At 39.1% G+C, this 142779-nt stretch overlaps 6 protein-coding genes across 7 annotated transcripts; 2 read left to right on the top strand and 4 right to left on the bottom strand.

Moving 5' to 3' along the window:
• The first annotated feature begins 3075 nt into the window (after nt 1-3075).
• Nucleotides 3076-23386, top strand: LOC119474518 (calpain-1 catalytic subunit-like). Of its 2 annotated transcripts, XM_037746558.1 has the most exons (21): nt 3076-3323; nt 4863-4932; nt 5017-5135; nt 5467-5600; nt 5712-5886; nt 7892-7966; nt 8182-8267; nt 9469-9543; nt 10155-10315; nt 12344-12501; nt 13546-13557; nt 13671-13879; nt 14000-14039; nt 14181-14249; nt 15210-15267; nt 15403-15464; nt 15735-15803; nt 15944-16022; nt 22174-22290; nt 22481-22533; nt 22660-23386. In XM_037746558.1, the coding sequence occupies exons 1-21, from the start codon at nt 3087-3089 to the stop codon at nt 22684-22686; spliced, it is 2085 nt and encodes a 694-aa protein (XP_037602486.1). In that variant the 5' UTR covers nt 3076-3086; the 3' UTR covers nt 22687-23386. The 2 variants fall into 2 exon arrangements, with proteins under 2 accessions (XP_037602486.1, XP_037602485.1); XM_037746557.1 differs by having other exon boundaries at nt 4863-5135.
• Nucleotides 23387-28249: 4863 nt separating this feature from the next.
• LOC119474519 (calpain-1 catalytic subunit-like) lies at nt 28250-47818 on the top strand. The gene is made up of 22 exons (XM_037746559.1): nt 28250-28353; nt 29871-30125; nt 30469-30538; nt 30764-30882; nt 30985-31118; nt 31226-31400; nt 33742-33816; nt 33913-33998; nt 35560-35634; nt 36521-36681; nt 37993-38159; nt 38453-38464; nt 38570-38778; nt 39840-39882; nt 40020-40094; nt 41332-41389; nt 41519-41580; nt 41806-41874; nt 43042-43120; nt 43501-43617; nt 46238-46293; nt 46544-47818. Exons 2-22 carry the CDS (start codon nt 29889-29891, stop codon nt 46568-46570), a joined length of 2106 nt encoding a protein of 701 aa, XP_037602487.1. The 5' UTR covers nt 28250-28353; nt 29871-29888; the 3' UTR covers nt 46571-47818.
• Nucleotides 47819-48232: 414 nt separating this feature from the next.
• Nucleotides 48233-68954, bottom strand: LOC119474516 (mucin-3A-like). Its single transcript, XM_037746556.1, has 28 exons — nt 68822-68954; nt 64990-65204; nt 64822-64907; nt 64544-64671; nt 64243-64368; nt 63848-64038; nt 63670-63761; nt 63363-63493; nt 63087-63211; nt 62817-62943; nt 61068-61283; nt 59966-60136; nt 59448-59594; nt 58702-58751; nt 58473-58605; nt 58252-58334; nt 58018-58144; nt 57405-57595; nt 56678-56768; nt 56428-56548; nt 56142-56323; nt 55015-55170; nt 54743-54876; nt 54524-54657; nt 54344-54438; nt 53312-53489; nt 49958-51307; nt 48233-49245 (listed from the first exon to the last, which is right to left on the bottom strand). Exons 1-28 carry the CDS (start codon nt 68903-68905, stop codon nt 49142-49144), a joined length of 4968 nt encoding a protein of 1655 aa, XP_037602484.1. The 5' UTR covers nt 68906-68954; the 3' UTR covers nt 48233-49141.
• Nucleotides 68955-70189: 1235 nt separating this feature from the next.
• LOC119474429 lies at nt 70190-93158 on the bottom strand. The gene is made up of 86 exons (XM_037746462.1): nt 92599-93158; nt 92093-92301; nt 91890-91984; nt 91754-91779; nt 91567-91588; nt 91446-91473; nt 91256-91340; nt 90982-91128; nt 90684-90895; nt 90473-90576; nt 90261-90379; nt 89989-90156; nt 89598-89797; nt 89388-89500; nt 89089-89195; nt 88773-88949; nt 88267-88475; nt 88064-88158; nt 87928-87953; nt 87741-87762; nt 87620-87647; nt 87430-87514; nt 87156-87302; nt 86858-87069; nt 86647-86750; nt 86435-86553; nt 86163-86330; nt 85772-85971; nt 85562-85674; nt 85263-85369; nt 84947-85123; nt 84441-84649; nt 84238-84332; nt 84102-84127; nt 83915-83936; nt 83794-83821; nt 83604-83688; nt 83330-83476; nt 83032-83243; nt 82821-82924; nt 82609-82727; nt 82337-82504; nt 81945-82144; nt 81735-81847; nt 81436-81542; nt 81120-81296; nt 80614-80822; nt 80411-80505; nt 80275-80300; nt 80088-80109; nt 79967-79994; nt 79777-79861; nt 79503-79649; nt 79205-79416; nt 78994-79097; nt 78782-78900; nt 78510-78677; nt 78119-78318; nt 77909-78021; nt 77610-77716; nt 77294-77470; nt 76788-76996; nt 76585-76679; nt 76449-76474; nt 76262-76283; nt 76141-76168; nt 75951-76035; nt 75677-75823; nt 75379-75590; nt 75168-75271; nt 74956-75074; nt 74684-74851; nt 74293-74492; nt 74083-74195; nt 73784-73890; nt 73468-73644; nt 72962-73170; nt 72759-72853; nt 72623-72648; nt 72436-72457; nt 72315-72342; nt 72125-72209; nt 71851-71997; nt 71553-71764; nt 71342-71445; nt 70190-71248 (listed from the first exon to the last, which is right to left on the bottom strand). Exons 1-86 carry the CDS (start codon nt 92809-92811, stop codon nt 71088-71090), a joined length of 10362 nt encoding a protein of 3453 aa, XP_037602390.1. The 5' UTR covers nt 92812-93158; the 3' UTR covers nt 70190-71087.
• Nucleotides 93159-97593: 4435 nt separating this feature from the next.
• On the bottom strand, nt 97594-102632 carry LOC119474428. Its single transcript, XM_037746461.1, has 7 exons — nt 102412-102632; nt 102165-102216; nt 101582-101760; nt 101229-101384; nt 100819-100911; nt 99843-100050; nt 97594-97643 (listed from the first exon to the last, which is right to left on the bottom strand). The coding sequence occupies exons 2-7, from the start codon at nt 102199-102201 to the stop codon at nt 97594-97596; spliced, it is 723 nt and encodes a 240-aa protein (XP_037602389.1). The 5' UTR covers nt 102202-102216; nt 102412-102632.
• Nucleotides 102633-106639: 4007 nt separating this feature from the next.
• Nucleotides 106640-135984, bottom strand: tpo (thyroid peroxidase). The gene is made up of 13 exons (XM_037796344.1): nt 135846-135984; nt 133582-133666; nt 133309-133469; nt 132848-132977; nt 130783-130912; nt 129696-129896; nt 128215-128706; nt 116358-116616; nt 114394-114564; nt 112325-112562; nt 111974-112182; nt 111677-111850; nt 106640-106928 (listed from the first exon to the last, which is right to left on the bottom strand). The coding sequence occupies exons 1-13, from the start codon at nt 135934-135936 to the stop codon at nt 106915-106917; spliced, it is 2355 nt and encodes a 784-aa protein (XP_037652272.1). The 5' UTR covers nt 135937-135984; the 3' UTR covers nt 106640-106914.
• Between the last annotated feature and the right edge of the window lie 6795 nt (nt 135985-142779).

Genomic DNA, 142779 nt, shown 5'->3' with positions numbered 1-142779 from the left:
CTCACATGAACGAGCATTGCTCAAAACAGTGAGGTGACACACGTCAATTAAATCCACAATATCACTCTATATTTCACCTGCTTGGCAGTAATGTTAGCTGACCAGACGAAGGTCTCTCAGTGAATCAATGCTGATCCTAGTGTTGGCTTTTCCTGCTTCAGCCTCCCGACCGCGGTCGGACGAAATAGGGGAGACACAGGAACCCGGTCGGAGACGATAACGTAACTCGTTGCGGAGCCCCGTCACTTCACAAGACACGGTAAACCTTTGTTAGTCTGGAGGAGCTGCAGCATTTATTTCTGCACAAACGTCCACTGTACATTCACTAGATATTCTCAGAGCTAAACGAACTCTTCTGCAGTGTGTAGTGAGAGCGCATGCACGTGAGGTGGAGCGAGCTGAGTGAAGGCAAGCAGGCAGGCAGAGGAGCAGAGTACAGCAGAGACTCCGGCCCTGGAGACCAAAGCTATGGTCTCCCCGCGTCCTCCAACCGCGTCCAACACTGTTTTGCAAGACGGGCCTCACTAGATAGAACTTTGTGGTTTTGGTGCTTCCGTGTAGTTTGTGTTGGAGTCTGAGTCTGAACAGCGTAGCAACACGCGAGCGCGCATGGGACACCGACCCGGGTGATGTATACGTGTAAGAAGTTACAAACAGTCCCTTTAAGCTCTTACTGCTTACAGTTTTGGTTTATGATGCCTGACAGACACATGCACTTGCGCATGCGCATGTGCGCGCGCACACACACACAAACAAACACACATGATTATGGATATTGGAACCTATCATCAGTTCTTTCCATGAAATCAATCATTGCTAGGTCAAAGAGGTTAGCTGCTGGCTGCATGTTGACTTATTGGCTAATTTCGGTTTATTAATGCCACCACAGATATTATGTGAAGATAAACGGACCTGACCTTAACCACAGTATCAAAACCTTTGGTAAACACTGGCAGTCAAAAGCCAGATGGTTAATGTGAAAGCTTTTTGTCTTGATTAATCATTGACAACCCCTGTGAAGATCAGCTCTGAAGATAAATATGCCTATAATAAACTAAAAAACACATAAACAAACCAGTTCAAAATGAAACTCTCTCTCTCTCTCTGCATGTCATACTGTAGCTAACGGCGGTACAAGATTACGCTGCAAGAGACCACAGCCAGCTTTGTTCAAAGGTAAATTAAATATTTTCCTAAGAAATTTACACCCCTCCATGCCCCGGTAGCCTCTGGCATTTACAGCATTTTAAAAGTGACTAAGCCTCTCCGGCTCTCACCTGCAGATCCACTCACAGTTTCTCTCTCAAGCCGTTGAGGTAAGAGCTTCAAAAGACAATCATATTTCAAAGATTGATTCAGATTTCACATTTTATTGTTGCATATTGACATGTAGCCTGGCCTAGTGCAATGCCTTTTGCTGTAGGCAACAAAGCATTACATGTTTACATGTTCTAGTTTACACTTTAAGAGACTGAATATATGTGGTTTCTAGTGACAAAGTTGTCTTAAGAATAAATGCTGTACTTTTTTACTTTACACTGTGTAGTGATATAGTATGAAGATATTTTTTGAGCTCCTAAATATAATATTAATATTTCTACAAATGGTAATATGTTTTATAATACATAAAGGAAGAATAGGTTTTCTATTAGACTGCTGTAATTTTTGTATAATATCTTTATATAGCACATATCAAAATAAAGTTACAAAGTGTTTCACATAAAAACAAATAAAAAAAACAAACATACAAAGCTATAACAAAATAAAAGTAATAAAATAGCAACATATAAATTAAAATAAAACAATAACAACAACAATCAGGTGAATCGGAGAAGGAAATGCACATGCTTCCATACAGGCCACAAAGGGTCTCTGAATGGTTTGATGAGTATTAAAATAATGTAAATTATGTACTATGGGCTTTATAATCGCCTGGCCTGTATTTAGCAAACTGTTAAGACTGAAATCTTGAACTTAAGTAAAAGATAACAACAAAAAAACTCTTACCATACCATCAAAATAATATTAAGACAAATAATATTATTGCTCATGTATTACTTTCAAATACTGATTTGAAATTAATAGTATTTCCAAATTATGCTAGTTTTAGCATATTATTTGCATTTGTAGATTTGATAGGATGTTACATCATTTGTCTTCTATTTTATCTTATTTTTGAAGAGTGCAAACAACATTCGTCTTCATTGTCTGTCTTGTACATCTAGTATTTAATCTACCAGCAGCAGAATTTGCTTCCTGCTACAGTATAATTTTCTTTTTGATTAATTTTAAGCCAAATTCATATTTATATATTGCAAATTTTTCATTGGACATTAAATGCTACTGGAGACGTTAGGAATTTTGTACAAATAAAACAAACTTTTAAAATGAATGCAATTATGTTATTACAAAATAATATAACTTGTGATTCCTGCTCACGTTTTCGCGCCTTCTTTCTTGGCTCTTTTGAGTTTTCTTAAGTGTAATTCTTAGAAGACCCGGTAGATTTATACCTGTAAAAAGTTACAACATTTTTTTTTTAAAGAATTTCACAATAACATATATTATATTATTGAATTATAATTATTGATGCATTAAAAGGTATACTACTTGTGGAATTTATTTTTTTATTATATACACTGCTGGGTATTTTGTGAATTTCACAAAGGGATCAACAAAGTCCTATCTTTATCCAAGTTAATACGTCATACTTTATTTGTTGATAATATTTTGTATTATTAATCTGAATCTGCCAATTAACTAAAGTTAAAAAATGCCTCTGAGATGTAGTGGAGTAGAAGAACGTATAGCAGAAAATGGACATACTCAAGTAAAGTACAAGTACCTTAAAATTGTACTCAAGTACAGTAAGTAAATGTACTTAGTTACTTTCCACCACCGCTGATCTCGACCTCACTGATAGGAGAGTTTGGACCGCTTGTGGTGGACGAAAACCTTATTTTTACTGTATGTTGGCCTTTCATTTCTCGTTTATCTGCATGTCTCAAATTTGCATGCAAAATGATTGTAAATGCCAAAATAGTTCTGGATCTCATTTTCCTCAACAGAGCCCAAACGCTTCAGCAATGCCTCCTCCCGGCGTGTGTCTGAACATTATGGAGGCTCGCCAGAAGCAAGAAGGTTATGGGAGCTTCGCCAACCCTGACAAGTTCTTCAACCAAGACTACCAGCAGCTGAAACAGTTCTGCATCGGCCGAGGAGTACGGTACATTGATGACATGTTCCCCCCCGACAGGAACTCCCTCGGCCAAGGGATACTGAGCCATTCTGACATGGCACAGGTGGTGTGGCTGAGACCAGCGGTGAGTGTTTTGGAAGGGTTAAACAGAAGCAGAAAAGAACCCGTAAAGTTTTTGTTTTCTTTTTACTTTTTTTTTTTTTATTATTTCTGTCCTACTAGCTGCTGGTTGTGGCTATATTTACAGTTTCATGAATTATTTTGGAATATAAATTAGAAGTCAAAAACAAACCTGACAATTCTCAACACAACATTTTGAGGGTATATGTTTAGGCACTGTACAAAAATGATTGGAGTCGGGAGGGGGAGCTAAGCCTTATTAGGCTTGCCGCAGTAGTCTGTGTTACCAGTGTTCGGGCATTCACCGATTACATTACTTGTCCACCGCCCCTGCCGTCGTTTCGCTTTTCTTTTTTTTTTAAAATAAAACCCATTTAGTTCATTTTCGCATATCAGCGCCATGTTATCAGTCGGACGACGGACACTACGAACAGCAAGTGAAAGTGTCTGCTCCGCATGCACAGTAGCAGGAGTCAGATTTCACACACGGGACGAGAGAGTTGACAGAAAAGACGATGGCCGATGATTTTCTGTCAAAGCGAAAAGCAAAAGTACCTATTTCGAAATATTTGGGATTTAAACCCAATGATAAAAGGGAACCATAACATTAATGAGGCAATCGCTGTGCGGAGGACGGAGCACTCACAATCGGGGTACGCGAAAGCTCGACCGGAGAGGCCAGACAACGTTAAAGATCAAAGTAAGCTCTCACATCTGTTCTTATAAAAATGTCCGGTGTTGTCACAAGTTTATTAACCGTTGGGGAAAATGTCCTCACCGTGACATCCCTAAACATTATATTTCACTTTTTAAAAAGTCATGGCCCTGCCCAGGATTATTACATTTTCTTTGGACACTCCTCTGACTTCAACATCCTCCCCTTAGATATCCAAAAACGATAACAGTATAAACAATAATATCGATTCATTAATAATTAAAATAAGTGTCTTGATTACATTTTAGCTAACCCTGGAAGAACAGACGATGAAGTATGTGGTCAGATCACCCATGAGACCATAGTAATTTGGCTTATAGCTTCACATGACACATTCAGCTTTATTGTGCTGTTTGATAAATCAATCATTAATGAATAAAGATTGTTGTGTGTTCTGTGTTTCTAAAATAGATATATTTGTCCTATTAACCACAGGTTAATTATAATGGGAAAAATAAGGCCTTGAAACAGCGATATGAGTATAGTCCTAATCTGTTCTGTTGTATTTTATGTATTTGGGGTTTTATACACAATAAATCTCACAAAGGTAGGCTGATCCCACCATTCCATGCTAATCATTTTTGTACAGTCCCTTACTGCATTGATATGTGACGTTTTCAATATTAGTTGATAGAAATTGAAGAAAATCTGAACCTATCTAAATACAATACTCACATGTACATTTGTGCAAATCAAATACCATTATGAATTGCATTGCATTAAGATAAACGTGAACATTTTTTTAATAATATTTTTATATATATTTAAATATTTTTATTATAATATATTATAATAGTTTTTGACTCGTTAACATTCCCTCTGTTTCAGAAATTTGCTCCTAATCCAGCCTTCGTACTTGACGGGATCTCCAGGTTTGACTTTGGTCAAGGAAAACTTGGTAGGGAAATTTCTTCATTCATAATTTTTTTTATTGTTGGGCCTCCTTATCTCTCTTTCAACTCAATAACTATTTTTTACTCAGGAAACTGCTGGTTTCTTGCGTCTATCGGGGCTCTGACATTCCAGAACGATGTCCTCGAAAAAGTTGTCCCTGTTGATCAAACATTTGATGAGAAATACTGCGGGCTGTTCCATTTCAGGGTAAGTACTAACAGCACAGCTGGTTATTATTTTTAGTGGTGTATTTTGATTGAACACTGATTCAAATCAGACTTAATGAGTGTGTGATGTCACTTTCAAAATTCTTGTGGACCGCACTTTACATTTTTGGAAATAAAATGCTTTTAAATATATTGTTTACTGTGAATATTAAAGGGAAAAAGGAATATTTTGGCACACCTAAAAATAATTACTGACCACACATTGACACAAAACTTAAGTCATGACACATACTCTGCCATGTTTTACTTTTAAAAGTCACTTGGTAGTAAATGCATATTATTTCAAAAGAAACCTTTTTTTAACCACTCAGTTCTGGAGATTTGGAAGATGGTTGGACGTCGTCATTGATGACAAGCTACCGACAATCAATGGGAGACTACTCTTTGTTCGTTCCAAAGACCAAAATGAGTTCTGGCCTGCTTTGCTGGAGAAAGCCTATGCCAAGTATAAAAAGAAAACTATATTGTTTCTCAGACATAAATGTGTTGTCTTAGCATGAGTTTTGTCTTATATGTGGAGTATCTGTAACAATAATATCACATTCACTTTTGCCAGAGTGTGTGGCTCCTATACCGACATGAATTGTGGAACTACTGCAGAGGCTATGATGGACTTCACTGGTGGCGTTCACATGTGTCTCAAGCTGTCAGATCACCCTAGAGACCTGTGGGAGCTGATGTGCAGAGCTGGCCAATCCAAGTCACTGATGGGCTGTGGTACACGTCAAGGGGTAAGAGTACAAAGATACCATACAAAACCACGCACTAACTGGTTCTTCTTCAACTATTTTGTAAACTGCACATAGATTATAGATGCTGTACAATAAACTAAACCTCAACTTGAACAAAAAGACAGATTTAAATAAGTTAAAGTTCTCAAGTGAAGAGCTTCACTGGAGGCAAAAAAAAGATTCATTGCATCCACGAGCAGAGCGAGCCTTGGTCGCTTGAAAAGTGGAGAAATGATGATGGGTTCATATTTTTCCTGCATGAATTGTTAACAGTATGTTAGTGAAACAGGTTTCAACATATAATTACATACATGACTAACCGGTCTGTGGCGGAAATAAATAAATGTCAAAGTGGTGGATGGGTGCATCCCACACGAAAAATATATACATTTATCGTGATGATGATATATGATGTAGGGCTGTCAAAGTTAGCACGATAACACCAATTCGTTTTAAACGCCACTAATTTCTGTAACGCATTACGTTATTTGCGATTTTTAGCTTGTAGCGGGCTCAGTTTGAAATCTGGAGTGAAGATACTGGCATCATATGAAACTAGAAAACCTAAGTAATCCATTGGTACCAACCATGTCATACTAGCTTGTCACAGTGGCTAAATAACACTCTAAACTTGTGCTAAATTTTGGCGAGGAAAAACTGTCATGGCCAGTTTCAAAGGAGTCCCTTGACCTCTGACCTCAAGATATGTGAATGAAAATGGGTTCTATGGGTACCCACAAGTCTCCCCTTTACAGACATGCCCACTTTATGATTATCACATGCAGTTTGGAGCAAGTCATAGTCAAGTCAACACACTGACACACTGACAGCTGTTGTTGCCTGTTGGGCTGCAGTTTGCCATTTTATGATTTGAGCATATATTTTTTTTATGCTAAATGCAGTACCTGTGAGGGTTTCTGGACAATATTTGTCATTGTTTTATGTTGTTAAGTAATTTCCAATAATAAATATATACATACAGTTGTATAAAGCAAGCATATTTGCCCACTCCCATGTTGATAAGAGTATTAAATGCTTGACAAATCTCCCTTTAAGGTACATTTGGAACACTTAAAACATTTTTATTAATTAATTTGCAATTAATCACGATTAAATACTTTAACCGACTGATAAGCCCTGCATAGACTGCCACTAACCAACAAATTGCACACTGACCGTCATATGACACACTGTAGTCATTCACAGTAGTTCACTATGTGCAGTAAAATAAAGCAGCGTCATCAACATAGAATAACATAAAATGTACATGTGTACAATTAAGATAAAAGGCAGCGTTGTACAGGTGTTCGGATCTGGCTAACTTGCCATTTAGGGCTTTGGTGGACAAGGGGGACAAAGGATTTGAGCGCACACTGGACGTATCTGTCTATTAAACATGAAGCTACAACCAGGAGCTGGTGTTAGCTTAGCTTAGCACAAAGACTGGAAACGGGGAAACGGCTAGCTCGGCTACCTCTGTCGGTCATGTGATCCTCTCCTTGCAGGTCAAAGTGGTCTGTCTGTAAAACTGTTTACTCTTTGTATTATGATTTTTTAAGCCATGGAGGTTTTATATTTGAAAAACTTTCCCAGAGCCTAAGCAATTTATATTTGCAAATTATCATCCTAATGTAAAGTCTATGGACTGAACAGGTGGGACCAGCTGGAAACACTACTGATAGCAGTGGGTAGCAAACCCGGAAGCTGTAGAAACCTTTTGACTTATGCGCTTAGCGAGCATTTTTCATTCAAATGGAATGACCGCCATCTTGAAGTCCAGTATCCAGTCATGGTCAAGAACATCACATTTCTAGTGTTTGTGCTAAGCTAGCATCAGCTGTTGGCTGTAGCTTCACATTTACCGTACAGACATGAGAGTGGTGGTAGATCTACTCTCTATCTCTAAAGTACAAATGCATATTTCCCAAAATGTCAAAATATTGTAGATTTTTTTTATCGAAGGTAAGTCAACTTTATCTTATTGATCAATGTTTTTGGCTTTTAGGAGACACCTGAAAACAAACTATTGCCAAATGGATTGGTCCAAGCTCATGCCTACACTATCACGGGGGTGAAACAGGTGAAAAATGACACTTCATTTATTGCACTTGGAATTTGGAAGTAACAACGCAACAATCATTTGTCTAATAGTTATCATAAAGAGTATATTACCAACAGTTAGCAATTAGGTTTTGTACCTTTTACCTTTGCAAATGATTTATGGATTAATTTGTTGCATTTTTACATTCATGTTACATAACTATGGTGCTGTCTCCCGTGATAATTGCTGGTCAGATGATGAGCCGAGGGCGACCGGTGAACCTGGTGCGTTTGTGGAACCCTTGGGGCAAAGGAGAGTGGAACGGAGACTGGAGTGATCGGTAAGAGCGACTGTTTCACAGAGACATGGCTCTGATTTGCAGTAATGTTGAGATTATTTTCCAATGATGAGATAAGTAAACCTGGTCTTTTGCTTTTTTGGAATATAATCACTTCAGTGGTCTTTACGCAAAGGCGTAGGTTTCATTTCAACATCGGTGGGGACAAATACTAAGTGGAGGGACTGGGAGGGTCGTCCCCCCATAACATTTTGAGCATCAAACACTTCATTTCCTGCATTCTGATGAATGTTTCTCTATCAATTTATGGTGGAAATGTCTTTATTTATATGAAGGACAACACAAAATTCAAGCGCAGGTGACAAAATATCAAAATATAATGGAATATAATGGAGTAGGGCTCTCAGACATTCTGCATGCAGGCACAATTTACTCTTCCATCCTCTTTTTTTCTTTTGTTTGGGGAAGTAACCTCTTTAAATGTGCATATGGCACCTATTCACATCAATGATACATTATTTCATTTTAATTAATCTCTAAAGCCTTGGACTTTATGTGTTTTACATTCATACTATTTTTGAGTGCATTGAAAAATAATTTGTGGAGAGAATCATTTATATATAAATCACAAAATAAATTTGTGAATCATTCTGTGTGCATTAGTTAATATTGAGATTGATCTGATTCCATACACTTCATCTGCCTTCTCAGTCACCTCAACCACACAGATAGCTGTCTTATTCATAGCTGTCAGTTTCCAGCGACTTCACGTCATTCAGATGCAGTAAGAAATAATTACAGGTTGTTCTGTCTGTTCTGTCTGATAAGATAATGCAAATGACTTCGCTCAAATATTGGTAGGGACAATTCTATCCTCCAACTGCAAACTTACACCCTTGTCTTTACGGTATATTCCTGTAGGTAGCACATAAAGGGCTTAAAAAGGTCATTTGGAAAAGGAGTGTGAGAAGCCTGTCAAAACAGTGCTCTGAAAAGCTCCCCAGTTTATTCTAAACTGGTTTTGCCAGTGAAGTAAGCCGCTGTATTGTCCTGCCTTAAAGGCAACTTATAACATATGCTTTTCATTCACAGAAAATACCACCTGCGCTGTATTTGCATGTGTGTTGAGGGAGAGGTCCTGTTTCTAAGCCTCGGGACAGGGGTTACAACTTGCCTCTGAATTCCTCGAAAGAACTGATAATAAGATATTGTCTCCCCTCTCACTTGACAAACTGTCTTCAAGGTCATCTCTGTGGCAAACCGTGAGTGCAAACGATCGGGAATTGTGCCTATCAGTGGTTGACGATGGAGAGTTTTGGTAAGAATGTTTTATCAAATGTAAGAAACGTTTGTGTTTGATGTGTTCTGTCTGCCTACACTGTAGCAACTACAGTAAAAACTACAATGCAGTGGATACCTAAAGTGTTATAGATTTAAAACGTAAGATATTTACAACTATGCTTTACAATGGCAACAAATAGAATACTACTACTTATGCAGCATTATAAAAAAAAATAACATATTTGAACATTCAAGAAATTGAGACAAAATCATATTTTAAATAAATTCCACTGCGGTGGTTAGGTTATATTTTAGGATGCAAGGCGAAACACAACAACAGGCTTACTGTGTTGAAATGAACGACAGTTGTCTGTTGCAGGATTGTAAATATATTTTTCCGACACAAAGCAGCTCGAGGAACTGGCTTGTTTGTAGTTACTTCACAAACTCACTAATTCACAAATACACAGAGGGAGCTGTTAGTCGTTAAGTAGTTGGAAAAATGTATTTCCCCAAGAGGAGTTAATAAAGTGCTTCTTTTCCCAACTGATACAGAAGGAATATATTTTCCTATTTGAATCTTGCATTGTATTTCTTTGGGCTTCATAGTTTCAGCATCACGTCCAAATTAATCTCTGTTGTCAACAGGATGACTTTGGAGGACTTGTGTAAGTTCTACACAGATCTTGACATCTGCTCCACGTGTCCCGACTTCCTTGGTGGAAACTCCTTTGGTCACTGGAAGACCTCCGTGCATGAGGGCAGATGGGTTGCAGGAACAACTGCTGGAGGATGCATGAATAATGGAGGTACTTCCAGGAGATCTGGACTTAAATTTAATAAGACCAGATATTATTTGCTATACTGTGTGATTGATAATATTTTAAAATACTAGCAAATGGCTCCTGTCATACCATGCACAATTTGGCAATTTGGCACTGCAACAGACGAGAATATCCTCCCCCCGCCCCCCTTAGTTTTTTTATTATCCTTTTGTCTAGAAAGTCACGGATCAAAATGTAATAGCAAAATGCAGCAGTGGAAAAAAATTACTAAACACTAGAGTAAACAATAATCAAAAACAATAGAGAGAATTGCTAATAATAATAATAACATAATAATGAAAAAGAAGCATTATGTTTGTACAGAACCAAAAGATTAATGTTGAATTTCTGAAAACACCAAGGTGTTTTGGGCCAGAGCCATTATCCACACTTAACATTTATGGAAACCCCAGTTCCCTTTTTTATCTCATAATATATTAAGGCAACATGATTTTGACTGATATTGCAATTGCGATATGATTTTATGATAATAGAGGGAATGATCATTTTTACATCATTATTCTCATTTTCGCTGAAAAACATAGTAAAATGATTATTGTGTGATCTGTACCGAACAAGATGTTTTCTTAAGTCTGTAGAATGTGATGTGTCAGCCAGGACATCTCTACAGCACATCTCTACAGAAATTATCAGTGCAACTGTGCGACTTTTACATTTTGTTTTAGCTCCAGCCATTGTTTTTTTTCGTTATCATAGCTTTGTACTCACCAGAGTAACATAATTTGCTTAATTAATAATCCCGCTCAAATTATATCTTAAATCTGAGTTCAAGTTTTAACGAACTGAAAGAAAAGCCAAATGCTTTTTTGTGAATGTGTATTGCATGGATGGTGTGGTTGATGTGGCTGTTTATAGAGCTGGCTACTGTAGAGCTGGCTACTTTATATGACCTCTTAATCATATATTTGCTAAAACTCAGGCACAAGATGGTCACAAGCACAAAACAATGCATCATAAAGTTACAAAAGCACCGCAAACAGTGTGAAGTGCAGTTATGATGAGATAAGACTTGTCTGTAACGTTGTTTAACACAGAACCTTATCTTGCTCACACCAGTAATTACATCATGCAGTAAAAGTAGGACAGTTAAAATTTGCAATAAAAAGAATTGTGTCATGCTTACGTAACTTTAATACACAACAACTCTCACAACAACTCTCACAAGTCATGCAACAACTTGACTTTGCAGGTTATTTGGTACAGAATAAGCAAATATTTCACAAATGCTCTATTGCTACAAGCCAGCCCGTTCGCACGAAAAAAGAGTATGAATGCCACGATAATTCGCAAGGCATTTAATGTGCAATAAGAGTGCCTTTCTTGCTTTTGGCGTATCATTTATACACCATGTAGTCTGTACTGACTGCAATATAAACATATTCACAATAAATATGGTCCGATCAGAGCTAGTGACGTAGAATAAAAAGCGAGAAAGACCACTCACGGTGGGTGGGCGAGAGGGGAGGTGGATGGGTCCAACAAACACAGGACTTTTAACCAGAAAACCGTTGTTCGAGACTGGTGTTTTCTTGGTTACATTAGTGACGTTTGTGATGGGTTTTCCGAACTTTTCTGTACATTGTTTTCTGTACTTATTTTAAGTCCAATCATGATGTTTTTCCTAAACTTAACTACGGCTGTTATTGTGGCAAATGACACGCTAAGAGCGGCGTAAGAATGATACGCGAAAAGCCTAAAATGCATCACGGAATGTCTGTGTAATATCATGCTATGTATACGCCTTCCTGTGAGACCTGGTTGTACAAGCTATGATACTGTAGATTCAGTAATAGATAAACTGACGTTTGAGGTCAGGTCCGACTTGATGAGGTTGATGACGGTTTCCACTTGCCTTTCTTTCAACTTCATTTTTTAGTTCATCAGTAACACCCAATAACATTTGATTTTAATCTTGATAATCAAATCACTCACCCCACTCTTTGTAAAATGATACAACGCAAAATAAATCTTACTGCTCTCTTTGTCTTTCAGACAGTTTCTGGACCAATCCACAGTATCGGGTCAAGATTGACTGTGAATGTTTGGAGAAAGAGGGCGAGAAAAATGTGCTGATATCTCTCATGCAAAAGTCTGACAAGAGGCACAGGCGCCTGGTCGAAAATCTCCACATTGGAATCTGTGTATTTGAAGTAAATATCACCCTTTATTGTCTCTGCCACAGTATGAGGACTATTATAGATTTTATATTATATTATTATAGATAATTTGTATATATATCCCGTAATCCACGTAAACGTGAACCAGGAAGTATGGAGAGCGACAAACACCGCATAGGGAGTAGGTCGGTGTGGATGGGTGGGTTAAAAAACACTGGTGTGAAACCAGATGTCAACATTGATTTATTTGTCACGTAACTTCCGTACCCAAATAACACTACTTCCGGTGTTTTTAAGCCAAACCGCAATCTTTTCCTAAAGCTAACTAAGTAGTTTCGTAGACTATTCCTCATTAAGTAGTTTAGTTGACTAAACCTAACTAAGTTGTTTCCTGCGAAGATGGAAGTTTATTTTGAAAAGACTGGAGCGGAAATTGACACGTGCGTCACGTGTTTCTGGACATTTGTAGGAAAACGCACGAAAAATGAGGAAGCGACTTACACGACCCTGCCTTGTCGGAGGTCTATTGACTATAACATTGGTATACCCCACTCCTACTTGTTGCAGCTCCATTGGTGAGGCTGACATTGCACATTCAAAAGTAATTGAGTACACAAAGCCAGATCCAATGTTTCTGGCACAAAATGCCAGCTTCATTTGTATGATTCCACATGTGTGGCTATAACTCAATAATAATAATTATGGCTTGTAAGAACTTTAGAAGTATAAATGGTAAGAGAATGGATAAGTGACTTAATCAGGTTTTTAGAGGGCTTTCAACATTCAACCATTGACAAAACATCTCAGGTTTATTCCAAGGAGTCAAAGGAGGGTCGCAGTAAATCAAAGTAAACACAGTAAATGGACGACCACAGTCAAAGTCCATGCAACCTGTTTTGTAGGTTAGACAACATAGCAGCAAGGCAGGTTAAAGTCTTGGTCAGAGTCTGCTTTTCATTTTGAGTGACTGTATATATGCATGTAATGATATATTATTTTAACTGAAAAGTTTGACACTCATTTATTGAATTGCTTCTGTCCCCAACATGAACTCATCTTCCACTGATTTCCCTCAAGGTGAAGGAACAAGTAAGAAATAATTTGATCCCAATCCCACAATAAACCTTCTCCATCCACATTTTGCAACTCACGTAAAATATATAAACTGCAGAGGATTGAAATATATATATTTATTACTACAGTACAAGACACAGAAGGGGAAGTTCCCATCCTCGTTCTTCAGCAGCAACGCACCGGTTGCCCAAACTAAAACCTACATGAATGCACGTGAGGTGATGGAGTTCCTTTTTTTGAAGCCTGCTGAATACCTGATTGTGCCGGCCACCTTCAGTCCCAATGAGACGGCCTCCTTCATCCTGACCATCATCTCCAAGACAGAGACCCACAGCTAGTATGCTCACTCTCTCCGAAATAATCTGCATGGCGTGTGTCACACATTACTGGTGTTTCATATTAAGAAACAAGAAAGTACACTAATCCCACGTGGAACATCTTTGGTCTTTCCCGACAGTGAGAATTCGGTTGACTACAAAAATGAGCCAGTTGAAACGGTATGCAAGATTTAATAATATCACAGTGTTTTTGGTGTTCATATTATTATAATATATTGTGTTCTAACTATACTATGTGAAATATGTTTTGACAAATTTCATTTGGGGTAAAATTACGCTTTCTCTTCTTTTAATTCCCAGCTCAAAAAGGTCCCAAATGTGCAGGAAAACGAGAAGGGGAGAACCATTTTCAAGCAATACTCTGACAAGGTAATATTTGTATACTCGATAACTAGCATAACTGCACTGATTTATTAATTTATTAAAAATCCACCCCTTTTCACATACTTTAAAGCTGCAGTAATCAATATTTTTATACTATGGGTCAAATAACTATGTATAGAGTAAGAGGGGTCATAATAACAAACATAATAGCATTAATAATAGCAATTATCACATGACTCTGCAGTTCCCCTTGGCTTTATGAGTTAGCATTTTAGCACTTCCGGTTAGCCTAACGTTAGCCTTTTACTTCTGCCGATTGCATTTACGCTACAAAAATCATAAACGTGGTTATCATTTGTTTGGATTATCTTGCTGGAAAGAATGTGTCAGTATCATAAACCTGTGTTTGCCACAAAGCTTATTTTCTGCAATAATCCAAAAGCCAATGGAAAAATCCCATTGGCTTTCTGTCGAGGGAACCAGGGCGATGCTAACTTACTGGTTAGCCTACAAAAATATGTCATCCCTGGAGCACTCTATGGAGCATTTTAGTGTTTTTTTTCAACTCATTCTTTTGGTTTAACAAACCACAATTTTACAGTTTGGGTCTCTCTTATCGTCCTCATCAACCTCATTTTCAGCCGCAGACGTTTTTTTTATTTTGTAACACGCACTTTCCCAGCACCAAACAGCAAACAGTCAAAGTTAGCAGCTAGATGGTGAACATAGTGGAGCATTTAGTGGCTAATGGGCCAGCTATTTACCTCAGAAGTTGGTGGAGACCAAAACAGAGCTTAAAGGAGAGTGAACATTGGATGTTCATTCGTCAGGTGGACCGGAACACAACTCAAGCAACCCATAAGTTTGCCAAATACAGTAGCAGTCTTCTAGCTGGGTGTGGGCAGTTTTTTTTTTCTGTTAACATGTGGCTGACAGAACTCATTAATGAAAGCTTTTGAGAAAGTTGACTACAGTCTATTATATCTTGTTTTCATTAATTTCCAGTATGAAGAAGTGGACGCTGAGAAGCTCCAGATGCTTCTAAATGAAGACATCCTGAAAGGTTTGGACTGCAAACTACTATTGACAAACAGCATTAGAGCTCAGTAAACATTGAAATACATTGTAATAATCTTAAATGATATGTGCACTGCTATATTGTAGGGTTCATGCCGATTTTCTTACTTCTTTTTTTTAGGAGACTTGAAATCTGGAGGCTTCAGCATTGATGCCTGCCGCAGCATGGTTGCTCTGATGGATGTATCCTGTTGTGATGCATGTGACATCGATTATGATTTTGGTATAACTTATACACTGTAAATAACAGAGGCATACATTTTTCCTCTATTCAAGCTGCTTGAATGTTATATATATATGTATATATATATATACACAGTATATGTGTGTGTGTGTATCTATCTACAGTACATACTGTAGATAGATATATACATACATATATACATTTACATACATATTTACATGGTCAAGCTAAGACAAACGCACAGCTCTGATACCTTAATGTTGGGTTAGACATCGATCACTGGCAAACTGAGCAGCGAGGAATTTCTCCGTCTGTGGAAGAAGGTCGTCGCATACAAGGTAAAACTGTATTGAAAGTATTTTGTTATATTCACACACACATTAATGTATAGCAGCCTCTTCATTCTACCATACTATGCATCTAAATCAGAGGTTTCGGCGAGCCTGATCATTGTTGGTGTTTTTTCGTCATTTACTAGGACATTTTCTTCCGCACTGATGTTTCACGGACCGGAACGTTGTCACTGGGTGAGCTGAGGAATGCTTTCGTAGCTTCAGGTAAGACCATTCTTTCATTCCCTTGATTTATAAATTCATTGAATGGCATACATTGAAAACTTGAACTGTGCCATTTACGAGTGAGACCCAAACAAAACTGGGAAATAAAATATGACAGTGTGTAAACACACACACAAAGAGAGAACATTTTCAACTAAGAAACTGATAGGTGCCAGGTGGCCAGAACTCCAAATAACTGCTAATGTTGCTCCAGATATGCTCAATGTGTAGGAAACTGTTTGCCAGTAATGTGTTCACAGCTTTCGCCAAAAATCAGTAATTGCAGCTTTAAAGAACTTACTGATCATAGTATGTAACAACTTCCAGTAAAATAAGATTATTTTAGTGCCCCTTACCATGCCATGTATTCACTACCAGTAAACTCCATTCAGCAAATGATTAGTTTTAGGTATTAGATTTGAAATGATAAGTCTAACTAGAAAATTTCGCAAGAACTTTTGACCAGTGTGCCTGGTGCTGGGGGGGGGGGGGGGGGTCTGAGGACCATAGTGAGGTTATAAGAAGGGGGATGATAGGCCCAATAAAGTCCCAAGTCTCGTGACCGGTTTAAACTTTGAATTATTTTTGTACGTTAAAGTATGGCGACTCTGTATGGCCCTAAAGAGGAGTGTTTTTGAGCTCTCTTCACATCAATTTGCCATTCATTCCGGGAGCTGCTGAGATTTCTTTCGATAACAGTGACACCAGCCTTCTCGTACACTGGGACAGCCTTCATGTTGAGAAGCAGGGTGAACACCTTAATGGGATTGTGGACTTGGTCTTTCTTGTACCACAGGTACACCGCGTCCCCTTTGGTCCCCTCGCTCAGGTTAACACTCACTGGCGTGTATTTTTGCTGCTGAAGGGCATGATACTCAGCATCATCAGTGGAGACATTCAGATCACTGAGTGCACGCCCGGGGTCGGTGGTCTGACGGTACCAGATGAAGACATCGGATCCTCCTGCACCCTTGTTAGTATCTTCATCCACACGGATGTAACCATTCTTTAAGTAGTCGGAATCTGCTCTGTAGGAATCAGTGACAGTGACATCACAGATGTAGGTTCTCTTCTCTCTCTTCAACCAGGCGTGGATCCAGTTCCCTCCAGCCTTGCGGTTCAGATCACAGGCCAGTCTCTCCAAGTCATTCCGAAACTTCACGGCTTCACTATCTGCATTTGTAGAGACCTCAATGTCCACTATGGGAGTATAATACTCTCCGGACCCTCTGAAGTACCAAAGGTAGACACAGTCACCTTTTGCTCCAGCATTGAGATTTTTATCGATCTTTTTGTACCCTGCATCGATCAATCCAGCAGCCATGTCATTGTTGAATGTAACTTGGAGCTTGGTGATTGGTACTGACCCACGTTTGTACTAAATGTAGATGTCCTTTCCCCCTACACCCTTGTTCAGATCAATATCGATTCTCGTGAAGCCTTGGTGTTGGAGCTTTTGCTCATCAGCTTCATCAAGGGACACATCAACTTGTGAGATGTATTTGGCCATAGTGGGTAACTGCATTAACAGACCCACGCAATCCTAACCAACTTTACTGTCTTTCAGACACTGTAGCAGGTTCCGTTATCTTGCCGAGGAAAAAACTGGCATGGCCATTTTCAAAGCGGCCCCTTAACCTCTGACCTCAAGATATGCGACTGAACATGTGTTTTATGGGTACCCACGGGTCTCCCCTTTACAGACTTGCCCACTTTATGACAGCTATTTGCAGTTTTGCGCCAAAGACCATGCAGTTGTTTTAATGCAGTATAAATGTGTTATTTTTGCCTGTTCTAAAAATGGTGTATTGGAATAATTCCGCATACTGGGGTCCCTAAACAGTTTTAGAATTATATAAATTGGGTATCACTGTAAAGCTGAGACTCTTGTGGATCCAATGAGCCTAACTGTATTCATGTGTGATGATGTTAGTCCCCATTTTGAAACTTGGCCTCACTGTGTAAAATGACCTGTGGTGACCTCTAGGATAATCACAGCCTCATGAAACTTTACAGCCACAAACTAGAGACCTAGAGCATTCAGAGGATGGATGGCTTTCCTAGCTAGGTTTACAATAAGGAGGTTTCTGCAGGATTGGTAGGTCATCCAAGATGGGATAAGTATTCTAATAGGCAGCCTTGGCACTCAGGAAAGGAGGCAGTTCAGGGTAATCTGTCTGTAGAATATAGAATAGTTCTTGTTTCTTCACCTGAGGGGCTGTAATCTAGAAATAGGTCAAGGATTTACAGGATAGTTGGAGTAGGTAAAAACCAGTGTGTGTGTTGGTGAGTGTGATTGAAGACAGAGCTCCAGCTTTGGTGAGGAGGAGTTGCACACCTGTCCTTGACCGTCACCTAAACGTGACCTGGTAGAGGAGACGCATTTCCTCTTGCACTGAGGGTGTGTGTGTGTGAGTGTATTCTGATCACTGGCAAGAAGGTCGTACTCTATATCCTATACCGGATTGGCACTCAGTGTGATCTGGTGGACGGGGTACGATTGTCTGTGGACCACTGAAAGGAATAAATGAGTTCTGAAACAATAGTTGCTTGAATAAGTATACTATTGTGTACGAAACAATGTGATGGAGTGAGGTGCTAAATAAGCATTGGAATAAGTCACTCTTGAGATAAAGGAGTGTCAGGAAGAAATTACTAAATTAGCAATTGGGCAGGTGAGAAGAGGGAGAAAAGAAACTACAACTAGAATTAGATTTCTACGATACAGGCACACTTATAATATACTTACACAATCAGTGCACACACACGCACACACACACACTTACACAATTAGTGCACACACACACACACACTTACACAATCAGTTCACACAAAGACACACACACACGCCCACACATTTGTTCCCATGAGAAAGAAGTATTAAGAAAAACATTATTTTCTTGAGACACACCTTCTCCTAAAAGTCCTGCCAAGCACACAATTATCTATTTTAATCAAAGCAGGCGTGACTTACACAGAACTGTCAAAACACTAAATGGGAACCCCTGTGGGCATGTGCATGCGTAATAAAGTTTATGAATTCACCTTCATGACAACACATATTTTTTGCAGTAGTTGAAGTTCTTTGCAGACATTTAGCTACAAACTGATTATTTTGGTGCTACATATTTATTATAATTCTATCTTGTCTAAAAGTGTTTAGAATTAAAACAATATAACCATCCAGATAAAGAGACAATAACTGTTGTCATGAACATCATAGCAAAGTAAAGACAACTTTATTTATATTAAGGATGTACCCATTTCCGAATTGGTTATTCAGGAAAGCACAAATGATGCGATGAAAACAGATTAAACAAGCGTACAACAACACAACGCAAGTGTGGGAAAAAAACGCGTGAACGAGCCCCCAAATATGTTACGGCCTCTCAGACAAACAAAGGCTATATAACAATCAATTTATTTTAAATCAGGACAAAAGTAACTATAAAAAATGTAACTGAGTAAACAAAAGGTTGGAGATCCCGGTTAATTGAACAAAAGAAGGGGAAGTTGCTGGGCCAGCCATGCAGTGGGCCGTCGCACCCAGCTCAACCGTCTAAACTCAAAAGTGTCTAACTTAAACCAAAAACAACCAAAATGTATATACCGGAGATCTCAAGCCCAAAAACAAAGTCACAAACTAAATGCTGGGAAAATGTATATATATATATATATATATATATATATATATATATATATATATATAGAGGACAGAGATGTTAAATGTCATTGGGTAATCACTACTTGTGGTGGGTGATATTCCAAAGAATAAACTACCTTACAAAACCGAATTAAAATCATGATTACTTCTAAGTAAATGTTGTCACTCTCAACCTCTGTCTTCCTAGGAAAAGAAACTCCAAAGCTACCTTGGAAATCTTTTCTTGAGACACACCTTCTCCTAAAAGTCCTCCCAACCACACAAAGCAGGCGTGACTTACACAGAACTGTCAAAACACTAAATGGGAACCCGTGTGGGCATGTGCATGTGTGTTAAAGTTTATGATTTCACCTTCATGATGGCACAGATTTTTGCAGTAGCTGAAGTATATGTGGCTTTGCCTTGTGCTTCTAGGCACACTGGAATAATGGTCAATCGGAGCGACACATAGCCGAGCAATCACTGTCTGACATGACAAGTGCTAGGGAAACAAAGTCCTTCCCACTATTGTTACAATGAAGTTTCTGTTTGAAGACTGAAGCCTGATTTGAATTTGACTGAGAGTGTTTTTAAGCTGATAATTTGCATGCAAGAAACTGCAGCTGTTTGTGAAACCGGAAGGCATTTATGAGCTGTGACTGCAAGACCATGGAATTATTGCTGGGACTGGCAAAATGCCAGACCAAAGACAGAATAAGTCTGATTTATGTAGGGGCGGAGCTGGGCTCTCAGCACAGAGGGGGTGGAGCATTCTCGAGGGGCCCCTTCTGATAGAGTAATTTTAAAATTCACCACTGTAACATAGCTGATATATCCTATCTATAAACACAGAGCCAAGCAAGCCTTTGTCTTAGAAAATGTACAGTGAAGCCACTTTGTCAGACAAGCTTGTTCTGAACAACAAATACACACACACACACACACGCACACATATACATATATATAATCAATGTTATTCACTTCACCTCTTAGTGGTCTTAATGTTAAGGCTGATCGGTGTATATTATATATATATTCTCGTCTGTGACATATACAAATATAGACATTAAAACTGTAGTGAAAGGTGTAATATTGCTGGTATGATGTCAATATGACTCAACAGATCATTTTCACTGTCCATTTTTTGCTGTTAATCGCGTGTGTGCACAAATAGGTGACATGCTGACTCTAGATGAGCTGCATTCAAGGGCCGTATGGCTACCTTAACCTGTTAACATGGGCGCCGAAATGAAAAGCAAGAGGTTCCACGGCGCACACACGCCGCTAAGGTAGTTGGTGTGGCACGGGCATAGACAGCGACAGCTATCTGCTGCCTGTCGATGTCTATTGGAGGTGGTGCTGAAACACGGGAGATGATTAAAACGAGGATTTGTACTACAATATTGTAGTGACGGCCCCCTTTTCCCATCATGCCTAGTGCTGGACTGAGTTTAAATTTGCTATTTTATGTTCCAAAATGCAAATATTATTTTTTTGTTAGTGTTTGTAATGTCTGTTCAGAACATGGTGATTTGGTAGGCCTAATTGTCATTTTTGTGCTGATTCATAGTTTTAACCAGTTGGTGGCTGTTACATTTATTGACATTAGCTGTAATGTAAACATACAGCTCTAGTCACTGTTTGAGACAATACGATAACTGAGTGGGGGGGTAACGTAGTTATTTTTTTTTTCTTTTAAAGTTATTTTTTTGGGGGCATTTTTCCATTTTTATGACAGGACAGTGGATAGAGTCTTGAAAGGGGGGAGAGAGAGAGTGGATGCGGAAAGGGCCACAGGCCAGATTCGAACCCGGGCCACCGCGGTCAGGACCAAGCCTTAATACATGGACGCCCGCTCTACCAACTGAGCTAACCCAGGCGCCCGTAACATAGTTATTTTAATCCAAATCACCGTGTTTTCTTAAACCTAACCCAAGTAGTTTTGTTGCCTAAACCTAGTCTGACTCAAAGGATGTAGACTGTGGGTATAAGCTGCCACGTATCTCACGTGGCATTCTCCTCCCCTTCCGCTATCTATTTTGCAAAGGCACCGTCGCTGCCTCCTGGGCTTAGCGCTGCCCAAAGCAATTGTGATTGGTTTAAAGAAATACAAACAAGCCAGAGCGTTTTTTCCCCCCTATACTAAAATGATAATGTGTGGAGCTGGACTTTTCTTTAGCGCTGACACAGTGCTCTGGAGATAGGTCTGGCTATGCAAGTCTAAACCTAATCCGAGCTGTTTCCTGTGAAAACGGAAGTTTATTTTGAAAAGACAGTGTACAGTATGTAATGAGCAGAAATTGACACATGCAAAACTGGCGCTGGAAGGGTACCTAGAGCATCATAGTCTGAAGCATAGGGCCACTGACCAAGCTGCCGCATTTGATGAGGGCGCTGCCACGATTATATATACAGTATATATATATATATATATACTGTATATATATATAATTATATATAACCTAAACGAAACTCCTCCTAAGCTCTTGCTGTGTGTCTGTTGAACAGGAATAAAGGTCAAGGATGACATGCTCAATTTGATGGCGCTGCGCTACGGTGCCTCAGCTGGACACATGACGCTGGAGAGCTTCATCACTCTCATCCTCCGCTTGGACCGCATGTCAAGTAAGTGAAGTCCAGTGGGGGACAAATGATGACAATAGATGACACTATATAAGAAGTAACTGTCTAGTAAACATCAAATATTTGACTACTTTAAAAAACAAGTTAGTCAGTCTAGTCTAGATATACAATTTATAACGTTTATGGCTTATGGTGATACAATTTATTTACAATTTGTTGTGTTGCTCATCAGAAATATTCAAACAATTGTCTGATGGAAAAGCCATGAAACTTCAAGAGTCAGAGGTAAGGGGTATTTACTAACCCTATTCTTCTTGTCTGAACTTTTCACACACCACAGCTGTTGATCTAGACTAGAAGACAGAAAAGAAATACTCGTCTTAGAATAACCTGTCTCTTCTTTATTTTCAGTGGATGTACATTTCAATGTACACTTAAACCAACGAGGACGACGGATGGCACAATTCATCAGGAAATACAGGAGTAGATATTTCAAAACTGTGTTTTCTTTTAATTTGCCAATTTGCATAATACATAAAAGATGTATTCTGCGCATGAGCCATTACACAGTATGTATTGTAACTATTTTTCTCATTTTCTTTTTTTACTACTTTGCTTTTCTTTACATTAATGTGAAAACGTAACACAACCAATCCTACAACATAAAGCACCTTAGTAGAATTCAAGTTAGACTGGAGATGGAATCTTCTTACATGTTTAAATGATTTGAGTTGCTGACCATTTTTGTATTATTATTATTAGTTATAATGTAGGCGTATCACAGACAAGACATTACACAGACACATTTCAGATTTCAGTATATGACATGGGCTCATTTTAACTGCAAAAAACACCATTTTCTACAACTTTAACAAAAATAAAAAAGTTCTGTAAGAATGTGTGTACCTGTAAATGGTTATTTTGTGCTGGGCACTTTTATCACATGTCAACTGTCTGTTTTCTGCCAATTTCAATCATTAATTATTATTAGTACAAATAGCTCTTTAGTAACAATTGGTTTTATCACAGAGGAACATATCGACCTTTAAAGGTCCCATATTATAAAAAAGTGAGATTTTAACGTTTTTTATTATAAAACAGGCTTAAGTCTTATATAAATACTGTGAAAGTATCGAAACACTCAATCCACAGGGAAATACACACAGCCCGTATTCAGAAACTCTGCATTTGAAACAAGTTTTTTCTGCCCATTTGTGATGTCACAAATATACAATATTTAGACCCTTGACATAATTTGAAACGTAAACATTCTAAATGTGTCCCAGTTTATTTCCTGTTGCAGTGTATGTGAATGTCATCCGCTTACAGGAAGTACACATGGACCCAAACTGTTACTTAGCAATGTAATTCTGTTGCAATTCTGTCAAAATGCGCTAAAACGGAGCGTTTCAGACAGAGGGTAAATACAGGCATATTCAGGCTGACAGTATGAGGAAAATAAAGGTTTTCTTTAACATTATGACATGTAAACATGTTCTCGTAGAAACACAAAATTCAAGTATGAACCTGAAAATGAGCATGATATGGGACCTTTAATCACATATTTATGACTTCAGTCAAAACTCTTAAAGAAAACAAAAGTATATATTATATTCTCATTGGAAACGCACCCTGAGGTCCAGTTTACTAATCAAATAAATATCAAAGGGTGTAATGTTTGACTTGACAGTAATAGGTAAACTATGATTTAAGTATTATTAATAATTAATTTCTTCCTCCGTGAGATTGTTCGATCACAAAGTGTTACTATGTAAATTAAAACCACATAGAAAAATGTGCCTTTAACTGTGCCTGCCCCTTCAGCAAAAAGCAAATATGAGGTACTCCTCTCAAACTATTAGATGTTGCAAACAAAGGTTGAATGTTAATTAAAATGTAGCATTAATGATGCACCATTTTGAGGAGGATGTCAGCCTGGTTGGCATAAAAAAAGGTGTATAATTCAAGTTTTCATAAAGACTTTAGTATTGCACTGCTGCCCTGTGGCTGAAAACAGTACAGCAATCTGTTGCGTTCAAGCTCTATTGAACGCTCTGAGTAGTGGGCGAAGGTAAATGAAATTCTAACATTATCATGATGTGTTCAAATGTTATCTTGTAAAATGTGGTTTTGGGTGTGTGAAACTTGAATAAATCCAGCTGTTTGACGGAGATGTTTTCACGGCAATATAAAATAGATATTGGAGAGGGAGTTTTGACCTGTTCAACTTCCTAACACTAGCTCTAAGCAGCTTTTAATACACAATTAAAACCACAAATTTACAAGATTTTTTTTAAATCAAAACAAATATTGGAATAAATATACAATAATTTATTTCCAAATCATTTGACTTGTGTGTTTTTATGCAAATAACCACTATAGATGACAATAACAAAGTTCAGTACAGTACTGTGTACAGAGTGCGGAGTGCAAATGGTGCTGGAATAATGTAACAGGTTGCTTTATATACATGCCATAGGTGGATATGACAGTATATAGTCTGCAGTATATACCACATACTTAGATTTATATTGACAGTGATGATATTTACATGTTAAAAAACAATAGGCCAACCTAAATTATAAAACATATATCCTAATGTGCAGGTCCAGTTGATGCTTAGTGTTACAGGGTTATTACACAGGGATTGTTCCATCTTGACACTAAGTGAGTGGTGTTAAGAAGATACTGTTTTTGTGTGTGGTTGTTTTAGCGTATAGTGTTCTGTAGGGTATACAGAATAATATAATCCAGGATATACAACCTGTTCCAATTTCTCCCACTCAAATGTTCACAGATTAGCGTTGCACTTCTGCCCTCTTGTGGCTGAAAACAATAACTGCACATACTGGACACTTACATCCAGTAAGTGAGCCCTACTTAGTTTATTAATCTGCTGTTTGTTTCTGGTCAGCTGACTTGCTCACACAGATCTATGTAGACTAAAATAGCAACAAGATACTGTATTAACATGACACAAATATAGAATGATATTTTTTTTGGGCTCAACTCCTCATCAATATGGACATATTTCTGGCAATTAGATGAGAAATGCAGACATGTTTCAGTTACACAAAAGCTATAAAAAGTATAGAAAACATTTAAAAGTTAACAAATTAACCAATAGCCTAAATCAGAAGATATTTTTTTTTTTGAAGTAAATCAACTTCCCAGTAGGAACACTTAAATAGCTCTGAATTAACTATTAGTCGAATTCAGAGTTATTATGAATGTGCATCAGACACACGGGACTGCACCGCACTGCACGCTCATATGACATGTCCGGTTCTGCCGGCTTCCTGCTAGCTGTATGCGGCTGTAAAAATAAATATATTGGCTGTAATTCATCACTTTTATAATCTTATAATACACCCTTGGGCTGTATGCTGTAAACCTGCTGCAAGTTGGATGTATTAATGTCTCTGGTCCCAAAAACAACCAGTTATCGGCCAGCTAGTAGTAGCATGATATAATGTAGTTGTTGACAGAATTAAATGTAGTTGTAGGCTACTTATTAACATGCAGGGCAAAAGCACAGGGCACAACCTCATATACATCCATGGTCTGTGGTCTATTGGACATCGATTTTGGAAGTCTTTGACATGAAAAAGATTGAGATTGCTCTCAAACTCCGTGTGCTGGATTTATCTAACTTCCATTTATATCCATCAATCACTTTATGCTCCTTAAATAAATAAGTATGTTAGAGACTGTATCATGTCGGCCTTTATCCTAATTAGTTCTGAGCGGAGCCACAGGCTCACCCGTGCTGTTCAGAGTCAACTAGGCACAGGTGAGCCCAATCAGAAGACATTCAGAACTCCTATAAGTAGAAGGGGACGAGAACATTTCTCTGTTTGCCCTGCTACGTGTACCAGCCATACCTGTTCCCTGCCTTCAAGCGCGTCTTCTAAAGTGAGTTGTGCTTCATGCCTTTGTTCACTTTATGAGGGCCCATGTTTAACTGATATATTCTTTGATTAGACATTATTTGGGTTTCAGTTAATTATGATTTTATTGAGTGAATGCATGTGCAATGCAGTTTATGTCATGCATCTTCCTTTGTTTTTGTATTAAAACAGATAAACCACTTGATGAGGTTAAAGGGGAAACCCACCTGAAATAAAGTCTTCTTTGGTGGACTTTCCTGGCTCTCTCTCCCTAATTGTGGTTGCCTCACGCCCTTGGTCTAAATGTCCAGATTCTCCAGCCCTCGCCACTTTGGTCACCTTAACAATGGTCCTTTGAGCCGGAGATCTGGACATCCAAACAGAACGATGAGGGAGTATAACCTTGGCCAAGCCTACTCCTGTGGGCCTTATGATGTGCCTGAGTCTTTAAAAGACTACACAACAGATGCAACAGGCTGGCAGCACGATGGCAGAGAGCAGCCTACCAGCTCTCCGACTTGATTGATTTCCAATAATGTGTGTGTGTGTATGCATATATATATATATATATATATATATATATATATATACTGGAAAAACAAAGTTCGGAAACTTGTGTTTGGTCGATTATTTCTATGTTGTTACAATGCTAATGGTCATTGTATTTTACATGGTTGGAAAGCCTGTTTATTTACTTTCGCAATGATGTCCAACTTGTAAGGATCATGCATTTGTGGGATGAGCAGCACAGCTGATTATGTGGGTAGCGCCCAAGAAAAATTTGCCAAAATGCTCTGCCAATGGTAAACAGTGTATTCTCATAAGGCTACCAGGAAGCCTGCAATGACTGCCCTTCACCGTCAGGCCCGTTGATGCTGGTGTCGACAACACAGACAATAGAACCTGAACATGTGGGGGAATGTCATGTTCAGTGATGAGTCCAGGTCCTGTCTGCCAAAGCTGGATGGCAGGGTCAAAGTATGGAGACGACGTGGAGAATGCTATGCTGATTGTTGCACCGATGGAGTAACAGCTTTTAGTGGGGGCAGTGTCATGGTGTGGGGCGGCATCTCCCTCACTGGCAAAACAAGGCTTGTCATCATTGAAGGCCATCTCAATGCAGGGAGATATCGGGATGAGATTCTGCAGCCAGTGGCGATCCCATATCTCCACAATCTGGCACCTAACTTCATCCTCCAAGATGACAACGCCCCCCCCCCACAGAGCCAGGGTTATCACAGACTACCTCCACAATGTGGGAGTAGAGAGAATGTAACGGCCTGCCAAGAGTCCAGACCTCACCCAACTCAACACTTAGGATCAGCTTGGACGTGCTGTACGTGTTAGAGTGACCAACGCAACCTCGCTGGCTGACCTGCAACGAATCCTGGTTGAGGAATGGTTGCAGATGGATGGATGGATGCTTATTTTGCATATTTTCATATACTAATTGTGATTCATGTTTAATATGAGTGGACAGTGACAATCATTTTGTTTGACTTTATTTTTAATTATTTATTTCAAACATGTAACAAATACCTAAATAAAAAACAAAACAAGAACAATAAATAAAATGAACAGTAAACGTATAGCATACTGTAATTTAGTGTAAGCTTTGAGCTTATTTAGTCTTCTTCGCGACAAGCTAGTATGACATGATTGGTACCAATGGGTTTTATAGTTTCGTATGATACCAGTATCTTCACTTTAGCTTTAAAACTGAGCCCACTACAACTGAAAAATCACAAGTTGCGTTAATGCATTAAAGAAATTAGTCGTGTTAAAATGTATTTGTGTTAATGCGTTAACTTTGACAGCCTCGCTTTTTATATTTACTATTAATTTACTTTCTGTTATGTATAGCCTCCCGGGGAAAGCATTTAACACGATTGTTCGTGTATAACCTGCGTGACAATAAGCATCTTGAATCGTGAAAAGCCCTGAGAGATTAGGCTCCTGTCTTTACACACAAAGACAATGGTGACAGATTTACTTTGCAAGCAGCCACTGTTGTTCTTGTGACAGTTGTCTTACTAACAAGCCCGGGCAACATGAAGTGTTGAATGAAAAAAACAGAATGGAATGCCCCCCCCCCCCCCCCCCCCCCCCCCGGCTCAGGCGTTTGCAGATATTATATAAGAACGGGGAGGTTCTTCTCTCATAGGCTACTTGCTGTTCCACCGAGACTCAACACTTCCCATATCTGACTGGAGAGGTAAGATTAACATCTTCATATGCCAGTAACATTTCAAACAGGTCGATTTACACTTTCACAGTTTCGCAACTTGCGGCATAGTTGTAGGCACAGTTGTAGTGTGCAGTGTGTAATTGATGTTGTTACATTTGAGACACTGACAATGGTACAAAAGGTCTGCACTCTTTTACTTCATTTGGGTTATTTTGACATTTGTGGTCCAGAAAAAAACTGGATAAATCTCACCTCCTCTTGGACTTGACTGCATGTTATGGCTATGAAATACAGTCTTTCATAGCTAATGTCTCCATGATAACCAAAGTTAGACAGTCTAGCACTGTATCAAAGACAACAACAATGAGCTAGTGCACTGTCACTTTAAATAACCTAATGAGGGCAAGAGCAACAATAACATACCGTGGTTCCTAAATAGATGGGATTTCTTTATTTCATTTGGGAAACACATTTCTACAAACTCTAATCAGTGATGGGCAAAGCAGTTCTTTTCAGTGCACTGAATCAGTTCAGTAAAAAGATTTATTCACCAAATCGTTCAGTGCTTGACTGGAGCTCCAACTGCACTGCACGTAGTCCCATTCACTGAACTAAAACACAGCTGAATGTTCAGTTCACCTTGCTAACTAGTGAATGGAGAATTTAGTTGGATAAAGTTACCGTTTGCAAATACAAAATAAATCAATATATAGACTACAACTGTAAAAACAAATATTAAATCAAGGGCATAATTGACAATATTTATAATTTATAATAGAAATGCTGAACAATACTGTACATTTAAGACAAAACTGAACTGAGTTTCTCGGTTTCAAGAGACTGTTTGTCTTTTAGCGCTGCACTTTTGGCCTTTCGATGTGCTGCAGTGTGATTCAGTGATGTAGTTCCGGTGGCTCTTGATCGCCAGCAACCTTCTGGGCCATGCATAAAAACTGCAGTGCACGCTGACAGATTAAACTGGCAATTTTGTCTGCAATCGATGTTTCGAAGGTTGTAGCGGGCTCAATTTTAAAGCTACAGTGAAAATACTGGCATCATATGAATCTAGAAAAAACCTAAGGAATCCATTGGTACCATACTGTCATACTAGGTTGTGGCGAACTAGGCTAAATAACGCTCCAAACTAAATTTTGGTGAGGAAAAACTGGCAGTCATTTTCAAAGGGGTCCCTTGACCTCTGACCTCAAGATATGTGAATGAAAATGGGTTCTATGGGTACCCACGAGTCTCCCCTTTACAGACATGCCCACTTTATGATAATCACATGCAGTTTGGGGCAAGTCATAGTCAAGTCAGCACGCAAATAATTTGCTCAGCGTGTGTTCACACATCTTTCCATACCTTCTTTCAATTTTAACTATGTGGTTAAATCTGCTGTTTATGTCACCCAAAAGCCCATAGGAATAATGGAAAAGGGGAAATTAAACAGGTACAGATGAAGATTGAGGTTATCTCAGTCTGTAGTATTTTAGAATCAAACTTTTTAATGTCAAAATTGCTTTCGATCTCCTTTTTCTGAACAGAGTTCAAACACTGCAGCAATGCATGCACCGGGCGTGTGCATGAACATCGTCAATGCCCGTCACACGAAAGATGGCTACGGGACCGTCAGCAACCCTGAGCGGTTTCTCAACCAAGACTTTGAGCAGCTGAAAAAGTATTGTGTCTTCAAACGGGTAAGGTACATCGACGACATGTTCCCCCCTGACAGACGGTCCATTGGCGAAGGCTTACTGAGCCCTTCTGACCTGAAGAGAGTGGTGTGGCTAAGACCAGCGGTGAGTGTTTTAGTTGTTGATCCCATATCACATTAAATGTTGATAGGTTAAACAAGCATGTAAGTGAGCATAGTCTTCAATCAGCAGAAAGCTAAGATTACTTTATTTAGAGATACAGGATCTCTGTTGTGTGGTAAACCTGCATGTTTTCCCAATCAAACTAATATTAAAGTGAAACAGCGGTCAGGCTTACAAAGTCTCGCTTTTGCCAAATGTTCAACTTTGTTCATCTGTCACTTGTTTAATTTTGATCCTTGTTAATGTTGGACACACTTAGCTTGTGTGCTAGCAGCCGCTTCATAAGATTTTATACGAAGTGTTGTCAACAATTCCTCTCTTTCAGAAACTTGTTCCCAATCCATTTTTTGAAGTTGATGGGCTCTCCAGGTTTGACTTCGGTCAAGGCATGGTCGGTAGGGAAATTGCTTCATTCATAAATATCCATAAATTGTTTGTCCAGCAATTCAACGTGCAGAAAACAGACTAAAGTAGGGCAAAGACGATATTTTACCAATATGTTTTCTGCCCTCTCGTATTAATAGTTTGTGATCCGGAAACCCTTCTGTACACATTTTACTGTCACGTCTTTGCCTGCATAGTACACCTTTCTGACAGCTGAATGACCATTTTTCATCCAGGAAACTGCTGGTTTCTTGCGTCTCTCGGAGCTCTGACTTTCCAGAAATTCATCCTTCAGCAAGTTGTTCCTCTTGACCAAAAATTTGATGATGACTACTGCGGGTTGTTCCACTTCAGGGTAAACCAACAATCATTGCCAGAAGTGTTGGTCTATATATTTGTCTTAATATCTCATTTTCCAACAAAACTCTTCATATTCTCTCCTTCCTCAATTACTCAGTTCTGGAGATTTGGAAGATGGGTAGATGTCATCGTTGATGACAAGCTACCAACAATTGATGGCAGACCGATCTTCGCTCACTCCAAAGACCCAACTGAGTTCTGGCCTGCTTTGCTGGAGAAAGCCTATGCCAAGTATGAAAAGACAATGTTTCTCAGTCATGAAATGCATTTTCTCAGTGGGATATTTTGCCTTATTTTGGGAGTATCTGTGTAAGTAATTTCACACCCACTTATTTCAGAGTGTGTGGTTCCTACTCGGACATGAGTTCTGGAACTCCTTCCGAGGCTTTGGTGGACTTCACCGGTGGTGTTCACATGTGTGTCGATCTGACAGACCCTCCCAAAAACCTGTGGGAGCTGATGTCCAGAGCTGGCCAATCCAAGTCACTGATGGGCTGTGGTACACCACAGGGGGTAAGCACAGACATACCACACAAAACCACCAGCATTAGCTGGTTCTTTTTACTTTTATATGTTGAAATGTATCTCAACCTTTTCCACTCCACCCCTCTTTTTTGTAGACCCATTTTTGTCTTTTCGACGATTGGATGGACAGCTTTACAGTGATATCCAATTTATGTAATTCCAAGACTGTTTAGGGACCCTGGTATGCAGAAATATTCAAACACAAAATTTTAGAATAGGTGAAAACAACACATTTGTACCCATGGAATCCATTTTCATTCACATAACTTGAGGTCAGAGGTTAAGGGACCCCTGTGAGAAATTGCCATTCCAGTTTTTCAACGATGTAGCATTATTTAGCTTCCTTTCCGACATGCTTGACATGGTTAGCACCAATGGATTCCTAAGGTTTTCTAGTAACTTCACTAAAGTTAGATAAAACTGAGCCGGCTACAGCCTCTGAAAAAAGTAAGTAAAGTCAGCCAAGGATAACGGCGCCCTCAAGGAGTGGAAGAAGTTGAGGCTAAGATCTTTTTATCAAAGTACATGGTTACATAACCCTCAATGTTTTGGTATTTGATAGAAGGATGTTCGATGTGTTGACCTTTCTGGTTGCCAGCATTTTTAACTGTCACAGCAGGAAGCTAAAAACATTATGATGGCATGGTTCCATTTACAGGTGTGTCAATAACTCTCTATTCATCTCTATTCATACATGGACTAAAAGACTGGAAAAGTGCCAGGATGTGAGGCTGCCAACTCTCAATAAACCAGGCGCATGACATGAGAATATGTTAGCAATATGCAAACTTGCTTTAATGCCGGGGGCTTGGAAAGGGGCGTGTCTAGAAGGTAATTCACGAGTTGGAAAACTCTTGCGAAATGGTTTAAGGTTAGGCATTGACATCCAATGGTTAAGGTTAGGCATTGACCTCAAGGTCATGATAGTTCATGCTCCTATCATGAATGGTGAGAGAAACAGCTTCTCCCCAAATGAAAAGTGCTGGAGGCTGTGACATTTTATTGAAATGATGTGATGGAAGATAGGGTGTGGTCAAGGTTTTGAATAAGTGCACTGTAATGATAGGTGAAAGTGGTTAATCTAGTTGATGCAGCTATCACAAACAATAATCAAGTTAAATTTAAATGAGTCTTCAAATCATTTTCACATTATATTCGGCTCATTTTACGTGATGAGCGCCATAAGACGTGTTGATATAATAGAGTTGGCTAATTGGAATTGATTGATGTAGGCAGGTCTAAATGCTAGCCTTAGTAACATCTTTTTGCTACTATGTTTTGTTTGCTAGCCATCTAGCTAAATTATGCAAATTCATATGTTTTTCACTAGCATTCGATGTGTTGACCTTTCTGGCTGCCAGCATTTTTACTTGTCATAGGAGGAAACTAAAAACATTATGATGGCATGGTTCCATTTACACTAGGTGTGTCATTAACTCTCTATTCATCTCTATTCATACATGGACTAAAAGACTGGAAAAGTGCCAGAATGTGAGGCTGCCAGCTCTCAATAAATCAGGCTCATTACATAAGAATATGTCAGCAATATGCAAATTTGCTTTGATGCCGGGGGCTTGGAAAGGGGCGTGTCTAGTGACTCAGGAGTTGGAAAACTCTTGCGAGATGGTTAAGGTTAGGCATTGACCTCCAATGGTTAAGGTTAGTCATTGACCTCCAATGGTTAAGGTTAGGCATTGACCCCCAATGGTTAAAGTGGCAGTAGGCAGTATACGTGAAAGGGGTTAATGTAGTGGATGCAGCTGTCACAAACAATAATCAAGTTCAATTTGAATGAGTCTTCACATCATTTTCACATTATATTCGGCTCATTTTACATGCGCGAGCGTCATAAGATGTGTTGATATATAATAGAGTTGGCTGATTGGAATTGATTGATGTAGGCAGGTCAACGTGCTAGCCTTAGTAACAGCTTTTTGCTACTATGTTTTGTTTGCTAGCTATCTAGCTAAATTATACAAATTAATATGTTTTAATGTTTTTCACTAGCATCAATGTTTTCGTAGCATTGATGAGCCTCTACCTATCCCCTTTTTATACTTGCCTTCTTTGTTTAGCTGGTCTAATATTACTTGGCAAAAGAAGTATTCTTTTACTACACATATTGATGCTTAACTCTTTTATACATTTTAGAATTTTAACTACATTTATAATATTATATATGGAGTTGCTGTTTCCAATTCTGTGATCAAAGAGGTAAACAAAATCAAATGTTGGTCCTCTGTTAACTTCATTTAGTATGTGGTTAAAGAGGAGTATGTTGCACAAGACAACCTGCGATGATAACATATACGGTATCTATATCTTGTAGGACACATCTGCCAACACTGTACTACCAAATGGAGTGGTCCAAGGTCATGCCTACACTGTCACGGGTGTGAGACAGGTGAAGAATTGCATTTGTATATATAAAGTACATAGTGAAGTGTAGTTATTTTAATGGCAAATAACAATTGTGTTTTCTCTGGTAATTGATGGTCAGATGATGAGCCGAGGGCAACCGGTGAACCTGGTGCGTTTGTGGAACCCCTGGGGCAAAGGAGAGTACAATGGAGACTGGAGTGATCGGTAAGAACCACACTGAGTGCAGGGACTGTTTCAAAGAGAAATTGCTCTGATTTGCTACCTCAGGAGATAAAACATCAAGATTATTTTCCAATCACAACATAGTACATTGCAGATGTATTCATTGTCGCACACAGGCACATTTCATAGGAATGCTTTGTCAACAGTTTGTGTCTGCTTCTTGTGGATAATCTCTAATGTTTTTGTAGGGCATGTACAGCAGGGCTGTCACAATAACCACAATATTGCACTACCGCACTATTGGCAAGCCAACCGCAGCGGATGGCACGTAACCGCCACAACCGCTATGTTCATGTTTTTTCTTTTTTAAATTCTTTGCAATGGGAGCGCCGTGTATTTACACTGTGCTACAAGTGCCAGCAGCATGTTGAGGCGCAGAGCGTCTATTCTGCACTGAGCGCTGCACATTTGGAGTTTTTTTTTTCTGCTCGCAGAGAGTTGAATAAAGTTCAACTCTGGGTAAAATGCTACGCTAGTCACTGTCACTTTTTGCCCAGACGTACAATTGCTCAACAACAACAATAGAAGAGAAATAGACTGGCGGGTCTGTCCCCTCTCCCTACGTGCTTCAGCCTTCCCTTCATCCAGAGCCGATTACTCTACCTTGTGCTGACATTTTTACTTCCGTGGATATTCTGTATCATAGCATATTTAAAAAGCAAAAATATACCTAATAATAGCCTTAAAATAAAGTGTATTAATATAGCAATAAAATCAGGATAAATTAATTAATTTGCAAAAAAAATAGAAAAAAAGGCAATAATATTGCACATCACACTGTTGGGCCAATCATTGCTACCGCAGGGACAGCCCTAATGTACAGTATAAAGGGGTTGAGGACATCTTGAACAGTCATGGCAAGCCTTTCGGTAGTTGTCTTATTATAATAACCTTCTCATTATTATAAACTGGTTGTGCCAGTTAAAAGCGAAGCATGACATGGGAAGCCAGGACTTGACAGGTCTTCTACATTGCTATCTTGGAGGCTTTATCAGTTGTTATGAATGAAAAAGAATGCCATTTATTTTATATCAGTGAATGTAAATCTAGGCTAGAACAATTATTACTTGCGTAAACCCCCAAGTTAAAATTATATAATGATCATACATGACTTCCAAGTTATGTTAAATGTTTGCTGTGTGCTTTTCCCCAAATGTTCAGTTTTATTTTTGTATGACAGCGCAAAGCATGCTAACGATGTTTCTCGTTGTCTTGCCAATTTGCACACAATTGGTGTTGACAGTTTTCAGTCTGGGCAAGCCAAGTTTCGTTGGACAGCAAATGCAGCTTGTTGATATTGTGACAGCAGAATACCTCTTCTTCAGTTTCATGCCATGTCATGGAAACTATAGTGAGCGGATTTAAAGGGGACCTATCATGCTCATTTTCAGGTTCATACTTGTATTTTGGTTTTCTACTACAACATGTTTACATACAGTATTTTAATGTTAACAAAAAACATTATTTTTCTCATACTGTCTGTCTGAATATACCTGTATTCACCCTCCGTCTGAAACACTCCGTTCAAACGTTGCATCTAAAGGTCGCCTTGTTGGCAAACTGTGAGTCCTCAAGATCGTGAGATGTGCCTTGCAGTGGGTGATGATGGGGAGTTTTGGTAAGCATGCTGAAATCCAAATTTGACAAAAGGTTAACGGTCATTTCTGTTTTGTGACGTACTCATACAAATACAGAGCAGCAACTACCAAATTGTATATTTGTTTTCTCAACAACTTTTGTGTAAAAGTGCACTCTGATTAAAACTTAAAACTGAGTGTATAATATGTATACTTGGAAGGGATTAAAAAGTAGTTTGTATTTGGAAACCACAGTTTTACATATAAGTAAGTAGGTACATATACTCACTAAATATGGAAGACGGAACCTGCCAAAATAAAACATAAATAAATAAATGACTCAATAAATAAATATGTTATTAAATGTACCAAAAATCTTAAAAATAAATGTAGTAATTATATTATTTATTTATTTTTTACATTTATTTATGTACGATTTTCACTTTGCATTTCACCCCTTATTTATTTCCCCAAATGTATTTATTTCTGTATTCTTTTCTTTTGACATTTCTTTTGACATTTCTGCCTCATTATGCAAAATGATGGGGCTGTCACATTTGATCAATTAATTAATGGCTACATTTATTTTTAATATTATTTTGTTGCATTTAACGTCATTTATTTATTTATCGAGGCAGGATCCATCCTCCATAATTAAACTGTATCTATACATATTTTTTCATTAAGGACACATTTCTGTGGTGGCCGAGAGATGCGTCATAACTTCATACACTGTAATCAATTATGACTTGAAATTATTATTTGATTATAATTTCAGTAACCGCTAAAAAACAATTATGCAGATTGCATTTACACGTCTTGCCTCAACTGATTGATACAGAATAACTTTTTTTTTCTTTGCTGGATCAAGTGAATCTCAGACTAAAACAACAATGTGTTATCTAAATGAATGTCTGATGTCAACAGGATGAACCTGGAAGACTTCTGTAAGTTCTACTCAGATCTTGACATCTGCTGCCTGTGTCCCGACTTCCTTGATGGAAGCACTTCTTGCCATTGGAAGACCTCCTTCTACGAGGGCCGCTGGGTTGCAGGAACAACTGCTGGAGGATGCATGAATAACTTCGGTACTTCCAGGATATATATGCAAAACTGTCCCCTCAAAAGCAGTACATGCATTTTTGCGTGCGAATTTTAAAATGTAGAGATTTTTACATAACTATAAAACAAGGAATCTCTCTGTCTGTCGCTCTGTGTTATTTGCATATCTCGAAAACCGTTCATCCAATCTACTTCACACTTGGCAGGTGTCAGTGCAGTGTCAAATGTGGTGCAATTTGGCCAGATGGTGGCGCTATCACAATGAACTTTACGTTTTGGTCTGTAACTTTTTACCAGCAAGTCTTAGAAACAATTTTTTTCCCCGCGAATCTATCCAAGATTTGTGTCTAGACTGATTTTCCACCATTTTGAATTTTGTCAAAATAATTTTTTTTTCCACTTCTAAAAATGTTTAGCAATCGTCATCAAATCAGGTACAGACCATCTCTGGACCAAGTTGGAAAAAATAACTTTTTTTAATTTTTGATGTTCCATACAGTTTTGCTATAGCTGACCCTCAAATTTAGCTCAAATGATGTAGACAGGGCTTATATTACAAATTATGTCATATCTCCTGCTATTACGACCCCAATTTTTTTCCAAATGGGCACTGCACCAGTTATTCAAATGTAAATTTAATTAATACATTTATAATATAATATAAAATTATAAATGTATGTATCAATAAAAAAAAGCCTCTTACAACTAAAACCGAAAGTAAATGCAGTTTTCAATAAACATTACAGAAACGGTACATATTGAGTATTTATTTTTGAATTGGAAACATTGGAGAAACCAGCAAGAGTATGCTAGATTTTGAAAATATCCAATCGAAAAACCCAGCCCAGTGTTGACAACTCTTTTCCAATGAACGTAGCTAGCAGCACTAGCTCCAAAAGTCGCCAAAACTAGCGAGAAAGTCACCAAGTCGGCAACACTGACATCTCGTCCCTTCAGACCTCCCTCCAAAGCCACTCCCCCCAATATATCATTATGAACGTGAACAACGAATATGGCTATTGTTAGTAGTCACAGCTGTCAAGCTAACAGCTTTTGGAAGACTCGAGTGACATACTGGATTTAAAAAAAAAAAATTGTCAGAATATTTTAATTATTGATTGCTGTTGGGATGTAATGAGAATTTCAACAAATACAACAAAAAAAGCTTTAAGGTTCCATCCAATCACACATTGCGGTTAAGAGCATTGATGTGACGTCTGTTTGCTTTCTGCTCAATTTTTCAGCATCAAAATAATTTAGTTGCACTTTTTGAAATTATCAACAGATTCACCCTTCCCTTTACAAAATGTTAAATTGTTTCCGTCTTTGCCTTGCAGACAGTTTTTGGACTAATCCACAGTATCGGGTAAAGATTGAAGAATTACTCAGTGAATGTTCTGAGCAACAGGGTGAGAAAAACATGCTGGTGTCTCTCATGCAAAAGCCTGACAAGAGGAACAGACGCCTGGTCCAAAATATCCACATTGGATTCTCTGTGTTTGAGGTAAATATCACCCTTTATTTTTATTTTTTCACAGTATGAGGACTATTATGGATATATCTTGTGTAGACATGGGAAGTAGCTGTTGAAAATAGTCTCAGCCACTGTTATTGTGGTGAACGAGTATCAGTGCTAAACCAGTAAGTTAGCATTTATATTTTTGTGGCTCATGTCACTTAACAAATTGCAAAAAAACAAGTTGAAGTCATTTTGAATGCAGCATATTCCAAGTTTCAAGTATTCACTATTTTTTTGTCCTATATCACTAACTTTATTTTCCTCTTATTTCTTCCAAGGTAACCGAAGAAGTAAGTAACATTTTTATCCCAATCCTCATACACCGTATATGCCCACCTGCAATGTGCAGCTAAACTGCATAGAAATTAACTATCTATTTATTACCGGTATTACAGTTCAAGGCACAGAAGGGGAAGTTCCCAGCCTCTTTCTTCAGAAGCCACGCACCTGTTGCCCAAACTAAAAAATACCTGAATGGGCGTGAGGTGATGGAGTTCGTGATGCTAAAGCCTGCTGAATACCTGATTGTGCCGTCCACCTTCAGTCCCAATGAGACGGCCTCCTTCATCCTGACCATCATCTCCAAGGCAGAGACGCATGTCCAGTAAGTCAATTGCAACTCATTAATTAATCTTTAAAAGCTTGTATAATTAATCTATATGCCAAACACCACATAATACAAACCTTTTTAAGGAAAAAAAAAAGTACACTGCAGTGTCACAAGCAGTGTTGGTGAAGTTACTTGAAAACTGTAATCAATTACTCAGATTCCTCATTAAAAACATAATTGCATTATTTTACTAATTACTCAGCAGCAAAATGAATGCATCAAAAGGCCTTTAAACAACTCCAAAGCACAGACAACAAAGTGATTCTAACCCTCCATCCATAGACAGTAGCCTACATAAAAAGTGCATGTAGTCATCGTGACGTCACCCATTGGTTTATGGACTGCCGTTTTGAAGCCTCGAGTTCGCCATCTTGGTTTTTGGCTGTTGCTATCTTGTTTTTTTGCAACCAGAAGCGACACGACATGGTGGAACTAAGTACAAACAAACGCTGATCAAGACATTTTTAGGCAACCAAAACGTTAATATTAACTTTAACCTTTTCACACACTGTGAAAGTTGTAAGACGAAAACACGGACAACTCCCAGTCCGGACAACGCCGTGGTAGTGACCTGTCAATCACAAGGTAGCCATGCCCTAAAGCATACCCTGCTTTATGGTCTATTTGACTCTAAATGGACCATAATTTACTAAATGAACATCATGCTGTATTGAAGAAGACTTAAAACTAACGATTGAGACCATAAACTCATGTTTACAATGTTTACTGAGGTAATAAATCAAGTGAGAAGTAGGATCTTTTTCTCATAGACTTCTTTACAATCAGACTTCTTTTTGCAACCAGAGGAGTCGCCCCCTGCTGGCTATTAGAAATAATGCAAGTTTAAGGCACTTCTGCATTGCCTTCATGAACTCCTGTTATGACGGCAAACAAGCTGATCCCCAAAATGTCGAAGTAATGGAGCGTTACAGGGATTAGTAACTGTAATGTAATTATTGAATTTCAAATATTAATCCCTTACACTACTGTAATGCATTACTGCTTAGAACTGTGGCCACAAGTTATGTTCTGACGTCTCTTGTCTTTCCTCTCAGCGAGAATTCTGATGGCCATAACCACTCAGATAACGAAGAAGAGGTGTGGATGTTCATATTATTTTGGTATTGCTGTTGTGTTTCATGTTTACTATGTTGATTACATTGATAGCATATGACACATACATATTGAACAGCGCATTAATTCACCTGGAGCTGAAAGCTTTCAATCTTTTGCAGCCCATGCGAATCGAAAATGGAGAGGATGGAGACGACGAAAACAAGAGAATCTCGTTCCGTCGAATCGCTGACAAGGTAAACTGTCTGTCTCAAAATTAAAGGTTTTGGAAAATATGCTTCTTTGCTTTGCTGCATTCTCCACCAGTGTAGACTCACATAAGTTACTGGTCCCAGCCAAGTAACAGTCAGGTACAGAAAATTGTTATCTTCATAGAGATTAAGCAAACTAGATACCACATGTTTGTTGGCGAGCTTTAGAGGTTTTGGCAGGCAGCTGTATCCCCATAATCCCAGTCTTTGTGCTATTCCTTTAATTAAAATAGAACTACGCTTTCATGTCTGTGCTGTATTTTCTATTTGAGCTATGTCATTATTCTTTTTAGTGGTCCTTTTTTTCTTTGGGGGTACTGTTCTTTTGGATCAAAAATTTTAAGTGTTCATGGAAACATGTTTTAAAGTGTGTTTTTTAGTCTGGGGCTGTCAGTCGATTAAAATATTTAATCACAATTAATTGCACATTTTTTATCTGTTAAAAATGTACCTTAAAGGGAGATTTGTCAAGTATTTATTACTCTTATCAACATGGGAGTGAGCAAATATGCTAGCTTTATGCAAAATGATGTATATATTTATTATTGGAAATCAATTAACAACTCAAAACAATGACAGATATTGTGCAGAAACCCTCACAGGTACTGCATTTAGTATACAAAAAATGTTCAAATCATAACATGGCAAACTGCAGCCCATCAGGCAACAATAGCTATCAGTGTGTCAGTGTGCTGACTTGACTATGACTTGCCCCAAACTGCATGTGATTATCATAAAGTGGGCATGTCTGTAAAGGGGAGACTCGTAGGTACCCATAGAACCCATTTACATTCACATATCTTGAGGTCAGAGGTCAAGGGGTCACTTTGAAACTGGCCATGCCAGTTTTTCCTCGCCAAAATTTAGCCTAAGTTTGAATCGTTATTCAGCCTCCTTCACTACAAGCTATTATGACATTAGATTCCTTAGGTTTTCTGGTTTCATATGATGCCAGCATCTTCACGTAGCTTTAAAACTGAGCCCGCTACAACCGAAAAATCACAAGTTGCGTTCTTGTCTTAAAGAAATTAGTGGCGTTAAAATGAATTTGCGTAAACGTGTTATTATCGCATTAACTTTGACAACCCTAGTTTTAACTACGCTTTTGTGATTTGAATCAAATCCATGAGCTGTAGCATGCTATTATTTTCCCTCAATATAAAGATAACAGAGATTACAACGGCAAACGTGTGAGTCTTTACTTGTTTTCATTAATTTCCAGTATGAAGAAGTGGATGCTGAGCAGCTCCAGAGGCTCCTTAATGAAGACATCCTGAAAGGTTTGGACTGTAAAACTCCAAGACAGCATATGAGCTCAACAATTATTCAAATGTAATAATCTTGTGTAGCACTGCTATGTTGCTGGGGTTTAGCCAAATTAAGTGCTATTTTTTTCTATTTCTATTTAGGAGACTTGAAATCTGGAGGCTTCAGCATCGATGCCTGTCGCAGCATGGTTGCTCTGATGGATGTATCCTCTGATGTGATAATCATTGTGACTCGGTGTACTCTGTGTTTTTCTCCATCTCAGCTGCCAGTCTGCTTAAGGACAAATCTCTCACAGTTAATAAAGTTACATACGTGTACATGCCAAAACCTGCCTGCCTTTTCGGTGGTTTCACTCACATGGGTAGATTTTTAAAGGTCAGGCTAGGACATGAAATAACATGTACAAGATACCTTAATGTTGGCTTAGACATCAATCTCTGGGAAACTGAACGGTGAGGAATTTGTCCGTCTGTGCAAGAAGATCGTCACATACAAGGTACCAATTGAAGGTTAAAAATGTCATAATAAAACAAAGATCACTGGTGTCTTCCTAATAATTACGGACATGACTGTATGAGTCTCCTCATTCTACCATAAATGCAGGGTTATTGTTGGGGCAAAGAGTATAGAAGCAAACAGACAAAACTCCGGTGCTGTTTTGACAACAGCCACTAGATGGCGCTGCAGTCATTTCGGACTAAAAATGCCAATGAGTCTGTGGCCATGGATGTATAAAGACACGTCTGTAAACCAGAAGATCAACTGGTCAACTTCCCAGTACAAACACTTAAATAGCCCTCATTTAAATCATTATGTCCTAAAAGTTGACAAATTAACTAATAGCTGAATTCAGCTATAGTTGAATTGAATTAATTAATTTTCCTCATCATATTGAACGTACATCAGACCCACAGGACTGCACCGTCCTGCACATTTATATGACATATCCGGTTCTGCCAGCTTCCTGCTAGCTATATGCGGCTGCAATAATGGATATATTGGCTGTAATTCATCACTTTTATTATCTTATAATACACGCATGGGCTGTATGCTGTAAACCTGTACCGTGGTGGATGTATTAACATCTCTGTTCCCAAACAACCGGCAATTGGCCAGAAGCTAGTAGTGCTAGTAGCATGACATCAACAGAATTAAATGTAGTTGTAGGCTATTTACCAACACGCAGGGCAAAAGCACAAGGCGCAACCTCTTATACATCCATGGTCTGTGGTCTATTAGACATTGATTTTGAGTTTGAGATTGCTCTCAAAATCTTTATGGTCCTGGCAAGCGGCCGGGCAAAATGTTTTAATAAATAAGTAAGTAAATAGTTATAATAGTTTACTGTACATATTTATATTTTCATTGTTTAACACAGGCCATTTCGGTAGAGACACTGAAATTCTGACAATAGAATAGAAATAATTTTTATTTTACTTTTGTGCGGCACATTTTTGGGCGGATGTTTTACTGGCGTCCAATAGTCGCTTTCAGTCCAAAATGGCGGAAGCGTAGCTCTGCTGCTGGGCGCTGCCGTTGCAATGGAACGAACAATTGACTTAGCAATATACGTTCTTTGGTTAGGGTGCGTCCTGATTTAGAGTTTGTGTTTTCTTGCTGTTCTGAGCTCAGAGTTGTACATAACTGTTTTCTCTTTTACCAGGACATTTTCTTCAGTTCTGACGTTTCACAAACTGGATCACTGTCACTGAGTGAGCTGAGGAACGCAATCATGGCTTCAGGTAGACGATCAGCCACTTCTCTTTTTCTATGATAGACAGAACTGAAACATCTTGGGATTTATCCCCGTTATTACCAGCCGTAACAGTGTGTGACTAGTATTGCGTTTCCCATTGCCCCTGCCACATTTCAACTTGAATTATCCAATGCAAAATCAAAGAGTCCAAGTACAAGAACCCTTGTCTATTGTTGACTATTGTTACTAATCACACTAATTAAGGGTCTGTTCTATTCATGTGTCCCAGAAAGCCATTAACGTATGACAGTGTCATTGCTCAATGAAATGAAAACTAATCTGCATTTAATCATTAATGGAAACAATAGTTTGTTGCAGCCCTAGTATAAATCCTACCTAAACTTTTGTCCTATCTATGTTGGTCAGGAAAGAGGATCAACGATGACATGCTGAATTTGATGGCTCTGCGCTACGGTGCCTCTTCTGGACACATAACACTGGAGAGCTTCATCAATCTCATCCTTCGCTTCGACTGCATGAACCGTAAGTACATTTGGGCAGCAGATGGCAGTAGACAACACTAAACATACATAAATCCCAGGGCTGTAAATCGATTAAAATATTTAATCGCATGATTGTCCATAGTTGATCGTGATTAATCACACATTTTTTTATCTGTTCAAAATGCACATCAAAGGGAGATTTGTCTAGTATTTCATACTCTTATCAATATGGGAGTGGGCAATTATGCTGCTTTATGCAAATGTATGTATATATTCATTATTAGAAACCAATTAACAACACAAAACAATGACATATATTGTCTAGAAACCCTCACAGGTACTGCATTTAGTATAAAACATATGCTCAAATCATAACATGGCAAACTGCAGCCCAACAGCTGTCAGTGTGTCAGTGTGGTGACTTGACTATGACTTGCCCCAAACTGCATGTTATTATCAGCAGCTGTCGCCATGATAGTTGTGCAACATTAATTAGTGATAGGACGTAGCAAAAGAAAGGTCATGTGAAATGTCACTGAATATTGTTATATTAAAGCCTATTTGACACCCAAACATCAATGGATCCCTGTGGATCCAGACATTCATTAATGTTGGCTACGTTCACATCGCCGGGCTTAATGCTGCCGATGCCGACTGTTCATATTCATGTTTTAAGTGACCCATATCTGCATCAGTGTGAACAGATATCTGCCCCCACAGCCCGTTATCCCAAAAACAATATCCCACTGCTCCGAAAATACACGCTAGGGTTGCTGGAGTCCAGTGACTGCCAGACTCTGTTAACATATTGCTCAATTTAACAGATTGGAGTTCACCGTTACACAAATGATCCTCATACATCATAACGTATGAGCTTGTATGACTCCTAAAGAAAGACTTTTCATTTTGGCTGATAGTTAACTTTAACAGCTCTTCTGTGAACTAAGTTAATAACCTACGGTAAGATGTGTGACGTTACTGTTCCACATCCCGAAACACCGCCAGTTAGCACGTCCACGCAATTTGTAAAATGGGATTTCATTAAAACAGAATTCTGCTTTGGGAAACATAACACATTTATTAGAAGAACTGAGTGAAAAGTCTGTTTGATAAGTTAATTTACATTTAAAATGACTGACGATGAGGCATATAGTCTTTAACTGTTTCCTATTGTCGGAGGTAAACCTCCATTGACATATTTTTAAATTTAACGGAGCACAGCTTACTGGTCAACATCTACTCCTTCTAAAAGAGAGTTTATGATTTCTTACGACTCATAAAATGACACTAACTCATTTAGCGAACATGATTTGACAATTTTAGCTCCATGTAAAGTGATTAAATGTGATGTTTCCCAGATAAAGCCTGTCTGCCTTAACGAAGAAGTTTACACAGTTTCATAACTGTTGATTTATTGTATCGTATTTAGGACCAAATATGAAAGTGGCCCAGAACTGATTGGGAAAAAAACTGATTTGTGTCCACACTACTCTGAAAAAAATCAGATTTGTGTCACATGATTTGGGCCACATTTGCTTGTAATGTGAACGCAGCCTTTGTCATTCCATGGACAAATCATGGAGATAGTGGGTAGTGGCTAGAAGGGAGCCCGCAAACTAGGGAAACTCTCACAAGGTTAGGCTTTGGCCTCGAAATTTTAAGGTTAGGATAGATCATCGGGTAGCGAGTCTTGTAAGAATTTTTGCAAGTTTTTGCAGATCTCAGATTAGATTTCGCAGTTTGCGGGCTCCCTTCTAGACACGACCGAGATAGTGTCTGTCCCGACTTCTCCTGCGCCAACATGGTTTAAAGTGACATTTTTCAACTTGTGGATGGTTTACCATGAAATGTGGTATGTATGTACATTCACATTCCTTTCAGGATAAATTGTAATCTGGCAGCCTTGTCTCCTAAAAATGACGTTCCCATACAAAAAAACTGCATTGTGAATTACGTTTTGAGAGAATATTAATATAAATACTATATATCATGTATAAAATATGAACATATTTTGTCACAGATTACATTTGTTTTTGACGTATCACAAATACGTTTCTAATGACAGTCCCTGGAAGTCTAAGTAGGGAGGAGGTCGGGGTCAAACAAACACAGGGCTTTCACAAAGGAGGCGGCTGTTCGTGTCCTGTGTGAAAATAAAAATCAACGTTTACTTATTTTAATTTATGTCGTCATTTAAAGCCAAACTATGATGTTTTTCACTAAACCTCACTAAATAGTTTTGTTGCATAAACCTAACGAAGAAGTTTTGTTGCGTTTTTTTGTTTTGTTTCAATTTACATTAACCTCGTGTTTAAAACTGCAAGTGTAATCCAGGAGAAAATACGTTTAACTCGAAACGTAATTGAAAATGCAGTTTAGTTGTATGGGAATGTAATTTTGTAGGAGAAAGGGTTGAATGTGGTGATCCTCTAATTGTAATTCCAATACATGTACTGGGTTAGCAAGGGAAGGTCACACTGTGCCAGTGCACCATTGGGTGGGCTACAGTGATTTAAGAGTAGTTTACAGGAGGGCAGGGCACTTGTTGTGTGGACGAGGGACACATCAGAACTTGTGTCATGGTATGTGACAGACATGTCTGACTCTCGCTCCTTGCTTTCAGTTTCTAGAGTAATACGAATTTGTGTCTTTCTCAACAGAAATCTTCAGGCAGTTATCTAACGCATCGATGAACATCACTCTTCGTGAATCAGAGGTAATAAAAGTCCTTCAAATGTGTTCGAAATTTCTTGAAATTTGTTGAGAATTTAACTTTTTAACCAGTCACAACAAAAAAGGTCTTTGTTTCAAATACCATTACCCTAGTGTGTTGTTTCTGTTGAAAATATGGCATTCTTGTACATGTTTTGTTTTCTGTGATGAAATGATCATGCTTTTAACCAGTGCTACAGATATGCTGACACCAATAGTAATCTAATAATAATCTATCCCTCCTCAATTTGCAGTGGCTGTACCTTTCGATGTACACTTAAGCTGACAGAGAAGATGAACTGCAGGATTCATCTGGAATTACAGCAGCAGATGATGTGAGAGAAAATAAATACAAAAGGTGTTATTTTGCAAATGAGCTAATGTTAGGGGTGTAAGAAAAACTGTGTCCTTCCTTCTCCACTTGTCTTTCCTGTCTCTAACTTTCCCACTGCAAAGTTGTTGACAATGGCAACTTTGCTTACCTGTTATAGTGGCCAAAATATGCATAGCCTTGAATACAATGAAATATAACAGTTTAAGACTGTATCTCATTACATATATTTTTTTGAGTTAGAATTTAAAATAGATTTAGAGCACTAGAGCACAGCTGTATCAAAAACACAATTGGATCATGAACACAAAAAAATATAGAATCAATAATTATGTGTATTTTTACACCCCTTGTAAATGTAATGAGAAATGCGAAAATGTAATCTATTCCACTTTTTTTAAATGTACTTGTTAGACTCTCTGATGTACTTCATTAATTCTTTTGTGGATTACTTTTTTTTAATAATAATAATCAATTAATTGGTTTGAGGGTTGATTGTTTAACAAAAAAAGAGTAAAAAAAACTTGAATATTTTCTGACATTTTATAGAGCATACAAATAATTGATTAATCGAAAAAAAATTGAGATGAATCGACAATGAAAATAATCATTAGTTGCAGCTCTAGATACTGCGTTTTTTCTGTTTTACTGTAAGGTGGGAATATTTTGTTTTGTTTTTTTAGCCATGCTAGCGTCAGTCAGCCCACCATTTAATATCTATTGGTTGGATTGTCATGACATTTGTTTCACACATGTATGTTCCCCTCAGAATGAATTGTAATCACTTTGATGTGCCTTTGACTTGTCATTTAGTGCCATCATCAGGTCAAAAATTTAATTTGTCCAATACAATAAATCATTTTTCATTAATTAATTTAGGGCTAATTGGCAAACGTTAGCATCCTGACATACTAAACTAAAATGACCATGGTAAACGTTATACCTGCTAAATATCAGCATGTTAGCGTTGACATTGTGAGCATATTGGCATGTTGACATTAGCATTTAGCTCAAAGTGCCAATTTGCCGAAGTAGAGCCTCACACAGCTGCTAGTATGGCTGTAGACTAGTCTTGATAAGTGATAAGCTAGTCTCTCTGATGGGATATGGTTACAGTTTAAGTAGGTTAATAAAGCATTTTCTGTTTTAGGTAGGAATGGAATTTGTACTTTTATACAATAAAGACATTATTCAAACAGTTGTAGTATATCAGTATTTTTTTCCATACCTTATAAATGCTTTGCAGATAAATTGAAATGTATTTTACTTCTGAAATGGACGACATAAATATTGCATCATGGCTTTGGAGATGTGTAGCCCGTTTTCAACATAAAGGTCAAGACTAAAAAACTAACTCGTTCGATCAGTACTTTGTGCTCTTTATAAAATATTAAGACTTAACATTACCCAGATCCTCAATCTTTTTGTTTGTCACATGAGTCCAAACTTAACAAGGAAGACGATGTTTTTATTTTTCAATGCACACTCCTGCTAATTTGGAGACTATTCCAGAGTAGTGTTGGATTTGGATAGTGTGAGGTAAAATCCATAGAAATCAGTACATATCATATGTTGAATTTGATTCAATCTGCTTTAAGAAACACAAACATCAGATGGTATTGATATGCATTTATTAATTTGAGGAATAGCAGTGCAGTTTAATTACATTAATAGATAGCACAGTAATTTTGAGAGATTTATTTTTCCTTCACTTTATCTTTTAATAATGATTGAACATAAATGTTAAAATTAACAGTGCTTAAAGTCCGGGTAAAGCAAAAATAAATATGTGTTCTGAGTTTGTCACACTACAGCAAAATGTGTTATTAACCACCCAGCCAAATTTGGATGATTAAAAAAATTGCCAAATATTTAAAATTAGGTTTTAAAGTTGTGAAAAAATAAGCAGTATTCTGCTCTGAAATGCTGGGGTGTGTCCCAAGCCTTTGGGAAGAGAGACAAGTAATGCCATTGGGCCCAAAAATACTTTTCCCATAGACTTACATAGGGAAAGAGACGTCTGTAACTCAGCACATCATTATTATTTTTTTAGGTTAATCGACTTCCCAGTACGAACACTTGAATAGCCCTTATTTAAATCATTAGGTCCTAAATGTTGTAAAATGCACTAACAGCCAAATCCAGAGTTATTTCCGTTCCTCCATTCATGTGAATGAGCCCCAACCTGAGGGCACTAACATGTAATGTGATCAGAAACAAATCTCTGATTTTACTTTCCCCGGACTTTAATTTCAAAATCCCAGCATGTAGAGTATAACCCAGATCACCACTTAAAACATATATTATTTATATTTATTATGTAATATTTTAATTCCTGTGATTGTTCACTAACATATAGTTTTTACAATCAGTTGCAATGAGGCAATTTTCTTTAGGCATGGATAAATAACTAGCAATAATATTAACAAATCTCAGTCTTTTAAAATGTGAGTGTTAATGAAAAAAATGATTTAATAGTTACTGATTATTGATTAGTATGATTAGTAAGTCACAAATCTATTTAGGCTAGTTGTTGTAGTATTTGCAGAACAATTGTCAGCAGAGCAGCCACGAGTATGGATGTTGGGTGTTTTGAAAGCAGTGCTCCCCCACTTGTGGCATTCGCTAGAAATCAAAGCAAGAAACATATAGTACATTTATATTATAATTACATTCATCACAGAGGCAGAATTGTATTCTCAACAGTTCTTGTTGTTATTCACATGTTTGAAAAACAGATAAAGCAAGGATTAAGCAACTAAAATACCAGTTATATATGCAATATATATACACATCATGTATTTAAAAGTGGTAAACTGGTACGGTAAATTAGAAGCCAGCTGTAGTTGCTCATGAGGGGTATAAATCACGATGGTTTCATCATGATACACTATTATATTGATTCTCTGGACAACGGTATGATATTTGCAGATATCACAGTCTGCCACAATACGATTTCGATTCGATTAAATTCACGGGTCTGCGATCAATGTGAGACAATATCGTATGCCCATTTAACACGATCAGTTACGTTCAATTAGCTCACAAAAAGCTACTAAAATATCTGTAAACTATTTTATTACCGGGCTCTTCCAGCTCATGTTTGTGTGGCCGTTCTCGCGGAAAGCATGACCGAAGCTCAATGCTGCTAGCAGGATGTTTAGGAATGAGGTGCGCTTGAACGGAAACGGTGAAACCGACGTGCCATGGGAATTTCAAATTAAAGGCATATCTTAAAGAAGATATATCAATGTTTTTACTTTGCATTGATGATATTGAATCGTTGATCACTGAATCGATCCGGATCGATCCGGATCGTTACATCTTTATTGCTCACCTGTTGTTGTCACTGTAGTGGTAAGGGTTGCAGCTGGTGTTGTTGTCAATGTAGTGCCCGGGGTTGCAGCTGGTGTTGTTGTCACTGTAGTGGACGGTGTTGCAGCTGGTGTTGTCACTGTAGTGGCTGGGGTTGCAGCTGGTGTTGTCACTGTAGTGGCCGGGGTTGTAGCTGGTGTTGTTGTCACTGCAGTGGACGGGGTTGTAGCTGGTGTTGTCACTGTAGTGGCCGGGGTTGTAGCTGGTGTTGTCACTGTAGTGGCCGGGGTTGTAGCTGGTGTTGTCACTGCAGTGGCCGGGGTTGTAGCTGGTGTTGTCACTGCAGTGGCTGGGGTTGTAGCTGGTGTTGTCACTGTAGTGGCCGGGGTTGTAGCTGGTGATGTCACTGCAGTGGCCGGGGTTGTAGCTGGTGTTGTTGCCACTGTAGTGGCCGGGGTTGTAGCTGGTGATGTCACTGTAGTGGCCGGGGTTGTAGCTGGTGATGTCACTGTAGTGGCCGGGGTTGTAGCTGGTGATGTCACTGTAGTGGCCGGGGTTGTAGCTGGTGATGTCACTGTAGTGGCCGGGGTTGTTGCTGGTGTTGTTGCCACTGTAGTGGCCAGGGTTGTAGCTGGTGTTGTTGTCACTGTGGTGGCCGGGGTTGTAGCTGGTGATGTCACTGCAGTGGCCGGGGTTGTAGCTGGTGTTGTTGCCACTGTAGTGGCTGGGGTTGTAGCTGGTGTTGTCACTGTAGTGGCCGGGGTTGTAGCTGGTGATGTCACTGCGGTGGCCGGGGTTGTAGCTGTTGTTGTTGCCACTGTAGTGGCCGGGGTTGTAGCTGGTGATGTCACTGCAGTGGCCGGGGTTGTAGCTGGTGTTGTTGCCACTGTAGTGGCCGGGGTTGTAGCTGGTGATGTCACTGTAGTGGCCGGGGTTGTAGCTGGTGATGTCACTGTAGTGGCCGGGGTTGTAGCTGGTGATGTCACTGTAGTGGCCGGGGTTGTTGCTGGTGTTGTTGCCACTGTAGTGGCCAGGGTTGTAGCTGGTGTTGTTGTCACTATAGTGGCCGGGGTTGTAGCTGGTGATGTCACTGCAGTGGCCGGGGTTGTAGCTGGTGTTGTTGCCACTGTAGTGGCTGGGGTTGTAGCTGGTGTTGTCACTGTGGCCAGGGTTGTAGCTGGTGTTGTTGCCACTGTAGTGGCTGGGGTTGTAGCTGGTGTTGTTGCCACTGTAGTGGCTGGGGTTGTAGCTGGTGTTGTTGCCACTGTAGTGGCTGGGGTTGTAGCTGGTGTTGTTGTCACTGTAGTGGCTGGGGTTACAGCTGGTGTTGTTGCCACTGTAGTGTCCGGGGTTGCAGCTGGTGTTGTTGTCACTGTAATGGCCAGGGTTGTAAATTTGTTCTTGTTAACTTTTACACAGTACTGATATACAATTGGAACATATACTTTGGCTAAAATTATAAAAAAATATATTTTCTACCAGTTCTCAAATTGTCTTTTGGAAGCAAATATTTCACACAATTTGACCACAGACCATTTACAATGATCCCTTATCAGTTAGCTGTAGAGCTGCTACAATCTCTAATTTTTACATTCCATAATATAATAATGCAAGTAGCTCACTATCACTAGAAATACTGTATGCTTAAAGTTACTGTATGGAACTTTTCACTGGCTATGAATCAGTCTCAATTTCATGCTGATGCCTCTACATCACCTACATAAGTAAACAAGACCATCAGCGAGAAGATTGGCTATTTCTATGTAGTTATTCTTAATGCTTGTCATCGGTGCAACTGGGTTGGATTCCATGCAAAATCAGATGAAATCATGCAGGTTCACCAGAAACTCCTTCAGCTCAGACTCCAGACAGACCCTATTGCCTTGAGTGGCACTTTGGCAAGGGCAGCAAAATATGGGCCAACTATTAATGAGCAAAATTACGGAGTAACCAATATCAGTTCATGTTCAGGTTACATGTTCTTTGAGCAAAATTAATTGCTGGGGAATGTGTCAATCACGCTGCAGCTGCCTCCTGCTCCCAGCTTTCACAAGTTAATGGTACCCTGGCCTACTGATGCCAAGTTGGATTGTCTTCAAGCAAAACAAATGCATTGTGAGAGGATAGGGAAATACTGCAGCATGTCTAAACAACCGACATTCGCGGAATTATTTAGATAGAAAAAGTGGAGACTGAAGGAGCAAGTACTCCAAAAACAGAGGGATTCGTTGTTGATCCCGGGAGTGTTTGCAAGGATGACAGTGCACTTTCAAGTCTGGCCAACCAACTAAAAGACAGCTAGCATCGTTAGCCCTATAGGGTTACCGCCTATTGAAGGAGGCTGACACGAGTCTTTGGGTATGGGGTATGACACATGCGTAGTGTAACTGAAGCTGCGGTCGTGCGTTGCGATTGGCTCAATTTCGGCGAATGCAGACCAGATTTAACTGCGCATGTGTTGTACCCCAAAGATATGACGAGTTGATGATGCCTCTTTCAATAGGCCTTGACCGCCATTGCTCCAAAAGAGAAGAGGCAGCACGTGCTAGCACTCAGATGTCAGATATGAAAAGGTAAGCTTTTTTGCTCGCGCACATTTTATGTGTGTGTTTGACACACATAAGAAAGAGGTGCAGTAGAGGTTTGCACTGGTATTATTAACTGGATTATTTGGTAAATAGCTATACATGATGCTGTCATGACTGCTGTAAAGAATTTGGAACCAGATTGTTGGAGTTATTATGCAGACCTGTTTGGTGCGTTATTTGTATATGGATCAGCAAAATGCCTGCATATTTTAATATTGTTGACACTGTGAGCACACTAGCATTGCTATTTGCGTATTGTGCATAGAATATTACAGTTTGTGTGTTGTTGTTGGTTTTTGCTTTATTTGTATTGTATACTGGTACTACTTTCTATGTTGTTGCTGGTATGGTATGTTGCAAATAGAGGGGCAGCATGATTGTTTTTTGCCTAGTGCATGCACCTGCCAGAAGTGCATGCACCTGTCCTGGGAGAGCTCTGCACCCGGCAGAAGCGGCTCCTCCTCCGGCCAGGAGTAGCGCTTCGCCTCGCAGCTCCGCTGGGAGCCAACACCGACACCACGATGCTGGAGGCCCAGGCTGTATCGCTGGGCCCGCTGGACGGAAGGGAGGCACGGGAGAACCAGAACCAGGACTGCGCGGGGCAGACTGTTAGACCTTGCTGCAGTAAAATGAGAAGTTTTCTAAAGGGAATCTGGTGCTTGGAAACACTACTGCTTTTGTCCACAGGGACTGCCAAAATCAACACAAAATTAAAGTTCCTTGTAGTAGCTTTAGGTGTGAGCATAAAACCTACTGTCATTCAGTACACAAAAGGTAAGCATTTTTACCCGGTGGTGTTGCAGTGGTCGGGTCGATTCTGATGGTGGTTAGGCCCACATCCAGTGTGTCCAGGTCTCGCTGCGTTTGCAAGTTTCTCCAGGTCTCAACCCTGCTAGCATTCTCAAACAACTTCAGATCTTGTTTTTGGCTACCCATGAGGCCTTTCACATCGGTCACAGTCAAATTCTGCACATTTCAAATGAAACAGTATAGAGAATTAGTCTGAACACATAAGCGACAATGGCAATATCATAGATTTGAAAGGAAGTTGCATCATTTCTTTTCCTAGAAACACTTTTGGCATAAACCATTGTCATAAAATTTTTCAAATTCCAGTACAGATTTAGAAATTGTTACTTTTAGAAAGAATATCACACATTTCACAACTTCTTTTGCGCTATGCTAGTACACACGGTATGCTTTGTTAAATAGAAAGAATGACAAATTGCTTAGGATCACATACTGTACTTTGAGATACTGATACAACCCATCACCTTGCAGCCTATGGTCATTTTGATTTTGAAGACGTACAGTAACTATTGAGTCATTAACCGTCTCACATTAGACAACTGCCAGTGATGGGTGTCTGCTCTTCACATCCATTAATGGAATAGATAGATGAGAAGATCAATACCACTCTGGAAACAGGGAGAAACATCTAGAAACCCCTTTAAAACCACAAATTGTAATTTTTTTGTACAGATTAAACAAAGGATATAAAATGTGTTAATCTAAGCTAACCAACTGCTGGCTGTAGCCTTATGTCAAAAGGTAAATTGAAGGTGGTGTTGATCTTCTCATCTAACCCCTGGCAAGAAATCCAATATGCGTATTTCCTTAAATGTTAAACTATTCCTTTAAGTTTTTGATTCAAAATGGGTTAATGGGTTCTTCTAACCCTTAGGCTCTCCCAAATCCATTACAATGTTAACAGTTAAGTTGTGCTAAAGCATTGCCTCAGTTCAGTTGCCGTATATTCATAATAAAACAACCAAATACATGTCCCAAACCCTTTCTGTTGTCAACTCTAGTATCCTTACATTGATCACGTTGGGATCTAGACTCTGGAAAGTGTTAACGTCCATGTTGATGTTCCGGGTTGACAGTGGTACTAAATCCTGCAGAGGTGCCCCACCTATCAGAGTAGAAAGGAAAACAGGAAATTAGAGAGGAGAGAAACAGCCGGAAAGACAGGTAACATGTATGTATGTATGTCTTACCTAGGTAGGACTTCATTAAATTGTAAAAGGTAATGGAATTGGAACGCTGCGAGCTGAAGGAGGAGTTACTGATCTCATACAGGACTCTCTTCTGCGCCAATGAACACGACGCCACATCCAGAGGTTTGACATTTCTGCAAGAAGAACGTAACATACAGTGTTAAGTCTGTATCGTCACTCACAGGGGTCAGCATCTTAAAGCTACATGCTACCACCCACCTGATACTGTCTGGGGTGATGGTGCTCACTGTACTGGTGTCTAATGAGCACAGGTTGGAGTCAATACTGTTCAGCTCAGTGCTGCCCAGGGAGTTCCCAGAAGTACTCAGATACTCGGTGATGATTGCTTTGCTCTAAACAATATTAAAGAAAACGCCGCAAGTGAACAATTGTATACAAGTGTGAGAATATTTCATACTATTGCATATAAGACTCTTTTAAGATTCAAAATTCTGTCATTTGGTAGTTTTGATAATCCCTCTACATTATACCTTAGCTGCCTCCCATGATCCATCACTAGCTTTCATGAGTGCTGCCAGGGTGTCAGGTTTGGTGATGCTCCACTTGGAGATGTCATCCAGCGACGCCACACGAGACACTGAACCAAGCACCTGAACTTCCCCATCAGAAACACCCGATGGGTATGCCTGGAAGAATGTGGAATAACACATGGTAGTGTAAAATTAAAAAAATCCCACCATATTTTCCTATCAATAAATACTGTACATTAGAACCACTTTTGCCTGTGCCACATGACATGACGACTGCTGTACCATAATAACCTCATGATTGATTAACACATTCACACATAACTTAAAACAACCATGTTACACAATAAATATGTCTCAAAAGATGTGAAACAAATCCTGGTATATTCCCGTAATGTTCCTTGTCTAGTCAATTCCAGTGGGCAACCTCCGGGTCTGAAAAGTGAAACCAATGTAGAAGTGCCTTAAACTTGCATTCTTTCTAATATCCAGCAGGGGCGACTCCTCTGGTTGCAAAAAGAAGTCTGATTGTATAGAAGTGTACGAGAAAATGACCCTACTTCTCATTTGATTTATTACCTCAGTAAACATTGTAAACATGAGTTTATGGTCTCAATCACTAGTTTCAAGTTTTCTTCAATACAGCATGATGTTCATTTAGTAAATTATGGTCAAAATTTGAGTCAAACAGACCATAAAGCAGGGGATGCTTTAGGGCGTGGCGACCTTCTGATTGACAGGTCACTACCACGGCGTTGTCTGGTCTAGAAGTTGTTCGTGTTTTCATCTTACAATTTTAACCCTTTCACAGTTTGTTTTCAGTTCATGAAAGTTAATTGTAACATTTCGGTCGCCTAAAAATGTCTTGTACTTGCGTCAAACTTGAGGCTTCAAAATGATAGTCCACAAAACAATGGGTAATATCACGGTGACTACGTCTACTTCTTACATACAGTCTATGGTTATTTCTTAGGATTTCTGGATATGTTTTGGAACTCCATTACCAGCAAGGCTGAATGGTGAATGAATGTTTCAATCACACATATTCAAAAAGATAGAAACACTGTATGCCTCATACTGAGCAATCGATAATATTTCAGGCAATTTCACATTCCATACACAAAAATAACCTGATTGAGTTTCTTCAGAATGATTTTCTGAAAGTCTTCAGCGTCCACTTTCTCGCAGATAGAGTTGAGGTTCTCCTTCAGAACAGGGATGTCCAGGCAAAGGTCAAATTGCGTCTGGTCATAGCCAAAGGGGAAGGAATTGTCGCTGACTGTCACCTGGGTGATGTTGCCCACGGTGCAGCCTTGAGAATAATTGACCAATGAGAAAAAAAGTAAGTCATGCTCACCAGTTTTGTAAAATATTGTACTGTATCAACAGCTGCTATGTAATAAAACAGATCTTTACCTGCTCCTCGTTTCGTCCTGAGAGCGCTGATCTCTCGAAACAGCACCTTGAGCTTGCTCTTCTTTGTCTTTGTTTTCCTCAGTTTGTACATAAAAGTCTTGAGGAAACGTCTCTTTGTTGACTGCAAATTAACATTCCAGAAATTGTTTTTTAATACCATGTCTCTTACAAGTTACTTCAAAATCTTGAGATTAAATGTATATTATTGGAGTATTTAATATGAAGAAACCGGTAAAAGTGAAAGACATACTGTTTTTAACTGGCCCCAGATTTGTCTTGTTAAATATAGAGGCAGGATCCCAAGGTTATCCAGTGTTCGCTTGTTCCAGGTGCTGACATTTCTGAAAACAGAATGTGATATATTAATATTGTCCGGCTTGCTACCTTGACACCAACTTGGTTGCGTAGGATAGGATGCAAAATTTGGTGCATGGGCAATTGGGCATCAAAGATCTTATATATATAAAATGCCTTTAAATAAAGGTGTTAATGATTTGTCGTTAATGCAATGTTGTATTTCAGACAGTTAAAGGATAAGGTTGGTGTTATTCTTCATTTCTTCTTATTGCCAACATTTTTTTCTTATTGACAACAAATCCAATGAGAAAAGCAAAACCAAAACTGTGCGGCACTCTGCCCCAAGTTGTTTGTAAGAAAAGTTATTCAATCTGTAGAATTTTTTTTTAGAAAAATTTGTTGGCCATTATTTTCAGAATATGGTAGCGAGTACCACTATGCTGTGTGTTCATGATAATGAGGGATCATGTCACCCAAAGCAACGATATGGCTCACTGATGTGCTTTTAATAGTTTTTGGACTAACAATGGAGTTCGGTGGCATACACACATTTGCTCGTATAATCAATTCTTTGTTGGTTTTTCATGAGATTTGTTGACAATAAGAGGAATATACAATATCACCAGTCTTATCCTTTAAACTGCAGTCTGAATGGCTATTCATTTATCTAATTCTTGTACCCGTATTGTGTTTTCCCAGACAGCAGCAGCGTCTCAATGGCAGCCACCTGGCTGTCAGAGAAGTCCTTGCAGGCTTGGAGTTTTTCCAGAATGAGAGGATCAGCGTTCTGAATGTAAGAACTGTTCAGGGTGCAGGCCATGTTCCCCAGAACTTCCACGTTGTCTTTGCTCAGATTCACATCACTTAAACCCTAGACAGTTAAAAACACAGTATTTCATTTTAAAGGTACAGTTTGTGGGATTTGGCAACATCTAGTGTTGTGGTTGCACATTGCAACCAACTGAGTATACCTCTGTCCACTCCTCCCTTTCCAAGACTGCGGTAACATGAGCCGCCGTGGTACCGTTACTATGGTTTTGCACTCTGCGGCTCACGTTACCACAGTTTCACAAGCATGTCGGAGAACTACGGTGGCCTTCAGGTAACGTAAAAATGTGAAAGGTTCTCTCTAGAGCCAATGTTTGGTTTGTCCGTTCTGGGCTACTACATGGTGGAGCAAGATGGCGGAATACAAACTATTGTTGCAATGAAAACAAACAGTTATAACAAGCTGCAGCCTATCCTATTACCCTTAGCAGACCCATAGCAAACCTTAATTTGAATGGCACTTACCAAGCAGGTAATGGCTTCACTGAGTAGCAGCGAGTCCTTGTTCAAAATACTGGAGGCTACAGAGAAGTCTGCAGCGCCAACTGCAGAAAAGTATGACCTGCAGTTGGCACTCTTGACATCTTTGTTGCTATAATAAACAGACATAGAGGGAAAATAAGTAAGCAAATGTATACTATTTTAAAGCACGGGCACATTATGAGGTCAATGCAATAAAATGCTAGAAGACAGACTCACTTTAAGTAGAGAAGCATGTCTGAGGGATAATCTGTGAAATCCTGGGAGATGTTTCCATTGAACTGGCCTAACATGCATGTCAGCTATAGAAAATGATGCAAAAAGACACAGAATAATACTACAAGTCAGTAGTTCATAACAGAACATACATTTTTTTTGTATTCATGACTCCTAATTATTAACATCAGATAAAGTTTCACGTAGATTTCATTCGAATGTACCTGTGATTCCTTCAGCTGCACCTTGGCCCTGCCTTTCCTCGGCCTACAGGCACGGATCAGCCTCCGGATCCTGTTTTTTGTCATTCTTTGAACTGACGTGCACGTGAAGCCTTGCAGAACAGACGGATTAAGCCTGTGGGGGATAATGGAAAAACCACAAAAAAAGGTTAATAGGCAATGAAAAATCTCCCATGGGGATTAACAATAGTTGTGGAATTTGTACACTTACTGCTCAATGTCAAAGTTGGTTTCAGCCAGTGTCCCAAAAAACATGGCGGCCTAGAAGACAGACAGATAAAACTTGAATAATTATATCTTTACAGCAACAATATAATTGTGGTATATAACACTGGATCATACATTATGGTGTGATTGACTTTGTTGGTGTTGATTTTTTGTGATAGGTAATTTTATGTCTTTTAGTCCACATATAGCCAAAGGGTCTATATTTCTGGGGTTCTGGTGTAGCTAGTGGATATCCAGGCAAAGACCTTTTTTTTCCGTGCGCTGCTCATTGTTTACAGTCTGATTAGCAACTTGAGATGCAAGACTGGAGTTGGAGTTGAGAGACAACGTGTACAACCGGATTGTTTCACAAGTAGCCAGTTTACAATCAAATTCTAAACAAGTTTTTCGTCTTTATTGGACAGATGAAAGCGTAGAGGCAGACTGGAAACACGGAGACAGAAGGGGGTATGACACGAAAGAAAGGTCCCACTGCTGGAATCGTCCGGGGACATTGTGAATATACATTATACATACATGCACTGAAAACGTTCGGCTACCAAGGCGCTCCAAGCCTGGATTAGATTTAGACATATATATTTTAGCCCCCACTGGCAGATTATAATGTAACAGGGAGTCTATCGGTTGTTGAAGAGTTCCTTTGGGATGGTAATGGGTATGTCTGAACATATCGGCTTCAAAAACGTGTCTCCAATTAACTCTGTTCTGTGTGCATAGCCACATACTGACCTGATCTCCAGTCCATGTCTTTGCGTTAAGCACACTGATGTCAACAGTCCCCGCTGAGAGGTCCAGCAGGGACAGTGGAATCCCAGTTGCCATGGCATCGGGGACATTCTGCACCACACTGGCTGCATTTGAGTTCACAGAAATGATCTACCAGGGGATTAAATACATTTAAAACCAAAATCAGAAATCATCTCAAAATTCCTGTTAGTGAATACATACAAAACATGCACTGGGGTTCTTGAATGGCTTTTTCTGCATTTACATACATTTATATAAAGCTGGCATATAACACATTATAATACAATTTCACGCACAAAAAAAAAATATGCTGAGAAGAGCACAGTGAGTGCTTAGCAGTATCTGCAGTGTTTGGGATTTTGAGAAGTGAAAATTACACTCGTTTACTTGTATGTGCTGTGTCTAATAATCCAGTAAAATAGGTATCAAATGTGTTTTCAACCTAATCTTAGATCAGCAATGGCTGCAATGTTGAGATATAATGAAAAGTCAACTTGTACCTTTTGGACGAAGGTCTGTTGGACGACTGTTGGGGCGGCCAGCATGTTGGAAACAAAAGCACTGCTCTGGGAGAGGCTGAATAGCTCAGACGCTGGGATGTTGTCAATTGACTGTGAAGGAACTCCAGCAATAAGTGTGCCGAGGGATTCCAGGGAGGATCCACTGTTGATCTGTTTTGCATTTATCAAAACCATGGTCAGGAAAGTGGCATATGCAAAGTACAACAGGGGGATTTCATATTTCATAAAACCATACTGTACCAAATACAGAACACTGTGAGGCACATGCTTCGATATCTCATGTTAAGGGGAGACACGCCAAGTGACTAGTGTACATTTTTTAACTAATATACTGTATATCCCCATGCAACTTCCCCAGTTGATTATTTACATCAAAGCAAAATATGTTTTGCATTACAAGTTTTCTGAAATTTTATGTTTAAATATGCAAATGAGGCATTACCTTATAAAATGTGTGCTAATTTGCATGCATTTCCAGAACAAAAATCTGAACATTGGATAAAGCAAGGTTCATAATTCTTGTTTCATTTTGTTGACATATTCGAGTAAAGGTTTTTTACTGAGGGAAATGGAATTATATATAAACCAACCCCTCTGTAAAAAAAAACTGAATATAGATTGGAATGAAACTGGAAAGTTTGATGTATACAAGTGCTACTTAAGTGGAGATTTATAGCTCAGAGTTTGAGAGAAACCTCATTTTGAGAAAATGACCTTTAGAGATATGTATTGTAAAATTCTATGCATTTAGCAAGACACTATATGTGAACAGGGTAAACAATTTTAACTAATAGATTTCACCATGAAACTTACCCAATTGATTACTTACATTAAGACAATTATTTTTATGAATCACAGTTTTCTGAAATGTTATGTTTAAATATGCAAATGAAGCATTATCTAATGCTAACTTTTGGTGAATTTAGGATAAATCTACACATGCAAATAAACAAAGTGTATAGTAAGATAAACACTTAAATGTGTATTTCAGATATTTTCTTTTCACTAGTCTGAAAGAAGACATGTTATGGAAGCAAAATAGCCCAAAATCTCAAAATGAACCGGTGCTTAAGGCCTTTACCAGGAAGCTGCCTGAGGCAGTCATGACTTGGATGATTGTGGTGGCCTGCTGCTGGTTCCAGGTGCTGATGGAGCTCAGGGTGGACAAAGAGGAAACCAGCACTGACGGGTCAACTGAAGTGATCTGGCTGCTGGTCAGGCCTGCGCTGGCACTGCCCAGGGTCGCAAACGTCTCTGCTGAGAGTGTCTGGATGTTGGCTGCCAGAGCAGCAGATACCTATAGAATAAAATACACCTGGTTACTACAAAAAAAATCAACGGAGGACAATATAGCTTTAATGATACGTCAGAGAAAGATGAGAAAGTCATGCACAATTATCAGAAAGGCATAGAGCTAAAGTTAAATGGTAAGCAAGGTTGTAAAGGCAAGCTTACATACATTTAGACGTATTGGAGACTGTTTACTCTTCTATGCTGCAAGCAGTTTTATGCATTTCATGATCTTTTTTTCCACCTATTTTCCCATGTTTTTGTGTCTAACTGAGTAATGGGGACAACAGTTACTGAAATTGGTCCAGCATTGAGCGAGAGCGCTGTAGAAGGCAGCTGCTCACAGGCTGCAATGAAATCATATTGGGCAATTTGGAACCATCAATTTATGTTCACTAAATGTTCTTTTTTTTGCCACTGACAGGTTGACAGGTTTGCCACTAACATTGTTATTAAAAGTGTCTGACATTATAGAAAGAGTCTCGCTCAAGGAGAAATCTCATTCTGAAATATGGCGAGGGGACGTATTGCCGGAAGACAACGGTGGAATAGTGGAATACATCCATGGTGGAAACGCGATTGCCAGCCAGGCAGAGTTTGTTGTGTTGGGAGTACAGAAAGTGTAAAACATTTTCAATGTCATGGCTTAACATTTATCTAATTCCGACTTTGACACTGTAACAAACAGACCGGATCAAGCAAAAAGGTTATTTCTCTTCGCTTTCCATAATGTTGTCAGACTCTTATAATAACAATTTAAGCCTGTCAGTGGCAAAAACAAGTACTTTTAATGAACATAACATTACATTGACGCTGCTCACCTGCCCTAGCAGCTCAATTAGCGGCCGCTGTTTATAGCTTTATCCCTCAACCTGGACCAATTTCAAAAATTGTTGTCCCCATTAGTCACAAAAACATGCGAAAATAGGGTCCAGGTTGAAAAATATTTAAGTTCCCCTTTAAGAAATTAAATATCCTTTTTTCGTTTTTATAATTCAATTAATAAGCTTATATTAAACTCATCCATGTATGCCTAAATAACCAGGAATCTACGGTGCTGTGTGACATGGTGGTTCCTCTCAGGGTTTCCGGCTCAGTAACTCACTGTGCATCTTTTGGGGAACTGTAACGTGTCTTTAAATACTCCCTTGGACAGAGGTGTTCCTATGTCTAGAGGATCAATAAGTTGAACTCCTTACCCACAGCACTATAAAATGTATCATGACTGGGATCATTTTAAATTCAAGTTCAAACTGTCATGTAGTCATTAATGTAATAATCTGGTGTTTGCAATTGAGATTTGTGGTCAATTGGTTGTCTCATTGTTTGTGTTTGTTCTGTTATCTTGTTCCCTTTGGTGTATATTAAAAGGCCCATCAACTGGGCGGCCATTTCAAGCTGGTTTAAGCTGTAAATGCTTAGGTGTGCAAAATGCCAAATGATGTGATAAGTGAAATTGTTTGTTTTACCCATAGAAAGACAGTTTTGAAAAAGTTAAACTCAAATTCTGTTTTTGTGTATAAATAATCGGAGCTGGTACCTCAGGATCCGCTGTTCCGTTGCAGAATTCAGTCAGCTCATGCAAGATGAGCATGACATCAGCTTCATTCACAGAAGAATATGCAAAAATTGGGACCTCAGGAGAGCAGAGGAAAAAGCCTGGAACCCTACATGAAAAATCAATATCAACCATTTTAATTCATGGAATGACAAACAATCACCCACTTAATAATATGTATGATATGTATGATATGTATGATATGTATGTCACAATTACATATTTTGTCAAATTAGAGGATAGGATACTCACTTCAGAAGGTTGAAGGATGGGTTGAATTCAAAAAGCTGTGAGATGTAGTAGTCGGTTACATCTTCTGCGAGTGCTGTGTTGTTAAAGAGCTCCAGGTTGGCTTGGTCCACCAAGAACACTTCAGCCTTAAAAAAATACATGTCAATAAGTTACTTATGAGTTGATTGCAATTGTGAAATCTATAGCTAGTCTAATTAAATGAACAACCTCTATATTTTGTTCCAAGTTTAAGTAGCACCTTTAAATACATTATATAGAACGGATATCAGGACATACTTGACTGGTGGAGGTGAAGGTGGTGAGATCATCCACAGTGATAAATGTCACAAAGCTGCCAATGTAATTAGCAAACCAGGCAGTAGAATTGAGTTCTGCATCACTGGCATTGTAACATCTGGCGTCAGGGCCTATGAAACAGGAGAAACCCACAACATTTTCAACAAACAATGTAATGTATGTAACAATAACATAACATAACAATCGTTTAATATCTTTATATGATCTATAATGTCTCAAATATTTAAAGACCAGCGAAACAATTAGATCCACACCCATTGTACATTTGACCAAAAATGCATCTTACCAGTTCTCAAGTAGGTGCTGATGGTGGTGTATACATCACCCTTTCCAAACTCTGAGTTATTGTATGTGAAGTTATTTCCCATTACAGAGACCCTTTTGAAAGGAATAAAAAACACAAAATTCATGACAGCCCTATACTGTCACTGAGCTTTCCCACACTGTGAAAACAAGAGACTTACAGTTTCTGGAAGGCAAGACATGAAGCATTTTGCACTTCGTCGGAGCTGATGAGGCTCTTGCTGAGGAATCTGAGATAATTTGTCAAACGCAGGTCGAACCAGGAATCAACCTCAGACATGCTGTTGCTGCTCAGCGCCAAAGGCCAAACACAGGGAAGGGTCACCATCTTCACATCATCTGGAACATCCTCCTAATGGCATACACATGTATTTACATGATTAATGAGAGGCTTGTGTAAAATCTATCATTTTAAACAGATGATCAAATTCTGTATTATATACAGTATAAATACTGTTTATATGGTGACAAAATCAGCACTTTTACTAATGTAAAAGTGGTGTATCTCTCATTAGTAATAATGTGTGTTATGGCACCATTCAGAAGAGGGACATACAGTTTCTAGGAAGGCAGGAGTGTTGTTGTAGTTGTCGAAGATGACACAGATGTCAGAGTTGTTATCGATCACATTGGGTTGACTGAGGAACTGTTGCAGCTCTGAGGTGCTAATGGTACTTAGGAGCTGGAAGAAAAAAAAAATATTGAAAAAGTTATATATACATTGATATTACTGCAGGCACAGCACAACATCTGTGGGCATTTGCATCACAGCCATCACCAGGCGGTAACTCTTATTTCACCCTGTGTGGGATTTTAAAAAGAAGGCTTTAAGTAAGTATTGTTTTAAGTATTTTTACCTCTGACTCGCGTGTCTGTGGCAGAAGAGACGTGAACGTGGACAAATCTGGAAAACCAAAGCTGAGGAAAGTGTTTCTCAGATAGATGTAGAAGCTTCCACCACTGTAACACTTGAGGGGCGTTGGACCTGTTTTAAACACAAATTAAATCACTGTGTTCACTGATACAGAATAATCATTATTCATTTTGGGAACATTTTGCCAGAGAAAAAAATAAACTGAAATACATACAACCACTTCACAACAAAGTGTCATAGATGTGTATCTCTCGCACAAACCTTGGAGGAAGAGGAGGGTGCTTTCGTAGATCTCCCGTTGGGTGTTGTTGCTGAGTGTCAAGTGTTGTGTGTCCAACAATGTAATCCTAAATTCAGATTAAAATTGATGTCAATTTAAAAAAAACATATCGTCACAATGTTCATGACCCTGACCAAAGAAATTCTTACATCTCTTGTGTGCTGTTACAACTCCTGTTCTCAGCGATGTCAAATAAAGGTGTCACCAGGCTGGGAGAGAGGTTAACCAGGAGAGGGCTCAGCCGAACCCTGAGCCACAGCAGGAACTCTGTGTCATTGATAGCTGGAGAGGATAGATTGCCTCTGTCAAATACTGCCTGGAGGAAGGCAGATTTCACCTCCACTGTGTAGTTGTCTGGGTGGATCTGGGGGAATTTTACATAGCATTAATAAGAGTTTGAACCATAGACTGTAGGCTATATAAAGATGGACGACATAACAGCAAAACATGGTTGTGTCTAGAGGGTAACTCACAAATTGCAGAAACTTGCAAAAACTCTTGTGAGACTCGTTGTCCGACGATCAATCATAACCTTAACCATTCGAGGTCAATGCCTAACCCCAAAACATCTCAATTGCCCCCTGGTGACTGGCTGCAGTATAGTTCATAAATCCTGCCCCTCCATGTTAGCGAATGGGACATGGGCCAAACTAAAAAAATCGAAATACACATCAAATACAATTTTCCCAGACATGGTTTCTGTCATTTTAGGTAGTTCTTATCACACTGATGTATGTTCAAGTGAGAATTCTTCTGATAAGTTTAGATTGAATAAGTTATTTGATGCTATAAAAAAGGGGTTTGACATCATGATTGACAACTTTGATTGACAGCTTGATGTAGTCGCGGAGCACGTCGAGTGCATTTCATATCAGTGTCAGCAGACATGCAGATGAGGTTTCTGAAACACGAATCACAAGGCTGTGTAATAGGACATTCATCAATCTGATAATAAATGCATAGAGATATTATGGTAAGATGTGTCTTTCTAGCCAAACAACGACTGTGGTGCTAACGTAGAAGGTGGCTGGTGGGACCTCAATACCGCAGCTCCACCCACCGATCACTACTGCGCAGATCCTGGCTCTAAATGACGTCAGAAGCGCAAGATGGCAGCTCCCATATCTGGGATATTTTGCCTAAACTTTTGTACAGTGGGAGGAAGTGGAGATGTGTCATTCATACAGTCTATGATTTGAGTTAAATGGTTGATGACATGATACTAAAAATGTTATCTTATAAATCATGTTACCATTCATGTGTCATTTATCAAATTATAGCCTATAAAGCCAAATATGTGTTTCCTTGTTGCTTTTAAAAATCCAACTGAAGATACTGTACAAAACTCCTTTTTTGCGGATATATCCAGTAATACCCCTTTATCTTTAAGCCTCTGGGGAGGTTGTTAGGCCTTGCTCAAAGCAGACATTTTGACTTGTCATAGTAGGAAAAGCACAGGTGTTTCTATTGGCTCTGTTCTATTCAAGTGTTCCGGTGAGAATAATCGTGAACAAGCAGTATTACCAGAAAATCGGAAATCAAAGCAGCTAAATGGAATTCAGCCATGATTACTTTCATTATTTACACCTGTGCTTTTCCTACAGTGACAAGTCAAATATGGTGCCTTCAAATGGGGTCGTGTTTCCCGTGTTCACGAGAAGAGTCCATATGAACGCCCTCTTATGTGGCATTCATGACCTGTGTGAAAGAAGTATAAAGTTTCTAAAAGCTCAGAGTTCACGAGTTGTGACGCGTTTGTTGGCATTGTCAGAAACGGTGGAGGCCATGGAAGTTAATTTTTTTGGTACATAATAAATGAATATATTGTAATTTTAGTCGTATATCGTTTATCTTGGGTCATTTTTTAAATATATCTGAGGAAAATGTTGATATTCCCAACTGACTAATCTTTTTCCTCTGTCATCATGCCTTTGCATTTACTGCATTATGTTACCCACTTGCAAGCTTGCTAAATTGTTATCCTCTGTGGCTTCTAGATGCCGACAGTTCCATTAATATTGCCGTTGCTTAGCAGCAATGTTCTCACGACTTAACCACTTAAACGCCAAGCAAATCGTGTACACGACATCCCATGATGTAAACACAAGCTCACGAGTTTCATTTGAAGGCACCATGAGAGTTGAGCAGGCTTGCTAGCCGACTTGCAGTGTAATATTAGCTGCATGCGGTGCTGAAGAAACAGGACCAGTCCATTCTGCACCTAAAATAACCAACCTTGACATTTGCAGGTAAGTTTAAAGCTGTTTAAATTGCTACAGCAGCTGGTTAGTTAACTTTGCTATCTTAAATTAGCCTTCAAAATTATGTTAGCGCGTGTTTGCCAGTGTGTTCAACAGGCCATGATGCAAGACAAGATATGTGTCTATATCTAGAACGCTAATATTCGCTGTTGTTCACAGGTAATGTCCTACTCATGTTACTGCTACAACATAACAGTTTAATGAGCTGGACAAAAATTATGTTCAAGCATACTTTCTGTTTACTAGCTTGTTCAACGAGCCCCTAGCAGACTAAAGCTAGCTAACAGTTACTGCTACAAAAATAGTTTTATAAGTGATATAAATGGCTGGACAAAATATTAGTAAGAGCTGCAGAGCTGTACACTACATTATTTTAGCTAGGTAAATATAACAAACTGATATTTCAGTGTGTAATGTTGGAAAAAAGTGTGTTTAAGTTCAACTTTAATGTGTGTAAAATTACCAAACTTTTCTTTTTAAAACCTGTATAAATTGCTACATTAGTGGGCTAATGTTAGTTGAATTACTATCCAACATTAGCCTGCAAAATGATGTTAGCTAGTACAATTTTTCTTTGTCAATGTTTGCTAATGTTAGCTTTAAAGGGACTGTTTGTAACTTCTTACATGAATAAATCACCAGGTCGGTGTCCTATGTGCGCTCGCGTGTGGCTACGCTGTTCAGACTCACACTCCAACACAAACTACAGGGAAGAACCAAAACCGCAAAGTTATATCTAGTAAAGCCTGTCTGTTAAACAGTGTTGGCCGCAGTCGTAGTACGCGGGGGAGACCGTAGCTTTGGTCTCCAGGGCCGGAGTCTCTGCTGTACTCTGCTCCTCTGCCTGCTTGCCTTCTCTCAGCTCGCTCCACCTCACGTGCATGCGCGCACACTACACACTGCGGAAGACTTCATAGCTCTGAGAATATCTAGTGAATGTAAAGTGGACATTTGTGCAGAAATAACTGCTGCAGCTCCTCCAGACCAACAGAGGTTTTCCGTGTCTTGTGAAGTTACGGGGCTCCGCAGCGAGAAACGTTATTGTCTCCGACCAGGTGCCGGTGCCTCGGGACACCGGGAGGGAGGCTGAGGCAGGAAAAGCCAACACTAGGATCAGCAGTGATTCATGGAGAGACCTTCGTCTGGTCAGCTAACATTACTGCCAAGCAGGTGAAATATAGAGTGATATTGTGGTTTTAGCTAACGTGTGTCGCCTCACTGTTTTGAGCGATGTTCGTTCATGTCTATGTAGAGCGAGCAAGCGTGAGCCCAACGCTGACTTTCGTTGACTTAACGGCCACAGGTGTCGCTGTTAACAAGCATTTCTGATTCTTACAGACAGTCCCTTTAAGCAAACCATGATGCAAGACAAAATATGTCCATGCTTGTAGATAGAAGGAGACCTAGACAGATACAATTTTCTTATATTTCGCTTACACAAAATCTTAACACCACAGTAACGATCTATAATAATGATAGTAGGATTTATTTCACAGCTGGTGAAATATGCTGGACTGCATTGGTTTTAGCTAGGTGTACCCAATAAACTGGCATTTCAGTTTACATAATGTTGCAAAGAATGTGCATTTCAGTTGGATTTTAAAGTTACTATTTTATAATATCTTTGAAATTATTCTGATGCCATGTGTAGAAAAATGAACCAATTTGAGTATTATTAAGCAAAAAAAGAAAGTGTCAGCTACAGGCTACAGATGTTTACCTCAATGGCCGGTGAGACTATGTCAAAGAAAGCACCAAAGTCAACAGGGTCGATGACTGTCATGATTTCTGTCACATCTTCCATCGTCTTTAGCTGTGAGGGAGTTGCTGCGAGCTGGGCCAGCTGATGGAGAGTGAGAAGATCTGCAATCTCCACCTGAAAGTGACAAGCAGCATTTCAGTAAGTGAACACCAACAGTGGACCTCTTACCTATTATAGCATGCAGTTATGTGTTTAGGTTAAGCTTTGGACCTCCCATGGTAGTCACACAGGCTAATCAGCTGACTTGGACCTTTTTAATAGTGTAACATATAATTTGCCTTGAAGGAATAAAGGCAAGTGATGGTATGTTTACCTCAGTCAGTCAGTTTCACCCTATAATCGAAAGGTTACTATGCAGACCTGAGTAATGAGTTAGTTACTGTTGCAGCTGAAATGTAAAATTATTAAGCGTAATATTTCTATTGCATGTAGCTTTGGATATTTTATCATTATTTTGTAATTTCTTGTCTCCTCTTACACACATGCAACACTCTGACTGCAGCAGAATTTCTGTCCACCCTCCTGATCTACACACATACACACTTACCAAAAAGCTAACCATTTTAGCTGTGTGTTTTGGTTGCTCTTGGAAAATACAAAGAGTATAATATGGAAGATATTTTAACACTCTCCAATTTGTTGGCTTCTGCTCTTTAGGGATTTAGCTGACTGGCAAAGATTTGGAGTTTCTGTTCTTTGAGGATTTCTTCCTCTCACATCAAGGAAAAGTGGTGAGTAAATTACTATTATAAAATAAATTAAATCAATTTTCAATCAACTATTTAAGCATACGCTGTTCATCAATTGCTTGCTGATTTGTTGTTATGATTGTTCTGTGTGTGGGGGGTTTGAAGATTTTTGCATGCAATGGTTTGCTAACTAAACTAATGCTTAGTGAGAGGTATAACATTACCACTGTTTGTCTTACTATTTGCAGTCGGCCGCTGTGTTTACTTAATCAGGATGTATTGGGTGATACAGGGGCAGACTATTCTGTATGTTTCTTTATTGCACCTTGGAGCTTAGGGTGGCAGAAGCGGTTTTCGGCAGTGAAAATGTTGTTTTTAAAAGGCTAAATGCCAAGAAACATGGATTGAAGTTGAACATTTCCTGAGATAAAAAACACTGAATTTTGGAAATGATTACATCTAATCTAATCAAATAGTATGATACTACTAATATTAGTGTACACTAATCTTTATCAGCAACTGTGCAGAAATGAATAGTATAACTATTCGGTACAGTCATAGAATTGTCATAGTTTTATATTTTTTGGACTGATTAGGAGGGCACTCTATTTACTATTTGTTGCTCTCCATTGACAGGGTATGCTTAATTCATGTTGCCGGGGTATATTGTGAAGGGAAGGAAGGGACAGGTATGTGGTCCTTGGCCAGTGGACCCTCTGCCTCCGCTATCTCCCAATACACATGAGAAAATGCACCGATAACTTATTAAACTGAGGAGGAAAACGCGGCTGCGTGTCTCTGTGTGAGTAACAAGCAGTGTGTACACGTGTTGAGAACACAAGTAGGCGCATCTTACAATCTGAATAATGCACCCTTTAAATAGCAGGAAAATACTGCAGCATTGTCTTTAGACAAGGTTTTTGTTGCTCAATGATGCAATGGCTTACTACTGCCTCAAGATAGCAATGCACCAACAATACACCTGACAACACCTAATTTTAAGACCAACATGCCCATGGGCTCACAGATGGGCGCAAGTACATTTACTACTTACACAACTTGGGTGCTGGGCGTGAAAATGACAAATGCTTTGGTCTGAAACTAGCAATGACAGTCGCATTGTGCTGTGCTGTGCGCTGCTGTGAGTCGGGTGTCAAAAAGGGCCCAATGAGTTCAAGTAACTCTGTCACTTTTATCCTTTTGCCTGTTGGAATCAGATTGTATGGGCTGATGTGAACTCAGACAGTTAAACTCTTGTGCGGATTATAAAACTGTACCTAGTTGGTTCACTTTTAAACCAAACTCTGGTGTGTGGGGTTTTACCCTGAATTCTAAAGTTAAGATACTGTTCAATTGGCTGATTAGGAACTGTAATAGAAGTGAAATTGTAACCAATCTGTATTAGCATCATATATATGGTAATAATGGTAACACATACTCTCGTTACTATGTGAGTATAGGGAATTTCCTGGATCATTCAGAAAGTGATCAAGGGTTGAACAGCAGTAATTGCAAAAAAAAAAAAATAAGACATTTCAGTTTGGGAGAGGAATACTACAACCGCAGTCGCCACTTACGCTGGAGAAGTTGGCATTGAGGGCTTGCAGATCCTGCAGGGTTGCAAAACCAGAGAAGTTGCCAAGGTTTGCCTGTAGCCACTCTTTACTACCTCTGATAAATGAAACACAGCCAGGATCTGCAAAGAAGACAGAAATTAAGACATTGGCAAGCTATAAACACCACATGCTATCAAGACTTTACCAATTTGAGCCCGAGTGCCTGCCTTTACCTGATGAGTCATTCCTTGAAAGGAATGGCTTGATGAAATGAGTGAAGACTGCTTGCTGTCTTTCTCTGTCCATGGATGCCCTTTGGCTGCTGAATGCCTGGATGCTAAAATATGAGAGAAGGATTTTAACATCTAAACAACTAGAAAACGGCAGGTTCCTCTGCAATCTTTTTCACATTGGAGCAATACAGTATATCACATATTTACTTACACAGTCTGGTACGTATGGCAGCTGAAGTTTTTGGAGCTAAGACAGAATAGGAAGTTGGGGGATGGAGAGGCCAGAAATGGACGAATCTTTGTCTGGAACCAGCTGCTGACAAAGGCATTACTCTGCAGTTGTGCCTGGCTGAAGTTGGCAATTCTCACATTTCCAAGAGCCTCAAGCGCATGTGACAAGGATGGGTTGCTGTTGTTGGGGGCCTGGAATTGGAAAAATCGTTTTGGTTTGACACAGAATTCCAATGGGGAAATGCTAACTTTGTGTGAAATTGTGGGATTGGATTTACCATGGTGGCGAATGTCTCAAGAGCCTGGTCTAGTGCAGCAGAAGCTTTTTGGAAGAAAAGCTTCCAGACCTCTACTGGGTATGTCCTTTGGCCTTCCAGTGAGCAGTTCAGTAGTGTGACCAAGTTTCTGGCTGTGAGATGTGTAGCCTTGGCGAAAAAATTTGAAAAGAAATAAAGCAAACACTCAGAGCTTATGGAGATTTATATCAGGATGGTAATGTTGCAAAAGCAAAATCTTTCTCTGGGATTCACAGTTTACAAAAAACAATCTTACCGAGGAACAGGCATGCTCAGTGATGTTAAAATTGCACAGGGCTTCAGAGGAATTGCCAACAGACAGGCTTTGTTCAAGTTGTGATCTGAGGAGAACAATAAAAAAGTAAAGCATTGTCACCTTAGTTAGATTGGGTAAAAGAACTTTACCTACGCAAACCCAGCACTGGACAAAACAGTAATACACCTACCTATTGACTGCAGCACAGATGAGGGCCTCTGTGAAAAGACAATATTTGTGTATCAGATATTGTACCTTCAGAATGCAATCTTGTCATCAAAGTTGAAATTGCTCGTAATTTATAGACTTACCACGAACCGGGGTCTCCTTGCACTGGAGACAAGCAAAGCATAATTGTTAGTCTAGTGGCAAAATTTACTTAAAGTTAAAATATTTAATGTGCTCTCCTTAACAAAGTTAATGTGCCAAACGTGTGTCTTGTAAATCTTGATCAAATATTGTATAATCCAGGTAATACACCCATAGAAATGAACTCACCATGAAGGAATCTGGGACTGAGCAACCTGTTTGAGAGCAAATTGAAATGAAGGCATGGCATCAGTACAGCTATCATCACAGTAGTGGTAATCGTCTTTTCTGAAAAAAGTTGTCATCGGAGCGTTTTGCCACGTACGTGTGAATGTCTCCTTGAATGACTTTATGCTTGATCTCACACCCTGGGAAAGGTGGAGTTGCAGGGATTCCAATCTGCGCTGAAGACCAGTGAGTCTAAAGGAAGAAAACAGAAATCCTTGTGAGTTGTCTGGAGCCAAAGTTTAACATCATCATGCAAACCCAAAATGTCTAGCTGTGGACTTCAGAAAAATCATCTCTTACATAGCTGCGTAGGATGCACAGCTGATGTTACTGGGGATCACCACCAAGCTGCCAGGGTGGAGGCTTGCCATCACAGTAAACAAATTGACCTGGAACCACAGCTCAAAGTCTTCAGGCTCATATGTTTCAAATCTAGGAGCAAGGGCTGTCAAGGTCAGGTTCAAGATGGTATCTCGAACATCTGGATTTTTGATGAGGGTGATGTTTTTCTGGAAATAAAAAGATTCACATATCAGTTCAGGGAGACATTTGACATTTCTGAAATCATTGTAATGAGAGCCCGCTCAGTGACACATCTTTGGAAATTAGTGCATCAGGGGCATCACTCAAGCCATCATCGCTTGCCAATCATTCAAGTAGCATATCAGAAACGTATCATTTAGAGTGAATTCTCTGCCCCTTATTCGATTCTGCAAAAATTAATCCAGCCCAGGACAAGTTTCACATGGCCGGTTTGCCAGCCATCTTTGTGGGAAAATATGGCCATATTAAAGTTATGCATTCACCTGCTTGTTGATGTTTTCAAAAGTCTGGAAAAACTGATTGAGCTGCTCATCATCAGGGGACTCTGTCAAGTTTTCCAACACCTCCCTTACGATGGCTACATCCTCCAAAGCGCCACTGTCTGGATCCAGGATCAGCTCAGCTTTCTGCTTTGGTGAGAGGGGGTCCAAAATGTCCACCTGATGACACAAATAAAGAGCATATAGGAATTGCATTTCTCTTTGACATAGCAAAACCACCCCTATGTGAAGATTTTCCAAGTTCTGAAAATTGTGCTGCTCTTTTCAAGAAAGATTGGTAGGAAAATGTATGACTTACCACAGAGAGGTTGAAGACTTTGAGGACAGAGTATGTTGTGTATTTGGAAAATGGACCCAAGTTTGCTTCAAGCCATTGGGCATCATTCTGAATTCCCTGCCTGCAAACTAAGGCACGTAGATGGACGTTAGCATACATTCCATTTAGCAAGCATTATTTTCATTGATATACTGTACATGAATCAAGTCAAGGGCCATTTTGCTTCTCAGTGCCATTTCAACATATTTTTTCACAATTTCAAGTCCATGGGCAAACCCACACAAGCAACCACATAGTGGAGTTTACTGCGTCAGCCCTACCTGGTTCGTTGATGACGCTGGCAGATTGTCTCAGGTAGCCCAGCAGAACTTCTGTGATTGCTTGTCGTCTATGCAATGTCAATGCAGGGTAAGCTTTGGCTAGCCCACTCACACTGCAAAGGGCGAAAAGAAACATTCTTATGCATTTTTTCATCAGCATTTTGTGCTTTGCTGCAATGCAATCTTGCTTGTTTGTAAAACTCTACTTACACAATGTGGTAGTTTGTGCAGTTTATGTTTGCAGTCGCATTCTTGAGCATCGTTGGACGGAAACTCGGGAGGACAGGAACCAGTATCAGATGGAACCAATCAAACCAGTCGTCTTCCTTGAAGCGTGGGAAATGAGGACTGATGACAGTGAAGGTCCTATTCATCACACGATCTCTCACAGCAGGGTAGAAATCAGGGACCTGTCAAATGAGGACATGAAAGGATTTAAACACCATGGTACACCATACTGGATGCATGAAAGGATTTCAAAAAAATATTTGATATGAATGAGTCCCCTACAACTGATGTACAGGGTTAGGTACATATCTAGACTATGCTCGGTTAAAAGCCCAGGATTGTCCATCTACACCTGGTCTCAAGAGTAGCCTACCTTTCCATTTGCTGTCAGCTCGTTCAGGAATTCACCCACATTTTCCAGAGCATCGCCCTCCTCGAGTTGCTCAAACACTACGTCGATTAGGTCTGTGTCATTCAAGGCCCCTGAGCTCAGTGTCAGCTGTGCTATCTGAGTAGGAGTGAGCACTGACAATATTTCGTCCTACAAAAGGGAATCATTATGAAATCAAACAGCAATAATTTCAAAAACATAGGTTAGACATTTCAGTTTGGGAGAGGAATACTACAACCGCAGTCGCCACTTACGCTGGAGAAGTTGGCATTGAGGGCTTGCAGATCCTGCAGGGTTGCAAAACCAGAGAAGTTGCCAAGGTTTGCCTGTAGCCACTCTTTACTACCTCTGATAAATGAAACACAGCCAGGATCTGCAAAGAAGACAGAAATTAAGACATTGGCAAGCTATAAACACCACATGCTATCAAGACTTTACCAATTTGAGCCCGAGTGCCTGCCTTTACCTGATGAGTCATTCCTTGAAAGGAATGGCTTGATGAAATGAGTGAAGACTGCTTGCTGTCTTTCTCTGTCCATGGATGCCCTTTGGCTGCTGAATGCCTGGATGCTAAAATATGAGAGAAGGATTTTAACATCTAAACAACTAGAAAACGGCAGGTTCCTCTGCAATCTTTTTCACATTGGAGCAATACAGTATATCACATATTTACTTACACAGTCTGGTACGTATGGCAGCTGAAGTTTTTGGAGCTAAGACAGAATAGGAAGTTGGGGGATGGAGAGGCCAGAAATGGACGAATCTTTGTCTGGAACCAGCTGCTGACAAAGGCATTACTCTGCAGTTGTGCCTGGCTGAAGTTGGCAATTCTCACATTTCCAAGAGCCTCAAGCGCATGTGACAAGGATGGGTTGCTGTTGTTGGGGGCCTGGAATTGGAAAAATCGTTTTGGTTTGACACAGAATTCCAATGGGGAAATGCTAACTTTGTGTGAAATTGTGGGATTGGATTTACCATGGTGGCGAATGTCTCAAGAGCCTGGTCTAGTGCAGCAGAAGCTTTTTGGAAGAAAAGCTTCCAGACCTCTACTGGGTATGTCCTTTGGCCTTCCAGTGAGCAGTTCAGTAGTGTGACCAAGTTTCTGGCTGTGAGATGTGTAGCCTTGGCGAAAAAATTTGAAAAGAAATAAAGCAAACACTCAGAGCTTATGGAGATTTATATCAGGATGGTAATGTTGCAAAAGCAAAATCTTTCTCTGGGATTCACAGTTTACAAAAAACAATCTTACCGAGGAACAGGCATGCTCAGTGATGTTAAAATTGCACAGGGCTTCAGAGGAATTGCCAACAGACAGGCTTTGTTCAAGTTGTGATCTGAGGAGAACAATAAAAAAGTAAAGCATTGTCACCTTAGTTAGATTGGGTAAAAGAACTTTACCTACGCAAACCCAGCACTGGACAAAACAGTAATACACCTACCTATTGACTGCAGCACAGATGAGGGCCTCTGTGAAAAGACAATATTTGTGTATCAGATATTGTACCTTCAGAATGCAATCTTGTCATCAAAGTTGAAATTGCTCGTAATTTATAGACTTACCACGAACCGGGGTCTCCTTGCACTGGAGACAAGCAAAGCATAATTGTTAGTCTAGTGGCAAAATTTACTTAAAGTTAAAATATTTAATGTGCTCTCCTTAACAAAGTTAATGTGCCAAACGTGTGTCTTGTAAATCTTGATCAAATATTGTATAATCCAGGTAATACACCCATAGAAATGAACTCACCATGAAGGAATCTGGGACTGAGCAACCTGTTTGAGAGCAAATTGAAATGAAGGCATGGCATCAGTACAGCTATCATCACAGTAGTGGTAATCGTCTTTTCTGAAAAAAGTTGTCATCGGAGCGTTTTGCCACGTACGTGTGAATGTCTCCTTGAATGACTTTATGCTTGATCTCACACCCTGGGAAAGGTGGAGTTGCAGGGATTCCAATCTGCGCTGAAGACCAGTGAGTCTAAAGGAAGAAAACAGAAATCCTTGTGAGTTGTCTGGAGCCAAAGTTTAACATCATCATGCAAACCCAAAATGTCTAGCTGTGGACTTCAGAAAAATCATCTCTTACATAGCTGCGTAGGATGCACAGCTGATGTTACTGGGGATCACCACCAAGCTGCCAGGGTGGAGGCTTGCCATCACAGTAAACAAATTGACCTGGAACCACAGCTCAAAGTCTTCAGGCTCATATGTTTCAAATCTAGGAGCAAGGGCTGTCAAGGTCAGGTTCAAGATGGTATCTCGAACATCTGGATTTTTGATGAGGGTGATGTTTTTCTGGAAATAAAAAGATTCACATATCAGTTCAGGGAGACATTTGACATTTCTGAAATCATTGTAATGAGAGCCCGCTCAGTGACACATCTTTGGAAATTAGTGCATCAGGGGCATCACTCAAGCCATCATCGCTTGCCAATCATTCAAGTAGCATATCAGAAACGTATCATTTAGAGTGAATTCTCTGCCCCTTATTCGATTCTGCAAAAATTAATCCAGCCCAGGACAAGTTTCACATGGCCGGTTTGCCAGCCATCTTTGTGGGAAAATATGGCCATATTAAAGTTATGCATTCACCTGCTTGTTGATGTTTTCAAAAGTCTGGAAAAACTGATTGAGCTGCTCATCATCAGGGGACTCTGTCAAGTTTTCCAACACCTCCCTTACGATGGCTACATCCTCCAAAGCGCCACTGTCTGGATCCAGGATCAGCTCAGCTTTCTGCTTTGGTGAGAGGGGGTCCAAAATGTCCACCTGATGACACAAATAAAGAGCATATAGGAATTGCATTTCTCTTTGACATAGCAAAACCACCCCTATGTGAAGATTTTCCAAGTTCTGAAAATTGTGCTGCTCTTTTCAAGAAAGATTGGTAGGAAAATGTATGACTTACCACAGAGAGGTTGAAGACTTTGAGGACAGAGTATGTTGTGTATTTGGAAAATGGACCCAAGTTTGCTTCAAGCCATTGGGCATCATTCTGAATTCCCTGCCTGCAAACTAAGGCACGTAGATGGACGTTAGCATACATTCCATTTAGCAAGCATTATTTTCATTGATATACTGTACATGAATCAAGTCAAGGGCCATTTTGCTTCTCAGTGCCATTTCAACATATTTTTTCACAATTTCAAGTCCATGGGCAAACCCACACAAGCAACCACATAGTGGAGTTTACTGCGTCAGCCCTACCTGGTTCGTTGATGACGCTGGCAGATTGTCTCAGGTAGCCCAGCAGAACTTCTGTGATTGCTTGTCGTCTATGCAATGTCAATGCAGGGTAAGCTTTGGCTAGCCCACTCACACTGCAAAGGGCGAAAAGAAACATTCTTATGCATTTTCTCATCAGCATTTTGTGCTTTGCTGCAATGCAATCTTGCTTGTTTGTAAAACGCTACTCACACAATGTGGTAGTTTGTGCAGTTTATGTTTGCAGTCGCATTCTTGAGCATCGTTGGACGGAAACTCGGGAGGACAGGAACCAGTATCAGATGGAACCAATCAAACCAGTCGTCTTCCTTGAAGCGTGGGAAATGAGGACTGATGACAGTGAAGGTCCTATTCATCACACGATCTCTCACAGCAGGGTAGAAATCAGGGACCTGTCAAATGAGGACATGAAAGGATTTAAACACCATGGTACACCATACTGGATGCATGAAAGGATTTCAAAAAAATATTTGATATGAATGAGTCCCCTACAACTGGTGTACAGGGTTAGGTACATATCTAGACTATGCTCGGTTAAAAGCCCAGGATTGTCCATCTACACCTGGTCTCAAGAGTAGCCTACCTTTCCATTTGCTGTCAGCTCGTTCAGGAATTCACCCACATTTTCCAGAGCATCGCCCTCCTCGAGTTGCTCAAACACTACGTCGATTAGGTCTGTGTCATTCAAGGCCCCTGAGCTCAGTGTCAGCTGTGCTATCTGAGTAGGAGTGAGCACTGACAATATTTCGTCCTACAAAAGGGAATCATTATGAAATCAAACAGCAATAATTTCAAAAACATAGGTTAGACATTTCAGTTTGGGAGAGGAATACTACAACCGCAGTCGCCACTTACGCTGGAGAAGTTGGCATTGAGGGCTTGCAGATCCTGCAGGGTTGCAAAACCAGAGAAGTTGCCAAGGTTTGCCTGTAGCCACTCTTTACTACCTCTGATAAATGAAACACAGCCAGGATCTGCAAAGAAGACAGAAATTAAGACATTGGCAAGCTATAAACACCACATGCTATCAAGACTTTACCAATTTGAGCCCGAGTGCCTGCCTTTACCTGATGAGTCATTCCTTGAAAGGAATGGCTTGATGAAATGAGTGAAGACTGCTTGCTGTCTTTCTCTGTCCATGGATGCCCTTTGGCTGCTGAATGCCTGGATGCTAAAATATGAGAGAAGGATTTTAACATCTAAACAACTAGAAAACGGCAGGTTCCTCTGCAATCTTTTTCACATTGGAGCAATACAGTATATCACATATTTACTTACACAGTCTGGTACGTATGGCAGCTGAAGTTTTTGGAGCTAAGACAGAATAGGAAGTTGGGGGATGGAGAGGCCAGAAATGGACGAATCTTTGTCTGGAACCAGCTGCTGACAAAGGCATTACTCTGCAGTTGTGCCTGGCTGAAGTTGGCAATTCTCACATTTCCAAGAGCCTCAAGCGCATGTGACAAGGATGGGTTGCTGTTGTTGGGGGCCTGGAATTGGAAAAATCGTTTTGGTTTGACACAGAATTCCAATGGGGAAATGCTAACTTTGTGTGAAATTGTGGGATTGGATTTACCATGGTGGCGAATGTCTCAAGAGCCTGGTCTAGTGCAGCAGAAGCTTTTTGGAAGAAAAGCTTCCAGACCTCTACTGGGTATGTCCTTTGGCCTTCCAGTGAGCAGTTCAGTAGTGTGACCAAGTTTCTGGCTGTGAGATGTGTAGCCTTGGCGAAAAAATTTGAAAAGAAATAAAGCAAACACTCAGAGCTTATGGAGATTTATATCAGGATGGTAATGTTGCAAAAGCAAAATCTTTCTCTGGGATTCACAGTTTACAAAAAACAATCTTACCGAGGAACAGGCATGCTCAGTGATGTTAAAATTGCACAGGGCTTCAGAGGAATTGCCAACAGACAGGCTTTGTTCAAGTTGTGATCTGAGGAGAACAATAAAAAAGTAAAGCATTGTCACCTTAGTTAGATTGGGTAAAAGAACTTTACCTACGCAAACCCAGCACTGGACAAAACAGTAATACACCTACCTATTGACTGCAGCACAGATGAGGGCCTCTGTGAAAAGACAATATTTGTGTATCAGATATTGTACCTTCAGAATGCAATCTTGTCATCAAAGTTGAAATTGCTCGTAATTTATAGACTTACCACGAACCGGGGTCTCCTTGCACTGGAGACAAGCAAAGCATAATTGTTAGTCTAGTGGCAAAATTTACTTAAAGTTAAAATATTTAATGTGCTCTCCTTAACAAAGTTAATGTGCCAAACGTGTGTCTTGTAAATCTTGATCAAATATTGTATAATCCAGGTAATACACCCATAGAAATGAACTCACCATGAAGGAATCTGGGACTGAGCAACCTGTTTGAGAGCAAATTGAAATGAAGGCATGGCATCAGTACAGCTATCATCACAGTAGTGGTAATCGTCTTTTCTGAAAAAAGTTGTCATCGGAGCGTTTTGCCACGTACGTGTGAATGTCTCCTTGAATGACTTTATGCTTGATCTCACACCCTGGGAAAGGTGGAGTTGCAGGGATTCCAATCTGCGCTGAAGACCAGTGAGTCTAAAGGAAGAAAACAGAAATCCTTGTGAGTTGTCTGGAGCCAAAGTTTAACATCATCATGCAAACCCAAAATGTCTAGCTGTGGACTTCAGAAAAATCATCTCTTACATAGCTGCGTAGGATGCACAGCTGATGTTACTGGGGATCACCACCAAGCTGCCAGGGTGGAGGCTTGCCATCACAGTAAACAAATTGACCTGGAACCACAGCTCAAAGTCTTCAGGCTCATATGTTTCAAATCTAGGAGCAAGGGCTGTCAAGGTCAGGTTCAAGATGGTATCTCGAACATCTGGATTTTTGATGAGGGTGATGTTTTTCTGGAAATAAAAAGATTCACATATCAGTTCAGGGAGACATTTGACATTTCTGAAATCATTGTAATGAGAGCCCGCTCAGTGACACATCTTTGGAAATTAGTGCATCAGGGGCATCACTCAAGCCATCATCGCTTGCCAATCATTCAAGTAGCATATCAGAAACGTATCATTTAGAGTGAATTCTCTGCCCCTTATTCGATTCTGCAAAAATTAATCCAGCCCAGGACAAGTTTCACATGGCCGGTTTGCCAGCCATCTTTGTGGGAAAATATGGCCATATTAAAGTTATGCATTCACCTGCTTGTTGATGTTTTCAAAAGTCTGGAAAAACTGATTGAGCTGCTCATCATCAGGGGACTCTGTCAAGTTTTCCAACACCTCCCTTACGATGGCTACATCCTCCAAAGCGCCACTGTCTGGATCCAGGATCAGCTCAGCTTTCTGCTTTGGTGAGAGGGGGTCCAAAATGTCCACCTGATGACACAAATAAAGAGCATATAGGAATTGCATTTCTCTTTGACATAGCAAAACCACCCCTATGTGAAGATTTTCCAAGTTCTGAAAATTGTGCTGCTCTTTTCAAGAAAGATTGGTAGGAAAATGTATGACTTACCACAGAGAGGTTGAAGACTTTGAGGACAGAGTATGTTGTGTATTTGGAAAATGGACCCAAGTTTGCTTCAAGCCATTGGGCATCATTCTGAATTCCCTGCCTGCAAACTAAGGCACGTAGATGGACGTTAGCATACATTCCATTTAGCAAGCATTATTTTCATTGATATACTGTACATGAATCAAGTCAAGGGCCATTTTGCTTCTCAGTGCCATTTCAACATATTTTTTCACAATTTCAAGTCCATGGGCAAACCCACACAAGCAACCACATAGTGGAGTTTACTGCGTCAGCCCTACCTGGTTCGTTGATGACGCTGGCAGATTGTCTCAGGTAGCCCAGCAGAACTTCTGTGATTGCTTGTCGTCTATGCAATGTCAATGCAGGGTAAGCTTTGGCTAGCCCACTCACACTGCAAAGGGCGAAAAGAAACATTCTTATGCATTTTCTCATCAGCATTTTGTGCTTTGCTGCAATGCAATCTTGCTTGTTTGTAAAACGCTACTCACACAATGTGGTAGTTTGTGCAGTTTATGTTTGCAGTCGCATTCTTGAGCATCGTTGGACGGAAACTCGGGAGGACAGGAACCAGTATCAGATGGAACCAATCAAACCAGTCGTCTTCCTTGAAGCGTGGGAAATGAGGACTGATGACAGTGAAGGTCCTATTCATCACACGATCTCTCACAGCAGGGTAGAAATCAGGGACCTGTCAAATGAGGACATGAAAGGATTTAAACACCATGGTACACCATACTGGATGCATGAAAGGATTTCAAAAAAATATTTGATATGAATGAGTCCCCTACAACTGGATGTACAGGGTTAGGTACATATCTAGACTATGCTCGGTTAAAAGCCCAGGATTGTCCATCTACACCTGGTCTCAAGAGTAGCCTACCTTTCCATTTGCTGTCAGCTCGTTCAGGAATTCACCCACATTTTCCAGAGCATCGCCCTCCTCGAGTTGCTCAAACACTACGTCGATTAGGTCTGTGTCATTCAAGGCCCCTGAGCTCAGTGTCAGCTGTGCTATCTGAGTAGGAGTGAGCACTGACAATATTTCGTCCTACAAAAGGGAATCATTATGAAATCAAACAGCAATAATTTCAAAAACATAGGTTAGACATTTCAGTTTGGGAGAGGAATACTACAACCGCAGTCGCCACTTACGCTGGAGAAGTTGGCATTGAGGGCTTGCAGATCCTGCAGGGTTGCAAAACCAGAGAAGTTGCCAAGGTTTGCCTGTAGCCACTCTTTACTACCTCTGATAAATGAAACACAGCCAGGATCTGCAAAGAAGACAGAAATTAAGACATTGGCAAGCTATAAACACCACATGCTATCAAGACTTTACCAATTTGAGCCCGAGTGCCTGCCTTTACCTGATGAGTCATTCCTTGAAAGGAATGGCTTGATGAAATGAGTGAAGACTGCTTGCTGTCTTTCTCTGTCCATGGATGCCCTTTGGCTGCTGAATGCCTGGATGCTAAAATATGAGAGAAGGATTTTAACATCTAAACAACTAGAAAACGGCAGGTTCCTCTGCAATCTTTTTCACATTGGAGCAATACAGTATATCACATATTTACTTACACAGTCTGGTACGTATGGCAGCTGAAGTTTTTGGAGCTAAGACAGAATAGGAAGTTGGGGGATGGAGAGGCCAGAAATGGACGAATCTTTGTCTGGAACCAGCTGCTGACAAAGGCATTACTCTGCAGTTGTGCCTGGCTGAAGTTGGCAATTCTCACATTTCCAAGAGCCTCAAGCGCATGTGACAAGGATGGGTTGCTGTTGTTGGGGGCCTGGAATTGGAAAAATCGTTTTGGTTTGACACAGAATTCCAATGGGGAAATGCTAACTTTGTGTGAAATTGTGGGATTGGATTTACCATGGTGGCGAATGTCTCAAGAGCCTGGTCTAGTGCAGCAGAAGCTTTTTGGAAGAAAAGCTTCCAGACCTCTACTGGGTATGTCCTTTGGCCTTCCAGTGAGCAGTTCAGTAGTGTGACCAAGTTTCTGGCTGTGAGATGTGTAGCCTTGGCGAAAAAATTTGAAAAGAAATAAAGCAAACACTCAGAGCTTATGGAGATTTATATCAGGATGGTAATGTTGCAAAAGCAAAATCTTTCTCTGGGATTCACAGTTTACAAAAAACAATCTTACCGAGGAACAGGCATGCTCAGTGATGTTAAAATTGCACAGGGCTTCAGAGGAATTGCCAACAGACAGGCTTTGTTCAAGTTGTGATCTGAGGAGAACAATAAAAAAGTAAAGCATTGTCACCTTAGTTAGATTGGGTAAAAGAACTTTACCTACGCAAACCCAGCACTGGACAAAACAGTAATACACCTACCTATTGACTGCAGCACAGATGAGGGCCTCTGTGAAAAGACAATATTTGTGTATCAGATATTGTACCTTCAGAATGCAATCTTGTCATCAAAGTTGAAATTGCTCGTAATTTATAGACTTACCACGAACCGGGGTCTCCTTGCACTGGAGACAAGCAAAGCATAATTGTTAGTCTAGTGGCAAAATTTACTTAAAGTTAAAATATTTAATGTGCTCTCCTTAACAAAGTTAATGTGCCAAACGTGTGTCTTGTAAATCTTGATCAAATATTGTATAATCCAGGTAATACACCCATAGAAATGAACTCACCATGAAGGAATCTGGGACTGAGCAACCTGTTTGAGAGCAAATTGAAATGAAGGCATGGCATCAGTACAGCTATCATCACAGTAGTGGTAATCGTCTTTTCTGAAAAAAGTTGTCATCGGAGCGTTTTGCCACGTACGTGTGAATGTCTCCTTGAATGACTTTATGCTTGATCTCACACCCTGGGAAAGGTGGAGTTGCAGGGATTCCAATCTGCGCTGAAGACCAGTGAGTCTAAAGGAAGAAAACAGAAATCCTTGTGAGTTGTCTGGAGCCAAAGTTTAACATCATCATGCAAACCCAAAATGTCTAGCTGTGGACTTCAGAAAAATCATCTCTTACATAGCTGCGTAGGATGCACAGCTGATGTTACTGGGGATCACCACCAAGCTGCCAGGGTGGAGGCTTGCCATCACAGTAAACAAATTGACCTGGAACCACAGCTCAAAGTCTTCAGGCTCATATGTTTCAAATCTAGGAGCAAGGGCTGTCAAGGTCAGGTTCAAGATGGTATCTCGAACATCTGGATTTTTGATGAGGGTGATGTTTTTCTGGAAATAAAAAGATTCACATATCAGTTCAGGGAGACATTTGACATTTCTGAAATCATTGTAATGAGAGCCCGCTCAGTGACACATCTTTGGAAATTAGTGCATCAGGGGCATCACTCAAGCCATCATCGCTTGCCAATCATTCAAGTAGCATATCAGAAACGTATCATTTAGAGTGAATTCTCTGCCCCTTATTCGATTCTGCAAAAATTAATCCAGCCCAGGACAAGTTTCACATGGCCGGTTTGCCAGCCATCTTTGTGGGAAAATATGGCCATATTAAAGTTATGCATTCACCTGCTTGTTGATGTTTTCAAAAGTCTGGAAAAACTGATTGAGCTGCTCATCATCAGGGGACTCTGTCAAGTTTTCCAACACCTCCCTTACGATGGCTACATCCTCCAAAGCGCCACTGTCTGGATCCAGGATCAGCTCAGCTTTCTGCTTTGGTGAGAGGGGGTCCAAAATGTCCACCTGATGACACAAATAAAGAGCATATAGGAATTGCATTTCTCTTTGACATAGCAAAACCACCCCTATGTGAAGATTTTCCAAGTTCTGAAAATTGTGCTGCTCTTTTCAAGAAAGATTGGTAGGAAAATGTATGACTTACCACAGAGAGGTTGAAGACTTTGAGGACAGAGTATGTTGTGTATTTGGAAAATGGACCCAAGTTTGCTTCAAGCCATTGGGCATCATTCTGAATTCCCTGCCTGCAAACTAAGGCACGTAGATGGACGTTAGCATACATTCCATTTAGCAAGCATTATTTTCATTGATATACTGTACATGAATCAAGTCAAGGGCCATTTTGCTTCTCAGTGCCATTTCAACATATTTTTTCACAATTTCAAGTCCATGGGCAAACCCACACAAGCAACCACATAGTGGAGTTTACTGCGTCAGCCCTACCTGGTTCGTTGATGACGCTGGCAGATTGTCTCAGGTAGCCCAGCAGAACTTCTGTGATTGCTTGTCGTCTATGCAATGTCAATGCAGGGTAAGCTTTGGCTAGCCCACTCACACTGCAAAGGGCGAAAAGAAACATTCTTATGCATTTTCTCATCAGCATTTTGTGCTTTGCTGCAATGCAATCTTGCTTGTTTGTAAAACGCTACTCACACAATGTGGTAGTTTGTGCAGTTTATGTTTGCAGTCGCATTCTTGAGCATCGTTGGACGGAAACTCGGGAGGACAGGAACCAGTATCAGATGGAACCAATCAAACCAGTCGTCTTCCTTGAAGCGTGGGAAATGAGGACTGATGACAGTGAAGGTCCTATTCATCACACGATCTCTCACAGCAGGGTAGAAATCAGGGACCTGTCAAATGAGGACATGAAAGGATTTAAACACCATGGTACACCATACTGGATGCATGAAAGGATTTCAAAAAAATATTTGATATGAATGAGTCCCCTACAACTGGTGTACAGGGTTAGGTACATATCTAGACTATGCTCGGTTAAAAGCCCAGGATTGTCCATCTACACCTGGTCTCAAGAGTAGCCTACCTTTCCATTTGCTGTCAGCTCGTTCAGGAATTCACCCACATTTTCCAGAGCATCGCCCTCCTCGAGTTGCTCAAACACTACGTCGATTAGGTCTGTGTCATTCAAGGCCCCTGAGCTCAGTGTCAGCTGTGCTATCTGAGTAGGAGTGAGCACTGACAATATTTCGTCCTACAAAAGGGAATCATTATGAAATCAAACAGCAATAATTTCAAAAACATAGGTTAGACATTTCAGTTTGGGAGAGGAATACTACAACCGCAGTCGCCACTTACGCTGGAGAAGTTGGCATTGAGGGCTTGCAGATCCTGCAGGGTTGCAAAACCAGAGAAGTTGCCAAGGTTTGCCTGTAGCCACTCTTTACTACCTCTGATAAATGAAACACAGCCAGGATCTGCAAAGAAGACAGAAATTAAGACATTGGCAAGCTATAAACACCACATGCTATCAAGACTTTACCAATTTGAGCCCGAGTGCCTGCCTTTACCTGATGAGTCATTCCTTGAAAGGAATGGCTTGATGAAATGAGTGAAGACTGCTTGCTGTCTTTCTCTGTCCATGGATGCCCTTTGGCTGCTGAATGCCTGGATGCTAAAATATGAGAGAAGGATTTTAACATCTAAACAACTAGAAAACGGCAGGTTCCTCTGCAATCTTTTTCACATTGGAGCAATACAGTATATCACATATTTACTTACACAGTCTGGTACGTATGGCAGCTGAAGTTTTTGGAGCTAAGACAGAATAGGAAGTTGGGGGATGGAGAGGCCAGAAATGGACGAATCTTTGTCTGGAACCAGCTGCTGACAAAGGCATTACTCTGCAGTTGTGCCTGGCTGAAGTTGGCAATTCTCACATTTCCAAGAGCCTCAAGCGCATGTGACAAGGATGGGTTGCTGTTGTTGGGGGCCTGGAATTGGAAAAATCGTTTTGGTTTGACACAGAATTCCAATGGGGAAATGCTAACTTTGTGTGAAATTGTGGGATTGGATTTACCATGGTGGCGAATGTCTCAAGAGCCTGGTCTAGTGCAGCAGAAGCTTTTTGGAAGAAAAGCTTCCAGACCTCTACTGGGTATGTCCTTTGGCCTTCCAGTGAGCAGTTCAGTAGTGTGACCAAGTTTCTGGCTGTGAGATGTGTAGCCTTGGCGAAAAAATTTGAAAAGAAATAAAGCAAACACTCAGAGCTTATGGAGATTTATATCAGGATGGTAATGTTGCAAAAGCAAAATCTTTCTCTGGGATTCACAGTTTACAAAAAACAATCTTACCGAGGAACAGGCATGCTCAGTGATGTTAAAATTGCACAGGGCTTCAGAGGAATTGCCAACAGACAGGCTTTGTTCAAGTTGTGATCTGAGGAGAACAATAAAAAAGTAAAGCATTGTCACCTTAGTTAGATTGGGTAAAAGAACTTTACCTACGCAAACCCAGCACTGGACAAAACAGTAATACACCTACCTATTGACTGCAGCACAGATGAGGGCCTCTGTGAAAAGACAATATTTGTGTATCAGATATTGTACCTTCAGAATGCAATCTTGTCATCAAAGTTGAAATTGCTCGTAATTTATAGACTTACCACGAACCGGGGTCTCCTTGCACTGGAGACAAGCAAAGCATAATTGTTAGTCTAGTGGCAAAATTTACTTAAAGTTAAAATATTTAATGTGCTCTCCTTAACAAAGTTAATGTGCCAAACGTGTGTCTTGTAAATCTTGATCAAATATTGTATAATCCAGGTAATACACCCATAGAAATGAACTCACCATGAAGGAATCTGGGACTGAGCAACCTGTTTGAGAGCAAATTGAAATGAAGGCATGGCATCAGTACAGCTATCATCACAGTAGTGGTAATCGTCTTTTCTGAAAAAAGTTGTCATCGGAGCGTTTTGCCACGTACGTGTGAATGTCTCCTTGAATGACTTTATGCTTGATCTCACACCCTGGGAAAGGTGGAGTTGCAGGGATTCCAATCTGCGCTGAAGACCAGTGAGTCTAAAGGAAGAAAACAGAAATCCTTGTGAGTTGTCTGGAGCCAAAGTTTAACATCATCATGCAAACCCAAAATGTCTAGCTGTGGACTTCAGAAAAATCATCTCTTACATAGCTGCGTAGGATGCACAGCTGATGTTACTGGGGATCACCACCAAGCTGCCAGGGTGGAGGCTTGCCATCACAGTAAACAAATTGACCTGGAACCACAGCTCAAAGTCTTCAGGCTCATATGTTTCAAATCTAGGAGCAAGGGCTGTCAAGGTCAGGTTCAAGATGGTATCTCGAACATCTGGATTTTTGATGAGGGTGATGTTTTTCTGGAAATAAAAAGATTCACATATCAGTTCAGGGAGACATTTGACATTTCTGAAATCATTGTAATGAGAGCCCGCTCAGTGACACATCTTTGGAAATTAGTGCATCAGGGGCATCACTCAAGCCATCATCGCTTGCCAATCATTCAAGTAGCATATCAGAAACGTATCATTTAGAGTGAATTCTCTGCCCCTTATTCGATTCTGCAAAAATTAATCCAGCCCAGGACAAGTTTCACATGGCCGGTTTGCCAGCCATCTTTGTGGGAAAATATGGCCATATTAAAGTTATGCATTCACCTGCTTGTTGATGTTTTCAAAAGTCTGGAAAAACTGATTGAGTTGCTCATCATCAGGGGACTCCGTCAAGTTTGCCAACACCTCCCTTACGAAGGCCTCATCCTCCAAAGCGCCACTGTCTGGATCCAGGATCAGCTCAGCTTTCTGCTTTGGTGAGAGGGGGTCCAAAATGTCCACCTGATGACACAAATAAAGAGCATATAGGAATTGCATTTCTCTTTGACATAGCAAAACCACCCCTATGTGAAGATTTTCCAAGTTCTGAAAATTGTGCTGCTCTTTTCAAGAAAGATTGGTAGGAAAATGTATGACTTACCACAGAGAGGTTGAAGACTTTGAGGACAGAGTATGTTGTGTATTTGGAAAATGGACCCAAGTTTGCTTCAAGCCATTGGGCATCATTCTGAATTCCCTGCCTGCAAACTAAGGCACGTAGATGGACGTTAGCATACATTCCATTTAGCAAGCATTATTTTCATTGATATACTGTACATGAATCAAGTCAAGGGCCATTTTGCTTCTCAGTGCCATTTCAACATATTTTTTCACAATTTCAAGTCCATGGGCAAACCCACACAAGCAACCACATAGTGGAGTTTACTGCGTCAGCCCTACCTGGTTCGTTGATGACGCTGGCAGATTGTCTCAGGTAGCCCAGCAGAACTTCTGTGATTGCTTGTCGTCTATGCAATGTCAATGCAGGGTAAGCTTTGGCTAGCCCACTCACACTGCAAAGGGCGAAAAGAAACATTCTTATGCATTTTCTCATCAGCATTTTGTGCTTTGCTGCAATGCAATCTTGCTTGTTTGTAAAACGCTACTCACACAATGTGGTAGTTTGTGCAGTTTATGTTTGCAGTCGCATTCTTGAGCATCGTTGGACGGAAACTCGGGAGGACAGGAACCAGTATCAGATGGAACCAATCAAACCAGTCGTCTTCCTTGAAGCGTGGGAAATGAGGACTGATGACAGTGAAGGTCCTATTCATCACACGATCTCTCACAGCAGGGTAGAAATCAGGGACCTGTCAAATGAGGACATGAAAGGATTTAAACACCATGGTACACCATACTGGATGCATGAAAGGATTTCAAAAAAATATTTGATATGAATGAGTCCCCTACAACTGGTGTACAGGGTTAGGTACATATCTAGACTATGCTCGGTTAAAAGCCCAGGATTGTCCATCTACACCTGGTCTCAAGAGTAGCCTACCTTTCCATTTGCTGTCAGCTCGTTCAGGAATTCACCCACATTTTCCAGAGCATCGCCCTCCTCGAGTTGCTCAAACACTACGTCGATTAGGTCTGTGTCATTCAAGGCCCCTGAGCTCAGTGTCAGCTGTGCTATCTGAGTAGGAGTGAGCACTGACAATATTTCGTCCTACAAAAGGGAATCATTATGAAATCAAACAGCAATAATTTCAAAAACATAGGTTAGACATTTCAGTTTGGGAGAGGAATACTACAACCGCAGTCGCCACTTACGCTGGAGAAGTTGGCATTGAGGGCTTGCAGATCCTGCAGGGTTGCAAAACCAGAGAAGTTGCCAAGGTTTGCCTGTAGCCACTCTTTACTACCTCTGATAAATGAAACACAGCCAGGATCTGCAAAGAAGACAGAAATTAAGACATTGGCAAGCTATAAACACCACATGCTATCAAGACTTTACCAATTTGAGCCCGAGTGCCTGCCTTTACCTGATGAGTCATTCCTTGAAAGGAATGGCTTGATGAAATGAGTGAAGACTGCTTGCTGTCTTTCTCTGTCCATGGATGCCCTTTGGCTGCTGAATGCCTGGATGCTAAAATATGAGAGAAGGATTTTAACATCTAAACAACTAGAAAACGGCAGGTTCCTCTGCAATCTTTTTCACATTGGAGCAATACAGTATATCACATATTTACTTACACAGTCTGGTACGTATGGCAGCTGAAGTTTTTGGAGCTAAGACAGAATAGGAAGTTGGGGGATGGAGAGGCCAGAAATGGACGAATCTTTGTCTGGAACCAGCTGCTGACAAAGGCATTACTCTGCAGTTGTGCCTGGCTGAAGTTGGCAATTCTCACATTTCCAAGAGCCTCAAGCGCATGTGACAAGGATGGGTTGCTGTTGTTGGGGGCCTGGAATTGGAAAAATCGTTTTGGTTTGACACAGAATTCCAATGGGGAAATGCTAACTTTGTGTGAAATTGTGGGATTGGATTTACCATGGTGGCGAATGTCTCAAGAGCCTGGTCTAGTGCAGCAGAAGCTTTTTGGAAGAAAAGCTTCCAGACCTCTACTGGGTATGTCCTTTGGCCTTCCAGTGAGCAGTTCAGTAGTGTGACCAAGTTTCTGGCTGTGAGATGTGTAGCCTTGGCGAAAAAATTTGAAAAGAAATAAAGCAAACACTCAGAGCTTATGGAGATTTATATCAGGATGGTAATGTTGCAAAAGCAAAATCTTTCTCTGGGATTCACAGTTTACAAAAAACAATCTTACCGAGGAACAGGCATGCTCAGTGATGTTAAAATTGCACAGGGCTTCAGAGGAATTGCCAACAGACAGGCTTTGTTCAAGTTGTGATCTGAGGAGAACAATAAAAAAGTAAAGCATTGTCACCTTAGTTAGATTGGGTAAAAGAACTTTACCTACGCAAACCCAGCACTGGACAAAACAGTAATACACCTACCTATTGACTGCAGCACAGATGAGGGCCTCTGTGAAAAGACAATATTTGTGTATCAGATATTGTACCTTCAGAATGCAATCTTGTCATCAAAGTTGAAATTGCTCGTAATTTATAGACTTACCACGAACCGGGGTCTCCTTGCACTGGAGACAAGCAAAGCATAATTGTTAGTCTAGTGGCAAAATTTACTTAAAGTTAAAATATTTAATGTGCTCTCCTTAACAAAGTTAATGTGCCAAACGTGTGTCTTGTAAATCTTGATCAAATATTGTATAATCCAGGTAATACACCCATAGAAATGAACTCACCATGAAGGAATCTGGGACTGAGCAACCTGTTTGAGAGCAAATTGAAATGAAGGCATGGCATCAGTACAGCTATCATCACAGTAGTGGTAATCGTCTTTTCTGAAAAAAGTTGTCATCGGAGCGTTTTGCCACGTACGTGTGAATGTCTCCTTGAATGACTTTATGCTTGATCTCACACCCTGGGAAAGGTGGAGTTGCAGGGATTCCAATCTGCGCTGAAGACCAGTGAGTCTAAAGGAAGAAAACAGAAATCCTTGTGAGTTGTCTGGAGCCAAAGTTTAACATCATCATGCAAACCCAAAATGTCTAGCTGTGGACTTCAGAAAAATCATCTCTTACATAGCTGCGTAGGATGCACAGCTGATGTTACTGGGGATCACCACCAAGCTGCCAGGGTGGAGGCTTGCCATCACAGTAAACAAATTGACCTGGAACCACAGCTCAAAGTCTTCAGGCTCATATGTTTCAAATCTAGGAGCAAGGGCTGTCAAGGTCAGGTTCAAGATGGTATCTCGAACATCTGGATTTTTGATGAGGGTGATGTTTTTCTGGAAATAAAAAGATTCACATATCAGTTCAGGGAGACATTTGACATTTCTGAAATCATTGTAATGAGAGCCCGCTCAGTGACACATCTTTGGAAATTAGTGCATCAGGGGCATCACTCAAGCCATCATCGCTTGCCAATCATTCAAGTAGCATATCAGAAACGTATCATTTAGAGTGAATTCTCTGCCCCTTATTCGATTCTGCAAAAATTAATCCAGCCCAGGACAAGTTTCACATGGCCGGTTTGCCAGCCATCTTTGTGGGAAAATATGGCCATATTAAAGTTATGCATTCACCTGCTTGTTGATGTTTGCAAAAGTCTGGAAAAACTGATTGAGTTGCTCATCATCAGGGGACTCTGTCAAGTTTGCCAACACCTCCCTTACGAAGGCCTCATCCTCCAAAGCGCCACTGTCTGGATCCAGGATCAGCTCAGCTTTCTGCTTTGGTGAGAGGGCGTCCAGAACCTTTTTCTGGTGACAACATGAAATTATTTTTTTTTCACTCATACATCATTATTTTCAGAGAAGGAAATACAAACGTCAATATCTGGTATTACATATATATATATTGATATTGTGAATTCATAGATTAATATATTACTCACTGCAGAGAAATCGTAGTTAATTTTTTGAAGATCCTCAAGACTTGCAAAGATTGAAAAATCTCCAAGATTTCTTTTCAGCCATTTTGCACTTCCATTCACATTTTGTGTGCATCCAGGCTCTGTGAATTATTTAATAGGATAAAGATGTAGCCATAAGATTATTCAATAAAAGTTCAAAAAAATGTTTGTATGCTAACGAGGTGAATTATGAGTGGTATATGGTCATAGTAGTAGTTAATTTGCATTCAATTCTGATTGTTCTTAGTTTGTGTCATTCATTAAATACCACTTGATTAATTATCTCTGTCCCATTTAGCACATATTCTTGTCCTTTTTCCTGGACTTACCTGGTAAGTCCTTTCTTGATAGGTAGGCATGAATGAAGTGCGTGTAGATTAGTTTTCCATCAATTCTTTGAGATGTCTTCAGTTCATCGCTCATAGCCTCAATCCTTGAAAATACATTTTCATCAATGTTTTTCTTACAACAACAACATTTTTAATCATGAGTCATCAGTCAGGAAAAATAAGACGCATCTTTCCAAGAAAATAATTTCGTTCATCAGACTTTTTCGTTAACCACACAAATTCAGCACTGTGACCTTTGATGCATTTTTGTTGTTTTGATCCATGATGATTTTTTTAATTTATGTACTTGTTGTGCTAGTTTATTTGTCATAATTTGTGGTAACATGGGCAAGCTAATATGCTAATGTGCACTCTTTTTTTCAATTAAATATCTACAGGACTTTCTTCATTTCTGCACACTGCTGAACTCATCATCAACCTTCATTTAAAAAAATGCCATTTTACCAGATGTGCTACACTGCACCTCCTTCTTTGATGGGTTTCACAAGTGTCATTATTTTGTACAAGTACAAAATAACATGTTGAAAAAACAAGAGTACAGTGAGTATGAGATGAACTAAGGCTTTTGACGCATTCCGTCCCAAACACATTTTTCAAACAGAGAGGAGTTGCAATTTACATGTCATTTTTGTGATTGCTTGCAAGGTGGCCTTCTCTCATTTTTGCATGTGCATTAAAAAGTTGGAGGGGACATTGATATAAAATCTGCCAGGCAGCCTTAAAACAAGTGTATATTTTGCATAAATGCACCCTCATACTATTTCTTTATTCTTCCACAATAGAATAATGCATCCACAAGCATTTTTACCAGACACTGTTAAAATTCCATTTATCAGAGATGATCTAAAAAGGTAAAATTATATTTCCAGCATGTTTAACTCTTGTCAGCATGTTTATCATTTAACAACATACATAAAATATTTACATATTTCTGCAACGATTCATTATTTTACCTACATTGACAACAATTAAGTTAATTTAATAACAGTTAGACTTCAGCATTCATCTGCATGCATCAGTAAAATGGATTAAAATTCACTTACAATTCTTGGAAAGAACTGCAGCTGAAGTTCTGACTGCTGAGCTTGATCAGGAAGTTTTCGTCGACATAGGGCAAAAGAGGAGCCATCTTTATAGTGAACCACAGTCTGACGAATCTTGGGTCACTCTGATTACCCAGGCTTAGACTTTCCAGGTCTCCAAATGTATCCAGGATATTGAATACAGACTCATTGTTGCCCTGTTATAAAACAAAGTTGCAACCATTGATAGGAGCTGTACAGTATTTGGGATGGGCATGGGTTAATGTTGGCATGTGAACACAAGAGGGTGTAATTTACCACCATTGCTTGGTGGTGACTTAAGTTACACACATCATTGGCTGCATTGGGCTTTTTGAAATTACTACTAATGTGAATTCTGAAAGACTCACTATGTTCCTGGCATTTCGAAGATTTACTGCATGGTACGTTTCCTGGAAACCATCGCTTGCATTGCTTTAAGAACAAAATAAAATGGTGAAACAAAAATGAACATTACATTGAACATTATGGAAATTATTATTGAAATGATATTCCTGATGAAAATTGGTGAGTGAATGTGTTAGGTTAAATGTTAAATAATAGTTTTATTATTAATTTGCATACTGACCTGTTTTCAGATGTCACCGAACCTGGCACTACAAATATTAAAATATAAATGATTACATAGAATTTGAACAGTATCATTACACTATAAGGACATAATTAATTTCAAAATTAAAGATTAAGTTGAAGAAAGACAGGTTTCTCCTTACCTGAAGTAGTATTTGACTGAAATACAAAAGTAAAGCATATTCATTCAGTATTTTGTACAGATGTGAAACTGAGTATAACATTTATAGTGCTACAATCAAAGCAAATTGACTTACGATTGCAGAGACCAGCGTTGATATACAGACTGAGGGAATGAAAAAAAAAAAACATTTGTAATTTAAATATTTATCATGTGTACTGGCAAAAAAGTGATCAAAATGTTGATATAGTGCAAAATAAAAGAGGGGGACACTTACCAACCCCGACAGCTGACAGTAGCAGAACTTGCGCTGACGTTCTGGGGCCACCCATCGTGAGAACGCTGTTTTGCTCACCTTTTAATTTTGTACACCTTAAGTGATCTTCAATTTATTTAACTGGCATTTTAGAAGAAGAAGAATACAAGGAAAAAGGAAAATAATAATAGTCAGAAGCAGGTGCATCCCTTGGCATTTTATATAAATATATATATATATATACATATATATATATATATTTATATATTTATTATCTTTCATTCAAGTTTCTTTGAACAAACAATTTTACCAATGCTTAAACAATAAAAAGACAGTAAGATTCAACATAGAATGATGTACAACAAATTAAGCTCACCTCTCTCCTATCGCCTTTGTCTCTCTGTCAGAGAAAAGTGAGGATCGCAGGTGTATAGTACATAGGGTGGAGCAAAGAAATCATAGCTGAACTTCATGTATGTATGAAGCATGCACATGACGTGCAGAATGTGATGTTCAGAATGTTAATGAGGAAAATTCCAGTGTGAACACCTGCCACTCCATTTTATACTTGGATAAACACAAAGCCTACCACATTAGCAATGTGGGCCACTGTTTTGGGCCTTGCACCACACACTTGTCTTATTGTGTTACTGTGTTAGCTTCACAGTCAACTGTCCAACCTTTTGCATTGCTATATAAACCAGCTCTGAAAATAATGGATCAAAAACGAATGAAATGGCACCACTGTATAATTCTGAAAAAGGATAAGCTGCTCAGTTTTGATAGTTTTATCAAGTTTTCTTTTATCAAATTGATTTTTAAATGTGTGAACAATCTCGCCCCAGCTGGACTTTATCCATATGTCACAAAAATTAATACTAATAGAATTGCCACCAGGGGATCAACACATGGTAACTGCAGAGTTGCACAGTGCAAAACAACCTTCAGTCAGTCATCTTTTTAAGTAAAAGGAGCACATTTCTGGAACACCCTACCAACGGAAATAAAAATACAACCTTACCTGAAAACGTTTAATGAAAAGGTGAAACACTGGCTGAAACTAAACCAAACCTGTGATCACTGATTATTGATTGGGAACTTACATATGTAAATTGATTGTAATGTTTGATGTTGTATTATGTAATTTTATGTAATTTTATGTATGATGTGCTATTCTGTATTTTTTAAATATATTTTCTTTTTCCTAAAAGCCTAACCAGGGACATGGTCTGCAAATTAGCTATGGCTAGAAGTCCTATATACGTTGCATCGGTTGCACTTTAATTAAGTGTAACAATGCCTATGTATTGTCCCTTTCAAATAAACTGATAAATAAATAAAATAAAAATCTTTTAGACCTTTTCCCTCTGACAGACCAAGTACCTCAGCTCATTCGTTCAAATACTACATTTTTTTATTGGTGCAGCTGTCTACGTTGGCTTGCACTTCACAAATGGTTTACATGAACAACTGCCACTATTTCTTAGGTTTCCAGTCTAGTGTCTTTCAACCTACACATATTTGTGCACACATTGTGTCTTGGGCTATATTACTGTTAAAATGCTTCTGAGTGCACAGTGGCTGGCTAATAAATGTAGACACTAAACGAACACTGCAGTTCTGTTACTGTTTTGCTGCGGACTTGCTGCTTAAGGTTCAGTCACACCTTAATCATGCCACTGTGTTAAAAGGATCCCACACACATGACATAATTCTCTAGTTAAAAAAACAACCTCTTAACTGAAAGGTAATGAATTGAATTGACAGGCCCTTACCCTGCCCTGTTCTCACTGGGCTTCAACTTTTTCTTTAGTGATTCATTCATTCAGCTAATTGTGTATTCTTGCCTACAGAGCAGCTCTGAAGAAAGAAATCTGCCACAAGGCCATGTTGCTCATGTGACACTGCTGGCACAACCAGAATGATGAGTTTTGGTGTCTTGCTGCATGTTTATAACTCTTAACTAACTTAGTTTAAATACTAGCAATATCAATCATCACATTTCTGATTTGTGATTGAGAGATGGGTCAGAACAGAAGAAATATATTTCCACTTTATTTAAGCTATATTATTGTTTTTTAAGAAAAAAGACATTCCCTGTCTATATGTTGGAAGACACTAACACAAGTTTTAGTCACATTATTTGGCCCTGTGCCACTGCATGTGGAGGTTATGCCATGACACTAGTTCATGAAAAACAAAACATGTAAGATTCAGAGTTTCAGCTGAGTACATGAAGAGAATGTCAACCAGCCAGTCAACACTGAATACACCGTTTGATAATCCCCTATGGCACCACCTGCTTGATGGTGTATCTGACACACCCCGAGACAAAAACTGCAGTCAGACCAGAATGTTCCTGACATTAATGAGGAACAAAAGAAACAGGGTGTCCCACTCATAGAAACTAGAAGTGCACTCGGAGAGCACAGACCTCTGCCAAGGCAGGTTTCATGTAGGTCGCACCTCATCGAACCCCTAACTGCTTGAAGCGCCGGCCTATGAGGCACCTCCCTCGCTCTGACATCTCTCCGTAATGCATGTGTATATGGCCTGTTGGAAAGCATGCCTTCTTCTTCTTCTTCTTAACATTTGTCTGTAACTCTGGAGGTACATCAAGTAAAACAATGCTTGTTTAGAGGTCTACAAATGGGCAAAGTGAATTAGCAACGTTGATTATGTGTGATTTAAGTTTCGCTGGATGCTTTTGTATTTTATTCCACCAAGTAAAACTCATCGCCATTAGAAACAATTGTAATTGATGTTAGTGTAAGCCGAACACAGCTGCTATTCTTTGGGAAGCCTAAACAGAGCAACTGTTTGATACTGAAAGATACACTGAAAAAAATGGTACTTTGGATTGACTTAAAAAAATTAAGTTAATTTGTTACATCTAATTTTATTAGTTTTTCTCAAATTGTATTTATGATTTGGTTGAAACCGTAATTATGATTTAATATAAATCAAAATATTTGTTTGGCCAAAGTCAAAAACTTACATTCACACAAAGTAAAAAGATTATTTATTATGAAGACCATAAACTATTTTTTTTACTTTGTTACAACTTAATTTTTCATTTTGGATAAAACTAATATTTACTATTACATCCAAGTAGAGTTTTACTTTGGAATAAACTAATTAAAATGCTCTAATTTGTTACATCTAGTTTTATTAAGTTTTCTCAAGTCAAATTTCTGATTCAGTACAAACAAACTAAAATTTTAATTTACCTTAATCAATATATTTTCTTTAGTTGCGAGCCAAAATGATACTTTATCTGTGTCAATATAATAGCATTTTTTGCTTTTTTACAACTTACATTTTCACATAAACAAAAGCTAGTAGAAGTTTCACATAAGATCAAATTAAAAAAACATTTTGTTACAGACAATGTTTAGTTTAGTTTACTATTAATAAAGACAGGAATATTCTCTTCAAATACCTAAATGTTTATTGTGATGTCTTTTTAAAATATGCATCACCTTTTCTGTTATGTACTAAAAAAAAGAAAAAAAAAAAACCCAAAAAAAGGAAACCCACAATGAATTGTGCAGCCAATAAAGCTAGCAAGTATACTCAACACTTGAGGAAAAATACATAGTAACTATAAAATCAAATAAATCATGATCTTTTCAATGTTTTTTAAACCTTATGCAACCTTTCTGTAACCTTAACCACAGATATCTTAACATGTGAAACGGGTTTGTACATCTCTCCTTAGAACCTGAGATATGTAATGTAATAGCCATTAAGAAATGTAAAAATAGATTCTAACAGTGTTAAAACTTGACTATCCTTTGATAAAATGACCAGAATGTATGAATGTCACATTATTTTGAACCATTACAAATGTGAGATCAAGAGACCCAAAAAAACAACCAAGGAAAAGTGCAGTTCAATTGCTGGGGGTGCAATCTATGAACAAAGCTTGCTCTTTTGTGCATAAGTCAGTTTAAGAACATTACCATTACTAGTACTGAATTGCTGGTCATTGTGAATTTAGCATTATTCACATTTCAGTGTTAATAACAGTGCCACAATATTTATACCACAGAAATAATTCTGTTAACAGGGAAAATCTGAAATTAAGGCCATCTATCTTTCAACTCTTCCACTCCTGATTCCTTTCCCATAATGTCCTGTCTTTGCAGTGAAAAAGTCTTGTCCATTTTGTCCTTTATCACTGCACAGTTGTTTCGCTTCTTCACATCACTTAAAAGTGACAGTCTCTGTTAGGTATGTCGTTGGCCTTTCCACTTTTTTTTTGCTGGCAATGCATCCTCTGGAGCCAGTTTTGAATTAAAGTCTGTTTCTCTCTCTTATTTACAATTAACAATGAAACTCTTCCATCATCTTGGAATGTATTTGAATACAAGCTATAAAACAGAACAAAAAACATGCTGTATCCAAATGTCTTTCTTGATTGATCCAGTATTTAGAGCTTGACACTCAGACTGCACACTTTGCGTGTCATTTTCTTTGGCTCTATCTCCATGAATATTTTCTGTAGTGCATCAAAAGTGTATTTGAGCTCACCTGGATAGCTCAAGTTTAGAGCATAGATGAAGCCAAATAACATGGCACATGCATATGCGACCGATGGCAACTCATTAAGGACTTCCACACCTTCAAGAACAATCCCAATGTCATGTGGTGGCTGGAGAGGATCCTCCTCCTCCCTGATGACAAACACTGCCATTGTACACCTCTCAAGCTCGGTTTCAGCTTCATCCTTCTGCACAACCTGATAAAAAACAAGACATTTATGAGAAAACGATTCTGATGAAACCACTGACTGATGTACCAATACAAGAAAATATCTATACAAACAATTCTCTCAATCAAATCTCAATAAAAAACTTAAATTGGGGTTCTAGTGATGCGAAAATGTTAATGACTTGCAAAGTCCAGCAGATTAATGGCAGCTCCTCCAAATATTTTCCTCATAGGAAACATTTGACTTTATCGCAAGTAAAGCATTGGTACACGTATTAATAAAAGCTATATCCAAAAAGTTATAACATCTTAAATAGTACAATACAGTAGCATACATACTACTATAAGATTCACTATAATGTTAAAAGATACAACTGTCTTGTGTCTTCATATTTTCATTAATTTCAGAATCTTCAGACACTTTCCACAATCCAATATTTGGATATAATATCCATTTTATGTCCAGGCTTTTCGCTACTCCATCTGCACTTCTGCTGCTGCTCTGAAGTGACAAATATTTCACACTGCAATTAAAATATCTTAATAGGTTCCAGCCAAATATAGCCACACTATATAGTGTTTTACAAAATATAAAATATAAACCAGCACAGAGACTTAAGTCATTGTGTTAGACATATTCAATTTTTAAAAAATTGTGATAATTAATGACCACTGGGGGGGCAGAGAACTCCACAATAATTATACGCAGTCAAATGTACAGTACATGCATGTAAAGTTTGAATATTCAATGTTTTATCTTGTGTATAGCTTAAGTGATTCATGCAAAACTACTTACCAGATACTCCTTGATAAGTTTGTCCACGTCTTCCCCAAGGTACAGAATAAGGCACTTCAGCAGACACTCTCTTTTTTGATTCACCTCGAGGCTCTAGGTGAGAGCACAAACACACGCACATAATGCAAAACTATACTGTCCAATTTTTCAACTTGAAGATGCAACCTGAAGATTCAAACACTGCACAATGCAAAAATGGGAGTTACAGTAATTGTGATTTACAAATGCTTTGAGCAAACCAGTTAAAAGGCCTGTCAAACTGAGAAGACAAACGTAGTACATCTTCCAACGTGTAATCTAACTCCACAATCAAATGTGTTGACAAGATGAGCACTATTGCGTCTATTTACAATGTTACTATTTATGTGATATAAGGCAAATGTTTATGTATTGTATGTACCAGTACATACTTGATCAAGAACTTTCAGTATGTTCCGGGTCTTCTCCCTGACAACTCCTCCCTTGTTTCTGATGATGTCAATCAGCTTGCTGTGGTGCTTGTCCAAGGAAGCCAGGAATCGCGGTTGAAGTGGAACAGTTGTGATCCTCATGAATTCAGCATTGACCTTTAAAAAACAAAATAGCACATGCAAATGTTCTTGCATTACATGTTACATTACAGCTGTGTGGTGCATGAGATTTTATTTTTGATATCAAGGGCCAAAACATGCATTTTAAATTGGTTCGGCTCCATTTCTTAGCAGGTTTCTTATGATAGGGGATAATATTATTTATTTTACAGGCCACCACTGAAGTTACTTACCTCATCCATTGTGAACAATGCAGGCCATCTCTCTTTCATCTCTTCCACTCCTGATTCCTTTCCCACAACGTCCTGTCTTCGTAGTGAAAAAGTCTTGTCCATTTTGTCCTTTATCACTGCACGAATAATTCGCAACTTGGCTGGCCTTTTCACGGCCATGGCAGCCCATCCAAAAGGATCTAGTAAAAGCAAGAATAAAAACAGTAGTGTTAGTTGGAGTGAAAAATCGGCCATTAACTTACATCTGATTCATATTCACAAATTCATTGATTCACAATTCTGGTGAAAAGAAGTTGTTTTTGATTTGTGTTTATAATTCTTAAAATATAATAATAAATTAAACATGTAAAAATACTGATATGAAGTGAACCTGCCAATAAATGTTCATACTGTCATGTAATTTCCACTGCATTACTAATTCAACTGAAATTATTGAAATTGCATTTATATACTACATTAGTAAGTTGGCCTATACATCTGTGGTAACTTATTCTCTAAAGTGCTGTATTTCTATTTTGGGTTTGTCATTCCTATTTAAACATACATGAAATTGATGTTCACTGTTGTTCATTTTGGGACTTACCAAATTCAGCAATGTGGCTAAACTGTGACCTTTTCATGAAACAACAGCAAACCTGTAAACACAAAGCAAAAGGTGAGATTTCACATTTAGTTTTTTGTTGGGATAGTCAACATTGTCCATAATTGTCACAACAGACTCTAATTTAATAATTAGGCCTTAGACATACTGGTGGTATTACAGTATACTGCATTAACATTGACAAATGAGAGAATGTGATATGAATTCTTCCTCTTTAATCGATACTCACCGTCTAGTACTCAATCCATTCTCATCATTTTTGATTATGCTTAAAAAGAGTAAAAGTAATATTCATATGAGTTCACAATATTTATATTACAACATGTTGTTTCAAGAGCAAAAAGAGCAAAGTCACCATATAAACTAACATATTCCTCTTAGCAAAACGGTAACTCTGGATTAAAAAATGTGTAGGGCACAGAAAATTGTCAATCACCTGTCGTACTATCAATCCCTCCCTGTGTTGCTTATCTAAGCAGATTCACTGCTTCTCCCAGCAGCAACAGACAGTGAAGGTGATCTATTGACAGTATATGAACATCATACCAGCAAGATTACTACAATTTCCATGTCTAGACATCTGTAGAATATGTCACTGACCATCAATATTTTACACTTCCTATCTAGATTTCAAAATAAAAGCCCTCTAGCGTTTTTAGTGCACAGAATCATTCATTCATTAACACAATGCTTTTATTCTGAAATACTCTAAATAAAGCAGTTGTCTGCTTGCAGGTTTCCATCAAGTTAATATAGTACAGGCTTTTAATTTTGTAAACACTGTAGTAGTCATAGCAGAAACCCTACATATGCTATAAATATAATAGACTGGGTTAATAGGTTATAAGAACATCAGGTGATGGGCAGTATTTTTCAGATGCGCTCTCTCTCTCTCTCTCTCTCTCTCTCTCTCTCTCTCTCTCTCAACAAACACCACCTAACTTTATTGTTCTTTCTTTTAGAGGTGTTATTTAATTTTTTTAAAGATATTTAATAATAATTTTCGTTTTCTAAAGGTTAACAAATAACGAAACTGTTTATTTTGCTTTGTTTTATAATAATAATAAAAAAAACACTTTACTTATATTTATCATTCTGAAATACTTCAGGTGTTTTTCTCCATCAAGGCGCAGTTCAGCAACAAGGTGGTGAAAAGCTCCAAGTTGCCTGAGATGTCGGAACATCAGCATTTATAATGTAAATTGCTGTCCCGCCCCAGATGTAAATTAAGTCGTTTTCGATAAAAGCCTCAACCTGGAATGCTGTAGAACAGGAACCCGAAACCCCCTGGAAATGTTGTTTAAAACTGTGCCAGTCACAGTGAAGAGGGATTGCTGTAGGCTCTCTCTTACTACTAATGTATTTATTTATTTTTTTGTATTAATATATAGCCCACAGAAATCCCTCTTCACTGTCAATGAAGAGGGATTTATATATATATATATATATATATATATATATATATATATATATAGCCCATAGAAATCCCTCCTCACTGTCAGTGAAGAGGGATTTATATATATATAAATCCCTCTTCACTGACAGAAAAGAGGGATTTATATGGGCTATATATTAATATTTATGTATGAATTTATTTGCTTGTTTTTAATAATATTTACAAATTACCACACAGTTCTTACCCTTTTTTGTCTTAAATAAATATAAATCACATTTATTATGAAGTTAAATGGCCATTAAAAGGCAAACTCTATGTAGAAAGAAAGGGCTGTCAGCAACAGCAAAAACACAGCTGACAGGTAGCTCCTAGAGGCTCCCGAGACGTGGGTAACTCGCGTCTAGTGTGAACACCCTAGGTGGGCATGACGGGGCCACGACGTGACGCTGCCGTCAGGCGAGCCTGAAGCGCGCTGTGTGGCCGGGGCGTAAGCGGCTAGCGTGTAAAATAGGCAAGCCTTCTATTCTATAAAATAGACGCGCGTCTGACGTGCGTCTGACGCACGTCTGACGTGCGTCTCATGGGGGCAGTGTGTCCACTCTAACCCGTTAACATGGACGCCGAAATAAAAAACAACACGCAACGTTGCCGTCACGCGAGCATGAAGCGCGCTGTGTGCTCCAGGCTTAACACAGCCATGCCTCTCCCGAGCACTTTTCTCATGTGAACTCCGGACAATGTCCGAAGAAAATGACTTTAGCTAACAACATTAGCATTAGCATTAGCGCCAGTATTGACTTAGCACGTGTGAAACGTTGGTAAAGAAAGGTTTCTCTCTACATGAGACATTAAAGCAGATAACCTGGTTCAGCTAGTGTTAGCTAACACCCGCGCAAAATACAAGAGACAGTGTAAAATAGTTGTCCATCCTGCCACTAACCATAAATGTACACGGAAAACACATGTGCCCCTAAAAACAACACGATAGAATTCTTACCTTGTTTAAAAGAGTTTTCTTGAACAGCAGTCGGTCCTCTCTGTTGAAGCGAGGTAATGGCGGACAGCAAACTTCACGAAGGAGCGAGCTGATGTGACGTCATGTGGTCACGTGACATGAAAATCTCTGGTTTGAAGTGAAAATACTATTTGAGTTAAATTATTGCTTTACTTTACTCCAGGGGGAGTATTATTTGCTTTAAAGCAAAGTGAAAAAAACTGGTTTAAACCAGAAAGCATGATTTTCAATCAGACCAATATAGAAATGCACTTTAAATGAATGACACAGTCGTTGCACTTTTTTCAGTGTACATAGGCAGAGTATTACTTTAAAGGACTCCTGTTTTATTGAATTATTGAAACCTAAAATGTCATGATTTTTTTTTTTTTTTTCAACATTCATGTATCCTAATTACATAATGAGTGCACCATCATTACCAGTGGTGGAATTATTTACTCAAGTTCTTGTAATAACCTGAGTAATTCTGTTTTATGCTACTTTATACTTTTACTCCAATACATTTCTGAAGACAATATTGTACTTTTAATTCATTACATTAAATCTCACAGCTACTGTATAGTTACCAGTTACTTCAACACTTTCTTTCCAAAATTTTAATACAAAACATATCTTACAAAATATGAAGCATTGTTATAGATGAAAATTTGCTCGAGGTCAACCATTTCTAACATTAAAACCTACATGGTAATGCGTCAACAGTAATAATCCAATACCGTAGTATGTATAATAATATAAACTGGGGTATTTTTTGTATTATTCTTCTTTATACTTAAAGTTCATTTTGCTGATAATACTTCTGTTCTTTTACTCAAGTAAAAATTTGAATGCAGGACTTTTACCCTACTTTTAATTAAGTACTTCTTCCACCAATTTATATAATAAATGAATGATTAATTGAATGCCTCAAAAAGCATTTTAGCTATAAATAGGTGTACAGGTATTCTAAATTGGAGAAAAATGGCTTTATCTATTTAGAAAAAGATGCTATAGGCGTATAACCTGACCTGCCAAATGGTTTGGCTCTGCAAAATTTTTACGTCACCACTCACAATTAAATCATGACATTTCCATTATAATTTTTCATCATTATTCCACAATGTTCATCTGCATGAAGTCAAGCAGTAACAAATGTATTCACTGAGTACATTTCTGACCTTAACAATTTGACGTATTCGTGCATTGTGCATAGATGCAAACTGATCAAAACCACTGACCCAAATTGTTTGGAAAAGTAATAAATGGTTGTGCCTTTTACATACAGTATTCTGCCCCGATGTATTGATTTGTTTTAAAATTAACACTGGAGTCACATCAATTTATAGTGATGTTCTGATGATGCAGGATGACAATTTCCCAAACTGTCCAATCAATGAATTGCCTTTCAGTCCATATGACATCATGTTTACTCCACTTGGTAAAAGTTAGAGTGAACAGGAACCAGACTAGAACTAAAAAGCAACAATGCAAACAAACCAAACTAAAGACGTGAAAGCACGCTAAGATGGCCCTTATACTACTTTATAGGGACTAAAAGTAAAGTATTTGTCTGGTGCATGCAGAAACACAAATGGTATTTTGACTCGAATGGTTTGCAGATACTGGTAATCTTAGTTTGCACAGCTCTTGATGTTGCTGGTACCGGTTTAAGGAGGGGATTTCTTATAATGTCATCTAATTAGACAGTCTCCTGACTAGTCTAGAGAAAAAGCAAGATAAAGATACAGAAAGTATGCCAATTAGAGAGTGAGCAAACGAGAAACAAAACTTTAAATCTTTTACTGATCTAATTTGCAGGAATGTGTTTTTGTTAGTGACTTATTTCTCAGTTTAATTCCCAGGGCTCCTCGATGTTCTAGTGTAATTTGAATAAGCATCCATCACATGTACTGCCCAACAACATACACACTGTTTTTGTTAACTGGCTCTCAGGTTACACTGCAAGGCAGAGAGGAAGTCAATCATGTTCTCAACAACTTTCTACTTTGTGCATATTCAGTAACAGGTGGCACATATGACTCATTCGTTTAGTGTATATATCTTTATTGAACAAAATTCAACTTGCTGCAATTATTGATAATATAAAGGTCTACCAAATGTCAAAGAGGTTACAGATCATCACCAGTTAAATAAAATCATCATCTTCATTAAAATAAATTTGATTTAAAATTTAAAAAATTAAAGTCTCATTACATTTTTCAAAAAACATTACCATTAATCAAGAAAATCATAAATTGTAGAGAAAAAAAGAGCAAGAATAGCAATGTTTCCCTGAGCTTGGTTTTAAAACTATGAAGCATTTCTGGATCCGCTGGAACAACCTAGTGATGATTCCCTGTGAAAACAAAAACAGCATAGCAGTCAACCATGCCATACCACAGACATGTCTCATACCTCTCCCTCACAAAGACTGGCAGGTCCTTTTGTAATGGCAACACCCAACTTACTTCAGTAAAGTGGAAAATACATGATGTTGTCCTGTCTCTTAACACATCTTGACATACTGGATTCTGAAGTTCTAGTGATATACACACACAATATAGAGGGATATAATACTGTATAAAAAGAGATTATTTTTCTACTGTCCCACTGCCATGTCAAAGAAACATATTAGGCCACAGTCCCCCTATCGGACAACATTTTGTCCCTGGGTCTCACCAGCCCGTTCTCATTCCCAGGGCGACAAATAGCGAGGCGTTAAATACCGTCACACAAAGCACCCATTGGCAAGGTGGGTGGGTCCAACAAACACAAGGCTTTCATCCAAAAGGCCGCTGTTTGTGTCCTGTGCGTCACGTTAAAATCAGCTGTTCGTGCATGTCCTGTGTTCCCAACGTTCATTTTCACTGTGCAATTGTAGTACTTTTAAGCCCAACCATGTAGTTTTTTCCTAAAGTTATATCTATAGTGTTTTTGTTGCCTATTATTGTTATTCAATTGATTGAGAGATCGATTGTCTATTATACAGGGATGAGAGAGTACCAAACAGGAACAAAGAATCTCACTGCCATGTCAATGTGTATGTGATCAATAACCTAAACTTGAACTAAACCTAAGCAAGTGTTTTTGTTTAATTCAACATTAAGGACGTTTACTGCGACCGAAAAGTGACGCCAAGGCAGTAAAGCCTGGAGCACACAGCGCGCTTCATGCTCGAGTGACGGCAACGTCGCGTGTTGTTTTTTATTTCGGCATCCATGTTAACAGGTTAGAGTGGACACACTGCCCGCATGAGACGCACGTCAGACATGCGTCAGACGCACGTCAGACGCGCGTCTATTTTATAGAATAGAAGGCTCGCCTATTTTACACGCTAGCCGCTTACCTCTCGGCTGCGTCTCCCAGCAGCAACAGACAGTGAAGGTGATCTATTGACAGTATATGAACATCATACCAGCAAGATTACTACAGTTTCCATGTCTAGACATCTGTAGAATATGTCACTGACCATCAATATTTTACACTTCCTATCTAGATTTCAAAATAAAAGGCCTCTAGCGTTTTTAGTGCACAGAATCATTCATTCATTAACACAATGCTTTTATTCTGAAATACTCTAAATAAAGCAGTTGTCTGCTTGCAGGTTTCCATCAAGTTAATATAGTACAGGCTTTTAATTTTGTAAACACTGTAGTAGTCATAGCAGAAACCCTACATATGCTATAAATATAATAGACTGGGTTAATAGGTTATAAGAACATCAGGTGATGGGCAGTATTTTTCCGATGCGCTCTCTCTCTCTCTCTCTCTCTCTCTCTCTCAACAAACACCACCTAACTTTATTGTTCTTTCTTTTAGAGGTGTTATTTAATTTTTTTAAAGATATTTAATAATAATTTTCGTTTTCTAAAGGTTAACAAATAACGAAACTGTTTATTTTGCTTTGTTTTATAATAATAAAAAAAAAACACTTTACTTATATTTATCATTCTGAAATACTTCAGGTGTTTTTCTCCATCAAGGCGCAGTTCAGCAACAAGGTGGTGAAAAGCTCCAAGTTGCCTGAGATGTCGGAACATCAGCATTTATAATGTAAATTGCTGTCCCGCCCCAGATGTAAATTAAGTCGTTTTCGATAAAAGCCTCAACCTGGAATGCTGTAGAACAGGAACCCGAAACCCCCTGGAAATGTTGTTTAAAACTGTGCCAGTCAAAGTGAAGAGGGATTGCTGTAGGCTCTCTCTTACTACTAATGTATTTATTTATTTTTTTGTATTAATATATAGCCCACAGAAATCCCTCTTCACTGTCAATGAAGAGGGATTTATATATATATATATATATATATATATAGCCCATAGAAATCCCTCCTCACTGTCAGTGAAGAGGGATTTATATATATATCCCTCTTCACTGACAGAAAAGAGGGATTTATATGGGCTATATATTAATATTTATGTATGAATTTATTTGCTTGTTTTTAATAATATTTACAAATTACCACACAGTTCTTACCCTTTTTTGTCTTAAATAAATATAAATCACATTTATTATGAAGTTAAATGGCCATTAAAAGGCAAACTCTATGTAGAAAGAAAGGGCTGTCAGCAACAGCAAAAACACAGCTGACAGGTAGCTCCGAGACGCTCCCGAGACGTGGGTAACTCGCGTCTAGTGTGAACACCAGTGGCGGCTGGTGGATTTTTTTTTGGGTAGGGCCAATCAATTTCAACAAACATCCTAGTACGATTCAATGCAAAAAAAGGTATCAAAAAGCGCTACTAGTGCTTGGCTGTTCCATTGTCATGCCGTTAAAATGGGCTGTGAGAGAAGAGAAGTGGAGAGAAGCGAGAGACGAGAAGACAAGACCACGCGAGAACTGACATGAGCCCTGACGAGAACAGAGAGAGACACACGTGAACGTGCGCGCGCACACCATGGGCCAAATCAGTTTGGCCCTCCCGGAAGTCTTTTTTAAGGCGCTGATTGGATGAATTGTATGTCATTCATGCTTGTAATCATATATCTTTAATCAGTGATTGGCTGTACTGCTTATTAGACCCGCCTTCCTTGGGCCAAATCCATTTGGCCCCAGAAAGTGCACGTGCAGCAGAGCAGCTGAGAGGTGCACTAGCAGAGAGTTCAAGGAGGAAAGCAGATATTTGGCGCAGTTATCCTATTTTACAAATATTACGGGTATATTCCATAGGTCAAAAACACACATATTGACAATTTTTAGAATTTTTAGAATTTTTATAATTAATAATTTTATAATTTTTTTTTTTTTTTTTTAGTGGCTCAAGGTGGGTGGGGCCAGGCCCCGTGGCCCTCTATTGGCCGGCCGCCACTGGAACACCCTAGGTGGGCATGACGTGGCCATGACGTGACGCTGCCGTCAGGCGAGCCTGAAGCGCGCTGTGTGGCCCCAGCGTAAGATAGAGCTCACCTCTCTCCTATCTCCTTTGTCTCTCTGTCAAAGAAAAGTGAGGATTGCAGGTGTACATTACAAAGGGTGGAGCAAACAAATCACAGCTGAACAACTGAATGCTTTGTATGAAGCATGCACATGATGTTCCGAATGTGACGTTCAGAATGTTTAGGGGGAAAATTCCAGTGTGAATGCAAAGTAGCTATATGATGAGTTGGGATGAGAATGTGCTGGTGCTACGCATTAAGATGTTCGCTGTCGTTTGATTTATTGCATCGTATAACCCTGTATGTGGGGAGATTCAGTAACAGCAGAACAGTGAAACCTGCTCTACACAGTACATTGTTGATGACTTTCATGACTGACTTAGCATCTCATAATTGAGAGAAACCTTACACTGAATTATGAGAGATATGAGAATTTTCTCACTCAACGTTGTGAGATAAAATATCTTGTAATTTTGAGAAAAGAATAATTTAATTATCAGTGATAAGTGATCTGTCAAAATGGTGTTCATTATTGACCCATTCGATGGTTGGCGTTGCTGAGGAAGCCCTTGGATCCAAGTTAACCTCATGCCAGCTGTTGATAATAGCAACAGTTCAACAGGAAATCAACTTGGAGCCATTGATGGTGTTTGTTGTATAATTATCTACCGGAATAATCTGAGCAATCTCAAGTAGATCAAAAGCAGCAACAATTTGAGTGACTTCAGATACCCAATCATCACTGAGATATTAAAGATCTGCCTATATTTCTCAGTGACATCAATGACAATCAGTCATCAATAACAATGCCTTAGACCAGGGGGTAAGTACAAGCTCATCAAAGCAAGCAATCGAAATTGCTTGCTTTTCCTTTTCTTATCATTAGGCTATCATTGAAATATAACATGAAGTTAAATTTCATAGCAACATATTTTTTCTGCAGAATTATAGGAAGGTGTTCTCAGAAATATGTGAAATAATTTTGGAAACATTTTCTTAAAATTACAAGTTGTTTGGTCAAAAATATGAAATATGTCTCTTTAGTGAATGCAGTGCTTAGGTTTTGAAATTGATTGATGAATGTAATTTTTCCACATTCCCGCAAACACCCGAACACACCACTGAGAAAAAGTTTTCAAATCAGTCCCTGTTCCTAACTGCAATGTCACTCAATGATCAAACTTTCACAAATTCTGTTCACTGTGATATATTACCAAACTCAACAAAGACCCACATCTCTGCAGGGATTTATAGAATACTCTGACATAAATGGCTGCTTGACAGGTGGTTAAACTCATTCACAACCTGTTGTCTACATAGAAAATGAGTGGCATTCAAATGCTGCAGGTGGGACTTAAAAAATGCAGACTCTGACTCACTGGCAGATGGTTCAAAGCATAAATCAACCCTATCCCCAATATATTTCCTTTTGGACCATTTCTCCATTAGTACCAGCAGATAGCAGTAAAGCTCCAGTCAGACAAGAGCACTACAGTACTGCATGTCCAAGGATAGATACAGTATATGCTGGGTGATGTCTGTGGTTTATAATGTGTACCATGTGTATGGTTCAATATGCAGCAGTTCATACAATCAGGATAATACATATATTAACAGCTGACAGTGGAATCTCCCTTTTAATGTTAAACTAGTCCACATAGACAACATGAAATAGTCATCACAAACAAATGTCATGAAACAAATCCATGGCAAAAATAGTTCACGTACCTGTACATTGTGGGGGTTGATCACTCCATCGATTTCCCTCACAAACTATTGCAGCGGCACCCTTTAACTTGAAACCATGGTAACAGGAGTACAGAGCGACCAGTTTGCCATTTGTAGAGGACAAAATAAAATCCCCGTTCTTTATCTTTCTTGGAGTGCCACACTGTTCCACGTCTGGAATTGAGAGATAAATGTTTTTCATGTTAATGTGTAGAGGAACAATAAAACTCAAAGGAATTTGGATGATTTTTCAAATATCAGGATCAGGACTATAGCCCGACAGTTTCTCAAGCCCACCTCGGCTCTTCTCCTCTCTCCAAGCTTCCAAATTAATTGATGGCATATGATCACAAGGGACGTAATCGTAAGGGTAGTTCCCGAACTTGAAAGAATCAGGAGGGACTTCTCTTATGTCGCTGTTGTCACAGATGATCCGAGACAGAGAACCTTTTAAAAGCTCAGCCCTCTGTTGCTGGCTGAACATACCTTCAGCCTCCCACCAAAACCTGAAAAAATTTCAAATCAAACATTTCAATAACTAAATAAAGTCTTCAAAGTTGGACCAAGACATTTACTTTAAATCGTGCCATTGTGGTCCAAGGTGAGGTACATAATATTGATACATAAATCAAGCAAATATGAAAGTACCTATCGCCATCACGAAGTGCTTTCATCTGCTTTCCGATCAGGCAAGCAAAGAGGGGACCAGTTCTTGAGCCCGGCAACAAGTATTCAACCAGCCCTCCCAGCCATACGTCAATATTGTCAGGATGTTTGTAGATTTGGGCTATCTTCTCTGCGACCCTTGAGTTCCTCATAACCTCTTGGAAACCATCCAGTGTGTTAATACGCTCCAGTCCACAGAAGGCTCTCCAATCATTGTATCCTGAAAAGTAATTTCAGAACAATATAATTTAAAGGGACTGTTTGTACTTTTTAAGCGTATAAATGTACCGGGTCGGGACACATGCGCGCTCGCATATGTGCGTTCGCGTGTGGCCGCTGCCTCTCCTCCTCTGCCTGCTTGCCTTCACTCAGACAGCGCGTCTTTCTCGCTCAGCTCGCTGCACCTATAGACGTGAACGCGCTCACTACACACTGCAGAAGAGTTAGTAGCTCTGAGAATATCTAGTGAATGTACAGTGGACGTTTGTGCAGAAATAAATGCTGCAGCTCCTCCAGACCAACAGAGGTTTCCCGTGTCTTGTGAAGTGACGGAGCTCTGCAGAGAGACACGTTATCATCTCGTTACCGACCGGGTGCCAATGTCTCCTCTGCTCTCTCCGGCTGCGGGCGGAGAGAGCAGGGAGACACGCTGCAGAGCCCAGGCTGAGGCAGGAAAAGCCAACACTAGGATCATATCTAAATCATGTTCATGGAGAGACCTTGGTCTGGTCAGCTATCATTACTGCTAAGCAGGTGAAATATAGAGTTATATTGTGCTTTTAGCTGACGTGTGTCGTCTCACTGTTTTGAACGATGCTCGTTCAGGTATATTTAGAGCAAGCAAGCGCGAGCTCGACGCTGACTTTCGTTGATTTCACAGCCACAGGTGTCGCTTGTTAACAAGCATTTCTGAAGGTTACAAATAGTCCCTTTAATAGTATGCTCATTTGCATTTTTCTTTCTTGTTGAGAGTTAGACTAGAAGATTGATACAACTCTCATATCTCTAGAGTTAATAAAGGGTTAGCTTAACTTAGCTGGAAACAGGGGAAAACAGCTAGCTAACTATCCAAAGGTGAAAAAACTTCCTACCAGAACCTCTAAAGTTCACTAATTAACACGCTATATCTCGTTTCTTTAACCTGTACAAATGACTAGAATAAAATATATAATAAAATAAGCATTCAAACGACAAGTTGTTTTCAGAAAGGATTATGCGCTCGACTAATTCTTGGCTAGCACAGCAGCCTGGTCTCACCAAATGGCGTATAAATAACACGGCAATTTCTTAAGCAATTTCGCGTGTTATTACTATTCATTTTTTGTTTTTTGCGTGTCATTTCACGCTCAGAGCAAGTGTTCCGGAAGTCAGGTGACGTAGTATAAAGAGCGAGAAAGTCTGCATAGGGAGGACGATGGGGTGGATGGACGGGCCAAACAAACACATAACTTTCACTCAGGAGACCGCTATTCATGTCCTGTGTGAAATCAAAAGTCTAGCGTTGACTTCTTAAGTTATATACAGAACTTAATTTACGTACAAACGTCCTTATTTTAACTCAAACCATGATCTTTTCCTAAACCTAATCAAGTATTTTTGTTGCCTAAACATAACCAAGTAGTTTTGTTTGAATTCACAACATTAACCACGCATTTAATGCGACCCTGCGTCCGTATGTGACGAGTTGGGAATGAGAACAACGTTAAATGGCACGCGAAAAGCTTAAAATGTGTGACATGACAAGCGAAATGTCCTTAAAAGTGGCTCATCAATATCGATGCAGCAGAATCATGGATAACTTATTTTTTTATTCAATGCATTCTTCTTCCTTGTCAAAACCTGGTGCCTACATTGAATTACAATATAATGAAAGGTTATTATGGAATTTAACCATTCTGCACCAAACATTCTGTCTACATGAGTGAGTTGACAAAGGAAAGACCAAGGGAACTGTTTTTTAAACTTTTAGGATTAAACAGGGAATTGATTGTTGATTGTCACTCTGATTTGTCAGGCTTATCTGCATAACACTGACTCAGCCCAGCACTTACCTGGGAGAGCATGATCTCGTCCTCTCTGCAGGTTCAGTGAAGCCAGGTCCATGAACTGTGGCTCTTTTAAAACGATCAGCCTCTCCGTTAACTCCTCTGTCAACAGCATGTTTGTGCTAATAGCTGATGCTGCAGTTCCCAATGCACCTCTCAGGGTTGGTTCAATTCCACCTAGACACAAAAACAGCATTGCTTATTTTTTTCGTAGTCAATATAAGATACAGGTTTATTTCTGTCTGATGCAGGAATACTCTAGTGCACAAAACAAGATAGCATAACAAGATTCCTGTTAACATTTAATAATTTAACAGAATGCTCACCTTTACTTTGCCTGTAATCCCTTATCCCAAGCAGACAGGGAAAACTGAATACTATATATATATATATGGTTGAGGTGAGTACATTTTTTTCTGAATGGTTTGCTTTCTTTATACTGTTCAAAAAACAGGTTTGTATATCACTCCTAAGCTTGGATTTTCTGCTTCCCCTGGGCTCACCGGTGTCCAAACAATTTTATTTGAGCAAACGGGATGAATGGACTGTTGGGGATGAATACTCTGTTTATCATAACAACACACAGTTTCATAAAAGGAATAGACTTGTGCTCGGTGGTACGGCTACTGAACACATCCCTCTGTATCTTTACAGCAAGGTAAAAACTTCAGACACTGGAGGTTGGCAAAAAAAAACGGTTAAATGGTGTTAAAAAATACTATTAGGGCAGTCAATCAATTAAAATATTTCATTGCAATTAATCACATGATTGTTCATAGTTAATCATGATTAATCGCAAATTAATCGCACATTTCTAATCTGTTCAAAATGTACCTTAAAGGGAGATTTATTAAGTTTTTAAAAGGCTTACCAATATGCTTGCTTTATGCAAATGTACGTATATATTTATTATTGGAAATCAATTAATAACACAAAAAAATTACAATATTGTCCAGAAACCCTCACAGGTACTGCATTTAGCATAAAATATGCTGACTTGACTGACTATGACTATGCTGACTTGCCCCAAACTGCATGTGATTATCATAAAACGGCCATGTCTGTAAAGGGGAGACTCGTGGGTACCCATAGAACCCATTTTCATTCACATACCTTGAGGTCAGAGCTCAAGGGACCCCTTTGAAAATGGCCATGCCATGTTTTTCCAAGTTTGGAGCGTTATCTAACCTCCTTTACAACAAACTATAGTATGACATCCACTCTAGCTTTAAAACTGAGCCTGCTACAACCCTCGCAAGTTCCGTTAATGCATTAAATAGATATACTATACTACTAAATTCTGCACATACAGTAGGCTACATCATTTTGCACAGTGAACCTCAAACATCCTTCAGTGAAATAACAATAAGCAAGAAACTTGCTGGAGGTGGAAGGTTATTTGGGAAGCTTTTAGATGTTTGCATTGATAGCCACAATATAAGTTGTTTTGCTGCATCTCTGCAGCAGAGGTGGCGAGTGGTTTGGTTACAAAAACGAGAAATAAAATTGAAAAATACCAAAGTTTGCTTTTGATTTGTTAGCTATAAGTACGCCTTTAACTGTACATCTCCTGTATATGACAGAAGAACAAGTAGTACTATCTAACACATAAGTATGAAATAAGTAATGAATAAGTAATGAACTGATATTTAATGGAAAAGTTCCCTGCAGTGTGTCAAATGGATTATTGCACCTTGTGCAACGAGTCTCCTGGGACTATAGGGGCACACTGGATATGTCATGTACTAGATATATGACACACAGTTTTCATTCTCTAGATAACTATAGATGTCTATTCAGTGGTCTAACATACAGGAGTCTCTTGAATTGCATGCAAGTAATTATTACACCAAGACAGACATTCATACCGAACAAAGTCATGCTGAAGCTGACCTAAATAGAGTATTGTTTAGTGTGCTTGCAGGAGACATTATTAGTTCCAATAGGCAGCTCCATAAGAGTGTACTGACCTTCTTTGACTATTCTCCATGGACTGAAGAATGTGTTGAACAGTCTCAAGTGGGGGAAGTGCTCATGCTTCTGGAAGCTCTCGTTCAGTCTCGAGAGGATCGGAGGGATGGTGGCGTGGCCGAACCTGAATGCAGCGGTGGCAAACACATTGGAGGCTGAGGGGTCTGTGGTGGGATCATATCCCTCATAGGGTCCGATGTAATGATCAAAAGCCTCCTGGCCGATGATTTTTGGAACGTAATCTCTCATGGTTATGATCTGGGAGTCAGAAAAGAGAAGGAGCAAAAAGAATCTCTTAGATAGTCATGAAAGAAAATCTCAAATGTAAGGATTACGTGCGTCACAAGCATGCCACGAAGCCACAAGAGATTGAATAAGAACGTAAGAGATTACGACGACATATTTGGACACTTGGAAATTATTAACGATATATGTGTATGCATCGAGCTAAAAGGAATTCCCATAGGTCTTCCAGTGAGATGAGTGTTTCAGTAATATCCCGAGCTCGGACAAATGATTGCACATTTGTTCCCTCACAGTTAACCGCAGAGAATTTCATCTGTCCTCATCACTATTTATAAAGGCCTCAGTTCACCACCTGAATCTTAACACATATCACACAAATGCATACCCATGCATGCACTCACACAGGCACACATTAGAGGGATCACATGTGGCTTCCTCGTTTTCGATGCAAAACGGAGCATTGGAACCATCGACGTTTAACTTTTTTGTTGCATCGATGATACTAATGTAACAACATCTGCCTTTAAGTGTAAAGACAGTCTGTTTAAGATGAACTTGTTAAGGCAAGAATGATGGCGTAGACTGGATAATTTAACTTCATTAGCTGAATCGACTCACTGAAGAGCAAGAGTCTCTAAAAAAGGGTTTGAGGGCTGACTTCAACCTTTACACTTAACAATTGAAAAACACTCACATTAAAATATAATACTCTAATGTGAGTTTATTATGTATTAGTGGAATGCAAGCAGCATTCTGCATAAATCGAAGCTGAGCCACAACATATCAACTGTGACAAGAAAACACAGCTTAGACTGACTCAGTCCTAAACCGCAGTCCTGGAGATAATCCTGGTCCCATTTGAGGAGCAGTCACCAGGCTGCAACGTCAGTCTTTCTGAGATGAGCAGTCTTTCTCTTCACGACTTAAAGTTAGGGGAACAGTCATCCATGCAGTGGTGGAGAGTAGCAAAGTGCATTTACTCAAATACTGTACTTAAAGGAACAGTGTGTAACATTTTGGGGGGATCTATGAGCAGAAATGGAATATAATATTCGTAACTATCGATTACAATATTTAATCGTGATTAATCCCATGACTGTCCATAGTTCATCGGGGTTGATCTCAAATTAATTGCACCGTTTTTATCTGTTCAAAATGTACCTTAAAGGGAGATTTGTCAAGTATTTAATACTTTTATCAACCTGGGAGTGGGGCAGATATGCTTCCTTTATGCAAATGTGTGTATATATTTATTACTGGAAATCGATTAATAACACAAAACAATGACAACTATTATCCAGAAACCCTCACAGGTACTGCATTTAGCATAAAGGAGGTCAGAGGTCAAGGGATTCCTTTGAAAATGGCCATGACGGTTTTTCTTTACCAAAATTAAGAGCAAATTTGGAGCATTATTTAGCCTCCTTCGCGACAAGCTAGTATGACATGGTAGCAATGGATTCCTTAGGTTTTTCTATTTTCATTTGATACCAATATCTTCACTTTAGCTTTAAAAGTGAGCCAGCTACAACCTAAAAATCGCAAATTGCGTTAATGCGTTACTTTGACAGCCCTAATAACTATGTTTTCATTAGTGAATAATCACCTGAAACTAAGCATCATTGTGTTTTTGTTAGCTTACAATGAGTCCTTCATATCTACATAGGGAGCAGGTCCTCTTCACAGAGTCCACCATGTTTCTACAGTAGCCCAGAACGGACAAACCAAACACTGGCTCTATAGAAAGCCTTTCGTGTTTTTACGTTACCTGAAGGCCACCGTAGTTCTCCGACACGCTTGTGAAACTGCGATAACGTTATTTGCAGAATGCAAAACCGTGGTACCGCCAGCCGATGTCTGACTTCCGTTGCTCCTGAAGTAGTGTTATTATGGTAAGGATGGCCTCTGAGTGATGCAAAAGGGGTTACCACGGTTTTGCACTCAGCGGCTCACGGTACCGCAGTCTTGGAAAGGGATGAATGAGTGGAGGGGTACTGAACACCACTAGATGCCGCCAAATCCTACACGCTGTACTTTAAAGTAAAATGTTGATGTGCTTGTACTTTACTTGAGTATATTACTGTAATAGTATGCTGCTTCAGTTGGAAGCTTCAGTTTACAAAAATGTCAAGTCTAGTTAGGGCTGTTTGTTACATCGCAGATGAGTTGATAGCTGTTCCAACAAAGAGTGATTTCCCCTCTGGCCAAAGAGGGAAAATGTTCTATATTTCACAAAAACAACAAAAAAGGGAAAAGTCCAAAATGTCATTACAAATGTATACTGTATCAGAACTTAGTTTTTTCAATGATCATTTATCTTGTTACCCTTTGGCGGGGCCCGACCTCTGGGTTGGGAAGCACTGGAATAAACTGCCTCGAGCAGCTACAAAAGTTAAATGCTGCATCAGTAACAATCTAATAATGTGAATGTGATATATAGTAATATATCAGTTTCTGGGGCAATCTTTCTGCATATTTAGTACTTTTACTTTTCAAAGCTTGGGTTGATAATTTTGAGAAACAGGCTTACAGTCCTGGGAGAGCCACATATACCGGATTTTTGTTCTCTTTTTGTCAGAGTATTTAATTTATTGATTGATGTTGGGATGCATTTCAATTCATTAGCAACCCTAGCTTTAATAACACTTCTTTACTTTTAGTTAGGTAGGATTTTGTAGATGCTTTTAATGTGGCATTTTTAGATTGTTGTATTGTTACTTTTATTTATGTAAAGGATCTCAATACTTACTACAATAATTACTTGCATGACACGCATGTACACACATTTTAACCCGTTGACTACAAATCCAATATAGTCTACATTTATGGTAACCATTTTATAAAGTGGAACACAGTGGAAATCTTTTAGAGTGATGTAAACCTTCCTTCTAGTTTCTCTTCATTTTAGCTACAATATAAAACAGACTCGTAGTTACAAGCCAGGACTATGTGACAACAAGATTTGATGATCAGCTGTCAAACACCAAACTTTCTAATGGGGGCACTCCACCAATTTTACACATTAATTCAGTTTACTCATCATAAGGGAGTGCTACTCAACCTGCGAAAACATTTGTATGTCTTGTATGTCTCTTAGTTAATGGACTGAAACACTCCAAACAGAGCAGATTTAAACTGTTAAAGCTCTTTACAATTCTCCTGATGCTGTGTCCAGACCACTTAAAAACTAAATAAAACATAATGATATCATCCCCCTACACAACACACTGGATAAGCAACAGCCTTGACTGCTGTGCACTAAGGTTGAAATGCAAGTCAGAATGAAACCAGATGCTGTTAGTTGATCTATTTCCTGTTTCCTGCAAATAATAGGCTTTCACTGTGTATTGAAATGGCTTCTGACCTTTCCATTTTTTTCGCCAAGCCATGTAGAGCACACATTCGCCCACTGTTTTCAAGTGACTGCCCACGGACAGTCAGTTGGAAAGAAAGTATGAATAGTTTCACCTGCCTGCCTTCCTCTCTGACTGGGCAGGAGGACTTTTTATACACAGGAAATAGATAATGATTCAAATAATAACAGAAAGCTTCTTGCTGACACGAAAGTGGACCCATAGTGCTATTCAGGTGGAAATTTTTACATAAAGTACAAAACAAGCACTAATAGACTAAAATGTTTCCTTACAGTAACCTATTTAAAGCAGCAGTAGGAAAGATTGGAGCAAATATGATTAAAAAAAAAGTTATTTTTATAAAAGGGTCGCTATATCCTGACAGTAGTGCAGGTAATCTGAAAGAAATCATGTGTCTCTGTGTCCTCAGGTGCTCCTTATAGCATCTGCAAGATTTCACAGACTGGAGGAAAACAACCAATCAGAGCCAAGCTGGAGCCTTTTTCGTCTATGAGCAGCTGTCAATCACTCGCAAACTCCGATCAGACGGTCAAACTATTAAGCGCTGATCAAATGTGAATTCAGATTTTTTTACCGTAATGCCTATTTCTCACTTCAAATGTTTTCAGAAACATCTTGTAGTGTACTGTTTAGCTGTAAAATGAGAAAGTCTGTGACCCAGCCGCCATGTTGAGATTAGTTGAGGAAATACAAAGCACCGCCCACCAGTCGGAGCAAACTTTCTCATTTTACAGTTAAACAGTACACTACAAGATGTTTCTGGAAACATTTTACATAAGAAATAGGCATTACAGTAACAGAATATGAATTCATATATGACTAGCGCTGCCTAGATTGACGGAGTTTGCGAGTGATTGACAGCTGCCGCCATTGCATTCACAGCCAATAGGAGCGCTCTCTCTGAAATGACCTGTGATTGGCCAAAGTCTCCCATCAAGGGCTACATTTTTTAAGCCTGAAAACAGAGCCATGAGGAGGTGAAGACCAGTTTTCGCTCAGAATACTTGAATTACAATATGCTGAAAGGTTGTAATGGAATTTTTGCCCAACTATGCCAAAAACATTCTGCCTACTTCCATTTTAAGTGCATTTAAACAAAGCAGCTGTCTCTTTGTAAATTATGCCATATCCAATCATAAAAGCAACACAACGTGATATTTAGATGTTACTGTTTGACAATGTGACAAGAAAGCAAAATATCTGTATTACCATGTGGATAAATGAGATTGTAATTTTTTTCTATAGTACAATATATCTCGCATTCCAAGCAGAAGGGAAGGGAATATCAACCACTACATTCTTGCAAAAGCAGAAGGTGTCTGACATAGACACACAGTAAACAGTTAAAGTTGTGTCTGACATACACAGTAGCAAATTTAAAAAACAGGTACACATTCACTGGCATCCACCTCATAGCACCAGCTTGAAAACACTTTAACAGTTATGTTTCATTTCCTGCCTAATTGCACACTACCCTTGGCCTGGAAGTGGGGTTTTTTGTAAGTAATTACTGCCATAGCACATCTTTTAATGCATTAAAGCAGTACTTTTGCGGTGACTTGTCAAGAATAATGCTGTATGAAAACAGCATCCTACATTACACTCGCCCTGCGTGAGCTTGTTTGCTGGGAACAGCTGCCGGAGGATTTAAATGGGGGGCTTGGTGAGAGCTGTTGGGATTCAACCATATGGACCGACAAGCCACAACAATGAGCTGGAAGCTGCTGAGAGCTGTACAGGGCTGCAGAGTTGGATGTTTTCTTTCTAAGTGGGATTGGATAACTAGCAAACTTTTCTCATTACAGGCAGACATTTCAACATTAATATTAAAATATAACACAACTACGCTGCATTAGGCATTCATTTAAGCTATAACCATCTAATATACATCTAATATTTTGTTATGTTATGAAGAGCAATAAACTCCTCCACTACTGTTAATTCATAAACATGAGAAGGCTTTCTGATTGGCGCCCACTATCAATGGTATAGTTAGATTATACTAGGCATGCTGTTATCATAAATGGTGGTTTGGCTTTGTGGGTGACCACCATGTATGCCAAGTTAAACTATGCAGGTTGTTATTCCAGCCATATACAGGCAGGTTATTACAGTGATTAATTAGTAGAGCTGCAGAAGAGATGCTGTTCCACTAATGAGTTACCTGGTTTAATGTTGAGTTAGAATGAAATTTTACATATTTTGGCACTGTTTTTGCCACATGGTTTTATGTACATACCACTGGGCAAAAACCGGGTCTGAAAAGTCAAGCCAATGCGGAAGTTCCTTAAACTTGCATTCTTTCTAATAGCCAGCAGGGGGGAGACTCCTCTTATAGCAAAAAGTCAGATTCTACAGAAGTAAACATGAGTTTATGGTCTCAATCGCTAGTTTCAAGTCTTCTTCAATACAGCGTGATGTTCATTTAGTAAATTATGGTCCCATTTAGAGTCAAATAGACCATAAAGCAGGGTATGCCAAAATGGCGAACTCAAGGCTTCAAAACGGCAGTCCACAATCTAATGGGTGACATCATGGTGACTTGTATATTAAAGCTAAAATTATATGATTTCATATTATCCTTCATATTATCATTTTAGTTTAAAAAAAAAAAAAAGCATATACTTGTCCCAAAAGATAAAGAAGGGCAAGAAGTGCAGACGCAAAAATAATGCCTGCTTGTAGTTTAATCATAAAATACCATGTATCACATTACCACAGCTTAGTGGGGCAAAAAACATGATAACATTCTTTTGCTTCTCTAAATGATTTTGTTGTTCTAAGCAGCTAAACAAAGAGTCCTCAAACTTATTGAGCTAACTCGTCCGAAGCTGTAAATCAAATAGTAAGGCTAAAGGCAAGGCCGTTTACTGTGTTATGCTCATTTTATCATCACATAATGGAATTTACTTAATCATTTTACATATAACATTAATGGATCTAATTCCACACAAGCTGTATTCTCTACACATCCCAATTTACAGTAGTCTGACATGCGGTTTCATTATTATTTCTCTAACTCTATATCTCCAGTACGCCTTTTTTATGACCTTTCCTGTGTTACAGTATCATTGCGTGCCAGAACAATGAAATTTGCATGCCATGCACAGCCATAAAGGGCAGGGCACTGTTCTGTATCTGACCCTGACCTATATATATATACAGAGTGGAGGGGGAAGACTAAGAGGCAATAGTGTAACAAAATGGAAGATGTGATTATGAAAAGAACACAGAGCTTTAGTGCTTCTTTAATTCTTCATCTCAGCTTTAAGATTTTTTTTTTTTTTCTCTATGAAAAAAATCGATAATGTTACAGTCTGCTGGTTTGCAGGCTGGTAAGACCAGATAGTGCCTCACATTTCACTTCACTTCCAGTACAGGGGATTTTTCCAAGCTGGTCATGGTTACAGCTACAGTATGTAAATCCTCTACCTGCCTTTTATACTTCATCCTCAAAAATTATTTAAAGAACCCATCCACCTCGGACCCATCTCTTTTTAATACTGTAAATCTCTTTTCTCTGTCATCGTCCCTGAGTCACCTGAAAATAGCAGCTGTTAATCCGCCGCTGTGGTCAAATGTCAGCCCCCGAATACTGACAGATTACAGACTATTTTTCCCTCTGCTCAGAAATGCGTCAGAAACTTTACAGCCTAGCACCAGGTTCCACTCCTCTCCTTCGCTAGAAGCAATGAATCATTTCAATTCAAAAATATTTTGGTTAATTATTTTTTCATGTAGAATAAATAGTATGTACCCAGCATTTCCTTCACCTTTAATAATGATCCCAGCTAATAGAAATAGCTGCTATCATCCTGCCTACCATGCATCGCTGTTGACAACTACAAAAAGGTAACCGCAGCAACAAAACCGCACTTTCTACATTACAAACTAAACACACACAGACAATAGAGAAATGAGACTGAGACTCAGTCATGAGACTGTTATCATAACTTGTCAATCATTTGACACATTTTTTCCGCTTGGCTCTGATGGATGAATGCCTGCTATGAAGAGCCTCGTGTCATCCATCAACAGAAACGGTGTCTAGGGTTTGCACTGAGCCAATCAGAACCACATTAGCTGCACTTTGGTTCAAATGGATATCAGCTAAGAAGAAGACACCATTCGAATCATAGACTGTACATAAGAAGTGTATGTAGTCACTGCAATGTCACCCATTGGTTTGTGGACTGCCATTTTGAAGCCCTTGAGATTGGCATTTTGTTTTTTCGCAACCAGAAGTGACACGAGAGGGTGGGGCTAAGTACAACCAAACGCTAAGTAAGACATTTTCAAGCAACCAAAAAGGTTATAATTAACTTTGATTAACTGAAAACAAACTGTGGAAGGGTTGAAGTTCTAACACAAAAACACGGACAACTCCCAAACCGGATAACTCCGTGGTAGTAACCTGTCAATCACAAGGTAGCCACGCCCTAAAGCATACCCTGCTTTATGGTCTATTTGACTCTCAATGGGACCATAATTTACTAAATGAACATCATGCTGTATTGAAGAAGACTTGAAACTAGCGATTGAGACCATAAACACATGTTTACAATGTTTACTGAGTTAATAAATCAAGTCAGAAGTAGGGTCACTTTCTCATCTATCCAATCATGTACGCTCCCCCTAACTATCCAGAGGCGGAGATTATAAATCCAAGCTGAAATAGCCTATAGTTCTTCCATGCATCCACTTCACTCTCACGTCATATGATTGGCCTAAGATGCAAGAAGAACAACCGATTTCCGAATTTCCGAACTCAGCTTTCTCTGTCAATATAGCACACACAGGAATTTATTGCTTCAATCGACTACATTTACCATCAGCACTGATTTGACATCCACATAAAAGATGGTTCATTTTCCCTTTAATGTAAAAATATCGATTACAGCTGCTTTAAACAATAATGGGCTCACTGAGGAAAAGTTGGAAGCCAACTTTGCCTCCAAGTTTGGAAACTACAGCATCACCACTCAGGTGATTTGTAAAAGATCCTTCTGAGAGTTTGCAATGACAGCAAAGCAGTGGATTCATCGGCCTGCTGATTCTTACAGTCGTCAGCTCTAAGGGTTTTTCCCATATACAGTACAAGCAGTTTTTCACTACTATCTTTATCATGCCTTGCTCAACTGACATGGGAATTCTTATACATACATGTTACTAAAACTAGCAGCCATTCCTCATTCACTATAGCCAGCATATTTATCAGTGTGTCAGTTTGTTACACTGAAAGCTTACAAGTGCAGCTTTGCAACATCTAGACAACATATTTTACATCCGATAGCAAAGATCTGAGGTTCAAAGTTCTTGACCTTGGAAACAGTTGAGAAACAATGCAATCCATCAACCCAGTCTCATAGGAAGGCATAAATATAGGTATAAATACCACGACATTACATAGACATTACGCGTGTCATGAATACACATTTTAGCTTTCTCGTGTGTCATTTGTACGCCACGCAAACGTCTGCGGTTTTGGCAAGAAAACTACTTAGTTAGGGTAAGGGACAACATGATGTTTGGGCTTAAAATAAGTAAATGAACTAAGTTAAACACGTATGGAAACAACTACGGAAAACATGACACAAACGTCAACAAAAAACAAGTGACAGTCGTCACGGGACAAATGTCGCTAACGTAACTTACAAAACAAAACACCTGTCAACAAAGGTCTCGAACACGGGTCTCCTGGTTAAAAGTCTTGCTTTTTAGACTACATTTTAACTCTCACTGTAGCATTTATACGCGGATGTGTTTACATTGCGGTCAGTACAGGATACATGGTGTACAAATGGCACGTGTAAATCAAGAAAGGCGTACTCATTGCACGCTAAACGTCTTGTGCATTATTGTGGCATTTATACGCCTTTTCGTGCAAATGAACCATTCAGTAGCTGCTCTAGAGCTTTTGATCATATCATATGATCTTCCTCAGTAGATGATCAGTTGTCACGGAATAGTAGATAGCTAAATTTCCATTTTTCCATGAGCACTTTAAGTACTTCTTCTCGTCCATGTTGGCTCAAAAGCTGAGGTTCAAATCTACTCTTCTACAACAACTTGACAAACTCCATCTGCTGATGAAGAGTATGCGATATGATCAAAAGCTCCAGAACAGCTACTAAATGGATGTTGTGGTTAGACTGTTTTCAGATATGCAATTTGTGGAATGGCTCATCTCGTGCTCCTTTAATTGAATGTAGTTGCTGTCATTTGAATTTGTGACTGATTTTGTTATTCATTATTACAGCATTATTCATCCCAAATGGCTTAAATCAGACGTTAACACATCTTCAAACAGAAGCTCTCGCAAAAACTGCAGAAAGTAACTGAGACAAAGATGCTCTTCTGACTTAATGTACTGAGGCTAAACCAAATATAGAGAATTTTCATATGCGTTTTCCTTTTGAATTTTCCTTTAAATGTTTATATAATGTTCTGGGGATGTAATGTGTTAAGTACCTGACCCCTATTCAAAACTGGGTGGATAGCAGGCTTTATAAATTCAACGCATATCAGCACATTGATTTAAAGCTTTATTTCATCACTGTGCAGTTTCGAATCACAGCAATAAATGTAAGAGTTCTTTCCACAGAAGTTCCAAGGCTCATTTTTCTCTGCACTGTGAACACTGTAATGACCCTAAGTCACGACTCACTTCATAAGAGAAATAAGCTCTTGTTTTCTTCGTCAACAACAGTCCTCACTACATCTTTCATATCAGTTTGCCCTTCTTTAATAACACATAACTGCAACATGCTCATTTTTCAAGATGGAAAAACAGACAAAAAATGTTTTTTCTCTGACAATCTCAGGTAATTAGTTCACTGTATAAAAGCACTAACAGCACTCACCTTAAACCTGACAAATTGAAATACGGCAGAGAGGCTGTTTCACAACAACTGAAGGCTAAGCAAAAGGCACTTTTGAAAAGTAATTTTCGCACTTAATGAAATAGAGAGAGGAAGTCCCACCCCTTCCGGTGGACCACCGTGGGACCTTTTTTTCAGAAAAAACACGAATGGTAGTTAAAGGCAAATATTTTTTTGATCCCGTTTGAATTGCGCCATGAATCACACATATGATGTTTGTCAATTTAAAACATAATTTTGCAAGTCAAAAAAAGTTGCAGTTTGTTGTAAAACTGTTGAAGTATAAGAAGAAAATACGTATTTAGAAAGACTACACACCCAAAAGTCTCGTAAGTAACGTCTGTCTCGCTGAAGAGAGTGTTTCGTACTTGGATTTATTCACACGATCAATGGTTCTCGCTCATTCTTTCGCTTCCTGGCTGATAAAAAGACCAGGAGTCGCTGGACAAAACACATCAGGGAAGATAACATTTCATTTGTGCCTGGAACATAGTTAAGCCCTCTAGCTAGCTAATGTTGGTGACGTATATTGCGCGAGACGAGAGATGTAGTTCACTGAGTGGTTTGACACAAAACTAAATAATGCTACGACAAACCTATGACAAACTGCTACTTTCTTGACTTGCAAAATTATGTTTTAAATTGACAAACATCATATGTGTATGTCATGGCTCTATTCAAATGGGATCAAAACATTATTTGTCTCTCACCGTTGACTACCGTCCATATTTGTTTTCTAAATAAAGTCCCATGGTGGTCCACTGGAAGGGGAGGGACTTCGCCTCTCTATGTCTAATTTTCTTTTAAAGGTGCAGCATGTCTGATTTGGCGGCATCTAATTGTGTGGTTGCAGATTGCAACCAACTGAAACTTCTCCCGTGTGGTAAGCGTGTAAGAGAACTACAGTGGCCGACGCAAAAACTTGAATGGCCCTATCTAAAAAAGTGTTTGATTTGTCCGTTCTGGGCTACTGTAGAAACACGGTGGCCAGCTCTGTGAAGAGGACCCACTCCATATGTAGATAGAAATGGCTCATTCTAAGTTAACAAAAACTTGATATGTATTTTCAGGTGATTATGTACTAATGAAATCATACTTATTAATATAATATGATGCTATAAATAATATATTAATAAAATGCTACACACTGTTCCTTTAAATGTGTTAACGTGTTAACATTTTTGACAACTTTTCAAACATTTATAAACAAAATGATTAATTAAGTAAATCATTTACAGATTAATAGATAATGAAAATAATGTATAGTCGCTGCCCAAATGATGTCAGCATGTTTCTGTTAAATCAGCTTACAGAGGTTTTTATTTTGGCATGCTGAAACAATTTTAGTCACATACCTGATGCAGAGCTCCGATAATCTTGCGAGTTTCTTGGTAAATAGTCTCCGGGCTCCAGTGACCGTTGATGCGTTTCAGTGCCTCTGCAATCCGATTGTGTTCCCTCAGCCACACTGTATGCAAACCGATCAGGTTCAGACCCTCATTAATCCGACTGTCTCCAGCTTTGAAACACTCCACTCTCTCCATGTGCGGGTTCTGTAAGCAGGCTGATGGCAGAGTGGATACGAATGGAGGGTAGGGTCTTCCTTTGGGATCCCTGAATAGGTCGTTGACAGCAAGTTTCCCGTTGAGGCCAGCGAGGTCACGGAGGGAGCTCTCCAGCCTCGGAGTGTGGCCGTACACAACCGAAGCATCCATGAACGATGTGATGCCGTTCATCTGTTGTCGCTGCAGGGCTTGTCGAATATCAGACCCAAAATTGACATAGCAGGCCGGTTTGGAGCGATGAAAAGGCATGCAGCCTTGTGCACCAGTTTTAATATCATCTGTCTGTGGAGAACACAAACGTAATTATTACAAGCTGCTTCAATAGCATCTTTAACTTCTTCTGATCCATCTATCAAATGTATTGGTTTTGTGATTGTAGAATTTTAAAAGAATAGTTTGACGTTTTGGTTATTTGATTTGTTGCCAAGCTGAGGAGACTGACTCCATTTTAATACATGAGTGGTATCGAATTTCTCAACAAGAAAGCAAATAAGCCTACTTCCTGCAAGGTGGAACTATTCCTTTAGTGGTTCCCAACCTATTTTACTTGAAGCCCCCTCTACTTATGTCTAAGAAAGGCTGACGACCTCACCCTAAAAAAAAATCACAAAACCTCAAACAAAATCCTCAATTTGAATAAGTTGATTCAGAGTATTAAATGAGTTCATCTTTTTTTATTAAATCAATTGTCTTTCTTGAATTTAACTCATCGATTTCGTCAACATAAATAAAGTGATGACGTCTTGACGGATTCACCAAGCGAATGCAGATACATAATAGGTACTTTTAATTTTGAAAAGCCTTAATTCATTTACGATAATGGTGTTAAAGCCGAAATTGATTTTTAGTTATTGTGGTTAAATAATTGCAATTTATGGTGCTGTTAGGTTGTTGCTAGACCGCCCAGTTAATACAGGCGGGTTCCCCCTTTGTGTGTGTGAAGCGGGAGGGCAAATGAGTGAAAATGTTGTTATTGAAAGGCTAAACGCCAACAAATAAGGATTGAAGCTGAATATTTTGTTTGATTTCAAATAGTTTTATATCCAGACTTTTGTATAAATTATACAGTGAGTGTGTTATTATGATTTTAGTTATACATGAGCAAATACAATTTTGACTGCATGGTGAACCCCCTGTGATCTTTGGCGTTGCCCTGATGGGGGCCCTGACCCGAGGTTGGGAACCACTGCTTTAAAATACAGGATTGTAACAAGAGAGCAAGCAAGATATAGTACGGGACAGCAAAATGTCCAAAGACTGTTTTAGTTTACCTCAATGGGAAAGCATGGATGCACATTTTGACATGTGTTCGAACAATCCGCCCCAGTCCAAGAACCATCATTGCTATTGCTTTGAGGGGTAGAGGTTATGTCATGGTCGGTGTACTGGCCCCACTCCATCAGCATGTGAGAATAGACGTCATCTGACTGTTTAGTAGAGCTCCTCACTATTTTCTTGCTGACTTCCCATGGCTGTTAACACAGTATGATTTGTTATTTTGGATGACAGTGAGCACAACTTTTTACAGTGTGTAATTGCATTTTTCCCCCAGCCATCTCTGCAGTGACTTTCCATTTATCAGTCAGTGTTTTTATTATCTCATCATTAACGGAAATGAACATATTTTCTGGGGAAGGCCTATCGTGTCCCAGTCAGGGTTTATGATTGATAGCATTCTTGTTTGTGTGAACTAGTTCATTCTTTAATTTATTAAGTCGTGTTATAAATGGCTTAAGCTCAACGAAGGGGCTGTGATATGTTCTGGCAAGCCTTTTCTTTCATATCCTAATTCCTCCGACAAAAAGGACTTTGGCAACTGATTAAAGATGAGTTGTGAAATACATGAAGTATCCGAGATATTATTTACTTTACCCGTTTTTCTAAGAAAAGGAATAGTAAGAATCAAAGTTTCTTAATTACCTAAAGTACTTTAGTAAATTATAGCTCTTATACATGGAAGTAAACTGCATGCTGGATACAACTGATGCATATTTGATTTCTTCCACTAAAAGGACCTCACCCTGTGTAACGAGTGCATAAATTAACACTGAAATCCAATGCAAATATCGGCATAACAGTTTCATCTTCTGTTTAAATGAAATAATGTGTATCCTCAACTCCTTTCAAGCTAGGGAAATAGTGTCTCGGGCCACAATATTCAAATGCGACTGTTATCTGTGTCATCTCACACACACTTCTGCTGTTCCTAAATTACCGTGGACTTTATCTGCTGTAAAACAGGTTAGAAAAATAAATGGAAAGCTACATTAACTTGGGTTTGCAGGGTGAGTTCGTCCTCATTTCTAATTTCGTCCACCAAGACTTTTGTGTCTGTCGGACCAGCATTTTGTAGATTACCGGGGGAAGTTGGAATCCATTATGGAGCCGTCCCCGGTTCCAACCCTTGGGTTCTCTCCCTCCGTCCTCGTATTCAGCTGGAAGCCACCTGACCAAGGGAGTGTTGGCTGCTCCCCAGAGAGGATTTTGCCTGACAAAAAGAATCATGAAGCGTGTCCAAAAATACTGCAATACGAAACAGTGTATGCCGCCACTGAATGCAACATCATTCGTTTTCCTCCAAGAAGGTCATCAAGAGTTTAGAATACTACATTCTGACCAATATGCTACCTTAGATGAGCTAATTCAGGGATATACTCTCTATCACTGGCTGATAGAATAGTGATTCAGGGTGTAGTCAGTTAATTTACAGGTTTCTGTGTCCTATGTGTTGTGGTTATGGCAACAAAAGCATTTTGATGGATTTTGAAAATTAGGGAAAAACAATGGGGTTTTGGTTAAATTTTAATAAACATGTCATCAGATCACTGTGGAGTTTTTCTGTATTAAACTACAACAATGATCTTTCCCTAAACCTTAACCTTTAGTTGCTAAGAGCTGAAGCTGAACAAATGAGATACATTGTCAATGAACATTTTACTAAATTTAGGGCTGCAACTAATAATAATTTTCATTGACGGTTAATCTGTTGATTGTTTTCTCGATTAATAAATTAGCTGTTTGGTCTATCAAATGTCAGAAAATGGTGAAAAATGTTGATCAGAGTTTCCCAAAGCCCAAGATGACGTTCTCAAATGTGTTGTTTGTGATTTATTTTGAATCTAGCTCCGTAAAGCAGTGATACTCAAAGTGGGGTCCCGGGTGGCACTCTGCCAGCGGATCCGCAAAATAATTTGCTATAAATTATAAAATTGTGCTGTATCATTAAAAATTGCGTATCTATAGATGGGGACCATTTGCATCAATAAAACAAGCATATTGTGTCCATTACTTCCACCCACGTTAGCTTTGGGCCAATAGAAACTCTGTTATGATTGTGACACATCATATAAATCTGTCATGAATCAGTCACTTCACTCACTCTAACGCAAATATTCCAACAACATTTTCTGAAGTAATATGCTTAGGTACTATGATGTGTTTTGCAACACTGTTATGATAACTTCTGTTATGATTTGTTCAGAGCTTTCTGCCAATGATTTAATTAAGGAACAATACGTTTATTGTATTAAAGTTGGAGCGCTTACAGAAAGTCAGCATTAAACTGGTCATTTTAAATGTCTGGATTCATTAGGTGTTAAAATGATTCAAATTGACATGTGTTTCTATTTATCACTATGAAATAGGTCTGAAGTATTTATGTTAAAACATTTTACAATACAAATAGATCTAATGGCTGAGAGTACAAATGGAAGTAAGCATATAATTATTACGGTTTTCGATTACGATTAATTGTTATGATTATGAGGGGGGTCCTTGGAAAAAATGTCTGCTTGCATCACTGGTTCCTGTACTGTACATTGTTAACTTTGTAATGGATAATGTACAGCTAGCGGGTCATTGTTATAAAAGAAACCCCGATAGGGTGACCCTGACGCGAAGCAGAGGGGTCTTTTATCGCCCTGAAAGGGTTTCTTTCACAACAATGACCCGCTAGCTGTACGTTATCCCGCTTATTACACGGCTACTTACTTAAGAAATCAATAATTTGACAAAAACATCCGAACAGCGCCCATAGTAACGGTCTGTTATACATAGCAACGGTCTGCTGTATAGAAATAACACAACGCAGAACGCCATGATTAACCAATCAGAATCGAGTATTCAGCAACGCCATGTAATAAATGATTATAATAATAATAAATTGAACTTGTATAGCGCTTCTCTAGAACTCAAAGTTGTTTAACACTAAGGAGCAGTGGTGAGACAAAGAACAGACAAGACAAGGATGAATGAGGGGGAGAAGAGATGAGTCTTGAGATGGGATAGGATAATTGAGAGAGACACAGAGTCTCTAATGTCTTGGGGGAGGGAGTTCCAGAGCCAGGGAGCTGACCTACATAACAATATAGCTCTGCTTCTTTGACTTTTTCGAAAGGTACAGTAAGAAGTCATTAAGCTATACCTGTTATTGCAGACGCCAGATATGGAGCGGTACTTGTTGAGATGACTTTGCAGACAGATGGCCGGATGTGTTACAGGAGGACATTGAGACAGCTCTGCAATCAGCTCCACGTCCTCCCAGGAAAGCAGCTCTAGCATTGAGACAAATTAAAGTTAAAGCAAGAAAATAATTAATGGAATTCAATCTTGCTAACCTTTGGAGCATATCAAACCAGAAAGGACACACACTGTAATTGAAAATGCCTCTCTTTCTGTCTGTTTAAATTTCCTTTTATTAGGACTTTGGTGATCCATAAGTTTAAATGATCCAGTGTTTGGGTAGACTATTAAAACGGCAAGAGCAGTGACAGAGGACCAATTAGAAGTGTTGGTTGTGTAAAGGTTGTTTTGATGTCCAACTGCCTCTAAAGATTTCTTTCAAGGTGAGGTCCTCTGGATTTAATAAAAAGAAAGCAATTCTACCTGGTGCCGTGACATCCCTTTTATATCTCTGTCTGGCTCTGTTCTTTAGGACTTGCAGAGTTGTTTGAAAGACCTCTGCAGCTCGGGAAATCTCTAGGGTCTCAGGCTCGGTTTGCCGAAGGAATGTAAACAAGTGCGTGGAAGACGAGGGTGAGCTTCGTCTGGGCACAGAAAATTGACAGATTAAAGGAAAAGCTGTGTTTCCCATCTGTTCCTTCTTGAACAGGTATTGTTTTTGTTAAAACAGAGACTGACAATTTGATAGTTCATTACCGTTGTCTAGAGTGGAGTGAGGCTTCGTGTAACATTTGAAGGCTTTCTTGATGTGAGGAGTAAAGCAGTTCTCTGACAGATGTGGCTGGAAGATATGCAATATCACAACAGAACAGCATGAAAATCTGTGACTAGAATATCATCTGTATAAAGCTGTATATTGATGGACGACGCGTCTCCACTTGCTCTCACTGTACAAAAGTGAAGCCAAAATATAAGGGTTACAGGAGCTGCCGTCTTGAGATTTTGACGTAATTTGGAGGCCGAAACTGCGCAGTAATGATCGGGCGAGGTCTCGCCCACACACCTGCCTGAGCCAATCACGAGCCGAGCACGGCCGCAGATTGCTAGCGTGAGCCACCTAGCTGCTACGTTAGCACCACATAATATCTCTAACTACATTTGTCAAAGTGAGACATGTTCTATTACACAGACTCGTGACGGTTATGGAAAGTTAAAGTTACATCTCCTCTCTCGTACAATTCCCAAGCCTCCAGCTCCAAGACTATACTTCATTCAGAGCAGCTGTCAATCACAGCTGTCAATCATGACATCTCACCCCCTTTTTAGAGCATCAAATAACTAATTAAACCAAACTTATCAAAAAAACACTTGAACATACATCAGCGTGATAGAAACTACCTAAAATGACAAAAAACATCTTTGGGAAAAACTTATTTGACATGTACTTTGACGATTTAGTTTGGTTCATGTCCCATCCACTAACATGGAGGGGGTGGGATTTATGAGCTATACTGCAGCCAGCCACCAGGGGGCAATCAAGATGTTTTGGCTTCACTTTTGGGAAGCTGGCATGTCGTCCATCTTTATATACAGTCTGTGGTATAAAATGGTGGAAAGTAAATATTTACGCAATTACAGTAGTTAAACTACAATTTTGAAGAGAGAATTTGAGATATTTTATGCTACTGTCTGCTATTACTCTGCATTTATATAGTCATTTTTTACTATCAGATTATGATTTTAGCCTTTATTAAAAAACATTGAATAAGTTTATAAAATACAATGCATTGTTATATATTAAACCAGTTGTTCCCAACCTTTTTGGCTTGTGAATCCTTATTTGGTGTCCCTTGTCACATGTTTTCAGAAGTCTGAGTTGTTTCTATGGTTTAATTAAAAACAATCAGTTTGAGGCTCAAATAGCCAATATTTCACCAAAAACAAAATATAGGTGAACACAAATTTAGAGTACTTGGTTTGAGTACTTTAGATACATTTTGCTAATACTTACTTACTTTTATATAAGCAGGATTTTGAATGAAAAGCTTATGATGGAGAATTTTTCATAGTTGTATTACTACTTTTAAGTACAGGATCTGAGTATTTCTTCCACCACTGACTGTATATTAGAGTCTATTGCAAAAAAAGCCACTGTTGCCTTTATAGATTGTAATTTTACAGTTTTTACTTCACAATTTAAACAAATATATGCATATCTATCACTGTAAATATAAATACACACTGTATATACAGTATGTAGACATCATTACACATATATACATGCACATAATTAAGTCCATGTATATCCATTCAGTATTTATTTCTTAGCGTTTTGTGTAATGTTTACAACTTACAGAACACTTGACTTGTATATAGATGTTTTATTTCGTATTTATTGTTGGTCATTGGTGCTTTTTATTTACATATATACCTATTTATTCACTAATTTTGTACAACACAGGGAGTCAAATTCCTTGTATGTGCACACACACTTGGCCAATAAAGGTGATTCTGAATTTATTGGGATTTTAAATGTCAGCAAATAATTAATATTTGAATGTATTTGAGGCATCATCACTTTCAATACACAAAAGAGTGGGAGCTTCCCCGGCCTTTCATGCAGCATTTTCTTTTGTAAGTCACGTTGTCAGATTTGGTAGTAAATCTGCTGAATTGCTTTAAAGCAAAACAGATGTATGAATACAAAAGAAGGACATGCTGTATTCGCAACTAATGCTGTTTTATTTTCCAAGATGTATAAAGGAAAAAAAGTTCAATGAGACATAAGAATGTTGACTATCCTGCTTCCATGGGTATACCTTATTCCCTGAACAGATGCAGGTGAGTAATAACCAAATATGATTAAAAAAACAAAACTATTAGTTTTTAAATTTTGCATCACTATTTTCTTTATGACAATCAATTATTTCAATCCTTATATTTCAACTATTATCATAGATGATCAAACATCAGAGATGAAAAGAGATTTAAGCAAAAACATAAAAAAAGGATTTACTTACAGTTGAAATGTCTGTCGTCATCAGTTGAAAACCTTGGGAGAATAATGCATAGCAACATAACAAGAGCAATTAACTTGAAATAGCAAGCCATTTTTGTGGGCAGTTTATACCATAAGAATCAAAGATTTTCACACTAACAATAAAGACTTATCTTAGTGCTGTATGCACTGTCAAACCTGTCCTTATATATTCAGATAAAGCAGGGAGCCCATTGCGAAGGTTAAGTAAACCAGCCCACACTAGAGGAACTCAGATATCCAGTGTTTCTCTTGTCCTTGGTTGACTGGTTTGAAAAAGAATTTTTTTTTCTTGCCCATTATCTCGGCCACTTGGGTATCTGTAGGTCCTGGAACTCCGTGTAACAATCCCAGAGAAAATACGGACACGTTGTATAGGGCATTCATAAACAAGGGTCTAATCATATGCAATGTAGGAAATTAAGCTGTAATGAATTTTCACCTAAAATATTACAATTAATTTTAGGTTGGCCTATGTGTAGCCTAATGACAGTGTTGTCCCGGACTAGCGACTGATAATAAGTGCAATAAAATCAGTATTACTGGATCATCAAGAGTCGAATCAAATAATAATAAGGAGCCCAGAGGTCAATGTAACTGGGAATTGTAGAAAGGCTAGCCTACACCATGACCATAACTCCCAATATTTTGACTAGGATAGGACTTGACATTGTCAAGTGTACAACTGGGATTAAATATAGTTTTTTTCTTTTTTCTGTTACCACGTAAAGTTTATTGCTTTAAGTTTGTGCTATAATGGCCTTTATTTACGGCCATGTTGAAAGAATATGACAGAATTAACCTTCCCTTTCACATTCTTTATGTTAAGCTTTTGCCAGTTTTGTCAGAAATATTTATTATATTAAATATTTAATATTTTGTAGTAGAAACTTGGGCAATCAGTTTGTAAACTGTAGTTAGCTGGTGAGGTAACCGCTAACCCATCCAGTCAGTTACAAGAGCTTCTTTCTTTCAATTTTCTCAGTATTGGGACATTTACTCCCCCTGGTATTTTGTTCTCAGGATTGTACATTTCAATCTATGAAGAGTTACTGAAGTGGAAAAAACCCTCTCTGAGCTAGCAAGCCTGGTACCTTTCCTCATTTGTGGAGCACTTTATACTTCGACAGAGGAGATTAAATTAAAGCAGATGGTGCAACACAGCTTCTAAACTACAAAAAAAATCCTCTATTTCAGACTTTCCAGCTCTCCTTGACCTCAAAGCTCAGCTCTGTCAAGACGGCTTGCTATTTGTCAGCAGCCCAAATTAGCAGGTGAAAGATCACTGAAGTTGAACACAATGCAAATATTTGGACTTGGTGTGAATTTAATTCAAAGAGCAAATCCAACAAATGCAGCAATTCCAAGAGAATGAATTGATTTTGCATCAAAATTCCACTGTTTTAAATTAAAATACAATCCTGCCATTAATTAAATTCATTAAAAACAAGCAGTCAAAAATATTGTAGACTTTGAATAGTGTAGTCTTTGCTTAAAGGTGCAGTGTGTAGGATCTGGCGGCATCTAGCTGCGAGGTTGCAGATTACAACCAACTGAAACTTCTGCCGTATGCCGAGCGTGTAGGAGAACTAAAGTGGCTGACGCGAAAGCGCAAATGACCTTATCTAGAGCTGTTGTAAGAGTATCATAGGTCATTTGGAGTATATAGTGGCAGAGCCAGTTCGTAGTGTGTGTGTGTACATGGGAAGTGAGTGATGCAGAGTTAGTTTAGCTTTGAGAATATCAAGTGAATGCACAGTGGAAGTTGAAGTTTGTGCAGAAATAATGCTGCAGTTACTCAAGTCCAACAGAGGTTTCCCGAGTCTTGTTTCCCGGCGGCTGAGTGGAGTGACCAGGGTTAACTCCTGATCGAGTAACGTTATCGACTCCGCCCTATGCAGGAAAAGTTAACAGTGTTTAGTTTGTCCATTCTGGGCTACTCTAGGAACATGGCGGCCTGCTCCGTATGTGGTGTTAGACCTCAGTCTAGAAAACAACTCTTTTGAGTGCAACTATTTAAAGGTGCAGTGTGTAGGATTTGGCGGCATCTAGAGGTGAGGTTGCAGATTCCAACCACTTCTCCCATGTGCCAAGTTTGTAGGAGAACTACGGTGGCCGGCACAAAAATGTGAAAACGCAAAAAAGGCCCAATCTATAGCCAGTGTTTGGTTTGTCCATTCTGGGCTACTGTAGAAACATGGCGGCCGGCTCTGACGAGGACCCGCTCTCTATGTAGATATAAACGGCTCATTCTAAGGTAACAAAAACTAAATTCGTATTTTCAGGTAATTAAAACACTAAAGAAAGCATACTTATTAATATTACATTCCTATTTCTACCAATAGATCGTAAATGCTACACACTGTTTCTTTAAGAACATAGTATCGGCAGCAGTCATTGTGGTCTTTTAATTGGTTTGTGGTCCTGCTTCATTCGCTGTGCCTCCATCCTCCCTGGCCTATTTTCAAAGTTTTAGATGCAGACTGTAGGGATTACTAACAGTGAGGAAAAGGCCATGGCAGCGGTCCCGAAGTTGCCCTGGAAACTTCTCCTCATCACAAATACTCCAGTTAGCATTCAGGGTCCAATGGCGCCAGCGGAGTCGACTGTGAGAGTCATGGCCCATTGACAGTTGAGCAGTGCACTTGAAATTCATGCTTGACATGGTGCTGATGCAACTTGATGATGCTGTGTGTGTGGCAGCAGCCGGCAGTGACTTCAGCAGCGGTGGCTCTCTATGCTCTCTTGTCACAGTGACTGGTTTAGCTTCGACGCAAAACTGTTTCAGACAAAACTTTCAACAAATGAGTACCAGAGTTTGGAGAGAATGAAGCGAGTGACATCCAAAGAAAAACGTATGACATATATAGGAATATTTTGTGCTCATAGCGGTCTCAGGGAGACCAGAGTATATGCTTAATTATGGTTAAATGGAGGATACACAAAATAACCAACACCTGTAAAATATAGTTTTGCAATGTTCAGTTTTTCACTGTTAATAGGTGTTTAACCCATTTGTGCCCAAAGACTATGTTTAATATGATAAGGAAAAATGCCACAACATGTGTTCTGATTGGTCCAAAGTCTTGAAATGTGGTACATACATACTTTGGGAAAGTATATAACAGTACAACTTCAAAGGTTTAGATAAAAAAAATTAGAAAAAAATGACACTTTTATTAATAGTAAAAGTCAGGATTTTTGAAAAATGAGGAAAAACGCTATCATTGTGTTTATTAAATGTTTTCCATATTATTTTTTACACTGCATATCTTTGATATTGTACTTGTTATGAGTTCATAAATACCAAATACTTGGTTGTGCTCCTTGTAGTTTCTGAAATATAGCCATTTTATTTTTATACTATATTGAGTATTTGGGTACATTGGACTACTGTAATATAATGTAATATAATATATATTTAATATAATTGAGTCTATTGCAAAAACAGTAGTGCCCAAATACTAGATACAGTATGATAAGAAAAAACACACTTTTCAGCCAGTTTGACTGATTTTGAAAATGTCTTCACATTTGTCATTGGGCAAGCCCAGAGAACACTTCCACCAAAAGGAAATAAATACATTCAGTTGCAGGCACAAATGGGTTAATCCAATGTATGATCATTTTTGCTACTGTAGTTTCCCACATTATCCCATTATATGCATACTTTTTTTTTTTAACTCAAAGTTGCCTAATGATGCTTTTGAATAAATCACTACTAGACGGTGTCAAAGCTAAAAACACACTGCTAATTGGTATTCAGCTCACCGAGGCCACAGGTTACAGATGGTCAGTGAAATTACATTTTTCATGCAGTTCTGTTTAATAATAGAACACCTCCTATGACACCATCATGACAGGGCATTAAAACAATAACACATTTCACAGTGTATTTCTTATGCACAAAGACAGTTCATTTGTTAAATAAGCCACTTTACAAATTAAATACACTAAGTGTTTCCTTATTTTAAGATGATATCAGATTATAGTTAATGAGCTGCATAATTGTGTAATTTATCATAGTAATGAAGCTCAGGGGTGAACTAATGTTTCACTGAGCTCAGATAACATACGCTGGCATTTTTTGAATGGCAGTTCAACCCTTCAGGGTAAATTAAGGTACTCCAGCACATGAGGGTATGATAGATGTGAAAATTGCCAGGCAGGCAGGTGTACCTGAGGACACCAGGGCTTGAAAGGGCTAGGATCTTATAGAGTGCTCCAGGGATGACGCATGTTTGTAGGCCAACCAAGAAGTCAGCATTGCCTTGATTCTCTCAACAAAAAAGCCAATGGGATTTTTCCATTGGGTTTTGGATTACTGCAGAAAATAAGCTCTGTAGCAAACACACGTTTATGATACTTTCACATTTTGTTCAGCAAGATAATCTCCACAAATGAGCACCGCATTTATGGTTTTTGAAGTGTAAATGTAAACGCCAGAAGTAAGAGACTAACGTTAGGCTACGAACGAACTACAACACAGTCGCACGAACGTAAGTATAAACAACGAGACTGTAAAGGCGGACGAGTCAGCGTGATGACTGTTAGTAGTCTCATTTAGCTGCTTGTTAGCAAATGCCTTTTCAAAGACACAAAGGCTTAAAAATTAACAAGTGGGGTATTTATTACCTCCGCCAAGGCCGAAGGCCTAGGAAGGAGGTTATGTTTTCACCGGCGTTAGTTTGTTTGTTGGTTTTGTTTGTTTGTTTGTCTGTTAGCAGGATTACTCCAAAAGTCCGTGATGGATTTGAATGAAATTCTTTGGAGGGGTGTGGTGTGGCACAACGAACAATCCATTAGATTTTGGTGGCGGATTCAGGAATTTTTTTAAGGATTCCAATCAGAACATTAAGACCTCTGGGTATAACACAGCGCAGTGTAACTGATGACGCGTTGATGACGCATGACCCTGCCTCTTTCCCTCAGAGACAGAGAGAGAGAGAGCGAGAGAGAGAGATTGAAATTTGAAATTACAGTTGAGTTCGACCAAAGCACGCTTGGTGATTGTTGGAAAGAGTAACGACGACGGTTTAGGTGAGTTTTATTTTGTTTCCATCCAGTTTGAATGAAGTGTTTTACGCGGCTCTGCTACGTACAGCTGATCTCAACATAAACAAAAATACACGTGGATGATTGCGCAAGCTGAACGGAGAGGGGGGGGGCAATCGTACTCGGGCACCTTGGCGGAGGTCTGCGCTCTCCAAGTGCCATTCTAGTTGGGGTATGTATTTTATGTTGTAGAACAAAACATTAAAATCTCTCCCGCTTGTGTTAACCACAGCTATTATTTCAGCCATGTAACTAAAAACCCATTCAAAAATCCCAGTGACTTCTAGAGGAGGGAACTGGAAGTGCTAAAATGCTAACTCATTTCTGGGTTTTAGGACTGATTCCTGTAGCACTCTATATATACAGCTATACAGCAAGTGTTTACTTCAGCCTACTCATTTTCAAACATAGGCTATAATATTCAGATGATTCTGTTTATGTTTACTGTTCATTTTATTGGTTATTCTTGTTTTGCTTTCTTATTATTTGTTACATGTTCAAAATAAATCTCATCTAATCCAAAGGTCATATGCTCAGTATTGTTGATAGGAATTTAAACAGCCTGAGGAAGACTTTACATTCTACACTCTGGGATTAGGACTCTATACTGTATTTCTCCATCCATCCATTATCTGTAACTGCATATCCCATTTGGGGTCGCAGCTGACATTGGGCGAAGGCGGGGTACAGTCTGGACAGGTCGCCAGACTATCACAGGGCTAATACATAGAGACAGAGAAACCATTCACGCTCACATTCTACGGGCAACTTAAAGTCATCAATTAACCTAACCTGCATGTCTTTGGACTGTGGGAGGAAGCCAGAAAACCCGGAGAAAACCCACCACGCTAACACAGGGAGAACATGCAAACTCCACACAGAAGGCCCCCAAGCCAGGTTTGTATATATATATCTTTATTTCTAAAATCCCGTCTACGGCCTTGTTGCCCGATCTAGGTCCCAAAATAAAACGGAAATAATTGCAGTGCAGAAGATTAACTTTGAAATCCGAGTCAAAAGGGACTTGGCCAGAAAACCACATGTGAACCTCTAAACTAGGGATTAGGTATGTTTCTCCTGCTTCATGAAACATGAGGCATCCAAGTGCATTCTTTCAAATTAGAAACATGGTTAGACAGTTGAATATTCAGCATATTGAGGTTTATATTTTATTCCTTAAAAGAGGTCAAAGGTAGGATCTAGGGCTGTCAAAGTTAACCCAATAATAACACGTTAACACAAATTCATAGCGGGTTTTAAAGCCAGAGTGAAGATACTGGCATCATATGAAACTAGAAAACTTAAGGAATCCATTGGTACCATGTCATACCAGCTCCTCGTGGAGGAGGCTAAATAACGCCCCAAACTTACTGTACGCTAAATTTTGGGTAGTAAAAACGGACATGGCCATTTTCAAAGGAGTCCCTTGACCTCTGACCTCAAGATATGTGAATGAAAATGGGTTCTATGGGTACCCACGAGTCTCCCCTTTACAGACATGCCCACTTTATGATAATCGCATGCAGTTTGGGGCAAGTCAGTCAAGTCAGCACACTGACACTCTGACAGCTGTTGTTGCCTGTTGGGCTGCAGTTTGCCATGTTATGATTTGAGCTTGTTTTTATGCTAAATGCAGTACCTGTGAGGGTTTCTGGGAGAACAGGGATTTATCATTGCTTTGTATTGTTAATTGATTTCCAATGATAAATATATACAAACATTTGCATAAAGCAAGCATATTAGCCCACTCCCATGTTGATAAGAGTATTAAACACTTGACAAATCTCCCTTTAAGGTACATTTTGAACATAAAAAATGTGTGATTAATCACAATTAACATGCAATTAATCGTGATTAAATAC

The sequence above is a fragment of the Sebastes umbrosus genome, chromosome 16 (assembly GCF_015220745.1).
Source record: "Sebastes umbrosus isolate fSebUmb1 chromosome 16, fSebUmb1.pri, whole genome shotgun sequence".
Taxonomy (NCBI): Eukaryota; Metazoa; Chordata; class Actinopteri; order Perciformes; family Sebastidae; genus Sebastes; species Sebastes umbrosus.
This window is presented reverse-complemented; position numbering and strand designations above follow the sequence as displayed.

What these genes read in the sequence shown, in the direction of transcription:
- LOC119474519 (XM_037746559.1), top strand. Translation starts at nt 29,889, where the DNA reads ATGCATGCACCGGGCGTGTGCATGAACATCGTCAATGCCCGTCACACG. An exon ending in CTGTCACGGGTGTGAGACAG is followed by an intron (nt 33,817 to 33,912) that starts GTGAAGAATTGC and finishes ATTGATGGTCAG; the next exon opens with ATGATGAGCCGAGGGCAACC. An exon ending in GCATGGTTGCTCTGATGGAT is followed by an intron (nt 41,581 to 41,805) that starts GTATCCTCTGAT and finishes ATGTTGGCTTAG; the next exon opens with ACATCAATCTCTGGGAAACT.
- LOC119474428 (XM_037746461.1), bottom strand. Translation starts at nt 102,201, where the DNA reads ATGAAAAGGTCACAGTTTAGCCACATTGCTGAATTTG. An exon ending in CATTGTTCACAATGGATGAG is followed by an intron (nt 101,385 to 101,581) that starts GTAAGTAACTTC and finishes TGTTTTTTAAAG; the next exon opens with GTCAATGCTGAATTCATGAG. An exon ending in TCTAAACTTGAGCTATCCAG is followed by an intron (nt 97,644 to 99,842) that starts GTGAGCTCAAAT and finishes GTCTGACTGCAG; the next exon opens with TTTTTGTCTCGGGGTGTGTC.
- LOC119474518 (XM_037746557.1), top strand. Translation starts at nt 3,087, where the DNA reads ATGCCTCCTCCCGGCGTGTGTCTGAACATTATGGAGGCTCGCCAGAAG. An exon ending in GAATGCTTTCGTAGCTTCAG is followed by an intron (nt 16,023 to 22,173) that starts GTAAGACCATTC and finishes TCTGTTGAACAG; the next exon opens with GAATAAAGGTCAAGGATGAC. An exon ending in TGAAACTTCAAGAGTCAGAG is followed by an intron (nt 22,534 to 22,659) that starts GTAAGGGGTATT and finishes CTTTATTTTCAG; the next exon opens with TGGATGTACATTTCAATGTA.
- LOC119474429 (XM_037746462.1), bottom strand. Translation starts at nt 92,811, where the DNA reads ATGAGTGAAAAAAAAATAATTTCATGTTGTCACCAGAAAAAGGTTCTG. An exon ending in ATTCAAGGAGACATTCACAC is followed by an intron (nt 84,128 to 84,237) that starts GTACGTGGCAAA and finishes GCTCTCAAACAG; the next exon opens with GTTGCTCAGTCCCAGATTCC. An exon ending in AAGTCTTCAACCTCTCTGTG is followed by an intron (nt 77,471 to 77,609) that starts GTAAGTCATACA and finishes TTGTGTCATCAG; the next exon opens with GTGGACATTTTGGACCCCCT.
- tpo (XM_037796344.1), bottom strand. Translation starts at nt 135,936, where the DNA reads ATGGCTTGCTATTTCAAGTTAATTGCTCTTGTTATGTTGCTATGCATT. An exon ending in TCACTCCACTCTAGACAACG is followed by an intron (nt 133,470 to 133,581) that starts GTAATGAACTAT and finishes TTCTGTGCCCAG; the next exon opens with ACGAAGCTCACCCTCGTCTT. An exon ending in ATGGAGAATAGTCAAAGAAG is followed by an intron (nt 114,565 to 116,357) that starts GTCAGTACACTC and finishes TTTTGTGTCTAG; the next exon opens with GTGGAATTGAACCAACCCTG.
- LOC119474516 (XM_037746556.1), bottom strand. Translation starts at nt 68,905, where the DNA reads ATGGAAGATGTGACAGAAATCATGACAGTCATCGACCCTGTTGACTTT. An exon ending in TGTAACAGCACACAAGAGAT is followed by an intron (nt 64,908 to 64,989) that starts GTAAGAATTTCT and finishes ATCTGAATTTAG; the next exon opens with GATTACATTGTTGGACACAC. An exon ending in TGCAGCTGAAGGAATCACAG is followed by an intron (nt 58,335 to 58,472) that starts GTACATTCGAAT and finishes CATTTTCTATAG; the next exon opens with CTGACATGCATGTTAGGCCA.